Raw genomic sequence first — 144,179 nt, forward strand, 5'->3', positions numbered from 1 at the left:
GTATTGAAAGAAGGAAAATTATATAGAGGATCTCATCAGAAACCTCCTTTTCTTTTATAGTTTCTAGCTTAGAAAATGCAGTATTCAAACGAAAATAAGTTCAGAACAGCTCCTTTGGTCTGCACTCCCACCTCGTAATGCATACCTTCCAGCGAAGCCACCGTCACCACGTTGATAAGCGCTGTGGGTTGCTTAATACCTTTTAATTTCCGTATGAATTACAAAATTGTATGCTTTCAATTTACATTTCACAAAATATCTCTAGACGCCCACGAGCCAGCTTGTGATAAAACTAAAAAAATCGCGAGCCCGCGATTACCCTACTCAGACCGACAATAAGTGTCCGCGAAAAGGATATTCCATAGCAGACCAACACAGTAACATTTACATTCTTACAATAAACTATCAGCCCCAACAACTACACTTTCAGCTAATTGCAATGGCTAGTAGTTACTCATCCGCTTGTGGTTAACAGGCCACAAGCAAAGCCAAAGCGCTATCAAGTCACAACCACCCCCGCCATCAACAAGCCAGATTGTTGGACCATAAAAGACAACTACTACGGACAAGTTAATATTTATCCACCATTGTTATTGTTGTTAACCAGTTCCAGGCTGGACTTGCGCGCATGTCCTGCCGAATGGCGCAGCATACGGGTGGATTACAGACAGGCAGGCGAACAGACAACTATAAAGTAACAACAAAGCAAACATTTGCTGTAATTCATTGTGAAAAGCTGCTGTGTGATGTTGTTGGTTGTTTTGTTTTTTTATTGCGAAACTGTAACCACTTTTTCCTATGGCGGTTTTGACCAACATTCGCTGGCAAATTCGCAGTTTACACTGCTCTACTCTAGCCGTACAGTCCCCACCACCAGTCAGTCACGTCGATTGTCTGCAGAATAACAAATGTTGCTGCTGCTGCTGCTGCTGCGTATTGACTTCTGCTCGGCTGCTGTTATTTCTCAACGCAGTTGCTTGTTCTTCTTTCACTCTTAGTTCGTCCCTCGCTGCTTGTTTTCACATTCGTCGCTTCTTGTGTTGGCATTTTATGGGTCCTGTTGCCTAACTGACTGCCAGCACACATACACACCCATACACGCACATACACACATAGTATTCTTTGGCGAAAGCGAAATCAATTTTGCGAGCGAAAGTGTTGTGTTTTGTTGGTGCTGGCGTTGGCGTTGGCTCGACGCAGCCACACCACATGTCCTTTGCTCTGCCTCGCACTTACCAGCCGACTGTAACCGTCGCCGCCCGGTCGCCCTTTGTTTGCTCCCAGCTCATTATTGTCGTCCCTGTTGGCGCTGTCGTCACTGTCGCCACTTTTGTCGTTGCCATTGTCGTTTTTGTTGCCGTTGTCGTCGCTGTTCATGCACGACTTTCTGACTATAAATACAAATGTTTTGGCCAGGACTTGGCTTAAAGCGCCACAGTTATCCTAGCCGTAGTAGATGCCGCGAGCGAGAGCAGTGAGATCAGTGAAAATAAATTTAAAAAACAAATATAAGAGAGTTTTCATTTTGGAACTGCAGCTAATTTATTTACTTAGTAACTGAAAATTTTGAAGAGAATTTACGATATCGATCGCAAAATATTTAATTGCAAATTATTTGCTAGAAAAGCGAATTCATTTTGAATTTAGTGACTTGACACAGTTTCGTGGAAGTGAAACGGACATTCAAATAACGGGCAGTGTGTCAGTGTACAGTGATTTTGAAATCATTCAAAGGTGAATAACAGTAAAAGGAATTCAAACTGCAAGTAAATGTAATTCAGATTTAAAGTATAGCAAAAATATTATTTAAGAAGTGTAAAAAAGTATTTGGTTTTTGTTGTGGAACAGAAAATTTAGTGAATGCTACATTTTTTTCAGGATTTAAAGACAAATTGTATTATAAACAAGGGTGGCGAAAAATTAATCACCCGATCGGAAGCTTTATAATTTTTGCCAAAGGCGTCGTACAGCTATCTAATTTGACATTTGTGAACTAGACAGCTGCTGCATGCAAACAGACAGCGAAAATAAAGATTTTCATCACTCCAAATATATTTTTTTCATTCAGTAAAGAAGTTATCAAAAAACGGATGATTAATTTTGCGCCAGCTGTAGTTTTTTTGTGTTTTAAAATAATTTATCGCTTTTGGGGTGAGTAATATTCCCTTTTCTTAATTGTCATAACATTCATGACATGCCAAAGAATACAGGAAAAGGAGCTCTCGAAAATTAAGAATTTATTTGCACACTCGTTCTATTTGTTTCGGAATGAAGTGCTTGTTAATTTTTAATTTGATTTCAACTTCAGGCTGTTTATACCGAATTTTCAAAGCCTTTTGATCAAGTCGACCAAAATACTCTTCTATTTAAGCTCAATAAATTTGGTGTGCCCGGCACATTACGGAATTTCTTCAGGGGTTTTCTAATCGTTAGAAAGTTATTAGTGAGAATAGGCTCCGCGAGCTGTGAGATTAAGCTCATTACCGCATCGGGTATTCCTCTAGGAACTCACATAGCCTCTCCATTATTCTTAGTTTTCATAAACGACCTATCATCGCACATCCCATAGTCGAACTGCTTATTGTTTGCAGACGATGTTAAGCAGACATCCTGTACTTCCTACCAAAAACACAAGTTACTCTGATATAATAGGGAACTCAAACGTTTGAAAAATTGTTGCAATAAGTTATACAAAAAATACAGAGTTTCAAAAGGCTCTGATCTTTATGATGTTTGTAGGAGGCTTGAATTTATGAGGCTTGATAAAGTTTTGCATAATAGGTGGATTGAGTTCAATATTAAATAGAACCTCAAAACCTTCTAGGCTTTGATTAAATTGAAAAAATCGTTTCGTTTACCGAGACAAACATATGGGAGCTCCGGAGGAGAAAAGGTAAATCTTTTTAAGGAATTTTTTAGTGCGAATTTCGAAACTGATCTAAACTATACAGGCTTTTCAGATTCTTCTTTGTTCTTTGACTCAACTCCTTGTTCAGAGCAACTCCGAAACCCTCATCCATAACCGATGCTGAAGGCCTTTAAGTTGTTCTCCTCAAAAATTGTTTCTCATTTACACACAAAGCCACTAAGGTTAATTTTTAATAAATCGGTCTCAGCTGGACTATTTCTAAATGATTTGAAAAGAGCTCACACAACTCCAGTCTTTAAAAGCGGGAATAAGAAGTCACAGATGATAAGATGAAGATGTCACAAACTATATACCTATTACGAAATTAACAACAATTTCGAAAACATTTGAAACTGTTGCTAGGACAAAGCTGATATAACGTCTACGTCCTCTCCTTGCCTGCTCGCTGTGCCAGATTTGCTGCATTATTTCGGTAGTCATGTGCTGTATTTGGTTCTGTTTGTTCTGACTCGTCAACATCAGTGGCACTAGATTCTCGGGCGTGACGCTGCAACCGAGATTATTTTTCAGTTTAGCCATTGCACCTCTGAAGCGGATACACACGAAAAACACATGTCCCACATCTTCGTCAACTGTTGGTGTGCACTGCTCGCAGTTGCTTCGTGCCCATAGCGATAAAGGTACGCTTGAAAACCTTCGATTTGGGTGAGCTAATAGTCTACTTCTGCTACAGTAACCGAACCGGCGGGTGCGTGACTACCATTCGGGCGTGCATGAAACAGCAAAATGATAGAACCTGCCTTTCTTTACTCTATCCCATTGTGTCTGCCACTGGTCTACGTAGCACTGATTTATGGCTTTTCTGTGTGCCAACTGATCGCTTTGGGCTTGATTGTGCGCCACTTCATACATCTCCTGCGCAATCAGGTCGAGTGGGCATCGGCCAGCTATGATGAGCGTCACATCTTTTGAGACTGTTCTGAAGGCAGAGCAGAGTCTAAGAGCACATGTTTCGTGCGTAAGTAGCGTACTTGAATGCGTCACGTCAGACTGTCATGTCATATGAGATGATATAAGACCTCTGTTACGACGGAGTAGAAAACGGGTTTGGTTCGCAAAAATGTCGTGTTGGTAAGAGCTGACCGTTTGTTGGTTGGTTGGTTAAAGGGGTGATTCATCCAGAATTCAACTAGCGCTTCCAAACTATTTTGTTGCCACAACCTCGCGCCTCCAACTTGTTCAACGGATATGTATATCATGACTATATTCAGTCTGTGCGGCTTAAGACTTAATTAGGTTGAAGACGTCCAAGCCAGATAGTTGTTCGAGTCTCTCGAAAAGTGCTTTGCCAAGCGGAAAATCGTTTCGTTTTGCTCTGGTTGTTTACAACTGTGACAGTGTGTGTTGTGAGTGGTGCCCATTTTGGGCTGCTTGTTCCCTGATGGATCAGAAGTCAGTTATCACTGCCGTGAGTCTGCAGGCCTCTTCGTTTCATATTTGTCGACGTTGACGTTTGCCGGAGGTTTTAGGTTCTGTTAAATTTGCATACCATCTGATATCTTCATCTGCAATCCGCGTTTCGTAGATATTTTCAGGAGATTGCACCTAGTGGTGTGAATAGGGATTCTGCAAGAATGTTATTCAAGGCAGATCGGGTTAGTTCATTCCTTTTTTCGCTTCCTTCAATGTTCCGATGTCCCGGGACTCAGATGAAGGTAACTTTATAGTTTGCACTCAAGGTTGTAAGGCTATTTCTGCTTTGCTTCCAGCAGTTTAAAGCTTGTTGTAACTCAATCCAGTGCATGGATTGCAGCGATATTGCCCTTAAAAGAGCAATCTGCGATTACTAGCCTACAAGCTTTCCCTATTGCCAGTACTTTCGCCTGGAAAACACTCCAAGTATTGGGAAGACGCACATCATCGTCATCATCATCATTAGGTAGAGAATACATCTCTGGGTGAGTTTTAGCTTCGTCCACAATCCATTTTAAATCTGCACGGTTCTTAGCAATAGACTTGCAGCTCCTAACTTGTGTCTTTTTTAGATCGGCTATGACCTGGTCAAGCCAGGTTAGCCTTGACCGTCCTCGGGCCCAGGTCGTTAGAGAGTTTGTTGTTAAAAAGGAGTTTTGAGGGCGGCTGGGAAGACACACAGATTTCTCAATTCTAAGTCTAGGAGAATATATATCAGCTCCAACAGCATAATACATTTTAGAGCTCTGTATAGTCTGTAGTGTCGAAGTTCTTTAGTGAAAGTCTCTTACTCCATTCCTCCCGAGATGGAAAGAGAGTGGCAAAATTCTTATTGAAAGTCACAGCCGCGATGATCTAATCCATCCTCCCCGAGGTGAACTGAGTTTGTCGCAATAATAGACTAAGTTTTTCCCTCCTCCAGCGATATGCTTCATTTAATCTAAATGCACTCATGGCAGCCATCTTCTTGAGCGAGATCTACCGGAGCGACATGTGTCAGTGCATAAGAGCCTCCCTAGGATATAATCAAGATGCACCGACCGTAATTGCACAGGCTGTTCTTATAATTCTACTGAGTAGTTTGATGAAACTGGTTATATTATATAACCGCCTTATACAGCCATAAGGTATCCTTAGGTTGAAGACCTCATCTACATACTACAAAGCACACGTTTGCAGGCATACATAGCAATTTCCACTTTCCTTACGCGTTCTTCAATGTTTCAAGTTTCCAGCTAAGTTTGGATTCCAACATTACTCCCCATTACTTTGCGCTGAATGATGAAATTGGGAGAGTTTGTCCATTAACGTTGAGACGGTGAGTTCATAACAAAAATTGAAGTTGTAAGCACTTCATTATCCTTGGTATTCACTTGACCTGATTATCGTTACTCGTTTTCCAAGTTTTGATTGACTCTCATTGGCCGGGTTTTTATGCCACCGCTTTGATCAACCTGCTGCTCATAGGATAAAAGTATTTAGGTAATATCGGTGGTGCATAATTTGTGGGAAGAATAATTGCTTTTATGTATTTGTATGTAAGCAATCTAGAAACTTTTTCTTTCTTTTAATAAATTTCATATTTGACGTCGTCAAATCATACAAATAGCCACTTTAGTTTGTCAAGCAGAAATATTCTTTGACCTATCCCGCATAAATGTATACAGTTATCTGCATAAAATATGTATGTAGGCATTAATTATCGCTGCCATAAATAAAAGTATTCGCACTCATTTGTACCCGCAGCAGTTATGATTGCCAAGCTAATTAAAAAGTCTAAGTACATTCGTGGAGGGCGGCATTTGCATAAATACATATGGATGGCATGGATGGGATGGATGGGCATATGCAGGCATAGCAGCTTGCTTTAGAGTCACCTATTTGTTAATACGAGTACACATACATATGCACCTGTATGTGTGTATGCATGCCGTATGTGATGTGTAGACATTTCTTCGACTCGCAGCCAACAAAACCCTCATGCGAATACAAAAATTATGGTTTAATTATGTTGAGTCAAAGAAAAAAAGTACAAAAACAAATGAATGAAAAACTAAAAAATGCTAGTTGGTACCTTCTTTCGTAATGCTTACCGGAGTGCTGTGATTTTAATTGAAAATACACAGCCAACAGCAACAACAACGCAGCCATGCACCATACATTTGTAGAAAGCTATTAATAAGATGAAAAAAAAAACAATTCGAAAAAAGCTACAATTACAAAATAGATAAATATACACTACTTTTAATTTCATCTGTACCGCAACGGTTCGTTAAATTTGCACAAAAAATCAAATGCATGCAAATGAAAGCGAGAAGTGCCACAGATTCAACGAAAGACACACACACACACACACATACAAGGAAATTAGTAAAAAATTGGATATGAAAGAAACTGTTATTTTGGGTTGTCAAAAAGTTAGCGTGCAAATCTACGTAGTGGCTGCGCAGACCCACATACAGTTGCGGTGAAGATAATAGCACCATAGATTGTTGCGAAATTCAAACTTTAAAAAGTTTGAAAAGAACTCAATTTTTTGAACATAAAAAAATGTTACTTAGTTAATTAATCTATCAACATATTTTTAATAAGAAGGGACTTAATTTTTTTTGCATATTTCAAAATATATTCACTTAATAAATTATTTCCGTCAAAATAAGGCGGTTACAAAAATAGTACTAAAGGGTGGTTAAGTTTTAAAGGCCGGTGTTGATTTTGAATAAAATACATTTTTCTTAAGAAATAATTGTCATTTATCTTTATTTAGATAAAACTGGTATGGCTCAATTACGTACAGAACAAAATATCGGCCAAATGGCAGCCGCGGCCTCAGCGGCACACCTCCATCCGATGGTCCAAATTTTCGATGACGCTGAGGCATAATTAAGGTTCTATGTCGTTAATGTGCAAAATTATCTCATCCTTTAGATATTCAATTGTTACTGGCTTATCGACGTACACCTTTTCTTTCAAATAACTCCAAAGAAAGAAGTCACGGTGTCAAATCACATGATCTTGGCGGCCAATTGACATCGCCGCGACGTGAGATTATTCGGCCATCAAATTTTTCGCGCAAAAGAGCTATTCTTTCGTTAGCTGTGTGACAAGTGGCACCGTCCTGTTGAAACCACATAACGTCCACATCCGTATCTTCCAATTCGGGCCATAAAAAGTTCGTTATCGTCTCACGACAGCGAACACTATTCACAGTAACTGCCTGACCGGCCTCATTTTGGAAAAAATACGGCCCAATGATGCCGCTGGCCCATAAACCGCACCAAACAATCACTCTTTGTGGGTGCATTGCTTTTTCGGCAATCACTCTTGGATTATCATTCGCCCAAATGCGGAAATTCTGCTTATTGACGAATCCACTGAGGTGAAAATGTGCCTCATCACTGAATCACAAAGTGCGCGATATGCATTTTGATTTGAACGCCCGTTTTCATAATAAGCCCGAATAACTTTAACACGTTGCTCGATTGTGTATCTTTCCATAGTTCAAATTGAATTAATCTGAAATTGAAAAATGTTAAATGAAATGCAGAAAAAACTTGACGTTTAGGTGTGATTCAAATTCAGTATCGGCTCTTGAAATTTAACCACCCTTTATTTCAATCACAATGTCGAAAACAAAAAAAATTACCTATAAATGTAAAACAAAAGTACTTTTAATCCATAACTGTGCTATTTAACTAGTGCGTTAATACTTTGTTGAGTACCCTTTATTGGCAATTGCGGCGGCACAGCGCCTTGGCATGGAATCCACTAAATACTGGCATCTGGTAATCGGAATTCTCTCCCAACTTTCCTTTAAAACGAACCAAAAGGCCACATTACTAGTTGGATTCACACTTGAAATCCTGCCATTTTAACACCAGTCCACAAATTCTCAATTGGGTTGATATCTGGATACTGTTGTTTCCAAACTATTTTTTAGCCTTTTTGCTCTTGTTGTTGTTCTTGTAGCAGCATAAACATTTCCCATACTTATGTACATGCGGGGAATGCTGCTGGAGTGACAGTCCTTAGTCGGATATAAATCCGGGTCGTTTTGGTAACGTAGAACCGACAGCCGTGGTTTCGCCTTTAGCCTTTTTGCTCAAGTGCTTAGGGTCATTGTCCTGCTGGAAGACCCATTTTAATGGCATTTCATCCTCTGCATGTGGTAGCATAACATTTTGTAGGATATCGACGAAGACGTGCTGATCCATGATCGTTCTAATCCAATGAATCAGACCTACTCGATAATAGGAAAATCACGCCTATATCATAATACTGTTTCATGTTTTTTTTGTGTCCATCGGCCTATATCCTTCATTTGGTAGTCTCCTAATGTAACTACGAGAATGAGTCCCTCCATACAACACGATTTTGCTCTTATCTGTCCACAACATGTTTCTCAATTTTTCCACTGGCCAATTGGAGTGTTGCTTAGCAAATTTCATGCGTTTAGCTGCGTGTTTAATGGTCACAAGCGGAACTTTGCTCGCACTACAAGCGTTAACATTATTTTCTCTCAGTCGAGTGCGAATGGCTTCAACAGATGCAGCAATATTTAGGTCCTTTTTAAGCTCCGTTGCTGGCTTGAATGGCTTCTTCTTGCTCTGTCTAACTAATCGCTTGACGAGTAATGGCGACATAATGGGGTTTCGTCTACTTTTTGGACAAATTTCTTGGCATTACTAATCATTTTGTTTGAGCAGCCCATTAACCGACTTATTTCGGTGAAGGTTTTGCTCTCCTCATGCATTTTTTTAATAGTTGTTTTCCTCCCTGCAGTGCTTCCCGCAGCTCATATTTGAAAAATAGATATTAATTAGATGTCTTATCTGTTTTATCTTATAAAAAATCACCTTTTATAACAAAAACTTGCGCTTCCCAATGATAATTTTCCCGCAAATGCTTTTTTCGACAAAAACGTGTGTTTGGTGCCATTATTTTTACCGCCCTATTTTGCATTTCCTTTTGAATTTTGCTTCTTTTGAGACTGTCAGTAAGACAAGAGAAAAATAACCAAATTCCTTTTAGTTATGTTTTACTGTGAAATAAAGTGAGTTGCTTGTTATGGTATGGTATTATTCTCAACGGCACTGTACATATGCACATATGTGGACATATCTGATATAATTAAAATGTTAGAAAAAATGATTTACATAAAAGAAGCGCTGGTTTCCAACATAACTCTCGGGGGAAAAATTCAGAAGAAAAAAAATAAAAGAAAAATAAAAAATTTAAAATAAATAATTGAAAAAAGAAAAGTTACTGACGTCTTTTGATAGTTTTCTGATTTTATTTTCCCTTTTATCGTGTTTCTTGTGTACCAGATCTTAATCTTCTGACTGTTTGACTTCATCTTCAGTTTTTTGACTGTAGAAATGCGCGCTACCCTTGTTTTACGGCAGCCTAACTAACGTCAATTGGAAGCCCCAAATGGAGTTAAATTTCTTTAGTCGTCTGATCTTTGGAATTAGGTTGGGTTAGGATAAATGGCTGCGACAGTGAGGGCCCCCTTGGACAAATAATCAAATTCGTCCATTGTGATGCCATACAGTGGAAAAATAGAGGGGGAAAAACGAAGAGAGGAGAGGGGAAGAAGAAGGGGCTTTGGACTGGAGATTGACGATCAAACGGTGGCTAATTATATTGCGTTTACCGCTTCAAGCTACTGGTGAAATTCACCAGCTGTGTAATGTTGAAATCTGCTATATCCGCAGGTGTAGTGAAAAAAGGGAGCCCAGATGTCTAAATCTTAACCCGAACAGCTAAGAGAAAGGTGCTGCGATGATTTCAACTCATCTTTCCGACAGCTTCTGCAGAAAGGACTTAAGGCATTCCCAAGTCTAACAGCATGCATACCTTCCGGGCAATGTCCGGTAAGGATACCCACCAAATTCGCGAGCTGCGGTTTTGTTAACCTCAGAAGTTCTTAGTGTTTAGTTCTTTGGAATTAGGATAGGTTAGGTTAGATAGTAATGGCAAATCTGTAGGAAGACCCCTAGGGTCCATTCTATTATCACTGCTATGTATCTGAAGCCGAAGATATCATTTTATATAATATAATTCTTAATGCACGTCTTCCCGAGTCTTAACAAGCTATTCAGCGATTTGCCAGCAGGGCAAGCTGATCCTAGGAACATTTGTCGAGCCTTACAAAGAGCAGGGTAGTGGAAAAGTAGATGTTCCAAAGTAGCCCTGGCATTCACTTTGTTGCATGTGTTACGCACATAATTCTGGACTAATCCCATTTTGGCTGCGTGATGTGCGGCGCCACAGTGTCCCGTCAGTTCTCCAACCAATATTTTACGGTCTTTCCCAGATAGTGATAAAATAAAGTTAAGATTATAAAGTTGTCGTGAAGTAGTTCTTTGGAACTAAGGTGACACTTAAATCTGCACAAGTGGACAAAATAATTTCGGCTCGAAGTACAAACCTTCGTTTCATTTAAATCTGATTCTGGCTCCCGATTCATCAGGCTCTCAATTTTTTTTCTATAACACAAAAAATATCCACTTTTTTCGGTGCTAGAACTGCCAGACAATAAGACCTACATGATAAGGGACTTACAGAGTATCGTTTTTGTATGTCGATAGAGCTTTTTCCTTTGCATTGGCCAGTTAAGTATCCTCTCCCAGTAACTCTCATTGAAAGAAGTATGCTTAAATGACTACAACACTACTGTAAGGGTTTCCAAGCCGACTTCTATTCAATTTATACCATGACAAAGCCTTGTTTTTGTTGCATCTGTTCACTAGGCCTGTCAGTGGGGTGTAATCACTGATTGTCATCGTCTATCATATCTAACGATCGATCTAGCAAATGTGCTGTTTCGACAGGTTGGGTCTAACATTCTATAATGCTGTCATCATGCCCAACCTACGGTGTAGCGCAAAAGTTTGGGCGACGCCAATATCAGATGCGGCGTCCCTTGGAATGCTTGAGAGAAAGATTCTACGCAAGATTTTTGGACCTTTGTGCGTTAGTGGCGGCGACTATCGTAAGTAATGGAAGAAGACCTCCTCTGAGTTAGAAAGATCAGATGGAGAAGGACTTGGCTTCACTTGGTGTACCTAACTAGCACCGGTTAGCACGAGAATGAAATGACTGGCGCGCTTTTTTAAACTTGACCTCGCTATGGTATCATAAGGGTCCAATTTGGGGAATATGTACGCTAAATTTATAGCAGGTACTTCAGCCTGGCGGCCAGCGTAGCCGAATGGGTTGAAGCCATTAGCAACCATTACCATTCGGAATTCACAGAGAGAACGTTGGTTAGAGTTTCGGTGAAACACCAAAATTAAGAAAAACATTTTTCTAATAGCGGTCGCCCCTCGGCAGGCAATGGCAAACCTCCGAGTGTATTTCTGCCATGAAAAAGCTCCTTATAAAAATATCTGCCGTTCGGAGTCGGATTAAAAATGTGCGTCTCTCCATTTGTGGAACAACATCAAGACGCCCACCACAAATAGGAGGAGGAGCTCGGCCAAACACCCAAAGAGGGTGTACGCGCCAATCATATATATATATTAGGGCGGGTCGATTTAAAAATCGCTCATTGCTCTGTGAAATTCGTATTCTAGGGATCAAAATAAGAAACTTTGCCGAAGGAACCATACCTCTAAAACGAATTCTGATGTCCCCCAATTTGGGTCGAACGAAAAATCCCACTTTGACCCATTTAGAGTGCTCCAATCGAGTACAAATGTATGACCGACCCCACTAACTTTGGACGGCCGATCCACCCATGCCAGTGGCACACCCCCTGGAACTCCCCTGGGGGGTTCCCAATACAATCATTTCAAAATATCACTATTTTTGGCCTTTACATGAGAAAAGAAACTAAAAAGTTCGACCCAAATTGGGGGACATCAGAATTCGTTTTAGATTTATGGTTCCTTCGGCAAAGTTTCTTATTTGGATCCCTAGAATATGATTTTCACAGAGCAATGAGCGATTTTTTTGCCTCCCCACAAATCGACCCGGCCTAATATATATATACTTCAGCCTAACCGAACTGAATGCGTTTTTAATAAGATTTGAAGTCTCTACTTTGGACCGCCATGTAGCTTTCTTACGCGTTATTGTTCTCATTGGGTGCCCAGCTATCCAAATAGTCAGAAGACTAAAATCGGGTGAAAGAACTTAATCCAGAAATATCAGCGAGAAGCTCGAAAGTACTTTCGAATCTTACTAGACATGACACAAGACTAGTCAAAGGTTTTTTTATGTAAGTCCACTGATATATTTCACATTGAGTGGTGCAACTTGTGTGGTGGAGAACAAGCAGTACTTAGGAGTATTGTGCGCCATTTTGCCAAAGGTCAATAACCGAACAGCGAGTGAAGGAATCCACTCGGCTATTCCTAATCCCTCCTCCATTAAACTAACTGCATTTAATCTCATGAGCTTAAGTTTTCCCACAGGGTATTTGCTCATAGGAAAACTCATGCATGTATTCGCCAGTGCGTATGGCCCACATCAAAACTAGATAATAATTTCCACTTCGTAAGCACAACTCTTCTGTGGCAGCCCAACCAATCACACGGCTGTTGCTGGTGCTGTTGTTGGCCCACGGGGATCTGCTCCTAATCTCCAATTGCATATTGTTGTAAAAAATGTTGCTCCAAATTGTACGCGCTCTTACTTTCACTCACACTCATACGGTCATACACACACACACATACACACATAATTTTTATATCTAGAGTCATAAGCGCGCATTTGTGCCTTTGGTTGTTACCCTTGTGGGGTCATAAATTACCGAGTTATTGCAGTTCAATTTATTGCAAATTTTCCACTCGTTGCTTATTTGCTTGTGAAATTGATTACCGCACACAGGCAAGCAAGGGCATTGAACGCATTTAGTGGGCACACTATCGCATGCATACGCATATGCTTGTGTCTGTGTAGGTGTGCGCCAAAGCTCCATTACATTTGCTTTGCATTGGCCTCGACCCCATGTTGGTTAGACAATATTACAGATTTTATTAAACACTTTTCCACTCCTTACGATACATTTCCGGGCGCGTGTGCCGCAACTGATAAGCGGGACTAAATTGTGGGATCGCCAAAAATATGTGTAGAAGTCAGTATGCACCTAATTTATGATGTTGTGAAATTAATTGCCTATGAAGCAGCTTTGCAAACAGTAAGAAAGGGTTACTTCCCACGCGGGAACTAAGTGGAGGCGAGTGGAAGTGGACGCATGTCATGTGTCACAACTCTGGATATTTGAAAGTAAATACTTGCGGGCTGAAAGAAATGTTTCCTTTGCCCACGCGCAACGCAATTTTGTGTAAATTTAAGCATCGTTTGCTTTGAATGTCACCCTGTATGCACCTTGTGTCCAGCGTATTGGCTACCAATGAGGTAATCGTGGCAATCTATCTTTTTCACTACAGCAACAACAAATACAATTCCGGTGAAATATTCATCACGATTTAATGTTTTTATGGTTGTATCCATTTTATCCAGTCATAAAGATGATATTTTCATTGCACTTTATTGTGCGCGCGCCAGAGAGTGGACAATGCGTCGCGACATAAATATTATACAAGCGGCCAACAGCAGTGGAAGCAGGGACCTTTGCACGCTGACTGTGCGCTGACCGTACATGAATGTCATTGCATTTAATTTCGCAGCATTTTTAATAATTAAAAGTTAATAAATAAGTAGACACTGTGGTTTAACCAGCGTTTGGAATTTTATTTATTAAAATTCGCCTACTTGCATGAATATTTTTCAATAAATTTTTTCTTTTTTGGAAAGCATACATTTTTCCACCTCATATTCGCAACGAGATTTCATTCATTTGAGTGATTCGGTTGGCTTTAAAGTATCCCATTCTGTAAACCGGATTTTATATCGCTCATTTTCGTGAGTTTGAGTTCTTCAGCTCACAACTTCAATTTTTTGTTTCAATTCTGGTGCCTTCTCTGAATAGTTGGCGTAACATTTACTCTTAATGACGGCCCTAAATGTCTAGTGGAGTTAAATCACAGTTTTTGTAGGGGGACAGCTACATGATTAGACTGTGCAATAGTAAAAGTTGTCCAATAAAAATTGCAAATGCACCGGAAACTACGAGTATACCTTTTACATAGTAATGTTGCCTACTCAGAGTTATACGGACTACTTACCCAATAACCGAATACTTGAACTCAAACATATTACTTAGCCTTATGACCCCACACCTGAACTTGAACATAGTACTCATCCTCATAGCAGAGAATATTGAAATCAGAAAAATACTGGACAGATGAAGACATCGAGGGAGAAGAATAATCAAACTATTCGAATTTTACGTTTTCTTACCAACCTTGTTAATGGCCCATAGGAGAGCAAGCTGCCAAAATGGGTGTCCCTTACAATTCAACCTGTCATAGTTGTAAAATAAACGTCGAAGAGCTGGCTAGTATAGACGTAAGCAACCTTAAAAGGTTTTTCAATCGCACAGGCTGCCTATAGCAGTGAAGGAATACGGGTCAACTTGTTCTTGGAGCATCACCACAAAAATTCGATTCGAACCCACTAAGCGTGGGTTCATCAGAATTCGTTTTAGAGGCATGGTTCCTTTGGCAAAGTTTCTTATTTTGATTCCTAGAATATGATTTTCACAGAGCAATGGGTGATTTTTTTGCCTCCCCACAAATCGCCCCGGCCTAATATGTATGTAACCAAACTGCAAAAAATTTTAATAAACTGAAGGAAGCAACTCAGATAAATAACGAGGCACTCAAATTTTGCCTCTCGGTCCTCCATGCTAGAACTCGTTTCTTCGAGTCCCTATTGCATATCGTAAAAGCTAACATTAAAAAAATGGCAAGCACGATCAAAAGAAGCGAGAAAAATATTGCAGTAGACCAAAGAAAATATTCAAAAACGTTTTAGAGAAGAAATGGGTATACTTGTTGACATTCCGAAAGCCGGTTATGGTGACACCAACAATGGCATTACGTCAAGAAGATTTTTTGAAGACCTAGAAACCTCTGTTCGGATCACTGGAATTAATCAAGAGCTTATAGAGCGATTAAGAGTTATTTTAGAAGTAATTTCAAAAAATTGCAGCAAAACTTTACTCAGAATTGTATGACTGGCACCCAATGTCTCCTACACTCCATAAGGTATTAATACACGGTGCCATGGTGATTACTCATGCCATTTTACCAATTGGACAGCTATCAGAAGAGGCAGCCGAGGCCGGAAATAAACACTTCCGAAAATACCGCCTGGATTTATCCTGAAAATTTTCTAGAGTAGAGTGCAACAGAGATATTCTGAACAGGTTGCTACTAACATCTGACCGACCCATTCTTGAGCTGCACTAGCAAAAAGAAAAATAAGAGAAAAGAAAAGCCGTTTTCTGAAGAGGCAAAGAAACTGCTGATTCCGGGTACACCGACAATGGTCGAAGATTAAGTCACAGCTTATTCAAGTACTAGAAAAAAAATCATAAGCCATTAATTATATGCCGTTTATCACAAAATAAGTGTGAAATAAATAGATATATTGTTTATTTAAATGATCATTTTTATTTAATTTTGTTTTATTATTGTGAAATAGGTACATTGCCTTTATGATTCATAAACGTGTTTTATCAATAAATGTATTTGAAAAAAGCACTTAATAATTTTGACCGATTTTTTGACTGAAATACTCCTATGTGCGCCGTCTTATCCTCCTCTCCACATGCTGGACAGAGTGCATTGTCTGAGATGCACACCCTTTCCATGTGCTTCGCCCACATAAAGTGGCCCGTCATCAGTTCAACCAACTGTCTGCAGTCCCTTCTGCTTAATGGCAGGAGGACTTGTGACAGGACATGGACATGGCAGATAACATAAGTTTAGTTCACCTGCAGCCGCTCTCAGCCTGCCAAGCTCACTTGTGGGTTAGAGTAACCAATTGTTAAATTTTAGTTTTATAAAAAATTAAATAAACTAAATTTTATAATTAATAAAACTAATAATATAAGAAAAGCTCGAATTGTCTTTACAAGACAAAAAATGATTTTTGAATCACCTCCAATTTTCACTTTATTATATCACAACTCAATGGACTATAAAACTGCATACCCAGAGATTTTCTAAAAAATTTTATTAAAAAGTTTGCAAATTTAACGGAAGTTTTTTGATTTTTTTTTAATTTTTTTGAAACTTGGAGTTACATGGTTTTTGTTGTAGTATGAGCCATATTTTTATAAAAAAATAAGAAAACTTAATTGTGAACACACGCATGCGTGCACAAGTATCACGATTCCGTTAGATCACACTTTGTGTAGAAAAAGAAGATTTTTCAAATTAGTACACAAAAATTTTATTTTTATTGTTCGTACGTATGCAGCTTTATTATGGTGTTTAGTGAATTTTAAGCCGTACAATTAAATTTTTTTTCCTTTCCCTTTTCTTCCTCTTCTTCTTTACTTTCATGCTGATCGCACTTGAATTTTACTGCCGATTTCGCAACATTTCCAACATTTCGCATTAATGGGCCGAAGCTTGCATACCAAATACAACAATAACAACAGCAGGGACAAAGAAAATTCCGTCAGCTAAATATAGCAAAAGAGAGGAAAACAGCAACTCAGAAGCCACAGAAATTGGCAATTGTACTGTAGTAAAAATTCGGCGCCATTTGGGGAAGTCAACGACGACATTCCACCAAAACAGTAGCAGCAACAACAAACAAAGAATACAAAAAAAAAGTAGCCGATACGCACCAGCACCAGCAACAACACTAACACGCACACCAACAGAGACCCTAAATAAAAGTGAAATTTTTGCCACACACCGCCCAATAAAACAACCGGAAACACAATGGTAACAGCACAACTGGCAATTCGTCGTAGCAACAACAACTACAACAACAACATTACCAACAATAATAACAGACACAAAATCAACAATAAGAAACAGAGTGGAACTATGCGCAGCAGCAGCACCAGCGCCCAAGTGAAATGTCGCCGCAGTGGCGTTGGCGTCGCCTCAGCGTCCTCACTCAGTCTGGGTCTTTGGCTATTGCCAGTGTTGTTGGTTTTGTTGGCGTGGCAGCAGCAGCCTTGCGAGGGACGCTATCTGCCGACAAGGTCACATGGCGACGAATTGGACAAATTGCGTGAGCTGATGTTGCAGGTGAGTGTAAAAGAAAAAAAAAAAACAAAAAAAAAGGAAAAATTAAAATAAATAAAGACGTAAGTGAAAAAGGAAAATGCAAATGAAAAAATACCGAAAAAATATCGAAAAATACTGTGAGTCAAGATTGGTGAGCTGCATGGGCGGACAGTGCTTGTGTGGGAAAGTCTTAATGCAAAGAGTAGAGAAAAAGCTCAAGAAAAATGCACTTGGCACGGCAACATTTTATATGTACCTACCTCGCTCCCCCTCTAACATTTGTATTTGCATTATATGCACTTTTTCTTGCTGTCAAAATTCCACCTACCTACATATTAACACACACATACACACGCACCTATGTCCGTGTGTGTAGCTTGCTGAGTCTGGGTATGCCACCTGAAGTGGTTGAATTACTCCAACTGCCAAAATTGGTTGATCGCCCAAATGTTTGCCAGCAACAGCAGACACATACACACATACAGCTGCACAAATACGGCAGCTATTTCTTCTCGCCTGTATCGAATTGCACACGGACATGAATGGGGCGTAATTGATGCAATAAAGTAGCAGCAGCAGCTCGCTGCTACCAGCAATAAAAGGAAATATTAAATGCAATAAAATTTTAAAATAAAACTAAATAAAATATTAATCAGTCGCAACGAAATAAATGACAACTCCAATCGAGTGTGACGCGCATGCGCGAGCCACTTAAATTTCAATTATGCGCGTGTACGCAGTCCGGACAGTGACAGTGTGTGTGGTCGGGGCAGAAAAGGAGAGAAATAGACAAAAAAACAACAAGAAAAAAAAAACGCTTGGAATGACTTGGCATATTTGAGATGGGATAATTGTATCATTAGTGGGAATATTTTCAAGAAAGGCCTTGAAACAAATTTATTAAATTAATGGAATTTTGTGCAGCGCACGAGAATGTCCTTTTTAAACCGCGCGGATTAGGTCGTTTTCTCTCTTATCTGTTTGGCATACATTTTTCAATTGCTTTTAAACAAATTCCTCGATGAGTTGGATACTTGAAATTTTAAAATTTTCAGCATGACTCAGATCGCAAAGTTACTTTAATACCAAACAGATGAAACACATGGGCTGAAAAGTCCCGGGCCTAACAAAGAAAACACGTTTTTTTTCAAAATTAGCTTTATTCATCAACGTAACTTCCATCGAGAACAACGCAATCATTCCAGCGCCGCTCTCACATTTGAATACCACTTTTCTAGAACGAATTATCTTTTGCCTCAAAATAGGCCTTAGTTTCAAAGGTAAACTCTCCATTCGAGCGAAAGTTCTTACTGGTGCCCAGTTTTTGTAGGCCTACGAACATCCAGTAGTCGCTGAGAGCCAAATTTGGCGAATACGGTGGATGTGGGAGCAATTCTAAGTTCGATTCATTTAGTTTTGCCATTGTTTTGATTGACTTGTGATTGACTTCGTTTTGGTCATGTGAGCAAACGCGGCACCCACTTTGAATAGAGCTTCCTCATAGTGACGGCGCGTACGCCCTTTTTGAGTGTTTGACAGAGCTCCTCCTCCTATTTGTGGTGTGCGTCTTGATGTTGTTCCACAAATGGAGGGACCTACAGTTTCAAGCCGACTCCGAACCGCATATATTTTTATAAAGAACTTTTTCATGGCAACTAACTAACTAACTAACTAACTGACTGTGACGTGCATCTTGATGTTGTTCCCCTACAGTTTCAAGCCCGCTCCGAACGGCAGATATTTTTTTATGAGGAGCTTTTTCATGACAGAAAGACACTCGAAGGTTTGCCATTGGCTGCCGAGGTGCGACCGCTGTTAGAAAAATGTTTTTCATAATTTTGGCGTGTCACCGAGACTCGAACCAACGTTCGCTTTGTGAATTCCGAATGGTAGTCACGCACCAACCCATTCGGATACGGCGGCCGCTTTAAGTAATATAGAGCCAAGACGTCCTTTTGCTATCTTTACGATGCTAGCTAACTCACGCAACTTCACTTTTCGATCATTCAAAACGATTTTGTGGATTTTTTTGTGTCTTCTGGCGTTACTGCCTCATATGGTTGTCCACTGCGTTGTGCATTGTCGGTGTCTCTACGACCACGTTTGAAGTCAGCAAAGCATCGCTTTATTGGTGTTTCTGATGGAGCGGAGTCTCCATTACACTTTTCAAGCAATTGCTGTACTTGAACGGTATTTTTTCCCATCAAGAAGTAGTGTAAAAGTAAAACACAAAGTTCTTTTTGACCCATTTGTTTTGAAAACAACAAAAGTAGTACCCCTCTTGGCACAATAACTCAGGAACTAATGAATAGAATATCATCAAATTTTAACAGCTGCCTTTTTAAGGTTAGTACAAACTGAAAAAGAGGTGAATGCAATAAAAGTAATGCCATCTATGTGTTAGGCCTGGGACTTTTGAGCCCATGTGTTATGTACCAAAAAATATAGTAGTTAATTTATTCCTTCATTATACCAAAGATTGTGAAGGCGAAGCAAAAAAAAACCATTGCCCATTATTTATTATAATGCACACAAAGGAGGCGTCGATTGTATGGATCAAATGGGCACACACATTTCACATTAAAACGGCCAACAAGTCGATGGACCTTGGCTTTTTTTTGCAACATGTTGGGTGTCATGGCATTGGCAACGTTTTGTATTTGCAAGGAAGTTGATGAGCTCAGAAAAACTGATGCGAGACGAAATTTTTTGTCGACTTTAGCGAACACATTGGTCCTTGCAAACATCGAAAATCGTATGAATATGATTTGTGAAAATTTGTCTCCATATAACCAAGGGAATGTTTTTTGTACGGAGAAAATGCGAAACCTCGCCAGGGCAAAAAATGATCAAAAATCAATGAACATTTTGGGCGACTTCGAACTTGCACTTTGTTGCATTAAAATTTAAGAGGCTGACTATAAAATTACGAACCCGAATTAAAAAAAATTGAAATTTTGAAAAAAATTTGAGATTTTGTTGCAAATTTGTACATACAAAGTGTGAAATTTGGACTATTATGGTGTTTATTATAGAATGAACTACATTTTGATAAAAAAAAATAATTGAAATTAAAAAATAAATAAATAAATACTAAAAACTTGTCTATATGGGGAGCCCTTATAATAAGAGCCCTTTTAAATCGAGCTCCATATGGAGCCCTAATTGTAATAACTTCGGCGTTTACTACTCAAGGATACTACCTTCATGAAATAATAAGGAGAAAACGATTAGAATTGTAGAATGAACAATCATAGATGTGCGACGAATACAAGACGTCTGCTCATTCCGTATTATCTTTCAATAGTTTTCCAGACAATTTCTTTATGCCAATGTTAGACCATCCACCAGAATTTGCGCCATGTGACCTCACTCTGTTTTCTGAGCTGAAGCTTGCCTTAAGAAGAACAACATTTGAGAAGAACAACAAAGGAGCCGAGAGAAGGCGACTTTCAGCAGTGTTTTTTTCATGGAAGATCTGTATGCAGCAGTGTAAGGCAAGAGGCGGGCGAGTTAATATATTTTACAAGTTTTTTTTACTAATTTTTCTCCGATTAGGCGCGATTTGCAAATATATAGCATTTTTGTGCATACTTTGCACACTGTATTGAAAACTACTGCAGAGAAGAAGCTTTGTGAGGTATACCAAGATTTTGATGAAGAGTCACGCAAAAATCGTCAAATCATAAAAATTACACTTACATCATAGTGGTAGGCGCCACCACAAAGAAAGAAAAAAAAAACAAAAAAAAAAAAAATTAAAAATGAGAGAAAAAAACGAGTAAATACAGCCATATAATTGCAACTAAGAAGAGACACACATACATACACATATGCACACACACTTAGTCGTATAACCCAACCTGGCGCTGTTGGCACGAAAATAATCGCAACTGCAGAAAAGATCATAAAAAGCGATGCAAAAACAAAAAAAGCAAAAAACGAATGCACTGCAACATATTGTGGCAGCAACGTGGAGACTGCAAAAAATGTTAAAAAATGCGTGCAAAATTTTGTTAATTGGCTGCAACGCCAAGTGGAGTGGAAGTGGAATGGCCACTGAGGTTGAACCTCAACTCACTCTGCCTTGCGCGCCTATTGTGGCAGCAGCAGCATCAGCAGCAGCAGTATCCTTATTGCCTTGTGCTGATGATGCCGTTGTGTCGAATCGCGAGGATTGTTGATGTTTTTGGTGTTGCTTTCTTGTTGCAGCTTCTTTGGTCGTACCACAGTGCATTTGCCATAATGATGATGCGCTTGAATTGCACTTAATGCATCACAATAACACAACAGCAACAACTACAACCGAGTGGAACAGGTGAGCACTGTGGTGCCTTTTCAAAATGTTTTTTCAGTATTATTATTTCTTGCCGGTTTTTCCTTCTCTTCTTCCGAGTTGCACGAATTTGTAGCTAATTGGTGCCACTTGATTTCTTGTGGCTGGTTGCACGTGTGCGCGCGAATTGGATGCAAAATTTCCTGTTCTTTTTCGTAATCGTATTTTGATGCGGAAAAATGTGGTTTCCATAGTATAAAATGTGAAAAACAGAACAAACAAACTGGAAGTATTAGAAGCTTTGGAAGCGGAGAAGTTGCTTTAAACTGCTATAATTAAGAAGCGCTAGCGTTGAAGTGGTTATTGCGCATGCGTAAATGTGCCAGTGGGCAGCGCAGTTGTTTCGCCTTTTTTGGTGCAGACTGTGCAGGAAATTGTGCGCGCGTGTATGTGTGTGCGTGCATACTTGGTAGACTGCATTCACTGCATGTTGCAACATCAAATTGATTATTGCTACAACATATTTTGTTAGTGGAGTAGAATGGTGAGGCGTTCAGAAGATCCACACATTTTGCAACGGTTTGCATGCGTTAAGTGATGCGCCGGAATTTGAAATTCCAACGATTATGCGTTCACTAATAAAGTTATTGGCAGGCGACTGGTTTATTCTTTCACAAGTGGATTCTCAATCAAATATTTGTCAATGGAGGTTTTTGTGTGTGGTTTTGTGTTTGAGTAGGACGGCTTGTGTCTGAGCTGGCGTAAGTCATGTCTAGTGAGCCAGTTAATTGTGAACAATCATTATTGGGCAATATCTGTGCAAGTCAAATGAGGTGCTTGTATATTTTACACACAAACTGGAAATTATGCTAAATGCATGAAGTGGCATTTGGCGATTTGCGCAAAAAAATTAGTTTTTAAAAAAATATATACTACCCAAAAATTGAGTAGGCAACCCTTTTAAGCCACTTTTTATAATATATTTTCTGTAACTTTAATTTCACTTTCCTGAATTTTTTTGACCTATACTTTACTCTTTAAATTGTAAATATATTTCGCAACCCGATTTGAAACTAAAGTAATAGAATTTTTTTCGTATGCGTACCTTAAATTCTTTAGTTACCTTAAATTATTTAAACGTATTGTAGTGCTTAAAGTTTACATTATTAAAAACTGGTTCAATTCATACTTTTTTATATTAAAAAATTACATGGCAACCCTATACAAAAATATTTTTAGAAATCTCAAATAATATTATTTTTATAAATTGTATATATCGACTTTAAAAATCATAACTAATTTTTTGATATTTTATTTTAACTTATCACCTGCTGTAAATATATGTGGTAACCCTGTTTATATTAGTTTACTTTCTATATTTATAATTATTTCACTTCATATTTTTATAATTGGTTTACTTAAAATTTTTTAATATTAAAAAAATATGTGGCATTACAAATATTATTTTTATAAATTATACATATCTACGTGTAGTACTATTAACTATATTTGTTGACATTTTATTTTTACTTATCACCTGCTGAAAATATATGTGGTAACCCTGTTTATATTAGTTTACTTTATATTTTTATAATTATTTCACTTCATATTTTTATAATTGGTTTACTTTATATTTTTTAACATTAAAAAATATGTGGAACCCCTATGCAAAAATATTTTTATAACTTATCTAAATTAGGTACCAATAACTAACTTGTTTGGCATTTGATTTTTATTGATCCCTTACTGAAAATATATATGATAACTCTGTTATAAAAGGTTTATTTCATATTTTTGTAATTAGTTTAGTCTATATTTCTTAATATTAATAAAATATATAGCAACCCTAAACAAATCTATTTTTATAATTTATTTAGATTATGTACCATTAACTAAACTTTTGGACATTTTTTGTACTTATCACCTACTGAAAATACATGTGGTAACCCTGTTTATTAAATTATCGTTTGTTTAAATTTTTATAATTGTTTTATCTCACACTTTTATAATGAGTTTACTTTATATTTTTTAATATAAAAAATATGTGGCAACCCTATGCAAAAATATTTTTATAATTTATCTAGGGCAGGTATCTTAACTAAATATTTTAGCATTTTTTTACGTATCACCTAGTGAAAATATATGTGGTAATTCTGTTTACACGAAACATATTTTGATTACTCAATAAATATAGAGCAAATATTAAACTTAATTTTTTCGCGCACTTTTTTGATCGTATGTTAGGTTAAATATACATATGTGGCAACCTTGCTGACTTCAACAATATTTGGCTGCTATATTTTTGACTTTCCTTTTTCAAAAAAAAAATTTGTGCGGCAACCCTGCTTAAGCCTACATTAGCTAAACTACTCATGTACCTTAAACATATTTAATTAACTTAAAATTAATAACCTAATTGTGATGTTTATAGTTTACTATACACTTCGATACTAAGATTACCTGATATTTTCTTATACATGTGGCAGCCCAGTAAAAAAATATTTTTGTAATTTTTCTAATTAGTTACCTTTAATTTATTGGTTTCGAGAAGTATTTTTACTTTTCCCCTACTGAAAATATATATGTGGCAACCCTGCTAAAATTATTTGCGTAATTATTTAAAAACTTAATAACCACATATAACAAAAATTAAATGTCTCTTTTCCGAAAATATACTAACTTGATTATTTTTATCGTATTTTAAGTAAAATATATATGTATGGCAATCCTATTCAAAGCTCTTTCCATTCTGGAATTTTTTACTCATGTAATTACCCATAACTCAGTGTTTAAATCAAACTTTTTTAGAAACTTTGGGAATTTAGGAGTTTTTGGGAATTAGATCTAAAGTCAAAATTGAGTGGCAACCGAATTTAAATAAGTTTTGGCACCTTTTTTAGGTTGCCGATAGTGTAAACTTTTTTACTCTTTATTAAATAAACTTTTTCTTTATATTAAAAAGTTAAGTGGCAATCCTGCTCTAGGTGCAGTTGTTTGAAACATCTTTCTTCGAAAACTCGTATTATATCTGCTAATTCCGTTCTTTAAGTAATTAATAATTTAAAAAGTTTGTATTAAACGATATGTGGCAACTCTGCTTTCATTTTTTTCTCCCTTAAGCTCTTCTAATTATGTTGTGTTAGTTTTATCCACTATAATAATTTTTCCATTATCATTATTACCCAGCCGTTTTCTGGATGTTGAACATAGGCCTCCTCCCTCCTGAAACAATACCTACCATTGAAGCCTACTAAGCACGGTATTAAAATGTGGCTCAGGTGTGATGATCTTACTGGCTATACTTACGATTTTAACATCTACTGTGGGAGAGAAGAAGGAACTGTCGAGGGAGCCCTAGGCGAGCGCGTCGTAAATCAATTAGCTGCAACAATTCGAGAAACAGATGTCACTTTGTGCTTCGATCGGTTCTTCACAAGTATCAATCTCTTATGACAAACCGCAAAAAATAAAGGTCAATGCGTTTTCCGAGCAAGCAACACAGGTTTGATGTATACCAAATGGCATGACACTAAGGAAGTAGTCGTTGTTAGTAATTGCCATTCGTCTGAAATATCGCAGACAGAAAAGAAATTGAAAAACGGTCAAAAAATGAATGTGGACTGCGCCGAAATTATTAAGTTTTACAGACAGATAATGGGTGGAGTGGACAGAGCTGATCAAATGACAGGTCAATATGAGCTGGATCGGAAATCTAACAAATGGTGGAAAAAAGTCTTTTACCGATGATTTATTGATGATGTCAGTGGGAAATTGTTGGGTAATCAGTTTCCAACTTGGATGTAGACAAAATCCACTCTTAGATTTGATGATCGTTATAGCGGAAAATATGATAGTCGATCTGGTACATATGGAAGAAAAAGTAAACTATCTGCAGGTCATCTTCCTGTTCCCATTGCTAAGCGAAGGCGTTGCACAGGTTGTGCACAACAAAATAGAGAAAGGCGAACAAAGACACTGTGCGAAGAATGCCAGATTCCTCTATGCAAGGACTGTTTTGCTCCTTACCATAAGTAAAAACCAATTTTTTTATACTGTATTACTTGCTCATTGTTTTCTTCTTTTCACTTTACTGAAACTAAATATATGTTGTCAGCCCTTGTGTGTGCCTAGAACTGGTAGTCTAAGTGAGATGTTTTTATAGATCAGCCAACACTGCCTAACCTAACCTAGGTTCTGTATAGTTAGATAGATAGATTTTATAAGAGGTTTGCACTTCGACCTCATGACCTTTTGTGCTATTTACTCATCACAGTAGCTCACCCAGACCCCTTATTAAACTCAGGATAGAGCTGGGTTTGATTGAGTATATGTGCCCCTCCTCTGGCTGCAATTGGCCAAGATGTCTCAACCTCCTGCATTGGAGTCTCCTGAGATTGGTCGCAGAAATGACAAGAGTCCGTAGACCAAATCCCGATCATGTGCAGATGACTTCGCAGTCTGCAGTGGCCTGTGAGAATGCCCGTTAGTATCCTCAGCTTATTCTTAGCGAGGGTTGTGAGTTTTTTAAGCCTCTTTTGCCAGTAAGAATTTCGCGTAGTCCTATAGTTTGGTGCCAGCAAACCTCCCTTGTCCGTATACACAGCTGCGAACGCGGCCGATCTTTATTACATTGCACCTTATTAGATATTTAGACTAGGTGAGTAGGAATGGATAGGTAAAAGTTGGTTAGCCTTCTACATATCGCCTTCTAGGTATTTTCAATTAAGGGAAGTGCTTTTTAGATAGAGCCCTAAAAAGTAGCAAATTTCGCAATGGGAAATTGGTCTGATGCGAAAATCTGTGAAACCAGAATTTACTTACCAACCATTTTTGCAAGTCAAGTCTATCTTCTTACGATGTACTCGACATTAGATTTACTTATCATCAAATAGTAATCCTCTGCTTTTCTAACTACCTCGACCTCTTGCAAGAAACTCTCAGCTGGCCAAAGTAAATAGTCTGCGTATGCAGTAAAAGTCTCCAAAGGGGCTGCTCATGAGCCAGTAATTTTTCAGTCTTATTTGTACCAAAAGTAATCATAAAAGTACCAAAAGTGAAGCAAATACGAAAACAAATCTTGTTTTCGACAGGTTACAAGAGCTGACCGCATATGTGGTCATCCGCAAGCAGAGCTTTTACAGTAACATGCAGTGTAATCTCCTGTTCCCATAAATATGTAAATATCATTTATGGATTATCTCAACATCTAAGCCGCAGCAGTTTCCTTTAAAAAAGTAAAATTTTTGTACACAAAAGTAATAAAATTGAAAGTTGTAAGCTACCTGTCATTTATTGTAGTTGTTTTTTAGATGTGCCTCCTACTTGTAATTTATGGCTACTAAAATTCGACACACCGACACACTCGCTTACGTAATCGGCAATGCTTTGATCTGGTCCTATTTTATCGTGATACATCTTCTTAGTATTACTTCCAGGCATATTTCTTTATGTTGATTTTTTTCTTTTCATACGGATCACAGCTTCTATTGGTTACATTTCTCATTGTTTTACTGTCTTAATGTGCTGCAATGGATCTCCATTTTTTTAATTGACTCGTAAAAATTGCATAGACTCTGTGTAAATCTCTTTGAAGAAGAAAGCCATTACATGCGATTTGTAGTCGTTTATGCAATTTGCAGCGTAGTTATTTCGCAACAGGGCACCAATAACGCACAGTGTGCCGGTGTATTGCTATCGTTCTCAAATATTGCTTTATCCTACTTGGTTATGGAAGGGGCGTTAAAAAGGATAAAGGATTTAAAAAGGAAAAATTAATATTATATTTATAATTTCAGAATGAGAGAAGCTTCAGTCGCTTGCGGTAAGGATTCAAAGATAATTTTACAAACAAAAGTCAGGTTAATGCCTACGAAGTGCCTACAATATTTTGATACAACGCTTAGGTGAGCTTCAAAATAAGGGCGATATTAATCTTCGCTTTAAAGTTTGTGAAACTTTTATCGAGATCCTCCTCTTATTTGTGATATGTGTCTTGCCAACTGGTTCATGTCACCTCCGAACGGCAGACGATGTTTTATGAAGAGATTTTTCATGGCAGAACTATACTTGGAGGCTTACCATTGCCGCTATTAGAAAAAACCTTTTCAATTATTTTGCTGTTTCATGCACGGAGACTCGAACCTGGATACTTCCAAATGGTAATCACGCATCAAGATAAAAGTTATGAGCAACTGCCTCCTCGAAATCTGCGATTCCATCAATCCCATATCATCATTGAAGTGGCTCTCGAATCAGTTAGTTAGAAGGAAGTTTCCGTTTCTTGCACGAGAATAATACGCCATCTCTTTTTTTTACTAAATTTTACGCAACTCCCCTATTCATTAGATTTGGGTAGTAAATAAATATGGAAAGCCTTTTGTGTTTGTACAAGTCATGCAAAAGGCTTTTATCAATGTCGTCGTCTTTCCAAAAGAATTGAGTGATCAATAAATAACTGAAAGCGAACGAACTGATCTTCTTATTTCGAAAGATAGCTCCAAGTTGGACGGAAGAGTTGGTGGGGGTATCCTCTGCGAGGAGCTCCCTATCAAGCTCAAATTTAGGCTTCCGGACTTCGCTAGTGTTTTTCAAGCGGAGGTAGCCGCAATTATGGAAGCAGTAGATTGGTTGATTACTTTTATAATTACTGTAAAGGACGTAAATATATGGATTCGTTAGATGTGCATTCCAAATTAGTGGGGAAATGCCTGGCTTCTCTCTCAATCGCTTCCAAATACTTCGCTATTAGCTCATTTGGGTTTCCGGTCACAGCAGCATAGAAGGAAAATGCTGGGCGGATAAGTTGGCTAGAAAGTGGACTCTAGAGACAGTTTCATTGCAAAACGAGAGGATTGGGGTTCCCTTGAGTTCCCTGTCGTCTACTCTTGGAAAGATGGGACTCGCGTCAACTCGGCGAGCGCTGAGCTAGTGCGTAAACGTGCAAAGTCGCGATATTCTTCTGGCCACGAGTAGATCGGGGGCGCTCGACAGAACTTCTACGGCTAACAAAACCGCAGCTCTCTAATTTGGTAGGTATTCTTAACGGACAATGTCTCTTAAGTGTATATGCGGTGAGACTTGGAATCGCTTCAAGTACTTTCTGCAGAAACTGTCTGAAGGATGACGTAGAAACATCTCAGCACCTTCCTCTCAGCTGCCCTGCTTTCGTCGGGCAAGGATTTAGGCATTTGGGCTCTCACTTTTTTGCTACACCTGAGAATATTGTGGGTTTAAATATGACACACCTGATGTATTCATCAGTAGCTGGAAGCGGTTAATACGAACGTAATTAGCAAACTTGTTGGTTGTCATCCTCTAATTCAAAGCCCTTCTTCCTGTTTCCACCTGTTTGGTTCTTTTCCTTCTGTTTCTCCCAAAACTTAGTATAGTATGTATGTTAAATATTTCAAATTCATTGCCGATTACAGTGTCCTAAATTTTAGGGCATATTTCAGGGTATAATGCCAGTTCCTGTTATGATCTGGTTTTTAACAGCAAAGCTATGAGTTTGCGAGCGCGTAATTGACCTTTATTCTGATTACTTGGAATAAGGACGGAGCTGAGAATCTATTAGAGTCGCACTCAAGAGATACATTACTCTATTTTAGTTACCATATATTCGAAATAATCTCGGGAGAAGGGCCTCGGCATCCAGAAGCATTGGGAGTTCTTTATATTTTAGTACTACAATAAGATATCATCTTCTGGAAAGATATTGGAAGATAATCTTACGCTTCTCTGTTATGATTCGATTTGTATTTGAAATGACAGTAAAATTGGTCCCTTAAAAGCTCGCCGTTCGTTATGGCTATAGTATTCGTTCGGGACATTGAGATCGTCTGCATTCAACTCTAAAGTTAGAAGGCAGCTCCATGATTTCTAAACGTCTTTAAGTATCGTCTTGTATCCTTCTGGTTCTTGGTACAAACTTGTGTTCTAAGAATCCTACAACTTTTAATCCTAATTCCTAAGGAAGGAGTTTTACAGAGCCATTGATGGATTTAAGTTTCGAGATGGGGTTCACATTCATAATTCGAGACAAGGTAGGCAGAAAACGCCAGAAAAGCTATTTACATCAAATGAGTTAAGCTACAGATTAAATCGCTTACTTTGGTAGTATTGAGAAAATATTTCGAAAAATTTTAAATTTAGACCTGACATTCACTCACTCAGTCAGCTCACTGTGCCAATGGTATTTTTTTCCTCAAACAATCATTTGAAATGCTCTCAACAACGTAGACAAACGACTTTCGATTTAGTAGCTTAGTGGCAACTTAATGGTCATAACCAAATACTTGCCGCTAAGTGCCTCTTCAGTATATCACTCTGTGCGCAAATAAGTAATACGTAATGAGAAAAAAAACCTAGGGAAATTAAATTCCACAATGATTATGATTTTGGAAGGTTCGTTACAGTAATCGGCTGAACGAATTGATCACACTAATCTTCACTCAAATCTTCTGTGAATGTGTTTGATTTGGTATTCATGCGTTAAATGTTTTGCTCGTTTGCTTAATCGTTTAATAAGCGAATCCCGCTCTGGCTCTTCGCCTTATGTTATTCAGTGAAGGTATTTAAAAGCGTAATGTCTACCGGCAAGCAAATTATTGCTTTCGGTATCAAATTTTATACGCCAGCATAAGGATAAGAAATAACTCTTGGACGTTGTGTTATATAAAAAGTGCTATGGAATGCTAAGACTGGGTACTGAAAGTTCAATTGCTTACACATTACAGGAATTCTCTGTTTATATTCTATTGGGCCAAGTAAATTACAAGTCAAGGAGCATTCTTATCTCTGCTCTGCTATTATAAAAATAGTAATAAAAAAATAATAATTTTTAAAATAATAAACATTTGGTTTACAAAAAAAAGAAAATATAAAAATAATAAGAAAAAAATTTGTTTTACAAATTTTTATTTTTTTTTGTTTGTAAAAAAAATCTCTTTCTTTTTCGTTTTTTGTAAAAGACAGTAAAATAATTTTTTTTTACAAAAAAAAAGCAAAATGTTTTTTTGTAAAATCTCGAAGAAAATATTTTCTCAAATAATTTTATAAAAACATATATTTTTTCTGAAAAATTTAAGTAAAATAGTTAAGTTAAGTTAAGTTAAGTTAAGTTAACTTAAGTTAAGTTAAGTTAAGTTAAGTTTAGTTAAGTTTATTAAGTTAAGTTAAGTTATTAATTCAAAAAAAATTTGTTTTTTTATTATTCTATTACTTTATTTTTCTCGGTAGATAGCTGTAGTGATCGATATCTCGTAAAGTATCGATCAAACAATTTAAAGTTGATGGTCGTTGTCAAGTTGACATTTCAGTCAGCAAAGAGAAAATACGGTACATTTTACAGTTTTTCTTTGATAAAGGGGAAAATGCAAGCCAGGCCACTGAAATTGTGAATGGTGTTTGTGGTGCCGATAGTGTAACAGCTAATTACGTGCAATTCCGATTCCGACATTCGAAAATGTCCATAAAATCATAGAAATATTCGAAGTTGACCGACATGTTCCAGTCGTAGCATCGCCCAGGAGTTAAAGATCGACCATGAAACAGTTTTGAGCCATTTTTTCAAAACTGGATTCGAAGCTCGATGTTTGGGTGCCACACCAAGTAACTCCAAAAAATATGATGGCTCGAATTTCTATCTGCGAAGCTTTGGCGGAACGGAATGAAATCGGCTCACTTCTTAAACGGATAGTGACTGGGAATGAGAAATGGGTCAATACGACAATATTGTGCGAAAACGATCCGTGTCAACGCGTGAGGAAACAGCTTAAACGGTAGCCAAAACAGGACTAACGGCCAGGAAGGCTCCACTGTGTCTTTGGTGGGATTTGAAAGGAATCATTTATTATGATTTGCTTCCGTATGGCCAAACATTGAATTCAGAAATCTACTGTCAACAAATGGACCGTTTGAAGCTAGCCTTTGACTAGAAATGGCCAGAATTGGCCAACAGAAAAGAAGTTATGTTCCACACACGTCTCTACTGATCCGCCAAAAACTCCTGGAGCTTGGTTGAGAAGATTTAATGCATCCACCATATAGTCCGTAGGCGATTACCAACTATTCATTGCAAAACTTCCTGAGTGATAAAAAATTGGTAACAAGAGAATATTGTGAAAATCGATTCAATGAGAGAGGCATTATGAAGTTACCTTTAAAATGGCAACAAATTATACAACAATATGGTGCATATTTGATCCGAATCGGACAACCCGAATTTTGAAGTTTACGCAAAAACAATGGATTTCTTTTTCAGCCATTGGCATTCTTCACAAGTTTTCGAAGTACAGAAAAGAGCCAGAATATATTCCTCTTGCGAATACAGTTTCGCATTTTCAGAAAGACTTCCTTAGTCCTGTATTGTTTTTTTTTATATTTTGTCGTCTTTTTTCGCCATCTTCGTCGATTCGACGGTGCCTATTTTAAGCTTATGTGAAGTGATTCCGATGTAAAATAAATTCTGATGTTTTTATAAATTTAATTTAAGGTTTTATTTTTTGTATATATTAGTTAATTTTTTCCATTTTTTGTATATATTTTTTTACTTATATATTAAATATACTCATATAACCTTTTTCGGTCAACTTGTGTAAATTTAAAAATTCGACGAAGAATTGCCACCTAGGGTTAAAGAGGTTCTGGAGGACTGAAAGAAAGGGCTAGGATGAAGCCATCTCTATCTATACTAAGACGAACTGACTGTGTCACTCTCGAACTAAAGGCCCAATTTGGCTGGTCGCTTCCATCCTTAAATTCTATGAATTTCAGAAGCTCTGAGCAGTAATAAAAATCAACTCTGACGACCAACAAACCAATTTTATTGAAAGCTCTGAGCAACGCATTATTTATTTCTTCTAAACCAACAACAAACCAATGCTGAGTACTTACACAAAAATAACTTCAGATTTTTAGCAAAAATGAATTGAAGGTTTTTCAGGCATATCCATCCCTTCAAAGTTGCATAATCTGCTACGATGGTATAAAAAGTATTAGTACTCTACTCTAATGATGGACCTTTTCTTCTCTTCTTGATTGCGTTGTGTTGAGGATATCCGTGTTCATAAAACTTGAGCCCCGTTCCATGCGTCCTATGCGTCCTCGACAAACCCTTAATAGAATCTTACTGCGGCATTAAGAAAGTTAACAGTGCAATAAATACGCCGAAAATCTATTCGTAAATTTTTCTAGGTTTACTAATTTTTACCTCTGTATTTTTTCTTTATGTTTTCTTTTTAATTCATATTATTTTTGGTCTTCCTCTTGCGCATGTTTTTTGTAATTTTTTATAAGAGTTTGTACCATTTTGTTTTAAAATCATCTTCATCATTGCCGTTGCAGAAGCGTTAAGATAAGGCGGGTGTAAAAATCATCACTACAATTAACAGCATTATTTGCAGATTTTTGTTTTATAGACGAGCTGTCCAAGTGAATAGGTATGTATGTATGTGTGTACGAGTCTATAGGCATTTCTATGAGCTGTGTGATTACAAGTCACGTTATGGAGTGGTAAAAGTTGGTTGTATGAATTTATCAACGTACAAATTTCGCCACTTCATCAGCTCGGATGCTGTCTTGAAAAGGGGTAGCTGGTCAGTGAAGCAAAGAAATAAAGAAGAGGCTCAATTGACACAAATGCGATTAAACTTATACAAAATACTTAAAATTTGCTTATGGCAATGCCTTTAGGCATACGCGACGACGAAGATGATGGCAACGGCATTGATAAAATGAAGTGCCATAGCGCCGATGGCTCGAAGCATTGATATGCAAATTAAATTTTTATTCGAACAACGGGCTCAGATCCGATTTGTTGGAGTGGATGTTTTTATTTTATTTTAAATAGCGATTTATTTATGTCTTTTTAATTTTTAGCACTTTTTTAGCTCAACTATAGTTTTTGCTCGCTTCGGCAGCATGGAACAGATTTATTTTGTTTTTATGTTTTTTTATTATTTTCATGCTTGAGGTATTTTTTTTTATTTTATTTTTAAATTTTTTTGCTTTTATTTTTATTTTCTCAATTCTCATTTCTTTATTTCTATTTTTTTGTTGACTATATGATGTTGATGATGTTGTTCACGTATTTTTGCTTGATGACAAGCAAAATATTTTCCAATCCATTAATCATTTGGCGAAACCTTTTCAGGCAATTTTCGTTAATATCAGTTTTGTAACTGTTGCTTTTATAATGTTTTGCTATTTCGAGAAAATACATTTTTTCACCTGAAAGCAAATATTACTTGCCACCTGTAAAATTTTGTTTGAGCGGAAATTAAAAATTGGTATGCAGTGACTAACAATGCAAAAAAAAAAAAAAACAAAACAAAAATTACATAAAATTAGGAAAAACTTATCTAATCAAAAATTAATCATTTTATGCATGCCTCCCACTAGCCTTACTATCTTCAGACATACAGGGTGGTCTAAATGCGGGAAAACCAAATAATATTTATTACCTGTGAAACTGTCTTGAACGGAAATTAAAAATTGGTATGCAGTGACTAACAAAAAAAAACTAAAAGCAACAAAAAAAGTAAAAAACAAAATTCATATGTCTTGATTAACCAAAAAAAAAAAAACAACAACAAACCCCAAAACCACAATAAGGAAACAATAGAAGAAAAAATAAAAATTGGTAAAACAAAATTAATAAAAAATACAAATTAAGATATTTCGAAAATCTTTTCCAATCAAAAACTTGAGATTTTATTTATACGAGTATCTCCCGCTAAACTACCTATTTTTAGTTGTGCAGGGGGGTCTATATACGGGAAAGTCCATTTTTTTTATCTAAAACCCAATGATATTTGTTACTTGAAAACTTTGTTTGAACGGAAATTAAAAATTGGTATGCAGCGAAGAACAAAGAAAAGAAAAATAAAACAACAAAAACAAAAAGGCATATGCCATGATTCGCTGAAAAACAACAAAAAATTTAAAGACAAAAAAAAAAAAAATAATTGGTATGCCGTGACTAACCATAAAAAAAAAACAAATAAACCGAAAGAAAAAAGGAATTGGTATGAAAAACAACCAAAAAACAACAAGCACACAAAAAAAAAACATAAATAAAAAAATATTAATTAAAATATTTCGAAAACCTTTTTCAACCAAAAGCTTAAGATTTTATTTATATCCTCGTATAGTTAGCCCATTTTTAGTTATACAGGGTGGCCTAAATAGGGGAAAACCCATTGCTTTACCTAAAATCCAATAAATTATGTCAGCTGGAAACTTTGTTTGAACTGAAATGCAGTGACTAACAAAGAAAAAAACTTAAACTACAAAAAAAAAAATCATATGCCGTGACGAGCAGAAAAAAAATAATATAAAATCGTAAGCCGTGACTTAACAACAATAAAAAAAATTTTCTTCTTCTTAATACTTATACGTATTTTCAATTGTCTTCAGAGCAGTGCTTTGTGTAAACCCAATATTACTCTTTTCGAAAAGAACCTACTACTAATACTCCCTGCACTGAATTGACTGTTCGACACAAACGTGCGGGTTCTCTGATTCTCGGAGTGATATGGATATTGATTTAAGTTTCTACTCAATTTAAGTACCTATTCATCCACCGCTTCATATATAGGTACATATCTCCTTAAAATTGCCAAATACGCCTAGTGCTTTTCATGCAGAAGTCTTTGCGATCCTGCAGGCATGAAAAATGCTTAGGGAACGTGGGAGCAAGGAGGATATTAATATTTTTTCCGATAGTCAAGCCGCGATCAAGGCTCTAACAACGCCATGGTGCAGATCCAAACTAGTCAATTTCTGTGAGAAGGAAATCAAATATCTTGGGAGTGCACGTAACATTTCTCTGATCTGGGTTCTAGGACATAGGAAAATAGAGGGAAAAGAAAAATTGCTGATGAGCTTGCTTGGTCTCACAGACGGCCTATCTGGCCAATGGCATCCCTCTAACTGTTGTTAGAGGGAAATTGTACAACTTATTTCTCAAGAAAGCGCAGAAAAGATGGAGCTCCATTTCTTCATGTGCTATTTCGAAAACCCTTTGACGCCAGCATAATAGAAGGAGGTTTGAGAAAGTTCTGAGAACTCAACGCCATTCAATCTCCAAACTCGTAGTTGTGGTCACCGGCCATGCGTAAAAGCTGGGTTTACCATTTAACCCCTAATACAGAAGTTGTGAAAACCTTTCAGAGAAGGAGACTGTTGAGCACTTTCTCTGTAAATGCCCGTGTTTGGCAGCTGGATCATTAGGGTCACTGGATGCTTCTTTCTTCGACGTTGCCTGTGGCAGTGCGCCAACCTAAATCCCATCAATCTTATCCATTATATCAATAGCTCTGGCTGACTGTAGATATCTGCCTGTTGGAGGTCTCATAATGGTATCAAAACGGTGCTTTACTGCTACTCGAGGAGTGTCAGTGTGGTACTTCAACCATTTCATCTTTCTACCTACATACCTAAGTACATATTCACTATTCATAACCTCTCAGGCTGTGTTCTGTTGAAGAACTGTACAGTTAGAAAAGATGTGCTTTGGCTAAGTAAATCTATTGAAATCTTTTCGGAGCCAGTCTGCTATTGAAAATGTCGAGTCGAGTTTGGGTAATGGAATTAAATTGGCTTACCGGGATAACCGGGAGAATAATCGAACCGGAATCGAACAAGGGAAAAGTGAAAGATGGTTCCATGAAGAAATAAAAGTTGAAATAAGGGGGAAGAACAGTAGCTGGAAGGACCTACAAATGAAATAGTCATGATTTCTAACAAAGAGAAGTGTATTTCTATAATTTTTTTTTAGTTTTTTGAAGACAAGAAGTTGGATAAAGGAATTGGGGCCATCCATTTAAACGGAGTGCGATCAGATTATACGGATTGGAGAAGACATTTGCTTTAGAGCAAGCGGGTTATGATTTACATGGCAGTAATGCCACCATACGCGTTGACAGTCAGGCGGCACTGAAGGCAATAGGATCCATAAGTAATGAAATCCATCACACGTTGCTAATGTCATTTCTATGCTACAAATGGAGTGCTATTTCTCTTCTGAGCTTCCAGGTATTTGTAGGGAAATTGAAGTGTTCCAAAGCTGTTCCACTGTGAATCGCCAGTGGCCAGTCAAACACTTATTGATTCAGCAAACACAAAAAAAAAAAACACAAAAATTAAAAAAATATTTGCATCACTCTGTATATACATACATACATACATACACACACATACATTCATACATGTGTCATATCATATCGCCGCTTATCGTCTATTTTCTACGATAATTTTCATTTGGCCTGCTGCTGAAAACGTTTAATTTTCATTGTGTTGAAAACTCATCTTTACAACCTGTCAGGCACTTATAACATAACTGTAGCTGGCTGCTTAAAACCACAAACAGTTTATCAGCCAGTGGCGGATTTGGTTGAAATCGTTTGTGGTTGAGGTCAATCGATAGTCAGCGTTCGATAATCACCGGCTGACCATATAACGTTAACTGGAGCTATTTTGTTGTTATTGACAATTAAATGGCATTACTATTTCAACATTGAACTTTATTGCTTTCTTTCATTTAATAGTTTTTTTCTTTCTCTCGTCGGCAATTTCAAATTTTTTTTGCATTGTAATATTTTTCAATTATTGTTTTTTCGCCACAAACACAAATTGCATTACGGTTTTAATGATAGTTTTGCGGATGTTAGATGAAAGTCAGCTACGATTTGAAGCGTTTTCGCGCTTCGAAATCCACTGCGATAGGCAATATTTTCATGCCAAACTCTTTCTGCTTTCCTTATTCTACATGAAACGTATGAAGACCTTGCGGTCATGTTAATAATAAGGAGGCGCATTTAATCTTGGCGGCTTAAAGGCTTTGCTTTTTCTACAATTAACACTAACTTTTCAAAATCAGAGTTTTCAAGCAGTCAAACTTCGGCTGGGCAGCAAAATTTACGATACATCGAAATTCCGATGACTGTCAATAACTCAAAGCTTGTGGATGCTCGCCCGACTGGTTGTTCGGCTTTCTTTTTCGGCCACAAATGGAGTCACTTATATGTAAATTTAGAGATACAACGATGGTTTTACGGATCTCTTACTAGTAACACTTGGCGCAAAAACAAACGGAAAAACGTTGTTGGAGACAGAAAAGACGATCGACCAACCGGTATTTAACTAAACCCGAGCCAAAATACTGGAGATTTGTTGAATGCAGTGGATGAATAACTAACTTGCTGGATTGCAGAATTTATGCTTTCTCATACCCACTGAAAGCCACTTGCACATAGGAATAGATAAACAACCCCCTGTTGCAGATGAGGAGCTAGGGACACGCGTGACCGTAGCATTACTTATATTTATAAGTTCTGTTACAAGTTAAGTCCGTTAAAGATATATTATGAAACTATAAAACTTTTTTTAATGAAGTTATTGTAGTTTTATTTAATCAGTAAATATTAAAAAAGAAAAATATTTAAATTTTCATTCGAAATGGTCACCAGTTTCCTTTTACACAAGCCTTCAAACGATTAGGCCATTCAGCTATTGCAGCATTGAACTCGCTGCTCGAATCAAATTTTTTGAGACTCTTCAAATTTCTATGAGGGCTTCGACAGGTCGTGTTCTGCAGTTCTGACCACAAATTGTATTCCAATGGATTTAGATCAGGACTTCCAGACGACCAATATTCTGCGGTTATAAACCCAGGAATACTGTTTTTTAGCCACTGCTGGGATGTTTTTGCTAAGGGGTCCCGTGGGTCTAGAGCTCGAAAACTGAGGGTATTTTCAGGAATTTTTTTAAAATAAAAGAATTAAAAACGATATTTAAATTATTCACGCTTTTATTTAACTTCTTTTACATACAAAAATAAAAAAAAATTGTAATTTTAATAATTTAAAAAATGGCGCTGAAGTTGACCCTCCCAAAAAATTGCACCTGGACGGTGTTGTCCATTTTGGCTGTTCTATGAATCTGAAACACAAAAACCAAAAAAATAAATAATCAGCATGACTGTAACTATGTTCCGTACTAGAATAAAAATTAAAAAAAATTGACCAAATTTTTTAATCAAAAAAGTTTGAAAAACTTGAAATAATAATTGATTTTAGTACGGGCGATATCCATTGAAATTTCAGACCCTTCGGTTGAAAAGTGTTTTTTTTTGACAACACCAGGCCGAAAAAAGTAGTTGTGCCATAATTGAGTTTAAAGTTTTGAGTAAGGATATTTTCCTTTACGCCACCGCGTGAAGAATCTGACTCTATCTGCTAACACGGCTATAGAATCAGAAATGCTTGGAATATCCTTCCAAAAATTGGACAGGTTATTCTTAAAAGCCTATACTTTCGAAGTATCAAACAAAAAAATCGATTTTATGAAAATTCTAGACCGGACCGCGGCCCCATAATGGCATGGAGCGTAATCTTGCTGGACGATCCAACGCTCTTCATTGACATTTCATTTCTAAGACATTATTTTGGTACATTTTTGCCCCGGTCTTAGCCCCTTTTTCGCATAAATAAAGAGATAAACACGCCTTCACAAGACACTGTGACAGTGAACATTTTCTCATCAGTGGAAAGAATATTTTCATGGCGTAGAAGCTGCTTGCATTTGTCGAGTCTAATTTTCTTCAAGCGCGTTGTCAAAAGATGACCAGTTGAGCGTCGGAGGCTTTTACGTGGAGATCATCTCTAACTTGTCTTGACATACATATATCTGGTTGATACATTCATTTCCCTCGATATGATATTCTGCTTTCTAAGGGGATTTCTGCGAATTATTTCTCGAACGTCTTTTATGGCTGCACTGGTTCGAACCACACGAGGACGACCACTTTTTTTTTGCCTGTCACTTCAGACGTTTGGGAAAAGCGATTGCTCGTGCGGTGAACAAACATTCGCGAAACATTAAGTTTTTTCACCAGTTCATAAATCTTACTTGCACTTTTATCAGACTTTTGAAATGAATTCACTGTAACTCATTCGGCTACGCCGCCTACTATTTTAGCAAATTCACTTTCCATCCATCCACCCAACATACGTCTTGCGAGTGAAGGAGACTTCCACTGCTGCTTATGTCCTGTAAACCCATTCATTTAATATCTTATGTCACCCCATCTGGTCGGGGTGTTTACGATTCCTGAACTTCGATAACAGATGTTTGGTTAGATTAGACGGCGGCCACTAAGACTAATTGAGTTGTCCGGAAAAGATGCCTCATACCCAAGCTAAAGTACCGGAGAATTATAGAAAGCAGGGAATGAAGCTTCTGACTTTCTGGAATGCAACATTTATTAATTTTCGTATCCCTGAATACCAATTAAATAGTTATAGTTAAATCACTACCTGTTGGAGATGACGAGCTCGGCAGCATAATTATTTTCTAGGTATTGTAGGAAGTTATTTGCTATCTATTTAATCCACAAAGTCCTTGCCTGTTAAGGAAGAGTTCATGCTCTCTAAACCCATTCATTCAACACTCTTTGACCTCAGGTTTATTGTGATAAAACCCCTTTGACAGAGATATGATTAGATTGGAGGGCGGTTACAGATACCCATTAAGTTGTCCACGAAAGATATCCTCTAGTGCCATTTTTCATTTTTTTTATAGCCACTAGTTACAAAATATTTAAAACTAACGTACAATTATATTATATATTATATATATGTGACCTGGTCTATGAAAAGGTACCTTACGTGCCAAAAAATCATTCTTCACTTTTTTGTTGATTCGAATAGTGTGTGAAAGGCTCTTTAAAATGGTGAAAACCAGAAAGTCATAATTTGTTTAAAAGTTTGTTAAAAGTAAAAAAAAGAAAAGTACAAATACGACAAAGACTGATTTTTTTGTCATGATACAAATTAGAATAACGAAGACAAAAAATGTGTTACAAAAAATGTATTAATAACTTTATAAATGGTGGTTTTTAAGGATTTGTCAAAATTTTTGTCACGAATTGTGGCTTTGTTTCAACATCAAAAGTTAATTAAAATATTTAAAAACTGTTATTCGGGGGTTTTTTTTATTTAAAAAAATTTTCTTTTTCACTGCTTCTGTGATTTTATTGATACTGTGTTCTATGCTGAAGAAAATAAGCCAAACCGGATTGAAAAATATTAATATTTAAAAAAGTTACAAGGGTTTTTAGAAGTTTAAACTTTAACTGCTGTTTTCTCGAAAACTTGTTTTCGCACGTAAGGTACCTTTTCGTAGACCAGGTCACATATATATAATTGGCGCGTACACCCTTTTTGGGTGTATGTCCGAGCTGCTCCTCCTATTTGTGGTGTGCATCTTGATGTTGTTCCACAAATGGAGGGACCTACAGTTTCAAGCCTACTCCGAACGGCAGATATTTTTATGAGGAGCTTCTTCATGACAGAAATACCCTCAGAGGTTTGCCATTGCCTGCCGAGGGACGACCGCTATTAGAAAAATGTTTTTCTTAATTTTTTTCAATTGATCATATTTTACCAGGTCTTATGGCTTTTTGCGTTTAAGCCTTCTTCTCCATTTATTTGCGTCAACAAGGATGGGCTTCTCTGTGCTTCTATGTTTATTTATCACTCCTCATCCGAATTCATCTTTATTTTGTCTGAAACTGAATCAAGAGCGTGGCTACGTTCGAGATCAGAGCTACGGATATGAATACCAAGGAGCACCACCGGCACATTTTATCACTTTATTCTGAAACCTTCGCCTGTCTCATCAGCGAATGTTGCTGTCACGCAGTTTTGATTGCTTGGCAGGTCGTCAGATATAAACAGTACATGCAGGAGAAAGCCAAGCACACTTATAAGGAACTCCAGCTTTTTTTTTCTTTGAGGCCTCTTCTTATTTGACTCTGAAGTAACGATCGGATAAATAAGAACATAAATGGAGGTAGTGCTGATTCGGTAATAGTAGCCCAGCATGACATACTTTATCAAAAGCCTTTGATACGTCAAGGCATGCAGCAGAGCATATTTTTTCTCTTCAAATGCATTCTCGATTATTCAAACAATCCAACGGACTTGATCAATAGTCGAATGTTTAGTGCGGGATCCAAATTGGTGCCCAGGAATTATTAATTTCTTTTTCAATTATTATATTAATTCGCTTGAATAATAATTTTTCCAAAATTTTTGATGGAGTGGGCAGTAGTGAGATAGGTCGGTAGGACGTTACTTCGTACGCTGATTTGCCTGGCTTGCTGAGCATTATGATTTCTGCCATTTTCCAATTAATTGAAAAGTAATTTAGCTTAAATTTGGCGTTGATTATACACGTTAAGTGCTCAATCGTTTTCTTCGGCAGTTAAAATTTCCGGTTTCGGTTATTAGGTCATATACCTAGATAATTTTGACTATTAGTTGCTGCCCACTTATTGGTGTCCACCGGTGTCTTGATTGGTACACTCGGCACTGATGGGTGTTTTAATTTTTTTGGTGCATTTCCATAAGAAGTAATTTGTCTGATGCCATCGTCGACACAGTTTTCGCTTTTTTAATATCATATCCTTTATTTCTTTAGTGTACTTCGTGCCATTCACATGCCTACTTAACCCTAAACTATCCCGCACTTTTGACGAATACAATCAGCTCAATAGAGCCATCATTTCGGGCTAGCTCAACGTTGTGACACTACCAAGAATGTCACATTGTCGCCACATCTAAAGGCCAGGTATCCTTTTGCCGACGAGCCAACTCCGTGACGTACATCCTGCACTGACTTAAAAGTTTCAAAATTACTATTAAAGGACTAAGAACGCTTAAAGCTGCTTGGCTGTCCAGAAATATGGCTTCACTAGCTGCAGGTCGTACCGATTCTCTAGCTGTTCAAGCTTTTGTTGCGTTGGCAGCTAAATAGAGTTTCCGTGTACGAACAAGTCGAATACTTTGCTGCTCTTGAGCGCGAACTTGCAGGAGTAAAAGTGACATATTTTTTGACTTGCCCAGTCACAAATCGCTTAGACTGATTAAAATTGTAATTTAAATTACATTTCTTCTGCTGCGTCGTCTTAGTTGTATTTAATAAAGTAGGTATTATCTTCTGATATAAGTTTCTTAATTAAAGCTGAGTGCTTCAATACATTTATGTATTTTTTGCTTCTCTTTTAGTTAATATATTTTATTTTACTTTAATATACTTTTCTTTTTTTTTATGGCAAAATTATATTTGGCGCCTTAAAATTTCAAGTACGTCTGCCAATATTTTCTTCCTTTCACTGCCAATATTTCCTTCCGCTCATTTATCATTCCGCACAACTTACATTTTTAGCAGCGGCAATAATATTTTCTGCTGACGTCATAATCTGCATCCTCTGCACTGCTAAAGGTAATGCATGAATTCCTTGCAAAATTTTTTATCTGCCATTTTTGTTGATTGCCTTTGTTGTTAGTTTAGGAACGTGCACACTTTTTTGGCGCTAATCCAGGTCATGCACTTGAACTGGAAATGTTTGTTTGCGTTATCACAAAAGAGTTTTTGACTGGTTACAAACAAAACAAAAAAAAAATAAAAATAAATATCACAAAAAAAAAACACAACAACAAAAAAGACGAGGAGCAACTACATATTTCACAGTTTGTTATTAAAAAACAAAAAAAAAATTCGTATTCATTTTCCTTCTCACTGCACCGCAGGTGCCTTTTATTATTTTGCTTGAGTTTGTGGGCGGCAAAATGTTTATATTATATGCATACTCGTATATGTTTATGTAATATATATATATGTATGCATGTATTGTGTTATATAAACGCTTTAGTGAGGCTTACTTGCACTTTGCTGGGCTCATCATTAGCTTTGGTGATAAATGTTTTTCTTCACCTTTTATTATATGCAACAGAGCCCAGCTGATGGTCGGTAATGCTTTTAATGCTTAAAAGTTGGGGTGAAAGTTTCGCGCAGACTAACTGCTGATATTTTAGTGCCAGTTGGGTAATGCAAGGTGAGTGGAATTTAGGTGAATATGCGTTAGTGAAATATTTGTGCTATTGACCTCATTTACAAATAAATACAAAAGGAAAAATGCAAAATTGCAAAAAAAACGTTATAAAGGGTGGTTAAATTTCAAGGGCCGATGGTGAATGTGAACCACACCTAAACGTCAAGTTTTTTTCTGCATTTCATTTCACATTTTTTAATTTCAGACTAAATCAATTTGAACCATGGGAAGATACACAATCGAACAACGCGTTAAAGTTATTCAGGCTTATTATGAAAACGTGCGTTCAAATCAAAATGCATATCGCCCACTTCGTGATGAAAATCATCTTCAGTGATGAGGTCCATTTTCACCTCCGTGGATTCGTCAATAAGCAGAATTGCCGCATTTGGGCGAATGATACTCCAAAAGTGATTGCCGAAAAAGCAATGCACCCACAAAGAGTGACTGTTTGGTGCGGTTTATGGGCCGGCGGCATCATTGGGACGTATTTTTTCCAAAATGAGGCCGGTCAGCCAGTTACTGTGAATAGTATTCGCTATCGTGAGATGATAACGAACTTTTTATGGCCCGAATTGGAAGATATGCATGTGGACCATATGTGGTTTCAACAGGACGGTGCGCGGCGATGTCAATTGGCCACCAAGATCATGTGATTTGACACCGTTGGACTTCTTTCTTAGGGGTTATTTGAAAGAAAAAGTGTACGTCGATAAGTCAGTAACAATTGAATAGCTAAAGGATGAAATAACTCGGCACATTAACGGCATAGAACCTCAATTATGCCTCAGCGTCATCGAAAATTTGGACCATCGGATGGAGGTGTGCCGCTGAAGTCGCGGCAGGCATTTGGCCAATATTTTGTTCCATGCGTAATTCAGCCATACCAATATTATCATAATAAAGAAAAATGACAATAATTTCCTATAAAAATTGTATTTCATTCAAAATCAACACCGGCCTTTGAAACTTAACCACCCTTTACTTTAATTAAAATTTTCATGGAAATTTCTTACTGCGCATTGACAATTTTTATGTAGTGGAGGGTCTACAATTTATTAATAGTAAATGCTCTTGTTTTTCTAATTCAGTATCAGTTTCGTTATTCAATAGCCACATCTTGCATATCTTTTTTCTCGCAATTAATAATGTTAGAAATTCGCTTGCCTTTCCACGGTTATTAAGGCTATTAGTGCTGATATCTGTGACTGCGGCTGAATAAACTTTAAACAATTGGTTAAATTTTTTCATAAGCAATAAAAAATAAATCTCAACTCATTAAATAAAATGCTGTTGACATTTATGAAACACTTGGGAAAATTTTATGCAAAATAATAAAAAGGCATTAAAACAATTAATTTTGCCTTAGGTCAGAAATAAGTCGCTTAACTCGGCCACTAGTCGTTGTGCGGAAAAGCAATTTATAACCAACTATTCGCCCTAAATTTTTGTAAATATAATAAAATTATTTTGCATTTTATTACACACACACACACACGTAGTGCAGGTCAGTTTAGCCTACATTTCAGCATCACAATAACGGCTTCAACACGAATGCAAGGCAGCGTGGAGACCTTAATGCTGTATGAAGGTACTGCGCTGCGCCCTTGCCTTGATGTGGAAGTGCTAAGGTGAGAATGCTCACACGAAGGTGAGCGCTTTAATGCCTATTTATTTGTATTTTAATTGTTCACGTGGTGTGCAATTAAAATCCAAAACAAAAAAACGAAAAAAATATGGCATTATTTACACCTGGCCACTTGACGTTTTGACCACAACGAATGCGTAGCGCTTGGAGATGAACTTTTGGCCCCGCGCTTAACTTGTTTTTAGCACCGATTTAGCTTGTATGGCATGGCTGGTTAAATCATTTGGTGGCTTTGCTGGTACGTGAATGTAATATATTTCACATCAGCGCCGTGTAAGAAACTCGTAATTGTTTGCTGGTATGTACGAAAAATTAAAAACTATTTGGTTTTTTCTTCTTGCTGATTGTAGCTCATAGCGCCGGCATTAAATGGAAATCCAGAACCGAGCATGGCTCTGGCTCTGGGGTCTACGTAGAATCCAGCGGGACAAAACTGCACTTTGCTCTTGGAATGCATGCACCTGTGTTTCAAGCGGAGGTGTATGCAGTTCAAGAAGCAATGAACTTTGTTGCGGAAAACCGATGGAGAGGCAGATCTACATACATACATGTGTCTGCAGCGACAGCCAAGCCGCGCTTATGGCCTTAGGCAGCCCCCCAACCACATCAGGGGTAGTCAAGTCCTGAACTATGTCGGAAGACATAATAGCCTGATGCTAACATGGGTCCCGGGACACGTGGGTATCGCAGGTAACGAGACCTCTTACTCCTTAGCTAAGTCCGTTTTATCACTCCCTTTTGCGGTCATCACAGCTACGGTTAGCAAATGGGTAACTACCACCCACAAGCGAGTTTGACAGGCTGAGAGAGGCTGCCGATGGACTAAACTGATGTTACCTGTCATGTCCGATCGACTGTCGGAAGCCCTTCTGTCATTAAGCAGAGGGAAGTGCAGACGGCTGTTTGGACTGATGACGTGCCACTTCCTGTGGGCGAAGCACATGGAAAGGTTGGGCATCTCAGACAGTGTACTTTGCCCAGCTTGTGAAAAGGAGGATGAGACGGCGGACCACTTCCTGTGCGTCTGCCCCGCCTTCGCTCGAAGGCCTTTGGTCTTTGGCGCTGATGTGTTAAGAAGCGACCAACTTGGCGCTTTGGCACCACAAGATCTATTCAGATTTCGTCGGAGATCGGGTAAATTTAAAGAAAATTAAAAGGGAAACCAAGTGTAGTATAATGGACTTAATTCATGTCTGAGTGCTGCACTTGCTAGTTGTCCCCACAAAAAAAATCTAGACGAATCCTCAGTGAGGAGATTCTCGTTAAGAGGCAGAGCTCAAGGAGGAGTTGTAGGGACTCTACTGTGGACTTTGTTCATGAAATTAAATGCAATGAAAAGGGTAATGCCGTATGTTGACGATATTGTTGTAATGGTATTGAGACGCTGACCAATTTCTTAAAGGTAGTACTCCACAAGTTCAAACGCAGTAGCGAGAGTCCTGCAGGAATTTGAATAGAAACAGGTAGAATTTGCAAAACACCAGATCCGGTGAATAAACCAGTTTGTCTAACACTGAAAGGCTGTATCTTAATCGACTAGAAACCTGGCGACAGAATGAGAATAATGAAAAACAGCCGGTGTTCTATTTTTATACTTAACATTTTTTTCCTACGAAATAAAAAAAAAACATCTCTAATGCGAACTATAACTAGAGAATTGCTGAATTGCTTACAGAAGCGAGAGGTGCTGCATTGGAAAGTACGCCGGTTTTTCAAGATGCTCGTGAAAGTGCCAGGATACACCCCGCTTACCCGTGAGCGCTGTGTTCAGCACATCGTCCAGAACTATGTATGAGAAACAGCAACGGACACATGAGACAGCTTTGTTTTACACCGACTTTTTAGGCATATCGGCTATGAGTGTTGGTAGTTTTGCAAAACTTTGTATTAAAAGTATTTCTAGTGTGCCTTGATGGTGCATAGATGTGCGTAGCTGGCTCTGCGTGGCACCAGCTTGCCTGATACATATTTACACATATTATTGATAGACCAGGATCCTACTAGAACTTGATAACAAACTGTTGATTAACTACTTTTTTATTTTCTTATTGGGAAGCAAATGATTTGTAAATGAACTGGTGTAAAATTTAGACTAAGAAACTTGTATGTTAAAAACATTCCAGTTTTTTATAATGTTGTTGAAGTACTATTAAAAGACCTTAGTCTTACTATGTACTATTTATATAAATAAATAAATAAATAAATAAAAAAACAAAAAAATGGCGGGCGGAATCTGTCTATCTAATTGCCGACCATAAGCGCTCAACTTAGGAACTCTCTGCTCGTTCTCAGTTGACAAAGCGCGGTACTTACGAGGCATTGCAATGACTGGCTTTGATTCATATAGACGGGGTATTCTTTGGAACGATTTATGCTGAAGTTTTTGCGATGTAGAGCAGAAGGAGTCTATCCTCTGCCCTTGACTAGTATTATCTAAAGGCTCAAGTGTCCGGTAGACACTTCTCTAAGCAACTTGAGGAACTTAGCTCCATGACTATTAGGAACCTGGATAAACTCATTTCGTGTACAAATTGGTTTAGAGGTTAATGACATCATAAAGCACCAGGAGTCGAAATGTATTACACGAAATATGAAAGTTGAACTTTAACTTATATAGGGTGGGCCATATAGAATTTGCATTTTGAACCGGCTATAACAAAAAAAATAAATCAATATTTTTTCAAACTTTTATTTTTATTTTCAAGATTGAACATTGTCATTTATGAATGAAAAATAATAAGCTACGACTGGCTTCACAGTAGGCCATTCGATCAACCCAATTTTTAAGCACATTTTCGTTTGTTTGGGCTCCTATTTCATGAATCGCAACTTCGATTTCGTGTTTTAAAGCATCAATAGTCTCTGGATGATTCGCATAGCATTTGTCCTTAATGGCTCCCCACAAAAAATCGCCCAACGGGCTTAAATTACAGCTCCGAGGCGGCCAATTGATATCGGAATTTCGGCTGAATATTCGGTTTTCGAAAACGGTAGCCAAAAGTTCGAGTGTAACTTGGGCAGTGTGACAAGTTGCACCGTTCTGTTGAAACCAAATGTCGTCCAGTTTTGGAAACAACTCGTTGAGCATGTCACGGTAACGCTCGCTTCCGGTAACCGCGGAAGAAGAAGAATACTCACCACTTTGGAAATAGGTTTTCAATATTTTCAAATTTTGTTCAAGCATATAGCGTCCCATTTCGTAAATGTCAAACCTTTAAGTAAATTATGAACACATTTGACATGTCATTTGTGTTACCATTCTGAAAAAAATAAGTGGTTCAAAAAGCAAACGCTATATGGCCCACCCTGTATATGTAAAGGGTGTTTTTTTTAGAGGTTAGGTTTTCAAGATGAAATAAAACGTATATAATTTAATGTTATGGCCAAGAATTTAGCTTTATTATAAAGATAAGGGTTTGCCATTATGTTTTAAAAATGATTTCGGGGAAGTGGCCGCCGCGGCTGGCTCGAATAAATTCCAGCCGAGAGGCCCAATTTTCAACCACTTTTTGCAGCAATTGGGGCCGTATGTCAGCAATAACGCGCCGAATATTCTCTTCCAAGACGTCAATCGTCTCGGGCTTATCTGCGTAGACAAGCGACTTCACATAGCCCCACAAGAAATGGTCCAGCGGTGTTATATCGCACGATCTTGGAGGCCACGCCACAGGTCCACGGCGCGAGATAATGCGCTCACCAAAAGTTTCCTTCAATAAATCGATTGTTGCGATGGCTGTATGGCATGTAGCGCCGTCTTGTTGGAACCAAAGGTCGTCCACATCAACATCGTCCAATTCAGGCACGAAAAAGTCATTAATCATGGCTCTATAGCGCTCTCCATTGACTCTAACATTATGGCCGGCTTCATTTTTAAAGAAATATGGACCAATGATTCCCTCTGCCCATAGAGCACACCAAACAGTGACTTTTTGAGGATGTAACGGCGTCTCAGCAATGGCTTGTGGATTATGTTCACTCCAAATGCGACAATTTTGCTTATTGACATACCCATTCAACCAAAAGTGAGCTTCATCGCTGAACAAAATTTTCTTGTGAAGCGTCGCGCGAACCGAACCATTATTTTCGTAATAAATTTGCACGATTTGCAAACGTTGTTCAGGTGTAAGTCAATTCATTATGAAATGGCAAACCAAACTGAGCATAAATCAGGTGACAGCTGTCAAAAAGACCATCTACGAAAAAAGTAGTGCCAACTTGAAAACCTAACCTATAAAAAAAACACCCTTTATATACATATTATATATAATTGGCGCGTACACCTTTTTTGGGTGCTTGGCCGAGCTCCTCCTCCTATTTGTGGTGTGCATCTTGATGTTGTTCCACAAATGGAGGGACCTACAGTTTCAAGCCGACTCCGAACGGCAGATATTTTTATGAGGAGCTTTTTCATGGCAGAAATACACTCGGACGATTGACATTGCCTGCCGAGGGGCGACCGCTGTTAGAAAAATGTTGTTTTTTAATTTTGGTGTTTCACCAAGATTCGAACCTCAACTTTAACATACCTAACAATAATTAATTTGTTTTTTTTTTGTTTTTTCATTGAAAGTGAACATATGGATATTTCTTTTTTATTAGTTTTTTATTTTTATTTATATTATTTTTTAAATATTTTGTACGCTTTGTGTTTGTTTTTTTCCTTTTGCTAGAAGTTAATTCTTTTGTGGACTTTTTCATTTACAATTTGCCCTTTATTTGAATGCTTGCTTGCTCTAAAAGCCTTGAAGTGACATCTAACCGTGAAATCTAAACTTCCGCTCAGAGTAAGGCGAATATCACAGCGTTGAAAGAAGCTTCCTGATTTCATCAGTGGCTGTAAAATAGCGAAGATCTGTTAATCAGATGAGTGAGAATTTCTGATTTGTACGGTGCTTACCTAAACTGCCGGCGGTTGGTTGGCTGATAGAACAGTAGGGCATGAATTGTAGCCACACATTAAACATTAGTACAGAAGGGCAGCTTAAATACCAGTCACGGGTACATGAGTTTTACGTGCACTATTTTTATGTGGTTGAGTTAAACATCGGCTTCGGATTTTTACATTTCAGATAACACTAATGAGCCGAAAATAGGAATTTAAATTATAAAAATGTAAAAATACGTACAGGCAACGTCAAAAGAAAGTGCACACCAAACATTGGCAAGTTTTGACTATTTATTTATTTATTTTTTTTTAATTTCAATTAACTTTGTACAAAAATATAGTTAAGGTTACTGCAAAAACCATCTAATGCAAAGTTTCAAAATTTGTACAAAAGTTATACAAATTTTGCTAATTTTTATCAATATTTCAAATTTATTAATCAGAATTTTTAGCAAAATTGCAGGTATGCAGGTATGCAATTTTATAGCTCACAAATTTATAGCTTCTTAAACTTCTCACTCAGAATTTGTAGACAATTTTCGGGAATGCAGTTTTATAGCTCACTCAATTTTGGTATTGTAAAGTGCAAGTTTCAAGTAGGACAAACATTTCGTTGACTGAGAATTTTTTTCGGTCACGGTCTTGTGCTTTTTCTCTTTTTAACGCTTAACTCCACATTTTTTATATGGAAGGAAACACTTAACACCGTCAGCAAAAATTGTTAAAAATCAGCACCTGAAACTTTCACTTTTTTATTATATATCAAAATCAATAATGTATAAAACTGCGTACCCGAAAATTTTCTAAAAATTCTGAGTAAAAATTTTGAAGCCGAAATTTTACAAATTTTATACAAAGTTTGAAACTTTGCTTTCTGTTATAGTATGAACTATATTTTTATAAAAAAAATTATTGGAATTACAAAATAAGCAAATAAATAGTCAAAACGTATCAAATGTAATGTTCACTTTTTTTGACGCTGACAGTATATACAGACATCATTAGACTAACTCTTAATTGAGTAACATATGTATGTAGGTAGGTAGCGTGATAAGTTTGCGTAGTACCACCAAACGCCCTTTCCATTGTTGTAACTTTTCAAGCACTTACCAACCTACTTATCTACGTATTTACATATGTACATATGTATGTTCCAATATAGCTTTGTATGTATGTATATGTGCAGGCAAATACCAAAAGTGACCCGCTAAAATGAGGAAATTAAATTAAACGGGCCAAGATGGCCCCAGTGCGATAATAAATATTTAAGTGAAGTGAGAGGTAAAATCCTAACTAAAATTAAATAAGTGCCGGAGCAGAGCTGAAGTAGGACAAAATGAAAGGTGCACACGTGGACATACAAATACGCATAGTTGGTCTAATGCATAACCGAGCACGTGTTGCTTAGGCAAAAAATATCACACAACTATAGTACAAAAATTAATTTTAAGGTAGTCAAATTAAAGTGTCAAAATGACGACTTATTGCACAGTGCAACAAAATGAAAATGAAAGAAAAGAATGTATAATACCTGGGCTCTCAAAATACTTTTCTGGCAGTGTATGGAGCAGAAGAAATCACGTATTTTATATATATCAGTAATTTTTTTTTTTTCATTTTATATACCTCGAAATTTACAGTTCTCATTTTATATAAAATTCTAAGGTATTATGGTTAAGTCCACAATCCGGGAACTATACAGACTGCAAAGATGTGTATGTTTATGCATCACGGGTGCCATTAGTACAACCTCTGGGGATGCTCTAAATGCTATGCTTGATTTGCTCCCCATGGATCTTAAGATACAACAGGAAGCAATAAAAGCAATGTGCAGACTCCATAAATATGGTTTCTGGAACTTCGGGGCACAGAGAAATCTTTAAGTTGCTATCTGAGTAGTATCCACTGTTTTTTGCACCTAAAGACGACCTGATACCCACAGTTTCATTTCGAAGGAAACTTGATGTCAGGGAGATTTGACGGATATTTTCTTTACCGATGGGTCCAAGAATGAAATAGGGAGGGATCAGGAGCCGGATGGTACTTAAACGATGGTAATAAGTATCACTATGCTATGGGGGAAATGGCAACTGTGTTCCAAACGGAAGTTTTGCCATCCTGAAAGTAGCCGAATGGATAATCGAGAGGAGATGGAGCGGGAAACAGATTGGAGTTTCCAGTGACAGTCAGGCTGCACTGAAAGCCCTGGAGAAAGGGAAGCAAACCACAAAGATTGTTAAAGAATGTAAGAAGAAGCTAAATTCTATCGCAAGACGCAACAGGCTTCTACTTTTATGGGTTCCCGGACACTCCGGTGTTCAAGGAAACGAAGTTGCCGATGAATTGGCCAATCTTGGATCAGCGGTTCCCCCACAAGGGCCAGACCAAATAATCAGAATCAGTTTCGCAGGAATCATGAAGTGCATCAGCGATTATGTAGGTAATCTATTTACATAAAGAACGATGGCCCGGTCTAGAACGCCGCAGAACTGCAAAGTGTTTTGTGACAAGTCCGAACAGAAAACTGTAAAACTTTCTACTAAAAATTAGAAGGAAAGACGTTCGGTTGATGTTCGGTATCAGTACAGGACACAAACCATGGGGTCAGCATATGACCACCATTGGAGTTATTAAGGACCCAATGTGCCTGTCGTGTTTGGAGGAGGCGGAAAGCACTAGGCACTTTTTCTGTGAGTGTCCTGCTTTTGCTAGAGCACGGCTGCGAGTTTTGGGATCCGATGTCATGAGAATGAGTAATATTCGTTCTCTAAAACTGGAGGATATTTACAGATTTGTCAAAGAATCTGGAAAATTCTCTCAGGACTAACCATCTCTATCTCTGTCTATATTCTTTCCTATCCCTTTCTCTGATACTTATCTCCTACTCTCCTTGACTATCTACCTTCTTTCCAGGGTTTTAAATACAATGGGCTTTTTAGCCTGAGTATTTTAGGAGCCACCAAATCTCCTGGTGCTCCTTGGCTAGACCTTTTTCAAATTTCAAGGTACTTGATATTTTGCTTATGATTTTACCTTTATTTTGAACAATTTTTTTTTCCTTATTCACTCCTCTCGGGAGCATAGGGCCCCGACAAGACTAAATCTTGCTTTGGTTTCGTTAATCTATTTTGATTTCTGACAGGGTAGGTGATTCAAGGTTACTTTCCGTCACACCTGCTCTTCACCATTGTCATAGACGACGACATGAGCCAATCGCCCCTCCACAAAAGAGGCATCATTTGGAGTTTGATCAGACATCTTGAGAATCTGGACTTCGCAGATGACATCCGCCTCCTCTCTCACAAACTCTCTGACATGAAAACGAAGATGGACAGACTAGTCACGCTGGCACGCGCTGTCGGACTGGAGGTTAACATCGCCAAGACCAAAACTATGAGAGTCTGCTTTATTATGAGCAAGACATATACTAGTTGTCAGGTACCCGGTGGAATTTGTCGAAAGCTTCTACTACCTTGGTGTCAACTGCAGGCTAAATAAATCAAGAGCGGCATTCGAGCGAATGCATACAGTATGGACGAGCTCGCAAATCTCCAGGCACTCTAAACTGCGAATTTTCAGCTCATGTGTGAAGACAGCATTGTTGTACAAAAATGATACATAGCTGGTCTCTTACACTATCACACAGAGGTTTCAATCTTCCGTCTACCAATGTCTCCGCATCATCTGTTTAATATTCTGGCCGAACACCAATAGCCAAGACGCGCTGTGGAGATCAACGAATGCGGAACCCATCCTATGGCAAATCAAACGCAGAAAGTGGCGATGGATAGGTCACATGCTTAGAAAACCACCAGAGATAGTATCACGAGAATGGCCCTGGACTAGAACCCACAAGAGAGCAGAGGTTGAGGTCGGTCACTTGGCGAAGGTCGATGTTGCGCGAACTACCAGATGCCGATATTATATGGGACGGTGTATAAGCAACAGCTTAGAACCGAGTACGATGGAAGAGTTTTGTTGAGGCCCTATGCTCCAGAAAGGAGTGAACTAGGAAAAAAATAATAATACTGATAAAATGGTACCATAGTACTAAACTAAAAAGGCACTTGAGAGCATTCTTTTCTAGGTCAGATACTGATTAATAAACACTTCGACGCGATTTAATGGTTCACAGGCGGTTCGGGAACAAATACTGGATGCGGTGCGAGGATCTATGCACCAAACTCTAAAATCTCCGAACCAATGGGATTTCAATTTGTGCAAGAATATAACGGGCGAAAAGAGTGTACCCGTAGCTGTATACTCGGACAGTCAAGGGGCATTAAATGCACCAGTTTCACATTCTGTGCAATCGAAACTAGTGTAAAGATGCCTCAGTGATCTTAATTAACTTAGTGCAGCATATAAAATTGTACTTTGCTGGATTCCGGGTCACTCTGGAATAAACGGTAATGAAATTGCTAATGAACTTGCATGGTCCAGAACCGTACTGTGATCATCTGGGCAAAAGTTAAATGTTGAAAAAATAAATAGCGACTCAAAGAATTACCCATTGGGTAGTCGCAGAAGAGCTTCGTCGAGCCTAAAGGCTTATATGACTTTTTACCTACAATAGGGAATTGCGTATGCGTAGAGTAGATGTCAGGAAAATAACAAGTATTCTAACAACTCACTATTGCATTTCTCGAAAATTCACACTGAACGAAATTTGATGCCCAAGTGGGCCTGTCGCGTGGCCAGCCATTTATCCTAACCTATCCTAAAACATTGGGAATGAGACAGAGCATATCTTGTGGATCTGTATTGTCTTGCTAAAGACAAAAGATCAAATGGATGAAATCAAGAAGGTTCCTGTTGCTGATATTTTACAATTTTTCCGCAAGGAAAATTTACTGAGTGAATTTGGCTTTCAATCAATTCCCTGCCTGAGGCAAAGAACATCTACAATAGGTTAAATAGAAGCTGATGTAATAGATTTAATGGAAGTACAGGGTGAACGATATAAAGTGTTACCTATTCAAAACACCATAACTTTTTGTGTGACATTAGTTTTTATTGATTTCAAAGACAAAATTGTTCAAAAATGATTACAATTTTAACTCGATATGACAACCTTTTGCCTTGACTATAGCCTCCAAACGGTCACAAAATGAGTTTCATGCTGCACGAATGTGATCTTGAGGTATTTTGGCCCATTCTCATATAATCGCTTTTTTCATCGCATCCATACTGGCATATTTTTTAGTCCTCCCCTTGCTCTCCAAAATGGACCAGATGGAATAGTCCATCGGATTTGCGTCTGGCGAATTCGAAAGCCATTGTGTGGACGAAATGAAGTGTGGAACATGATTTTTAACCACTCTTGGTTCACACGAGCTTTATGAGACGGTGCCGAGTCCTGTTGGAATGTCCATGGTCTACGATCGAAATGTTTACGAGTCCTCGGCTCTAAAGCAGCCTCTAAAACATTTTCCCTATAATAAGTCGCATCGCTTTAACACCAGGCTCGATAAAAACGATTGGAGAGCGTCCATCAGCGGTCACTGCGGCCCAAACCATTACTTGCGATGGGAAATTGCTTCGAATGGCCATACGTAGGCTCAAATTCTCGTATGAGCACTCGGTCAAGTAAACACGATCGTTTTGAGTGTTTATGAACTGCTCAATTGGGAAATTTTTTTCATCAGATAACACAATGCCAGGAAATTCCCCACGTTCATACAAGCGCAACAACTCCTTTGTTCTTTCGCACCGAACTTTTTTTTGCTGGAGTGAAAGATCGGTTTTTGGATCTTGTAAGCCTTGACCTTGAGCTCATTTTTCAATATGCGTCGAATGCTGTCTTGCGATATTTTCAGTTCTTCGACGTAGATTTCGTTCAAGTCGAGCCATTCCGAACCATTTCTGGCGTTGTTGCGGTTATTTTTGGTCCACTTCCATAGCGCTTTGCAATGCTACCAGCATCGTTTTAACGTTTTATAGTGCGATACACAAACATTTTAGTCACTTTGAGGTGACTATTGCGTTTGAATTCAATCACAGAAAAAACAAATTCAACAAAACTGAGACGCAAATGCTTTTGATGGCTTATAAACAATATATTGAACTGCCATTAGAACAATTTTGACGTTCATGTCATGAGCTGTTTTACAGATAAAAGCAGTGTGAAGTTGGTAACTCTTCATATCGTTTACCCTGTAGTGCCAGCCAATAGGACTTGTATAAACTAATTCTAAAACAAATAGCAGGACATAAAAGATCGTTTTGGTCAAAGTAGCGGTCCTGGGGCACACTACTGATACAAAATTTAAATATAAAACAAATAAAAATAAAATACTTTTTATTCTCCATCGTCTATGAAAAAATTACTATGCGACCCCAGGTACTATACTAAACAATTTTTTCAATTTGTTTCACTGTGTAATAAGCCACAACTAATATTCAAGCGAAAGCAAGAGCAACAAATTTCCAAGGAATAATACGAATGTATGTAGCTGCGTAGGTGTGGAGCATTCCTGGAGTAGCATTGTATAACCCACAACAGCAGGTGTTTTGCAGCTGTTATTTTAGACGATGTGAAGGCGTCAACAATTGGCGTCAAGGCGTCTGTTTGCCAAAATTATCCGAAAAAAATGACAGCAAAATGATGGCAAGGCAGACGAATTCAGCCAAGTTAATAAGTAGGTTGTGGGTAAGCCAGTAAGAAAAGCAGAGCAAAAGCACGAAAAAAAACAACAACAACAAAGTAGTGAAAAACGGCAGGCATGAGAAGAGGAGTGAAATATGCAGGAAAATAGTCAAGTGGCACCCTGCTGCGCTCTGTTGCTTTCCACACGCAAAACCTGGTACATTGCAGTAGCAACAGCCGCAGTTTCACCCCAATATAATGGTTGCCACATTTTAATTAACAACAATTCATTTGTTAAAGTTAATTTGTTATTATCGCGTCAGCGTAACTTTGCAGTGCCTGCAAAAGCGACACAAACAACAACAAGCGCGTTTGCACAGCAGCAAATATGAGATGAAAGCAAATGTGGATAAAACGCGTAGTAACCGTGGAAGCAACGACAACTACAGATTAGACGGCGAGATGATATCGCATTTTTGGCACTTAACTACGAGCAGCACCAGCAGCCAGCAGCCAACAACTGCAACAACACTTGCAGGGCGCTCACTGATATTATGCTGCGCCATAACTGCGAAAATGCTAGTTTTATTGTTGTTGCTACATCCCTGTTGTTTGCTTGCAACATCTATCGCAAGCCTCTGAGCCACATGACTACAGCTCCAATTGGCGCTTACCCAAATACACACCAAACTCTATTAACAATGCTGCCATTATCACATTAACACATTCAGTGCTGCAGATGCAATAGTAGGCACACACACACACACACACACACAGAGTACAAAAGCATTTACAAATAAATATTCATGCAAACATACACAATCTTGGATGCTGGAAAATCAGCAAACTTCCCACACAATCCGCGCTCAGACGAGATGCTTTCTTCCACTCCGCCTTCATCTCTTTCTACTTCTCTTTCTTGATACTTACGAATAATTTGTGTGGTTTAAATGAATTGTTGTTGTTGTGGCTGCTGAAATCTGTTTTGCATGGCCACATTGTATTTGAAGTATTTACAGAGTTTTTGTTGCTATCGCAGCCACTGACTAATGGTTGCAAATATTTCATACTAAATATTAAATCTTTTCCCGCCTTGCATGTGGGGAGCACTGCCTTCATTTGAAATACGTTTCTTCTTATTGATGGGCGCAATAGCCGCTTAAGCAGTTTTGGTTCAGTTCAATGAAGCCCGTGAGTTGTTTTTTCTGCTAACCGTCGTAATTTCCGCCTGAAATTTCTAACGCAGCAGCTGCCTTTCGCTTCCTCGTAGCTAGCCGAGCAGTAGGATATTTATTCACTGAACACTCCAAGAATGCAATCATCGGGCATTTTTCTGCACTAAGGAGGAGTGGGGAATTGAACATTAAAGTCCTTTCAGGATGCATTTCTCGGGTCTTCATAACAATGCTAATGTACAAGTATTGCGGAAAAGCTTCGATTTCGCAGCATCCGATTAGATGGATCTTGGATCGTTCCAGAGATAGTAGGTTCAACGTTGTTTTAGAAAGGATTTTGCAGAAGATTTAAGCCAGTTTACGTCTTGACAATGCAAAATTTATCTCTTTGATATCGGAACATAGAAGTAGTTGGCAAGAGTATCTAGAGTATCCGAAGTTGTATCAGAGAAGGGAGATATTTTTGCAATTCCAGCTGGCTGTTAACACTTTTTTCTAATTCTCATTTATTTACTTCACTTATCCGTCCATTGAGTGAGTCCATGTGAGTCCATTTCTGCTGCTGCATGGATTATGATGAGGGAAGTCACCTCAGCGTATATTCCTCGGTTACTTTACTTTTGGGAGCATCTCATTTTGTGGCAGCAGCGTAAAATTTGTTGTCAGCACGCGACGATTTGACATTCATAACTTTTAACTAGTCACTGGTTGCACGCAACTGGTGTCCTTATATTCTTGCTCTCATTCTTTTTACTTCGCCTATTTTTTTGTTCTAACATCTCTACAATGGAGGTACTAATATACTTCATACAAAATATGGTTAAGTTTCAAGGGCCGGTGTTGATTTTGAATAAAATAAAATTGTTTTAGGAAATTATTGTAATTTCTCTTTATTATGATAATACTGGTATGGTTAAATTACGTATGGAACAAAATATCGGCCTCAGTGGTACACCTCCATCCGATGGTCCAAATTTTCGATGACGCTGCGGCATAATTGAGGTTCTATGCCGTTAATGTGTCGAATTATCTCATCCTTTAGCTCTTGTTGCTGGCTAATCGACGTACACCTTTTCTTTCAAATAACCTCAAAGAAAGAAGTCCAACGGTGTCAAATCACATGATCTTGGCGGCCAATTGACATCGCCGCGAAGTGAGGTTATTCGGCCATCAAATTTTTCGCGCAAAAGAGCCATTGTTTCGTTAGCTGTGTGACAAGTGGCACCGTCCTGTTGAAACCACATCTCACGATAGCGAACACTATTCACAGTACTGCTGCATTTTGGAAAAAAATACGTCCCAATGATGCCGCCGGCCCATAAACCGCACCAAACAGTTACTCTTTGTGGGTGCATTGGTTTTTCGTCAATTCTGCTTATTGACGTATCCACTGAGGTGAAAATGTGCCTCATCAGTGAAGATAATTTTCTTCGAAAATTGGTTATTCACTGTTGCCCGTTTTCATAATAAGCCTGAATAACTTTAACGCGTTGCTCGATTGTGTATCTTTCTATATATTCCGAATTAAATTAGTCTGAAACTGAAAAAATGTCAAATGAAATACAGAAAAAAACTTGACGTTTAGGTGTGGTTTACATTCAATATCGACCCTTGAAATTTGACCACCCTTTATGTATTTGATCATTTTATTCCTGCTTTGAATATAGAATCTCCACAAATTCGTTCTACTGGTCCTGATTTTCTGCTAGTATCTTAACTTCCCTCCATGTTTTGTTCGTCTTTTCCATCTTCGTCTGAAGAGTCTGAAGAATGCTTTTCCAAGGGTCAGACGGTCATCCTCTATGGTGGCTGCCCAGCGGGTTCCATTCAACTACAGTTCTGGGTACGTCGTGTTTAGCTCGGCGTAGTGTGTGGCCAAGCCAGTCCCATTTCCGTTTGGTAATTTCTTACGGTACTGCAGTAGGTCAGAACTAAATCTTGACCTACATGTGTATGCATATTGGTAATCAAAAACTTCTTTGTTAGATTCATCTTGCGCATACTTTATTGCTTCTTGGTGTGATAAGAAGCTGCGCTGATTAATGTCTGTGGAAGTTTTTTGAATGCCGTGTATTCCGCCCACTTGTAATTGGTCAACATTCTTAAGTAACACTTTTGAGGTATTGAAGTACTGTCATATAGGAAATTAAAGATATGTGAATTTTTTAAACCAACCTATTAATTACCGTCGCAAAGCATATCGTCGCGCTTTATCCTGCTTTCTGGTTTCTTACACCATTAAGGATCCTAATAAACAGCACACGATTAAAATGCATGGAAACAGTTGAAGAGCTTTCGAAGCCTATGAAGATTCATCAACTTTTTTTAGCATAGCGCTGGGCAAAACAAAATTTAAAATTTCGTGAGAGTGATGATGATAAAGCAATAGTCTAGTCCTGCTTGAATATTAAGTTCTCTATAACGGTTAGAAAGTAATCTTCATCTTTATTTTTATTGAATTCTAAAATTCTTATTGTAGGGAGTTCTACGTTGGTGTTATTCTGCTTGTGAATTTGCTCAACCTACAGAAATTCAAAGTAACTCAAGTAAATTCTCAGAGATGTGAAATCACGGATTTAGCTCTTCGTTGGTAGTTCTTCGTAGCTCTTCTTAGGTTGTTAAGGTTTTTAAATTCTGCGGGCCGACTGCAATGGATATGAGAAGTTATTAACACTTCGGCTTCGCCATATCCTTTGTTATTGATTTCCTCATTAGGTAATATTGCGAATTGTTGCTCATATCTACAAACACAGCACTAACCTTTTCACTTACGTTTTAGTGATTTATAGCACATTTTCAAACTCCCCGAAAAAAAGGCTTTCACTTATACACATAAATATATTTTTTCTCTTTTCACACAGATCTTGGAGTCCAGCAATGAGGAGCAACGTCCACCAAACGAGGCCAATGGCAACACACTGGCACAACGCGCTTCCTGGTTGAATAAATTGAATGGCATGGACGGACTGGAGACGTCGCGAAAATATGGCTCACGTGGCACCTATGATAATGGACGATATTATTAGATTAAAAAATAAACTATAAAAACCATAAAAAGTCGAGTGAAGAGAAGCCGTTGAGGGTAAAGAAATAAAAAAAGTGGTTTTGATAAATACAGAAGGCCCCAGGTAGGAGTGGAGAGGAAGTGGCATGAAAAACTAAACACAATTTAAAGTAAATGAAGCGTTGCTAAAATGCAACAAAAATATAAAGTAAACTGAAGTTAGTAGAGGAGTTTGAATAAATGAATAAAATTTAATGAGGACACTTGAACAAAATTTTTGTGCAGAGAGTGAGAGAGCGGAAACATATGAATTGGGATTTCCATTGAAGTGTTAAAAAAGTATGAAAAAATGTTTATCAGAAGAACTCATTAGTAGTTGTTGACTTTAAAATTATCCATATACAGATTATAATTTAATAGAGAGAAGCTTTAATTTTTTTTAAATTATATTTTTGCAATCAAAATAGAAAATGTAGTAAATTTATATACCTAATAAGTTTAAGAATTACTTCCTAGGCAAAACATTTCACATTTCGAATGCTTTGCGTGGCGTCCAAAAGCTTTATTTTTACTATTAACAGTTTTGTGCTACAAAGCACGTAAGTTGAGTGAAAGCTTTGTGAAAGTCTCGGTAAACATTCACAGTCTGAAAGCGCACCAATGAGCGCCTAATTGGAATAGAGTAGTTTAGTACTACAAGAACTGCGATTTAGTCAAAGTTTTATTATAACAAACATAGTTTTAATAAAAGTTGCGCTAGAGGCTCACAAATATTCGCAGAAACTTGGCGTATATTCGCGCATTCTTAAATAAAATTCTTAAAATAAAATAACGAAGAGCTTTCGAATTTATGTTTATTCTAAAAAGTCGGAGATTGCAGGAAGAGTAATATTTTAGGTTAGGTTTAGCTTTCACTTTTTAAACTTTACTTAAATTTGTTCAGGGAATTTCAACTTATTTCTTACATTTTCAAGCAATTTAGTTAACTTTTGAAATTTGCAGCGGAATTGAATTTGTAAGCTCTGTGAGTGTATTAAATGTGCATTTTTAGATACATTGTAAGCTTTAATATGAAAGCTTGAGTGCATATTTATTTATTTTTTCCACTTAATAAATTTCGTACTTTTATTTTGTAGTGAAATACTCGCAAAATGCATTCTCTAAGCCTTACTGAAACGTTTTCGAGAAAGAGTGAGGCGCAGCTTCCAATTTTTATATGTAAAAAATCTAAATGTTTTTTTCTTTCTTTAACAACAACCTACATAATTAGGCGAGCTGTAATCATTCTGCCAGATGTTGTATAGAAATTTCGCCATTTTCAGATGCAATTACTCAATTTTTTTAGTCCCTATACAAACTTTCATGGGAAATGTAAGATTATATGGATTCTTATATGGCTTTCTCTGAACGTGTCTTGCTTGAAGCATCTCTTCTGAATGAAAAGCTTTGTAGAAATAATTCACGCTTTCATGTCTTCAAATTATGTTGAGCTCTTTTGAGGTTATATGAGGTATTCCTCAAAGACATGGCATTAGATATATGAGACCTTCTTTAAAGCTCTCGTTCAAGGAATTATGAACGTATTAAATTCCATGAAAAATTTAAATTTCGAACTATTCAGATGTAATATTTAAGCTTTTGTAAACACTTTAAAGCTTTTATTTAAAATTTGCGAGCTTTTAATATAATTGGTTTTTCAAATTTCCCACTATAATAGCCGGAGTTTCGAGCTTGTTAATTTTACATATACTTCCGCAAGTAGTATAAAAGCTGTTCAAAGTTTTTCTATAGCAACGAAACTTGAGCTTGAGCTCAACTAGTTTTTTAAACTTATTACGAAATTATAACTGTAACCTCTGTGAGAGCCTGAGGATAGCTTTCATAAATATTCTTTACACTTTTACGTGGAATTTGGCGGCTAGTGGCGTAATAGTAAAAATACTTTGACACAACTTTCATTTTCCCAGTTGTACTGAACCTTCGGTAGCGAGTGTAAAAGCTTTTTCAATAGTATCAAATATAGAATAGATTGATTTCAAACGCGATACCGATACTGTCACGATAACGAAGCTCCAAGCTTTTTAAATGTGTTAAGTTACTGTTCAAGCTTTTATGTCAAATTTGAGGGCTTTTGCTATAAAGTGCTATCTTTAAAAATTTCATTGAATTTTTTTCTCATTGAAAGTCCAAGCTTACTAAATGTGCTAAGCTACTCTTCAGGCTTTAATTTAAAATTTAGGAGCTTTTCCTATAAAGCTTGAACTTTATTAATTCGATTGAAATTTTTCATTATTGAAAGGTCAAGCCTTCAGTGTGTTAAGTTAGCTTTTATAAATACTGTTTACGCATTCATTTAAAATCTGGGAGCTTTTACTCCTCAATTGTTTTGTTAGTAAATTCTATTGATTTTTTTATCTAAAATGTGAAAGCTTTTACTCTAAAGTCTTATTATTATAAACTCTAGTAAATTTACTTATTTGTTGAAACTCCAAGCTTTTTCAATGTGTTAGGTTACTGTTCAAGCTTTCATCTAAAATTTGGGAGCCTTTACTCTTAAACTTTGTATCAATAAATTCTAATGATTTTTTTCTTGAACTAAGATTTCTTGTAAATGTTTAATATATCTAAACATAAAAAAAGCTTTCGTCCACTAAAATATTACTCCAGAAAATCAGTTCCTATCGGATGTATGCTCAGAAAATTGTATTTATCGTTCATTCTTAGTAGTAAATGTTTAATTTAAGTCATTCACCCAATAAATAATATAATTTGTCTATATACTCGTATGTATGTGCTACATATATTTTAGACAAAAACTTAAATGTTCCTTAATATTTAACAACAACAACAATAATAATTACCCTCATGTATTTACTCTGTATTGTATTTAGCTTTTAATGGAAAATTTTTGCCAAAAAAGAAAAAGGAAAAATGTTTTTAACTATTTACTCATCCGTATGTATTGTGTAAGTGTATTTAAATGAGCGGCGGACAACAAAAACAACAACTATGTATTGCATATGTATTCATAGGTAAATAATTTACTCGTATTAAATATGTAATTGTAAATGTTGACAGGAAAACAATAATTTTTCGTAGTTTTTAGTCAAATCCATGTGCAGAGAAAAACTACAGAAAACAAAAAAAAAAAAAATTAAAAAAAAATTAAGTAAAAATTATAATTACCAAAACAGATATTTTAAATAGAAAAATATGTATTATATGGACAACTACCATTATATTCCAAATGGAAGCATTTTAAGTGAAGTTTTAAATAAATACATATATACTCATGCATATGTATGTCGTATCAATCAGATCGGGGCAGCTTTATGTTTAAAAATAAATACAAATTGACTATGTTTGTTATTGTTTTAATTGTAGTGTTTGGTTTTAATGATTTTAAGCGAATATTTGCAATAAATATTCAATGCCACCAGCTGAGTGTACATTCGTTCAGACCAACAGTCACTCACAGCTTATTTGATGCAGATACGATTTTTGTAAACTGTTTCATAATATAATATTTTGTGAAAATGGAGAAACAGGGTATGCAGTATTTTACTTTTTTTTTGAATTTCATTTATCAACATAAAAAAGATAAAAATGCTCACACATTTCATTGTAAACAGAAAAACATATAAAGAATTCCCGCCGAAGATTAAATTTTTATGAAAAATAAAACACATTGCAAAAAAATCGCCTTTGTATAAAAGAAACTGTAAGTGACTGTATATATCTTCTTCTTGATTGGCACGATAATCGCATAGGTGATTCCGGTCGAACCTGTTAAACAGTGACAGCAGCGCATGTCACAGAGAATGTGAAGATCTCGATACCCCAATCGTTGACGACGGGATTGTCGGGATAAGGTTCCAGCGAGCGTATTGTGTGAAAGGCTAAAGCCCACCATCAACCAACTGATTGGACCTTATCAGTGTGGCTTCAGACCTGGAAAGTCTACCATCGACATATTCGCAATATGCCAAATCTTGGAAAATACCCATGAAAGGAGAATCGACACACACCTTCTTTTCGTCGATTTCAAAGCTGCATTCGACAGTACGAAGAGAAGTTATCTGTATGTCGCGATGTTTGAATTTGGTATCCCCGCAAAACTAATACGGCTATCAAAGATGACGTTGCTCAACACCAGCAGCGCCGTCAGAATTGGGAAGGACCTCTCCGAGCAGTTTGATACCAAACGAGGTTTCACAGGGTGACTCGCGTCGTGTGACTTCTTTAACCTGATGTTGGAGAGGATCGTACGATCCGCAGAAGTTAATCGCTCAGGCACAATTTTTTATAAGAGTCTACAATTGTTGGCGTGTGCCGATGATATTGACATCATCGGCCTTAACAACCGCGCTGTTAGTTCTGCCTTCTCCAAACTGGATAAAGATTCAAAGCGAATGGGTTTGGTGGTGAACGAGGACAAAACGAAATACCTCCTGTCTTCAAACCAAAAGTCGGCGCATTCGTGTATCGGCACCCACGTCACTGTTGACAGTTATAATTTCGAGGTTGTAAAAGACTTCGTGTATTTAGGAAACAGCATTAACACCGATAACAATGTCAGCCTTGAAATCAAACATAGAATCTCTATTGCCAATAAGTGCTACTTTGGACTACGTAGGCAACTGAGCAGTAAAGTCCTCCCTCGACGAACAACACTAACACTCTACAAGGGTTTCACCATGCCCGTCTTAACGTATGGCGCAGAAGCGTGGACGATGGCAACATTCGATGAAGCGACGCTTGGAGTGTTTGAGAGAAAGATTCTGCGGAAGATTTCTGGACCTTTGCACTTTGGCAACGGCGAATATCGCAGGCGATGGAATGAGGAGCTGTAAGAGCTTTACGACGACATAGATATAGTGCAGCGAATAAAGATCCAGCTGCTACGTTGGCTGGGTCATGTCGTCTGGATGGATACAAACGCTCCAGCTCTGAAAGTATTCGATGCGGTACCAGCTGGTGGTAGTAGAGCAAGAGAGCGGCCTCTTCTGCGTTGGAAACATCAGGTGGAGAAGGGCTTGGCTTCACTTGGTGTGTCCAATTGGTGCCGGTTAGCACGAGAAAGAAACGACTGCCTCGCTTTGTTAAACTCGGCCAAAATCGCGTAAGCGGTTATAGCGCCAATTAAGAAGAAGAAGATTCTGGTCGAGCTTAACAAAGCGCGCTAGTCGTTTCTTGCTCATGCTAGCAGCGCCAGTTAAACTCAACAGGTTCAGCCAATTCCTTCTCTAACTGATCCTTCCAACACAAAGAAGGCCTTCCTTTTCCTCTGCTACCACCAGCTGGGACCACTGTCGCCTACGATACTCGCCGTCACCAACATTCAAAAGTCCAAAAATCTTCATCAGAATCTTGCACTGAAAGCACTTCAAGGGACCTATACCAAGGTCCAAACCTATAAATACACTCCCTTATATAATTATGTATAACATTTATTGTTGAGTATAGTTTAGGTTAGGGTATGTTGAACTGGTGGACGTGTTCGGTGTTCAGATGGAGTTCATTATTTACCGCGCTCGCATGATATTTTGGAAGCTGCTATGACGGCTGAAGAACCGTTATATGGCCCAGGAATACTGTATCATATAATAAAGAAATTAAATAATTGGTATAACTTTACATAAATCTGTAGGAAAACTTTAAATGCGTTTTTCTCAAAACTATGTTTTTTGAACTGGTGATCACTGTAACTCAAAAGCCGCATGGTAGATTTCAATACAATTTATGCTGCTTTTGAAGCACATAAAAATCTCGAGCTTAGGTAGTTAGGTAGGTAAAATGGCAAGAGTGCCACAGAAAAGATTAAGGAAAAAAACCTTCTACAGCCATCCAGTGCTGTTGATGTAGTGGAGGAGAGAAAAGGGATCTAGGCTGGAGAATTTCTTCAAGTCATCCCCAAAGGCCACGCTAAGGAATCTCAAACGCCAGAGCCGGACATTTGCAGAAAAAATGTCGTAAGTAAGTATCCAGTTCTGTCGATCCTTTCCTGGCAAGCTCGTCGGCAATTTCGTTTCCCTCTATATTCCTGTGCCCAGGAACCCAGATAAGGGAGATGTTTCCTGTTCGATCGAGAAGTTTGAGTTCCTCCTTACAGGAGTTCACCAGAAGAGAACTGCAATACGGCGACGATAGTGCCTTGATCGCAGCTTGGCTATCGGAAAATATATTCATGTTTCCTTTCCAACAGCGATTTTGAGCATTTTACATGCCTGCAGGATCGGGAAGACCTGTGCTTGAAAAACGCTGTTCGTTTCCGGTAGTTTAAAGGAGACCGAAATGCTGGCTAATTTAGAGAAAACCCCCGCTCCAGATGCCATTTTGGATCCGTCAGTGAAAACAGAGGTACCTGTATCCGAGCCTGATCGAAGGATATTTTTTTTAATTTAAATTTTTTTAAACAATTAATTGTGAGTTTCTTTTTCGAAAATCTGAAAAATATTTCTTGAGGCCGTCATATTGTTAATTTTGAAAAGAAAGCTCCAATCAGGCGCAAGATTATCTATTAATAAAACTAATTTCTCTAATCCTATTGATTTTAGATGAATCTCCAAGGACTTGTGATGATCACCGCAAGGGACTTCTGGAGAAACGGGCTCCGCACAAACAGCGATAACTTTTACAATTATTAATTTTTTTGTTTGAAATTTTCCTAAAGTCAAGTCGAACGTAATGTATTAATACTATGTTTTTATTTTTCTAAAATAAAGCAAGTGACTAGTGAAAAAAATTATTGAAACTCATCATTTTTTCGGACCTCTGACTACCCCTAACCCCTTAAGAGATTGAAGAGGAAATCAACAAGAGATGTCATATGCTAAAGGGCAGGAATTGAGGAATGTTTGTACCACTGGATGCTTTCCATACATGTCTCGTAGATTTTCTTAGTTTTTAGTATAAATATTGTGAAATGTTATTAAACAGATCGCAATAAATATATTAAATGGATAGCTGAAGGCCACAATAGCCATAAGCTTGTTGTATTTTATAGTTAAAAATAAATACAATTGTCAATAAAAAAAAAAATGAATGCATAATATAAAAAATATTACGAATTTTGTTTACACCATTTACCAGGCCATGTCCGAACGGCAAGGAAAGAATAGACCTTCTGCGTTTGAGGGACTGAACGATAACCAAAAGGATGCGGTAATTGTACGGATGGGAGTGGATAAATTTAGGGAATAAAAGGCATATTTAAGGAAAACCTTTTGAATACGCTCAAGTCTATCAATATGAAATTTGTGACAGCAAAGTCTCAGCTATTAGTGAAACAAATACGAAAATAAATCATGGGATGGGTGTTTTCCACAAGTGACAGAGAAATTGTTCTTTTAAATATATTTTATGTTGAAAATTATAAAAACAAAATTTATATATGTATATATATGTATATAATTAGCGCGCACACCCCTCCTCCTAATTTGTGGTGAGCGTCTTGATGTTTTTCTACAAATGGAGGGACCTACAGTTTCAAGCCGACTCCGAACGGCAGATCTTTTTTATAAGGAGCTTTTCCATGGCAGAAATACACTCGGAGGTTTGCCATTGCCTGCCGAGGGGCGACCGCTATTAGAAAAAAACTTTTTCTTCATTTTGATCTTTAACCAAATTTATACAATTCTTAAAAAGAACTAAAGATATTTGACTTTTAAAAACTTTATACCAAAATTTTTTTGCATTAAAAATTTAATTTTTGTTTTTAATATTTTTTTTTTGGTAATTTTTTAAAAGTATATTTTATGCTGAAAAAAAATGTTTTTTAGGAAATTATTAAGCAGAATTCAAGATATTTGATCTGTAAAAACTCTATACCAAAAGTTTGCATATCTCAAAATTAGTATTTTTTTTTTTATTTTTTCATTTTACTTTTTATTAAATGCAAGCCTCCAAATAAATCAATTGCCAGAAAAATTTACAACCAAGTTAAAAATACTTCGACCATTTGCCATGGAATCGCTCACTTTTTCTATCAATTCATGTCCGACTGACAGAGATGGCCAAATCTACACTTCTTTTGCACGGGTAAAGTTATTTTACCCTGGTGAGTAGTGCAAACGAAAACGAAAAAAACATGAAAACGAAATGTAGGTATTTGTGCGAACGCTTTTTTTAATTTTATTTTTCTTGTGTTTTTTTCGAGAAGTTCAGGCGCCCCTATTAACTCGAACCAGTATTCACTCGACCAAATACACTGTCAACAAAGCGAAAAAGAACCACAATGATGACATAAAGAAGTCTTGCGGCAACAACAAAAAACAAAAACCCAAGATAACCCAAAAATAATGTGGTTTTTGTTAAAATGTTAAGATGTCATAATTAGGTTTTCGTTGTCAGTTAAAAGCATATTGCAAAAACAAAAAACAAAAACATACAAGTAAACACAAAAACAATGTCTTTTTCTGTTAGCGCTACGGTTGTCGCTTTTGTTTTGCGGTCAAGTTGGCGCTATTTGCTGTTGATGACGTGCGAAAAATTATGTTGCGTCAAACGGAATACACAAAAAAAGTGATAATAATCAAAAGAAGACAGAAATAGAATTAAAAACGAAAATGACAACAAAGAATACCAGAAAAAAAGAAGAAAAGACAAGTGACCAAAATAAATTTTTTCCCGAAATTGTTTGTTTTTGTATGCGAAATTTTTGTTTGCTGCTAATAGCTTTTCTTTTACTGCACCACTTTTTCTGGATATAATTGGATGTGCTGTTATCTACAAGCACATACAGTGAGTCAAATAAGTTTTGGCAAAGCGATTTTTTTTACAATACTCGCAAAGTTTTTCATATTAAATTTTTTGTTTAAAAATTTAGCGCGTACTACAATAAGAGCTTTATATTTTAAAGTTTCAAGCCTTCTGAACAATAAAATTTCCATTTTTTTAATTTTTTTATTCAATAAAATTTCCATTTTTTTAATTTTTTTATTCAATAATAAAATTTCCAATTTTTTTTAACATTTTTATTCAATAAAATTTCCATTTTTTCTAATGCTTTTATTCAATAACGTTTCCAATTTTTTTTAATGTTTATTCAATAATAAAATATCCATTTTTTTTTAATTTTTTATTCAATAAAATTTCCAATTTTTTATAATTTTTTATTCAATAATAAAATTTCCGATTTTTTCAAATGTTTTTATTCAATAAAATTTCAATTTTTTTCAATGTTTTTATTCAATAAAAGTTCCAATTTTTTTATAACTTTTTATTCAATAATAAAATTTCAAATTTTTTTAATGCTTTTGTTCAATAAAATTTCCAACTTTTTATAATTTTTCATTGAATTATAAAATTTTCATTTTTTTTTTAATTTTTTATTCAATCAAATTTCCAATTTTTTATAATTTTTTATTCAATAATAAAATTTCCAATTTTTTTAAATGTTTTTATTCAATAAAATTTCAATTCCTTTCAATGTTTTTATTCAATAAAATTTCCAATTTTTTATATTATAATTTTTTTATTCAATAATAGAATTTCCAATTTTTTTTAGTGTTTTTATTCAATAATAAAATTTCAATTTTTTTTAATGTTTTTACTCAATAAAATTTCCAATTTTTTTTTATGTTTATTCAATAAAATTTCCAATTTTTTTTAATTTTTTTATTCAATAAAATTTCCATTTTTTTATGTTTTTATTCAACAAAATTTCCAATTCTTTTTAATGTTTATTCAATAAAATTTCCAATTTTTTTAAATTTTTTTATTCAATAAAATTTCAATTTTTTTATTCAATAATAAAATTTCCATTTTTTTGAATGTTTTTATTCAATAAAATTTCCATTTTTTTTAATGTTTTTATTCAATAAAATTTTGAATTTTTTATAATTGTTTTATTAAATAAAAAAATTTCCAACTTTTTTTAATGTTTTTATTCAATAAAATTTCCAAATTTTTTAAATTTTTTTTTTATTTATTATATTTACTCTTTCATGTAATACAAAGTAAGACTATAGCCTTTTAGAAGTACAATTTCAACTTTTACTTAGAATTATTAATTTTTTTTTCTGCGATTCAGTTACACAACTCATTTAATTCTTGTGTATTTTGCATATTTCCGTTGCTGAAAATTTCATTGATTTTAAATATTTTTTTTTTCATACAACGCTTGAACGTTTGCGTAATTATCATATCATTATTATCATAATCATTCACTTATTGTAAAAAAATCTATGTACTCAAACTTTTTTGGATGACTGTTCATCTGTAAATGTGCCATTTTTCAACAAAATAAAATCACTTTTTCTTTCGTAAGTTGAGCAGCCAATTTGTTTTAGCTGTTGTTTGACCTTCGCTTTAGTTGAAATGCTTTCATTTAGTTTAATAATTTTGAAGTAGTTGTTATTTTGAAATCTGTACTCTGGAAATCTTGGTTGCATGTGGCAAGCATAAAATACGAAGTTATTTCGACTGCTCTCGCAATTGGCTGATTCATATTTTCATATCAACCGGCGTGGTGTGGGACGGAGTTCTCGATTACATTTCACATGAAGGCGCTTAGGCAAATGCAACAGACAATTACTTTGATAGAACAAAATACTTAAATGATTTTAGCTGATTTTACATTTAAAAAAATCGGCATGGATAGATGGGCTTGAGTAAGCTTGATACCCAAGCACTCAAGTTTAGATGCCTATTAAGACTTAAGACAGGAAGTGTGGATAGGGAAAGCGGAAAGAGAGTGTGGGATATTACACACTTCTTCTCCAAACTCTTCTAGGGATTCAGATGACATGCATCTGCGCAATCTATTTAGGGATAAGGAAAATAGTTGATCCTTTTGTGAAACTCATCTCATCCAACAATTTGCTTCTTTAGTCTAGCGAATGTTGGGCGTAATAAATTGAGATTTAAAGTGCTTTGCATTTTCATGCTGCTCCCGGTAGGTGGGAAATACTGGATTGTCTGTGATAGCTTTGGGTACCATAGTTTGTCTCCATATATCGTGCTCCATGAACAACCACACAAGCGGATTTAGCTGTTTCCTTTTGCCGCTTGAAATTGAACTAATTGAACTAACAACTGCATTGTTTCGCTTTTTCTAGAACAGCACCTAACTGCTGCGGAAGCATCTTTTATGCATGACGTCCTGAAACTGCTATACTATGCAGCCTGTACCGACAGCGTTTTGCCTTAAATAGTCACATAAATACAAGTCTGTTCCTCTTAGCGGCGGAGTTTAGGCTCGACTTACATTACTGAATAATATTTAAGCAGTTGTGGGTGCCTCCTTCTCTCACTTATCTATTAGGCTTAACTCCGAATCGTAAAATACTTAGTGCGTAAAATACTTTGAAGTTTTCCTCCAAATGTTATACAACACCAATTTCTTTTTGGGCTTGTAGCCGTCCGTGAAGAAATTTTCGTTCAAGCCCATGAAAATAAATATTGAATTTCTTCAATGTTCTCTGAAAGACTGAAGCAGTATCTTTTCCCAAAAATCTTGGCACAAGTACACAATTTGGGACCGTAGTTGTTGTTGTTGGAGGATGGTTCCGTGTGTAGAAGTTCACGCAAGTGAGGAAAATCGCTGATTGCCATTCACTTGAGAAGGACCAGGCCGATTCTTCTGCATACGGTCCAAGCAGCTCACAACTTCCGGGCTTCGCCCAAGTATGCTTTGGGTAGCTCTGGAACATTCGTTTGAGAGTGAGCTAGTTGAGGAGTCGAAGATTCTCTAGATATCTGGTTGTGCGCTGGATTTGGGACCCGTCGCTTAAAAATCCGTCCCCAATGAAAACGACAATAAAACCTCAGATGAGAACTGCTTATTCTGGAATGATGAGCTGTATGAGTTTTACGACGACATAGAGATAGTGCAGCGAATAAAAATCTAGCGGCTACGTTGGCTGGGTCATGTCGTCTGAATGGATACAAACGCTCCAGCTCTGAAACTATTCGTTGCGGTAGCAGTTGGTGGAAGCAGAGGAAGAGGAATGCCTCCTCTGCGTTGGAAAGATCAGGTGGAGAAGGAGTTAGCTTCACTTGGTGGTTGCAACTGACGCCCGTTAGCACGAGAAAGAAACGACTGGCGCGCTTTTTTAAACTGAGCCAAAATCGCGTAAGCGGTTATCGCGCCAATTAAGAAGAAGAATAATTTTGTATCGTTCCATTACAAACTCCACAGCAGAGATCTATAAGACCCTTATAAGACCAGTAGCGATGTATGAATGTGAAACATGGCTTCCTCCGTGAAGGCGCAACGTCTTATACGGCTAGGACAAGCAATTCGAATGGATGGCAACAAAATTGCAAAGAAGACTTTTAACTCTCACATTTTAGGCAGCAGAAAATACCCAAGAATGTTGGCAGAAGATGTGGAAGACGAGCTACTTAGCAGGAATGCATGAAGAAGTCATGCAAAGAACCGAGACGTATGAAGCGCAAAAGTAAAAGAAGGATTGGCTCATCTCAAGCTGTAAATGCTATGATGATAATAAGTAGTTATTGTTGTACCAATTTTATTAAGTTTCAATCAAGCAAGGAAACAGTAGTAATGGATATTGCTCTGTTATCTGTCCAAATAAACATCGAATCCGATCATCCGTTCACAGTTCACTTGAATGGGGCTGACTGAAAGACTGAATATTTAGACCTCTAGAGAAGGTAAGTTCAACAAAGACTTAAAAGCGGCTCCAAAAGTATGGGTGCGTTATCTTTACGTTACGTCGATATGTTAAGTCACTAATTGGTGTACTAGAAATTCATCATTCATTTCTTTCTATTCTACAATCTGCCCAACATTGAGTAAGCCTTAGAGTCTCATAGTTAGTTTCAAACTTGAGATTTTGCTAAATGTTCTCCGAAATTACCAAAAACTTGGAGTGCTCGGTTTACCTTTAGCTGAGCATAAGTCTTCCATGCCACTCCGCTGTCCAGAATAATTACTCGATATTTTGATTTCTGATTTCCTCTTCCGCCGAAATGGTACTCAAAATATCTTTCCTTAATTGGCAGCAAGTTCCCGTGAGGTGTATCATTTATCAATTAGGATAATTCAGGAACAAGTAGTTAGGATCATTTGTGACAGTCCTAGGATCACAGACAGCATTAAGATATTTTTCTGGCGTTGCCGCACAAACACTGACATCATAAGCTTGGAAGTGATGAAGTTTAGTATCTCCGTTAAAAACAAGTCAACTACCAGACAACTTAGGAGTAGCGAGAGACTGGCACCATGAAGGCGATATCTCTTGGTAAAGACGTATTCCTTTTCTCCTTCTATATAACATTGAAGGAAACCACCGTATGATAATTTCAACCGATTGAGCCGGGCACACATCATCAAAGAAAGCATCTCCAATACCCCCATTACATCTTCCACTGCTTCCATATGCACTCCAATCATCAATTCATTCTCTATTTAATGGGCTTCACTAAAGCGTATTCTCTTTACAATTGTAAAGTTAACTCTTTTATTTCTTTTTCATTTTTCAAATTACCCTTTTTTTTTTAATATCATTACCGCATTTTTGGCAATATTTCCACGAATTATGCACAAAACGTGAGCGGCGATTTGTGGTGACCATGAAACCAAGATCATTTACAGCGATTATTTATATGTACCGAAAATATTGCAAGCCTTTTACTACGCCGAAATATGTTATGAAGAAATATTTATAATCAAAATGCACGAAAATATCTTTTGTAGACATCAAAAAATGGTTGGTTTTTCTTAATGCGAGCAAATCAATACGCAAAAGCATGCCGCGAACGATTGCAATAAGTGAGCGAATACTATTGATTTTTTTTATGATTTTTTAAATGATTTTTTTTTGTGATTTCTTTTGATATTTGTAATGATGCAAAAGTGAACTCAAAACAATGTAGCAGAACAGAAATATAAATGCGGAAACTTGTTCGTAAAAAGCATATCTGTCTTCATAAAATTGTCGCATATTTCACGCATTGAAAAGTTAAAGTAATTGCACTCAATTAAAAAAAATGTCAACACTTATTTGAAAAAAAAAACTGAGAATCTTACCTTGTATGCATTTCATTAATTAATGGAAGAACAAGTTACAACTTTTACTATAAAACAGTGCCATATTTGTATGCAAAGTATTTCTCGTAAAAATAAGAAGATTTTGTTTCCAGTAGTTTTACTTATAAATGCATTTTATCATAAAACAAGAAGATTATCTTTAATTACTAAATTTTTTTTAATAAATTGATTGAGAAAGAATTGCTAACAAAGTAAAGAAAAAACTGGCAAAGATGTTTTATATTGAACAGTAAACCCTCCCGGTAAGTGAGCTGAGTGAGGTGGTTTGCGAGTATTTTCCATGAGTGTGCAACATTCGGCTTGAAAATTTAACTGTGCCTTATTTTATATAACGAAATCTATATTACTTAAGTATGAAGAACTCTAAAGAGTATCGTCTGCAATCAGCTTTTAGTAGACTTAGGGAGAGAAAACATTAGTTCGGTGACGAAAATTCATATGTTCAAGAAATTTTTTTGGCGATCAGATAGTATGCGTTTATTTAGTGAAATATTGGAACAATATTTTCGTTAAGAAATATTGAAAATTCAGTGTCAAAAAACGCATTAAAACTGAGCGGGTAAAAAACCCCGCCTGAAGCAATGATTCGCCCAAATACTCATAACTTTGTCCATTTTGTTGCGATCATCTTTAAGGTTTGACACAATGTTCTTGAAATTTTATGTATTCACTAAAAGAATAAAAAAAGGCAAACAAAAGTTTAAATATCTCATATATTCAATACATCCGTCATTGACTGTTTGACCGAGTCACTTCTCAAGTTCGTGTTGTTCCACAAATGGAGAGGCCTGCAATTTTATGACGCCTCCGAACACCAGATGATTTTTTAGAAGAAGTTTTTTGATGACAGAAATATACTTTGAATTTTGCCATTATCTACCTCGAGGAGACGCTTTTAGAAAAAACTTGTCTATTATTTTGTGGTTCTACAGTGGATATCGAACTCGTGCTCTACCGAAAGATTGTCACACATAATCGCGTTCGGCTACAATGCCTTGCCACTTCAATCTGCTTCCTAAGGCGAAATGCCATATGCATTAAAAATAATAATGTTTGAGTCTATTAAAGCTGCGAGAGAAAAAGTGGCGCGCATTCTAAAGGAGCTGAGAGAAGAATACTTCTTGTGCCGTTGGAAGATTTGTAAGTTTTATTGCATTGATTAAATCAAATATGCAGAGAAATCAATTATACTTTTTTTTAAAACATCAATTTTGATATTTAACATATTGACTGCCATGCGGATTTGACGAAAATTCTCAACGGAAGAAAATCAAAAAATTTTGTTGAAAACCGGTAAGAGAGTAGTGTATCTGCTCTGTGATCTGCTCTGTTGTTTACTTGCGATTTTATAACGTGTGAAGTGGCACTCTAGGAAGTGTTAGGTGTCGAACAAAAACGTGTGAGGTGGCAGCCAATGAGTTAATAACCACAGTTCTTACATATGACGCGTAAGCACTGTCGGTCATGGTACCACAGCTCTTCGAAAAAATAAAGCATTTCTTACATTTTATATTTGGTGCGTCTGGGAACATAGGTACATATGTACATATGTCATTTATTTATTAGTGTATACCGATTTTGACTAATAATCGTTGGTGGTGTTGTTATTCGCAGCGTGAATATCGACCTCGATTTCCTTATCATATTTTGATACTCAATCTCAACAACGAAGCGTACTATTTTATGCCAAAAATCATGATGAACGGCGAGGCGCATTTCCACCTGAGTGGCACCTGGTCGGTTTGGCAAGGCCATTAAGATCGCAAGATTTAACCATCCCAGACTTATTTCTTTGCAAAAATCACATAGAGCGGAATGGGACCCTAAAATATGTACTTGTAAAGTCAAAGTGCCTTCGTTGGCAGAAGAATCAAGCTGTTGCGACAAGTGCGGACGTGTTTGGGGAATGTCGAACAGGATAGCTGATCGGCATGCCATAGTTCATCAGTTGACTTTGTGATATTCCTTTTTGGCCCGCGCGCATTCTAGATTGGGATACCATGACCGATACGCTTGGGTTTGTTTCGAAAATTGTCGCCATTTGGCAATAACTTCTTCCTTTACAATTATTTGGCTGCCTGAGCTATTTTTGGTAGAGCTTCTGGAAATCAACTATGGGGGTTTTAAATATGCAGTTGGAGCCGATCAACTGGCTGAGTTTAAAATCGGTTCTATATCGGTTATGTGATCAATAAAAACTGAAGGAAATTTGTATTCAGCGCAAACTGGTTTTTTATTATTCGTGATTGAAAATGTTTTGCTACTTTTAAATATTTTTTTTAGTTACGGTAGTGGGATGTGTTACTCTAATTTCCCGCTTAATGGTATTAGGCACGTTGTGTGGCGGCAGAATCTGTTAAGGTCAACATTTTTATAATCATAAGAAGTTATTATTGTTTTCATTGGAAGACTTGTAATGGCAGTTTACTCGTACGCAAGACTTTATTGCCCATTTAATTACGTCTCCCCCAATAAAATACATACATACGTGCATACTCATGTATCTATTTTCATACAAGTTTTTATGTACAGATGTGATTCGCACATAAGTGGGCAGTCATGCACACGCACATACCAATTTTTTTTCTATTAATAGGAAAAACAAATACAACCAGAGGATAAACCGTGGAAATATGCCTATGTACGCAGGCCTGTGGGTATTAACATTAAAATTGTCAGCAAACAAATTCCATGCGGTTGGTAAGTTTTCTATCTACATATTTGGTTGCTAACAAGTCGCAGGCAGGCTAAAAATATGCCACACGCCAGTTGCGATGCGCATGCGCGAATGTTTGAATGCAAATAACAAATCGTAAAATGCCTCATTGCGCATCGCGAATCGCACAGTTGATGACTGACATCGACAATTCAATGACAAATTTATGAAATTTATTGGTCGCACGTTTCAGTGAGGCAGTTACACAGAAAGGAGGCAACACACAACAATAACAACAGAAAAAACCGCAAATGGGTGTTACCTGACAATACAAATATTTATAAATGGCTTACATACACACATACACCTACAAATATACATATATGTGTATGCAAGTATACCTAGCCAGAGCCTTTGCGATTTTTTTGCGCTAAATTTCAAGGAAGACACTTTGAGCGATGGCGCCAGCCAGCAGTGATGACACCAGCTGCACCGATTTAAGCTCATTGAAATCACCTGCCATTGGGGGGAGCAGCAATGGATGTGCGTGTGCACCAATTGGTCCAGTGTTGACAGTTGCAAATACGCCACAAACAGGCGCCTCCAGCAATTTTCATTCACTACTTTTCGCTTTTTTTTGGCAAGTTATCGAAATGAGGAAGCGGCAGCGCATACGCAACTAACCAATCGATGGCAGTTTGCTTGTGCCGTCAGATGGTCAACGAAATTTGTGCATCGCAAAAGTCGAACAAGTAGAGGGTGTTGCTGGTGTTTGTGGGAAAGTTGTTACATATTTCTTTTTGGTTTTTGGTTTGCATTTTAAGCTTATCGTAGGCTGATCTAAATTGGATTAGAGTTGTATGGGAAGAGGTACGACTTTTCAAGGAAGTTTAAGTTTTCACTGCGCTGCACTCAAGGAAACCAATCACTTTCTTTAAAACGAAAATCGTTAGCCTGTTAGTGGTTTGAGTACTCGTAGTAGCTAATCCGATTGCACGGAATTTTTGCAAGAAGTGCAGTCGATTTGTGCCAAACTGTGTAACTGTAATTGAATATCGCATTAACAGCATTGCTTCCATAGTTCCTTTTTTGTAGGTGCGGTAGAGTGTTTTAAACACTTATCGAAAGTACTGTTCTACAATATACCGATCTATTTGACTCTGCAATCAGTACAGAACATATATGGCCTACCTCCTAAAATACAGGTACTAATTTCTAGCGCGCGCACATAACTCAAAGCAAGCTTACAAGCTTAACCTAACTCTTAACGATGTTGCAGGAAACGTAATGGGCAGGGTACAAAAGAAGCCCTATGCTACTTACTGTCCGGCTCTCTCGAAAACTAGACTTTGCTACCTGGGTGCTCTCAGTTTTGAAAGACTAGAATGTATTTCTGAACCGTAGCTGGAGCGACTCCTAAAATTCGCGAACAGTACGCGCATCGAGACTCGTTCACAGGGGGACGCGGCAGGGAGGTGTCCTTTCGCCCCTACTTTGGCTAGTTGTAATTGACGAAGTTCTGATGATGCTAAATAAGGGTGGGGTTAAGGTAGTAGCATACGCCGATGACTTGGTCCTGATGGTATCGGGACCGTTTCTCTCAGTCACGGCTGAGATTTTGGAAAGGTTACTGGCTGTACTCAGTCAATGGGCTGCCACTTGTGGCCTCCGAGTCAACTCTGACAAAACGGAGCTGGTGCTAATTACCAGAAAATATAAACCTCCACCCTTTCGACGTCCCACGTTCTCCCGCTCTTATTGGAAGCTAGGTATCTTGGAGTGATACTTGACTCCAAACTCCATTGGAAGCTACACATTGAAAATCGGGTAAGGAAGGCCAGTATAGCCTTTTACTCCGGCAAATCTATGTTCAGTAAAAATGGGGACTTAGGCCACAGATCGTGCTGTGGATGTACAACGCAGTGGTTTTGCCAATTTTAACGTATGTATGCCTGGTGTGGTGGGAAGCTCTTCGGAACGGCTACAATATCACTAAACTGGGAAGGGTGCAAAGGACTGCATGCATTGGCATCACCGGTGCATGTAAAACTTGCTGAATGTCCTTTTGCACTTACTTCCTATCGACTTTTCCGTGCAATCAGGTTAAAGGAGATTTACCTCTGGAGACAATCTTTCAAGGGACATGGTAGCATTTTCGGGCAGTTAATACCGTATTTCTCCGAACATCGAACATATCTCTCTATCCGCAAACTAGAGTTTGAGGGTCGTGCTAAAGCAATCTTTCCAAATAGGCAGGAAGCTTGCACCTCTATCTTCACTGACGGTTCCAAGATGGAATCGGGAGTTGGAGCAAGGGTTTTCTCTAAATCGGCCAATTTATCTATCTCCTGTAAACTACCGCACACTGCTAGTGTTTTTCAAGCAGAAGTCTTTGCGATCCTGCAGGCATGCAAAATGCTTAGAGAACGCGGGAGCGAGGGAGATATTAACATTTTCTCCGATAGTTAAGCCGCGATTAAGGCTCTGGCGACACCATGGTACAGAACGAAATTAGTAAACTCATGTAAAGAAGAGATCAAATCTCTTGGGTTTGTAGGTAACAGTTCTCTGATCTGGGTTCCAGAACATAGGAACATAGAGGGAAATAAGATTGCTGATAAGCTTGCCAGGAAGGATACTGAATTGGCCTCAGAGACCTCCCACCCGGTCATCGGCATACCCTTGACAGTTGCTAAAAGGGAACTGCGCAAATTATTTCTCAGGAAAGCGCAGAAAGGATGGAGCTCCATTTCTTCATGTGCTATTTCGAAAACCCTTTGGCCCCAATACGATACACGAAGGACTCAGAAAGTTCTTTGGACTCCTCTCCATTCAATTTCCAAGCTCTTAGCTTAGTTTACCGGTCACTGGACGATCGGCACACACGCGGAAAAGCTAGCGTTACCATTTAACCCCTATGGCAAAAGCTGTGAAAACCTTTCGGAGAAGGAGACTGTTGAGCACTTTCTCTGTGAATGCCCGTGTTTGGCAGCTGGACGATTAAGGTCACTGGATGCTTCTTTCTTCGATATTGCCTGTGGCAGTGCGCCAACCTAAATCCAATCAAACTTCTCCATCATATCAACAGATCTGGCTGGCTGCAGATATCTACCTGTTGGAGGTCTCATAATGGTATCAAAACGGTGCTTTACTGCTACTTGAGGAGTGTCAGGGTGGTACTTCAACCATTTCATCTACATACGCGCATTTTACGTGAAGCATATTTTTGCTAAAAAAGGACTCTGATCTATTAATTCCATGGACCAAAATGGCATTTGCGTGGCGTCGGTCAGCTAGGATAACCTAACCCAACCTAGCGTGCGTGCGTTAACTGTGATGTTATAACTTCAAATTCGTGGCGCCGCTAAGTGAGTGTTAGAGATACGATCTCTTAATTGCATTTTTCATCAGATTGCTCTCAACACAAAAAAGCATTCTATTTTGCAGGTGCATTCTAGGTAGGTGAAATGGTTGAAGTGCCAGTCTGGCACAAGTAGCATTGAAGTGCCGTTTTGATGCCATTATGAGACCTCCCATAGGCAGATATCTACAGGCAGCCATAGCTGTTGATATAATGAAGAATATTGATGGGACTTAGGTTGACGCACTGCCCCAAGCTGTCAAAGAAAGGAGCACCCAGTAACCTTAATCGTCTAGCTGCCAAACTCGTTTTCCACAAATGGAGAGATGTAGGCCGCCTCCGAAAGGCATATGGTTTTTATGAGGAGCTTTTTCAAGGTCGAAATACACTCGGAGGTTTATCTGCCGTGGGACAACCGGCTTTAGCAAAAAAGTGTTCTAGCAATTCAACTCATTAGGTTACGGCGGTGGCAGGTAGTAATCATACATTTTATTCAGTTTGTTTCTTTCTCTAAAATTTTTTAACAAAATTGGTCGAAAAATCATCATAAAAGTTTTGTTTGCACGATTGCTTCATTCTTTTTTTTTGCTTTTCAAAATAAATGCTGAGCATCGGAAAAGTATTAGCTTAGCATTTGCAACAGGGTGGCAAAGAAACGTGGATAAGAGCTGAGGCTTTCATTGGATGCATTAGAAATGCAAAAAAAAAATAAATAAAATATTTATGTAAAAAATAATATTTATGTAAAATAAATTCGTATTTTGTATGCCATTTTTAAGACTTGTTATGATTTGCGTAAATATTTTATAAATTTCGTTTTTTCTACGTCGAATGAAAACATCCATTTGCAAGGATTTCCATGCCCTTTACATGTAATATAAAGGGTGGTTAAGTTTCAAAGGCCGGTGTTGATTTTGAATAAAATACATTTTTTTAGGAAATTATTATCATTTCTCTTTATTCTGATAATAATGGTATAGCTCAATTACGTATGGAACAAAACATTGGCCAAATAGCCGCCGCGGCCTCGGCGGCACACCTCCATCCAATGGTCCAAATTTTCGATGACGCTGAGGCATAATTAAGGTTCTATGCCGTTAATGTGCCGAATTATCTCATCCTTTAGCTCTTGAATTGTTGCTAGCTTATCGACGTACACCTTTTCTTTCAAATAACCTCAAAGAAAGAAGTCCAGCGGTGTCGTTGACGTTCAGGTGTGGTTCACATTCAACATCAGCCCTTGAATGCTGGCATGCATTACAGTGAGGGTGCGCAAACAATCGCTCTTCAAATTCACGCTCAAGTCAAATGTCATAAATGCATTATTTAAACAAATTTAATTGCTTATTTTTGTAACGATTTTTTGCACAGATTTTGTAGCTTTTTTATGTTGAAAGCATATTTATTTAAATCTACTCAGACTTTGCCGAGAGTGTTATTATGACAAGTTCAACATTTTCGCATAATCCATTCTTTTACGTCCAATCCATTGCTAAAGTAATGGGATTTTAATAACTGCAAAATTGTTTAGCAACTAAGATTCAATCAATCAAAGAATTGACTGACGTGCAAAAATGCTGCACTCGCCATAGCCAAAGTACCTTCGAAACCGTTAATCATTCAAGAAACAATTGATTTTTAACGCTTCTTTCGATACAAACGATTAAAATTATGCTTTGTTAGCCAAATGCAGAGGAGTAGATGAATTTTGTAACGAAAAGATTGATAGCGGACAAATTTAAATGGAAAGATATAAAAAAAATAAGGCAATTTAGATGTAGAAAGCTTTCCATTACATAATTTAATTTTATTGGCTTTATCTTTTATTGTACTCATTGCATTAACTATTTACAAGTATTGTTTTCCATCAGTGTATGCGCGCGTACGGCGTATCATGACACAAAATATATAAAGTAAGAGGCCTTGTAATGTTTCTATGCTGTTAAAAAAGATAAGGAAACTATAAAGTAAATTATAAAATCTTAAACTTTTTGCAATGCAAGGCTTTGTGTGTGCAGATCTCGTTGGAGATACGGTTGGTATGTAAAGTATAGATAAAAAAAATAGAATAAAAGAAAATACTTTTTATAAGGGCTTGAGGAATTATTAACCCTCTAACAGGCAAAATTGAGAACATAGAGGAAAAAGTCTGGTAATTTTTTTTAGCGCAAGAAGACCGAAAAAGGTCAAAAAAGTAAGTTTTTGTATGCCAGCACAGATTTGGCTTGCATTTGGGTCAAAAGAATTGCGTCTTTTAAGTCTTTTTTACCGACACTTTTAGAAAGTTATACCGAAAACTGATCGTGAATCGAAGCGTAGATCTGCAACTGTGTGCTCAACTCCTTTTTCCACACTTAAGTTCTTTTTCATTTTTGTGCTGTGCTTGGACGACCAGCAAAACAATTGTTAGCAAAAACCACAAAACCAGCAGCAATATTTTCCCGGAACTCAATTAACTTCGATAGCATCCCTTTTCCGCCAATTTATTTGAGGTTTCGAGTTTAAGCATCAAAATAGCAAAGCTCCATAAGACCATACATTCAGTCCACAGCTTGATATTACTGTTGTATTTCCGTACAATTCATTTGACGTCTATGTGTTGAATTGGCGTAATTCAAGGTGGTCCAGTCTTTGAGAGCAAACATTTCTGATATGCCCATTCTTTTTAATGTTTTTCGGACTATAGACACTACAAGCTTTGGCTAGCTCGAACATGAAGCGATACTCAGTTGAACAACGCGTAAAAGTGATCCAAGAGTTTTATGAAAATGCACGTTCTGGACGATGAGCGACATTTTCATCCAAATGGATAAGTTAACGGTCGAAAATGTCGCATTTGGCGTACTGAAAATCCACATGTTATTCCAGAAAATCTATGCACCCCCAACGAGCTACTGTTTGGTGTGGTTTTTGAGCTGCCGAAGCTGGGTATTTCTTCAAAAATGATGTCGGCAACACTGTTATGATAAGCTTTGGACGTTATTTATAATATCTGGATTTAACAGTACGCTGTCACTTGTCACACAGCGCATGAAGCACTAGCCCTTTTGTGAATGAAGTTTCTAAGACGCATTATCTCATGAAACAACGAGCACGAATTGCAGCCGAGGCATTTCGATTTAATAGCATTGGGCTTCCATCTATGGGGCTACGTAAAAAGTAACTAATAACGAGATCCTAAAATAAAAACTAAATAAATAAAGTCAATTCGGCAATTTTTTTTGTGTTTTATTTATAAAAGAAAATCTGCGAATTTATTGAATCGCCCTATATATGTTCCTATTTTATCTTCTTGACACCATTCAACTCTCCAATTTTTATCGTCTACGCGATTTCAACCTATTGTAGATTTGATTACATTAGATTTGTGGGGGGGTGACTTTTGTCAGGAAGACCCTTGTACTACCCTCGGATGGATTACAGTAGAAAGAATAAGAAACAGGATCGATACCATATGGATGCTGAGATAAAAAAATTGGTTTGAGGTCACTCTTCAGCACATCTTTTGTATTCATTGATGAATCTTAAGAGATTCAGAAGAGGAAGAGTATGAACTCTATCCATACTCAGTACGTCGCAATCCTACAGCCTAAGTCTGATTCTAGAAAATGCCGGATAACTTCAACCTGTTGTACTTAGACATTCAATATTAAGAACTCTTTCAATCGTCTTAGTTCTTTCACCAATCTGATTCCTTACCAGATTGCATTTTTTATTAAATCCTTTAAGAATCTGAATGCGGAAACTACTTGAGCTTCGTGTTGGACTTTGCTTTCCATCCCAATTCATATGGATTACATAGGGAAGGGCATTAGTTTCATAATGTGAATTCAACACAATTTTGCAATGTCCCGTTTTGTTACTTTCACTTTCATGATGCAGCCATAGAGATTATTAACCTTAATACCATGTCGAAGGGTTGTTCGTGTGCGGCCGAATCGCTGAGAAATAATGAGTTTTTTATGAAACTACTGCACGGTGCGTGTTTCATACCATTTGCTTATGATAAAATATTATTAAAATAAAAAGTTTTTGAAATCTCTTCGGATATGATTAGTTAAAGTTTAGAAGATACCTTATGCATTTTTTTCTAATTTTCCTGTTAGGGTTTATATAGTAGAAATAAGCGCCGGACGCGGGACGACATGGGTGCCAAATGGAACAACATGGAATTAGGGTTGGTTTGACAAATCTCAGGTCAATTGCTTTAACACAGTGTGAGTTTCGCCAATGTTTTCTATGTCGAACAGTCAAAAGTATGGCTTGGTGGCTGGTGCAAAATGAGTTGCAAAAAGTGACCGGATCCTTATTCATCGTTCGGTTTGTATAGTTTGGGATCAGCAGAAGTTCGTTTCGCTGCATGAGCTTTACGACGACAAAGACATAGCGCAGCGAATAAAGATCCAGTGGCTACGTTGGCTGGGTCATGTCGTCCGAATGGATACAAACGCTCCGGCTCTGAAAGTATTCGTTGCGGTACCAGCTGGTGGTAGCAAAGGAAGAGGAAGGCCTCCTCTGCGTTGGAAAGATCAGGTGGAGCAGGACTTGGCTTCACTTGGTGTGTCCAATTGGCGCCGGTTAGCACGAGAAAGAAACGACTGGCGCGCTTTGTTAAACTCGGCCAAAATCGCGTTAACAGTTATCGCGCCAATTAAGAAGAAGAAGAAGCTAACGCTGAAAACACTTAAATATTCGATTGCGAGGTTCACTGATGGATGAACAATTCGTTTGAGAAAAGAAAAAAACAGCAGGCTATATTTTTTCAAGGCAGCGAAAATTTAGTTGGATTTAAGATAATCAAGGAGTGGAAATTTTCCTCTTAGGAAAAGAAAACGATTCAATTTTTGGCTTTAGCTGTTATTGATAAAATCTCTAGAAAGTATGTACTGTGTACGCTCTCTTAAGCGGACACCTAAGAGACCAAAAAACTTGTCCGCTTATAACAAAAGTGTAAAAAAGTTATTAATATGCCATGGAAGGGTTGCCTGCTCGAGAGAAAAAATGCTTTAAAAATTCTTAGTTTTTTTTGGTATGTTCTGAAAAAAGTACCCGCTTATGGAAGGTGTCCGTTTAAGAGAGTATTTGTAGCACGAATTATAGGCAGTCCGTTGCATGGCAATTTTAAAAATGTTAGTGGTTATCGAAATCGAAATATACAAAGTGATTAAAAAAAAACAGATGCAATCAATTTAAAAATATTCATGAAAGCAAAAATGTACATGTATGTGATTAAGAAAAAGGTACGAAAAGACACCAAAAATTAGATGGAAGAATAGTCAAACACTCCCTGAGAAACCCACACAGATGAAAGCGCGCTAAATAAACAAATTTGCAACTTGAAATTTATAACTAAAATTACTTAATTATGACAACAACACCAACGGCATTAGCAACGAAAAAGCAACACGCGAACACTCCGCACAATTGCACACAATCTCGACCGCCCAACGCCACTTGAACTTTTCTGACGACGCGTTGAGATAACGAATGAACCAGCGGTTAGTCGAACGCCCGCTGCAATTGCCACTACAAGTGGCAAATAGTTAAGAAAGCGTAGAGAGAAAATTCGTATACGTAAGTGGCTTTTCTGACGGCAAAGTGCATATTAGAGTTGCTAATCCCGAAGTTTCAGTATCTAGTACCAGAAATGTTTAATGGAAGCCTTAGGGTTACTTCCATTTTTTTAGCGAAACATAAAATTTTTCTAATTTATTTAATTTTTATATAAATTTTATAAATTTGTCTTCTTTATATGTATTGTATGATAAATGATAATTCTGAAAAGTTTCTGTTTTTCTGTTCTGTTTTCTTTTTCTTAAGGACTTTCATATCTATAAAGTGGTTTCCCTCACCAGTTGGACTTACCGAGTTCATCGCTGGCAAAACCGACTGTAGCGACGTAAATGAGATGCCTAAGAATAGACCGAGGTGCCAAGGGTGCACAAAAATGAAGAGCAAGGAACGACAGCTTCCTAAGCTCTCTGATTTGAGTCTGCTCCATATTGGGGGCAGAAAAAATTGGCTTGGTGTAAAATAGATACTATAGTAAAAACACATGAAGTGGTAAAAACGACATATTCAAATTTCCATCACTTACTGATACAAATCTCAAGTTGACGAAAGAGATGTAATTCAAAAGAAAAACGCTGGATGTATTTAACTTCTGCAAGAGTTTTATTTGTAAAGAGTAGAGAATACGTGATGGAGCACGAGAGCTATGACTATCACAACGATAGACTGTAGCCACATATTTCACATTCACATTCACTTCCTGTCAGATGCGACTGGAAATCTGATATCGCGTGGAGCTACAGATTTTAAGATTCTCTTATTCACGAATGGTTCGAAAAAGAGGCTACAATATAGCTTTCGCTATACACAGTCAAGCTGCAATGAAGGCTCTTAGAATGGTAGCGACTTACCCAAATTGTCTTGAAAAAGACCGAGGATATCTACATTATCTTTGTCGGAACATCTGCAATCTGTACTGTGTTCCGGGGATATGGTGGTTTTTCGTGGAATGAGAAAGTAATGAGTGCGTTCGAGAAGGGTGGTCTGAGACGGGACTTAGGGGCTCGAGCCCATTCATACAAGACTCTCTCCGTGGTTTTTGTTTTACAGAGAGTGGCAGAGAAGGCTAGGCTAGCTAACTAATTCATAACATGTTTTTAATTCTTGTTATATAATTTTTTATTTGTCAAACTTTAAGATACAAAATGGATTACATTTGTTCAAAATATAGGAAATTTGGAGCCAGAAGTAAGTCCCAAAATTTCGAGATTATATTTGTAACACAAAATTGTTGAACTATTTATTAAATTTGTTTCTACATTTTTAGGATTGGACTTCGTGGCCAGTCCCGAAATATCGAGATTATAATAGTAACCCCAAAGTTATTGAACTTTTTTCATACAGTTTTTTAGTTTAGAATTTTTTAGAAAATTGAATTTCGGGATCAGTGCCGAAATATCGGTGTTCATTAGTGACCAAAATTTCGGGAATTCGTTATACATTTTTAGAAAATACAATTTCGGGTTCAGTTCCGAAATATCGCGACTATGTTAGTGGCCCAAGTTTTGTGAATTTTTTGTAAGTTTTTAGAAAATTTGAAATTCGCGGCCAGTCCCAACATATGGGTATCACATTAGTAACCCACATTTTGTGAATTTTTCCTACATTAAAAAAATTAAATATCGGCATCAGTCCCGAAACAGCGGGATTATTTTAAAAATTCAAATCAACATACGCCCAAAATATATACGCCTAGCTTACACGCAAGATTGGTTTAAAATATATATTTACTTGGAAATTAAATGAAACGAGGAAAAGGCGTAAAATGTGTAATGAAAACTTTTGCCTAAGACGCGATGCACCAAACTCATCATAAACAATTACGTGATGTATCGCAGAGATAAGACAAGAAGACAAGTAGCCTCAGAAGGCGTAAGCTCTGCGTGGTAAACGCTCGTCAAATCCTCACCACCGCCACCGCCACTGCCATCTGCGGCCGCAATTGACGCGGGAAGCGTGCTGCTGCAGCTGCCTGGAGTTGCAAAAGCAGTGTAAAAAAGAAAACAGTGAGGGCAACGCGATGCCAGCTATAAGACAGTACGTACGTACATATGTCACTCAGACGGCAGTCAGTAAGTCGGACGGACTTAATTTTTGATGCAATCTTGTAGCTGCTGCTAGGAGTTGGAATTGGGAATTTGGAATTTGCTGCACGAAGCCGCTAAGTGGCGAGTAGATTTTGCTTTCGATTTGTTTTGCTTACATTTTTATTATTTTTTTATATTTTTTTTATTGTTTACTTGTATTTTATGAAAATCACAAGCGTTAATCAAAGCGAAAATGTGTCGAAGTCTAACATGAAAACAATCGACTACCACCAAGCCAGCTGCTGCGCCTCTTCCTTTCACCTACGCTTTGCCGCAATATGCCTCATTACATAAATCTCTACGCCACTTAAAATCGTCGAAATGCAATTGAATGGAAAAATGATAAAATTAGGTTAGAGCACCACAAAAACAACACTTTTCATTTCAAAATGGTTTTTTCTTCTTGTAATTGTGAGTGATTGCGTTTGTGTGCATCTATTAATGGCTGTTAATATTTCATAAAAACGGTACTTGAAAGAATACACTTACCGGCATGGAATTGAAATGCGTGGAAAATGCGGAGTTGTGGCGCTCAAACCAATTAACACTGATAATGGTGCATTGGTAACAAAATAAAAAATAAAAAAATAGAAATAAATAAAAAAGGTTAAAAGTTTATTTAAAAAAAAAAATCAAAAAATTTTGAAATAGAAAAATATTGGAAAAATAACAAAATATCAACTATCAGCGCATTCACTTATCGCTTCCCCTTCAACTCAATCGATAAAAGTAATTTCAAAGCCATTTCATTTTTATCACCTCATCAGCTGAACTGCGGCCATCTGGCGCAAATGCAGTTGCAGGATTTGATTTGGTAATCAGCTCCATTTCTGTTTTCTTTTCGGATTTGGATTTTTGATTTCAAATAATTTATTTTATCAATAACTCCGCGTTATTGGTTCGTACAACATTCTTTGCTTTGTCAGCGGTCATTACGTGTTGCTCAACTCCTGCCATTTAGGGCCTAAGCTTTACTTTGTTCAAAACGAAGTGTTTGGCCGCGCATCATCCAAAGCTGAGTTTATTACTTATATAACCACGCACACCTTACAAACCGAATTGCTGCGAGTACAGTATCTGTGCCGCGTATTAGGAAAGGTAAGGGCAGCTTTCGCATCCAATTTAATCTAACCAATAAAGTGAACTTTACTAATCGTGTTGATAAACTATTGCCCTGTCTAACTATTGCCCTCTCCCAATTGGCTAGTTATAAAAGTTATAGGATAAATTTTCTACTTCAGAATACTATTTTGTTCAACTTCTTTCAAGACTGGTAACGGCAGCCGCCGTGGCCGAATGGGTTGGTGCGTGACTACCATCGGTGAAAGATCAAAAATTAAGAACAATTTTTTCTAATAGCGGTCGCCCCTCGGCAGGCAATGGCAAACCTCCGAGTGTATTTCTGCCAAGGAAAAGCTCCTCATAAAAAAATATCTGCCGTTCGAAGTCGGCTTGAAACTATAGGTCCTTCCATTTGTGGAACAACACAAGACGCACACCACAAATAGGAGGAGGAGCTCTGCCAAACACACAAAACAAGGGTGTACGCGCCAATAAAAAAAAGGGTGTACGCGCCAATAAAAAAAAAAAAAACTGTTGGTAATTTCACTTCACTTTAATGTAAAGCCTAACTTCACGACAGTGAAATTTCGCCAGCCACATTGATTGTGAAATGGGAAGAAGGGTAAAATTTTTGTGCTTCGCCCCAGTTGCCAAATTTTGGTAACAAAAGTGTTTTTAAATAAATTAATACAACAAAAATAGAGACTTAAAAAATATAAAGAAGATTTACTTACATTTTTTCCTAAGACGTTTCGCTTAAAAATGCCACATCTTTATACTATTCGAACTCAGCCATTTCTCTCGCAAACGGAGTGCCAGTTTTCGCTCAATTTTAAAGGACCTGTGCATTTTATTGTAAATAGGTGTGGAAAAATGTTGCTGGCGTCATATTGTTGGGAGGTTGCGCGATGTTTTTACGGCGTGCACTGCGTACTACTTTGCCATGAAATACATACGAAATTTCGTTCATATTTCACGGCACCGCAATTTGCACAGATTTTGGCAGTCATTTCACATGAAACGCAAGCTTAGTACTATGCTTAAAGATAAATTTTAAAAGACACACTGCGTTTTGAAAAATCCATTGTATCCCCTTCGTGAGTTTAGAGCTTTTCTCTGAGCCCTACTTCTTCAATAAGTTTTAGTATTTGTCCTATTTTAATGAGTTTTATTTCCTCCTCTGGTAAAATATGTATACCCAGATATATTTCCCGCTTATACGTCAATATTGGCCACGATGCCACCACATGTTTTGCGCGTTCATCTTCTTCCTTACAGCAACTGCTAGTTCCTTTGGAGTATATTCGCAGGTTAGTAAGAGTATGATTCAATCTGCAAAACCCTTCTTGTGATTCTTGTGAATGATGAGTGATACTCTGATGATTCTAAAATTAAAATAAAATTAAAATAAGTAATTGGCGTTTACACAGGCTTGGCCAAGCTCCTTCCCCTGTTTATGAAGTGTGCCTTTATCTCGTTCCACAAATTATTCTAAAATTATTCTCATTTAATTCCATACAATTTTTAAATCGGTTTAGGCTTAAGCTACCCATCAGTGACTTGGATTGCGATAAGTTCGGTAGATTGTCGCAGTATAATCTTCTTTGTCTTTCCTCTATTTTCTGAACACGAGAGAAGAAGTTGTCTTTTCCTAGACCGTACAATGGACAAAGATCCTTTGTCCTCATCAACTAACCTTTAAATATATCAGCTTTAGAGTTTCACAAGCTTTTGAGGGAAGCAAATACATATATTTATCGGCATGATCGACGAGCAGTTAGTTGCCCTATAAGCTTCCACTGAAATTTTCCATTATGTGTATTATGCCTTTTAAGGCCAGCTCTAAACCTGAATCTAACACACTTGATAGGACGGAAATGCTTGCTAAGGGCTCAGTTGCTTGAGCTTGTGCCTTAAACTCAGCCTATTGGTGCAAGTAGGTTGAACTGGCTTGCAGAAAGTCATCACATAAACCTATTGGTCCTTAGTGTTACCAGATAGGGTCCTTAGTGTTACCAGATAGGGCTAGACATTTGCGTTTCTTTGCAGAAGACATCTTGTAATGCGTGTGCGTGTTTTGCGAATCTTAGTTAATTCTGAAGCTCGAGAGGCATTCTAACTTCTCATATTCTGGAGCTTCTAAACATTGGATCAAGTAAGATGGTCGAAAACTTTATCTTATGAAAGATAATAAAGTCCTCTTTACTTTTTAAAAATTATCTTCACTAACGATTGCGTCCTTGAAGCCGTGATGGAGGTCGTCAGTTACAGGTGCAAGTGAGAGAGGGAATGCTTTGCTACTTATATTCTTATGTTCTTACATGGCTGGAGCATTCGTTTTCAGTCGCGATTTGGAGCTGTATTTCAAAACAAGGAGCTGGGCCAGTACATTTCGTTGAATAATGAACAGATATCACTTTTGAACCAAACCACAGATGATTAAATTTTAATGCAAGATGCAAAGAAGGTGCACCTGATTATTAGCAAAAAAACAAGCTTAATCGCCCTATTGAGCTGTATTTGGAAGACTGCCCCAAAACTTGCAAAACTTAAAAGAAAGGTGTCCAAAAAACAATAGCAATTTTACAAGAGAATATAAAGGAAGTGTGTGAAAATTTCTCAAAATATAAAAAAATTGCTTCCGTAACAAGCGCGCATTAAAGAATAAGGACTTTGTTAAAGAGTAAAGAGAGGTAGAAAGAAATTTGTGCATAGTTAAAAATTTTTTTTGAAGAAACAAAAAAAAGATCATATAATTTTAACATACATTTAAAGTTTTCGTTTAGATTAAACAAGTAATGAAAATTAAATTACGAGGGAAGTTAAGGCACCAGCAATCAAAGCATCTTGCGTATCCGGATATCTGCATGACATTGTGTGGAAAAATAAAAACTTAACCACGAAAAGCAAAGTCAGAATTTACAAAACGTGCGTCCTCCGACAAATTATGATGTACGGAGCAGAAACTTGAGCAGACATTTTCGCAATGCAGCGCATTATGAGCACTACATACAGAGATGCAAATTCTACGTGCCATTTCAGGGTACACCAGACTCGATCAGCAGCGAAACAAAGAGATAAGGCGTACATGCGAAATTGAAGATGGAGCCGACAACGTCGAAAATAGTGGAGTCGATATGTCAAAAGAATGGCTGACGGGCGACCTGCGAATGCAGCAATGCTAGAGAGGCCGAATATGCAGAGGCCGCTAATAGACAGCCATTAAGGAGGCCTGAGTGCAGGACCTCCGGTGCACGATACGAATAGAAAATATTTGCAAATGTAAGTAATGTGCAATATAATTTTTATTGTTAATCCAATGTTGTTATAAAACTGAATCCAGCCCTAAATAAGGTTGAAGAAGAAGACAAATTTATTGCTAATCCAAATTGGAGTTTGTACTATTTACTTAACGTTCGCAATTCGTTGGACAGATACTGTATGCTGTGTATCTATGTGTGTCGAGAGTTGGAATTGCTATCCATCCCCAGTGCACCTACTTCTTCATAGCTGCCTTACTTAGCTATAAATATATATCGCTGCAGCTGTTGCATGTCAAATTGGAAACAAAAAAGAAACATAACAAAAATGGATTCAAGTAAGCTGAGAAAAATTTTCAATTTTAATTATTAATGTTTTTTGTTTAGTTACATGGTATTTATAGGGCTATAAAAACAACTAATCAATATTTTTTTAAACTTTTTTTTTTATTTTGAAGATTGAAAATTTTCATTTATGAATGAAATATAATATCGTTGAAATGATTGTCACGACTTGCTTTACAGTATGCCATTCGATCAACCCAATTTTTAAGCACATTTTCGATTGTTTGAGCTCCAATTTCATGAATGGCAACTTCGATTTCGTGTTTTAAAGCATCAATAGTCTCTGGATGGTTCGCATAGCATTTGTCTTTAACGGCTCCCTACAAAAAATAGTCCAACGAGCTTAAATCACAGGTCTGAGTCGGCCAATTGATATCGGAATTTCGGCTGATTATTCGGTTTTCAAAAACGGTAGCCAAAAGTTCGAGTGTAACTTTGGCAGTGTGACAAGTTGCGCCGTCCTGTTGAAACCAAATGTTGTCCATGTCATCCTCTTCAATTTTTGGAAACAAAAACTCGTTGAACATGTCACGGTAACGCTCGCCATTTACTGTAACCGCGGCTCCTCGCTCATTTTCGAAAAAAAAATGGCCCGATGATGCCGCCAGACCAAAAACCGCACCAAACAGTGACTCGTTGTGGATGCATTTGCTTCTCTACAGTAACGTGTGCATTTTCTGAGCCCCAAATCCGACAATTTTGGTTATTGACGTAGCCGCCGATGTGAAAATCTGAAAAGAAGAAGAAGACTCACCACTTTGGAAATAGGTTTTCAATATTTCCCAATTTTGTTCAAGCGTATAGCGTCCCATTTCGTAAATGTCAAACCTTAAAGTAAATTATGAACACATTTGACATGTCATTTGTGTTACCATTCTCAAAAAAATAGGTGGTTCAAAAAGCAAACGCTATATGGCACACCCTGTATATATGGAATCACTTAAAATTAAAGCCTGACAATGAGTTTTCAATCAATGGCCTCTTCTTAGTAGGCTTGTTTGGGGAATTGTATATCATACATAAGGCAAGTGGATGAGGAGGTACTGCAGGTTTTTGAGAAATTTTTCTCAGCACTGCGAATGCCCAGCCCTATAGAAGGATACAATATCAACCCTTCGCCAACCACTGTTAGAGAGTCTCAAATAACTGTCTGGCTTGGACGGCAACAACGTAATTAAGTCTTAAACCGCACAGTTGGATATAGTCATTCTCTAAATAACCGTTAAACAAGTGGGAAGCGAGAATGTGGTGCGGAAGCGCTAGTTGGATTATGAATGAATCACCACTTTAATCAAACAACCAACGAAGGATAGGCCAATAATGAAAAGGGCTTTATTGTTTTTTATATTCTCCTCGGCAGTCAACACATTTCAGCATTCCCTTAAACCAATTTTCAAAACACTTTTGCCACTCAGAAGTGGACAACTCCAAAACTACCTCTTTCAAAGCTGCAACAACTTTTTCAGGCGCTGAAAAACGTAGACCTCGAATTTTATTTTTGATGTTCGTTAACAAAAAGAAATCAGTAGATGCCCATTAAGAGCTGTAGGTCGATGACACATTAATTCGAACTTTTGTGTGCTCAAAACTTTCATGTGTGAGCCGATACGTGACAGCTCGTACTGACTTGGTGAATGATGATTCGTTTCCAGCGAATGGGTTTCCTTAATTGTCCGAAAATTTGTGGGAAAAAAATGGTTGTGTACCACTCAGAAGTTTAAGTTTCTCTACTGTCACATTTGCGACATGACCAGATTTTTCTGAAAAAACATGCGACCATTTGCTTTGAGTTGCTTCTTCCACAAACAACTTTTGTTGCATTCAACTCGTCACGGAGCACCCCTACTGTCGATTGCTGTTTTCTTTCCGTCTCGCATGCATAGATTCAACTTTCATCGACTGTTACGATACCACAGACCTGCTTTGAACCACCGAAAGTGAAATTGAGAAATAAATAAGTGAATTGCTAAAACCTTTTAATATGAGACGCTGTTGTAATAATTTCGGGGGGTATATAACCTAAAAGAAAATATGCGAAAAGTATTTGGTAAGTGAGATATTGGGTATTGACACTCCATCAAATAAAATCCGTCCTGTTTAAGACTAGTCCACAAAACTTATTCTAGTATTGCCATATTCTGTGTAGCTGCAGGGGACATACAACGCATTTTGATCCACCTCTGCTTGTACTTCAGTCCAGCGACTTTTCAGAGAAGTAAAAGCCTGAGTTCTTTTGCGTCAACGTAATTAATTCGGTGTTTTCTTTAATACCATTCACAAGCTTCCCTTCAATCATGCCATCGCTTGTTAAATTAATTATTTTTTCTAGTGTATGCGTTACCTGATGTGGCACGCATGAAGATGCATGTGCCAGCCAATGAATATGTATGGTATGTAAAAGTCTACGTAGAAGAGCAACTAATTCATTTGAGGACGGGCAGGCGACTATGAGGCAATAGATTGGCGACGACGACCAGGCCGGTCGCAGAATCTGTTCAAGTACATACAGACATTTGCACGAAGATGGGAGTTTAGTTGCTTGTTTGGAGCGCCACATGTGGTGCACCGAAATAACTATGCTGATGTATGTGTGCACTGCCAGATGGGTAACTAGTCTGCTATTTTTTAACAATCAAAATAACTTATAACACACCAAAATATTTGCCTTATTACAAAATGCCTACGTCTGTATGTGTGACATTACGTATGAAAATTTAATTAATTAAAATGTGATAAAGTAAAATAAGATAAAATAAAATAAAGTAAGTTAAAATATAAAAGTAAATAAATAATTGGCGCGTACACTTCTGTTAGGTGTTTGGTCGAGCTCCTCCTCTTATTTGTAGTGTGCGTCTCCACAAATGGAGTTAAAATATAATAAAATAAAAAATAATAAAAAATAGACTAACAAAAAATAGAATAATAAATTCAAATATACTACATAACATAACACAGCATAATATAATGCGTCAAAATATAGCAGCAAATAGCATGACATAACACAGCTTAGCCTAGCATAACATAACAGACAGCATTCAATAACTTGGCTACTACAATTTTGTTCTTGATTAACTTTTTCACAAAAAAAAAAATTTGAGAGATGGAAATTTAAATTAACTGCGCATAACGAAGCATATCATAGTAAAGTTTAGCATAACATAACATAAAAAAAACATAACATAACACAGCATAGCATACAATAACATGGTTACTACAATTTATTTTTGAATAACTTTTTTACAAATGGTTTTGAGCAATGGAAATTTTTATTTTGAAATATAATAACATACAATAAATAAAAAAAAGAAGTTTAACCAAAATTAAAGTAATGAACTAAAATATACTTTAATAAATAACACAACATAAAATAACATAAAGTATAAGAGCACATAACGTAGCTTAATAAAACATAACAAACATAGCATAACACAACATACAGCATACAACAACATGATAGGCTAACACAATTTATGTAGGCTACATTACATAGCACAGCATAAGATAAGACAACAAAATAATAGCATAACATAACATAGCATAAAATAGTACAGCATACAATAACATGGCTACTACAATTTTGTTTTATGAAATTTGTTTGCTATTGTAAATAGAAAAAATTATTTTGAGGGATGGGCATATTTATTCTGAAATATACTCGTAATATATTAAAAAGAAATCTATACTATAACGGTGAATGTCTGTACGTTGTCCGCGCATCACTACGAAGCGACAACACCAAATGGCGTAAAAATTTTTATACATTCATATTTTCCCCCAGTGAAGGTTATAGGCATGTTTTTATGATGGAACTCCCTTCCCACAGCCCCCAGGCCGCGCCACCACTCTCATTCGTCACTAATAATCGAATATTTGCTTAAATTTAATCTAAAAAATCTTAGTTTTTCCTATTTCTCACTATTTATATATAGCACACTCTAGACTTCATAATCCGCATAAGCTGTTCAACTATGACCCAAATGCAAAGTTCAAAAACGGTTTGAGATAGAAAATTAATAAAAATAATTTTGCTTGATATTTTTCTGATTGGTTGTTTTGATTTTATTCAACAAGGCATTAGCAACGGATGCCGGGTATTGTAATATTATGGTTATTAATAAAAAATTATTTTCTATAAAATTGGTGTTTGTAATTCTTTTATATACATATCCTAAATCCCTCAAAACTACTGCTACGCGAGCGGGGCCGCGGGTTAAAGGTTTTATTAAATAAAAACAAATAGATTGACAAATTGATATAATGAACTATGATATACCATATTAGATAACACAGCATAAGAAAACGCAGCAGAATGTAACAGTACATAATATAGCATAGCACAACATAGCCTAACATAAGATAGCATAAGATACATGGCTTCAGATATCATAGTATATCATAACATACCTTAACACGTAAAACAACATGAAATAACATAAGATAACGCAACAAAACATAACAGCACATAGCATAGCATAAGATAAAATAGAATAAAAACATGCAACATTAAATAAAATAGTATAACAAATAAAACAAAGAATTAAAAAAAATAACAGATAACATAATAGAATATAACAGAGGGAAACATTAAAAAGCAGAGCATAATTCCGAAAAAATTATCGGTGGGATAAATAAATAAAAATTAAAACATATTTTAAATAAAGTAAGTAAAAACAAAATTCAATAATAAAAAAATGGTAAATAATAATAAAGGGTGGTTAATTTTCAAGGGCCGATGTTGAATGTGAACCACACCTAAAAATCAAGCTTTTTTCTGCATTTCATTTGACATTTTTCAATTTCAGACTAACTCAATCTGAACTATGGAAAGACACACAATCGAGCAACGCGTTAAAGCTATTCAGACTTATTATGAAAACGGGCGTTCAAATCAAAATGCATATCGCGCACTTCGTGCAGAAAATCATCTTCAGTGATGAGGCACATTTTCACCTCAGTGGATTCGTCAATAAGCAGAATTGCCGCATTTGGGCGAATGATAATCCAAGAGTGATTGCCGAAAAACCAATGTGCCGGTGGCATCATTGGGCCGTATTTTTTCCAAAATGAGGCCGGTCAGGCAGTTACTGTGAATAGTGTTCGCTATCGTGAGATGATAACGAACTTTTTATGGCCCGAATCGGAAGATATATGGATGTGGACGATATGTGGTTTGAACAGGCCGGTGCCACTTGTCACACAGCTAACGAAACAATGGCTCTTTTGTGCGAAAAATTTGATGGCCGAATAATCTCACGTCGCGGCTATGTCAATTGGCCGCCAAGATCATGTGATTTGACACCGTTGGACTTCTTTCTTTATCATAATAAAGAGAAATTACAATAATTTCCTAAAAAAATTGTATTTTATACAAAATCAATACCGGCCCTTGAAATTTAACCACCCTTTACAAATTAATAAAAATAAAAGCAAAAAGGTTCACCAGAAATGTTTAGCAAAATAGCATAAATGCATAACACAAATGAAGTTATGAAAAATATAATTAAATTCGTTTTTTACAATAACACAACATAAATAAAATTCGTAACATAGCATAACATAACATTAAATAAATACGTGCAAAATTAAATAAAATGGATTAACGAATAAAACAGAAATTTAAAAAGTGGCAGAACATAACATTGCATGAGGAAACATAAAATTAAAATAAAACAGAAATTAAAAAAATAACAAAACATAAAATGGCATAACATAACATAACATGAAGCATAACATGACATATCCGAACATAACGGCGCAAAAATTATCGATAAGAAATATGAATATAAATAGAAAATTTAAATAAAAAAAAACTAAATAAATTTAAACAAACAAAATATTACAAGTAAATACTATAAACCTTGCGTCATCCCACTGGTTGGTCAGCTTCAGCGCGTGATAAATTACTAAGCGTACAAGTAATAGTGTACATATGTATGTACATATGTACTTATTTGTATACCTACCATGCACAAGTACTTATGTAGTACGTGCGTATGACTACTCGCACTAAGCTTTGCCGTGATAGCTTCTCTTGCTTGGAGGAAGTAACAACACTGGGTTAGCTCTTACATAGTACACATGGATGTATGCGTGTATGTATGTGTGTGCGCTTACATCTGTCCAAACATACCATACCATGCAGGCATAAATACCATATTTACATATGTACCTTTGCATTGCCATACGTAATTAATGCTTGTTTATATAGTTGCAACAAAATAACATAACGTGCAACATTTTACATTACAACGATTTGCTCACTTGACTTGCTGTGACCACTGCGATGACGACCTCCGAGAAATCAAAGGCCTCCACACTCGAAGTTGAACTGTGCGCCACTCAACCCAATTTAAAATTAACCCGACTTGGGCTATTAACAGTGGGATTTACAGTGGCAAGCGGGTGACGGTGACGGTGGCGGTGACTGTTGGAAAAACAGCAGCCACAGCAGCTTTATGTGGTCAACATTGTAGGCATTAATGAGTGAGTGTTACGACTTGCACGTATCGGAGAAGACAAAAAAAATTATGTATGCGAGTATGTATGTATGTGTATGTGTATATATGTGTATATGTAGTTAAGTACTCATGCAATAATTTTACAAATGCTTACCGCACCACCATTCCATCATGGGCCATAATAATTACTTGAAGGGAGGCAGGCCTCTCCGCAACTCGCATGGCCATTGCAGTAAATTTTCTTACATTTGAATTCAACATCCATTACATTACAGCCTAAGTGAATATCTGTGCTTATTACTTAAATAAAAATATGCTAAGAAATTATTTTGCTTCATTTCTAATGGCTTGCTAAGTTAATTTTAACAATAATTTTAATGAAGCGCATCGAAAGTTGTCTGCTCATCCATTTTGCTATGCCAGCCCCTGCAACTTTGGCAAATTGAAGGTCACCTAAATTAAAATTTATAAATTTACGAGCTCATTATGGTCTTAAACATATTCAGTCAAATTTAGTCACAAGTAAATAATAAATTTTTTATAAAATATAAAGATTTTAACTGAAATGTAATTTACTTTGAAAAAATGCTTTACTTTTAATGAGCAAAACCCTTCTCTCCACTTTATCGCATTGTTTAAATCAGTTTCAGTCGTATTAAGGTTAAAGTTCGTCATTAATTTCATTAGGTTTTTTTCTTTTTTTTTTGTTGTAAATTTAACGCTTATTATTTGAATAAACAACACGTTGCTAATAGTGTAACGAAATGTTTGAAATTAATTAAAGTCGTTGAGTTTATTACTTGGATTACATTGAAACTCCGCTGCAAGTGGCTATCAATTCCTCTCGGTTATTCAGATTTTTATGTTTTTTATTTGTGTTTGACCTAAGTCTTTCCACTTATAATCGTGAATAATCGTAATCTATTACAGATGTGGTGTGGATATTGAATAACGATACTGACGCTGCTGTGAAGGAAGCTCCCATGCGCCAAAGGTAGGCGACTGCTACTGTTTAGAAATCGTTTTTAGAAATACTTTTTTTTCAGTTATCGCTTAGCTTAGCTACATATCATCGATTAAATACCAATTACAGTTGTATTTTCTCCAATTAGGGAATTGTGGGCAAACTTTTTCAGCTAACAGGTGTCGAGCCTTCTCTTTCGAATGCAGTATTTGTTGTAACCAGTAGTCCGTTTCTGTAAGCATTTAACAACAAAATTGTCGATTCTATTGACGTCACATCGATGCGAGATTAGTCGAGAAAAAGTAATTCTGCAAGCATTAATCGACAAAATTTGGAGCAATGAGAGAAATGATATGCCAATTGTTAAAGAATTTGCGAATTTGAATGAAAATTGTTTGTGGCAACATTGAGAAAAGTAAGCTTGAAAAGCAAAGTGTAAATACAGAAATTTTAATATTAATAAATGATCATTTATACCTCTATAAAAATGTGTCCCATATGCCGTAAAGCCCCATATGAGGCCGCCGTAGCCGATTGGGTAGATGCGGACTACCATTCGGAACTCACAGAGAGAAGAGTAGAGTAGAGTAGGTTCGAGTAGGTTTAAGAATAGAGAGAGAGCAGGTTCGAATCTTCGTGCATGAAACACCCAAATTATAGTCCCTCTTCAGGCAAAGACAAACCTACGAGTGTATTTCTGCCATGAAAAGGTTCTCATAAAAACCATTTTCCTTTCTGAGTCGGCTTAAAATTGTAGGTCCCTCCATTTATGTAACAACATCAAGACGCACGTGACAGATAGGAGGAGGAGGAGCTTGGCCAAACACCTAACAGAAGTGTACGCGCCAATTACCTATTTATTTATTGATGCCAAATGAATACACTGCCAATGTGTCTATAGGATGGTTGCTTGGGTAGCTGTTGTAGCTGTTGTTGTTATAGCAGTTCATTAGCTCCTGTCAGTGCAGTGTGATCACCGATCGCCATCTAACGGCAGGCTCAGGAAACGTGCTGCTTCGACAGGTTGGAGGGAGAGGGGTGCTAAGTGAGTGGGTTTAACAGGACATACCTATGAATAGGTAGTTAGTATCGTACGCAGCAACTTCACATGCCGGACATATTTTGAGTATGTCGGGGTCGATTCTGCATAGGCAGGAGGTTAACCTGCTAAAATATCCAGACCGTAATTGAGTCAAAGTTACGCGGATCTCACGAGGCAGCTGAAGCGCTTCTTCTGCAATGGGTGGGGGTTTGACTCCGATAACGGCATTCTCGGGTCAGGAGTATAGGCAGGTGGTGGGAGTCTCCCGATGAATACCGTCTAATGCCTGTCTATATAGTGTCTGATTCAGTAGTGGCAGTCGTGGATCCCGTCAGTGTAATCGAAGAGATGCTTCGTCTAGAAGGTGGATCAGGTGCCTGCAGTGATAATTCTTATAGTAACAATCCAACTGGAATAATTTGTTGACCATTTTACTTGACCTAGAGCATGGAAGTCTCGCTGTGAAGGTGTTGCAATGCAGATATTAGGCGAAATCCTATGGCTGTTCTGATAGCAGTATTTCGACAGGTCAGGAGCTTTGTCCACTGCGAATCACAAGTACTACGCGATGATAGCGAAGTTTAGTACCGACCGGCCAATTGCTTTAAATGTCATCAGCAACATTTTTTTCTTTTTCTTTGCCTCAAGTGCTGCCAGCTAACTATTTGAGGACCCTGTTACGGTTTTGGACCTTAATGGCAATTGTGGTTTATATGCGCTGAGAAGGAGATACACAAAATTTAACCGTTGACGTGTCGTGTACTTTCAACTTTGCCTGCAGTTTGATCTTCTTTGTCCAGGTAGTAAAAAGGGTCGCTGTGGATCCAGTGGGAGAAAGTTGCAGATTCTTGCCAGAGAAAAGTGAGAAAGTTTGGCATAAACGTTCACTTTGGAACACAAATCATCGATGTCATTGCCGGATGCCATTAACGAACAATCGTCAGCATAGGAGTCTAGTGAAACTCCTTCTGGTGGTTGGGGGAGCTTCTACACATAGAAACTGAAAAGCAAAGGTGAAAGAACACTATCCAACGGTAGCCCTCTCGCAGGTGCGGATTTTGTTGAAGTCCGCGGTTACCTCAGTGTGAATGCTGTGGTGGAACTGTGCATTATACGGGAGACTTGTTGACGTGTAGCTGGAATCAGGTGTTTTGTGAAGAGCGGGAGTAGGACGGCCTCAAGCGTCTTCACTATTGTAGAAAGGAGAGTTGTCGGACGATATGGCTCTCCTTGGTCTCCCAGGCTTCAGACTACTTCCCGTCCTAGAATCGTCGAGTTCGAAGGGTTAGAAGAGACACTTGGACCTACCCCACATGCTGGGTTTTTTTTAGACATCAGCACGCAGTCTAGATAGGTGAAAAACTACTGAAACGGTTGCGTTATTCCATGAATAATTAAGGTAGTATACTTCTAGTTTGCCTAGGTACTACATACTATCTTCTCCGTATACATTTTAGAAGGGCGACGAATACGATCATATTAGACAGTATGCGGAGGCATTTTCAGACTCCATCCTCGTGTAGTTCATTGAATGCTTTGTTCTAATGGACTCTGTTTATAGGAGCTCTGTTCGAGGTCCTTCTTACAGTTATGCAGATGTCTTCTTAGATGTGAGAGTGGCAGTTCGTTTTAAGGCATAACGTTTTAGGGATGATTACGAACGGTTCATCCAAAGGGGATGTGCTTTGGTAGCACAATGTTATGCTTTCTCTCCATTATCCTTTGACAACTGGACCGATCGTTTGTTTCGTTTCCGTTTTGACACCGCATGATATTATACGTGAGAAAGTTAGATAAACATTATTGATTGGCGCGATAATCGCTTGCGCGATTTTGGCCGAATTTAAAAAAGCGCTCCAGTCGTTTCTTTCTCGTGTTAACCGACGCCAGTTGGATGTACCAAGTGAAGCCAAATCCTTCTTCATCTGATCTTTTCAACGTAGAAGACGCCTCCCTCTACTACTACTGGCGGGTACCGCATCGAATACTTTCAGAACCGGGTCCTTTGTATACATTTGGGCAACATGACCCAGCCAACATAGCCGCTGGATCTTTAATCATTCCAGTATGTCAATATCGCCGTAAAGCTTATATAGCTCATTGTTCCTTCGCCTGCGATACTTGCCACCACCAACGTGAAAAGGTTCAAAAATCTTCCGCAAAATCTTTGTACATACAATCAAGAAAATGATCATAGTTTTCTAGCTCCTTCCACTTTCTCAATCTTTAGTAAAGTGACACAACTTAAGTAACGTTGCCCGAAGGAGATACAGATACTAGTTTTATAGTTCGTCCACACTCCTCACCTTTTGGTTCTTGAGAGCGAGCGAGAATGGTTTCACTAATCATATTTCGTTTACTTTAATCTGCATAAGACTTAGCGTTGAAGAGCATTAATGGCCCTTAGGTACATACTCATACATACATATATACATGAATATAAATCCACATGCTACATTTTGTAGCACACACAGTTCATTTCCCTCCAACTGCAAGTTGGAAACATAAATCCGCAATCAGTCCGCTTACTGCCTTCCCTTAGGAGAGCCTCCAGCCAATTCAGCCACGTTATTACGCAAATGTCCGCCACTTTGTCCGTTGCTGCTGCTGCCGCTATCGCTTTTGCCGCAAGCATAGCTGTTGACACTTTTTTGCCACTAATTTTTTATGTTTAATGTTGCCAACATTACGACGTTGGCACGATATTGTTGCAATTTTATTGCCCCTGCAGTTGCAATTGTCGCTCCAGTGGCTACTCGCGCTTGGTAGCAGCCAATACTTTTGTTGCATTGTGATTGTTGCAACATCACGCACTTGAATTTGGTTGCACTCGATGTGAACTCGGTTGCCGTAGTAGTGGCAGAGGCTGAGTTAGCGGCAGCGACAGTTGCAAATGTTAGCCTCAAGTGCAATCATCGACTACATCAGCAGCCGCCGCTGTTGATGCACGTAACATTAATAATGGTAGCAGCAACAATAACAAAAACATGCACTTAACGCTGAATGTGAAGCGTTTTTATTCCTCAACATTTTGTTGCTTTTTTATGTAGTCACATCATTGACTGTAGCAGCGTACGGCGTGTGATGATTGTAATTTTTTTCTGCTGTGTTGCCGCGCTGCTAATGTATTTGTAGATAACGGCATATGCGGCTACTTCGCGACAATGTGTCTGTGCTGGCTCATGCTTCCTAAATGTATTGAGTGCAGCTGCAAGTTTGTTGCTGTAATTGGAATGCGACCGACAACTTGACCAAAATGTGGATGCTCAAAATCAGTGCACTTGTAGCAGCTAACAATTGCAGCTTACTGTTGCAACTCAATTTGTTTATTTCTCTTTCTGCTCTGTTTAACCCTTGTGTGCATTGTAATGGTATTTGACATCAATTCAAGTTTATCAAAACCATCAAATAGCCTTAGCTAGCTGGATATAAGAACCATACGAAAGCTTTTGAACCAGTCGAGCTTCACTTCGTATGGCTTAAAAGAAAATATCTTAAAGTAAAGGCTGATTTAGAGGTATCGGATTTTAAATTGAAATACAACAACGAAAGTTCAGATTGACTTATTATTTTTGTTTAGAACCATTCATGACATTTATTTTTTAAAAATCCCTTTCAAATGTGGCCGTAACTGCATCATTATTCGGTAATCCGTAAACACCAATTTTGAATGGCTCGTTGAAGGGCTTCGGTCGGCATCTCGTGAATAACTTTGGTAATGTTGGCTTCCAAAGCCTCAATCGTAACTGGTTTATCCACAAAGCATTTAGACTTTACATACCCTCCACAAATAAAAATCCAAAGATGTGGTATCACACGATCCTGGTGGCCGGTCCGAGACAAGAGATAAAACGCTCACCGAAATGACGACGCAGTAAATCCATCGTTGCACGAGCTGTATAGCAAGTAGCGCCATCCGCCGTCTTGCTGGTGGCGACCGAATGTTGTGGTGTAAACGGACTTCAATTTCTGGCAACAAAAAATCGTGTATCATGTCGCGATAGCATTCGCAATTCACTGTTACATTGGTGATAGCCTCGCTTTTGAAGAAATATGGGCTGATGATTCCTCCAGCCCATAGCCGCACCAAATTGTTGTTTTCAACGGATATAATGGCTGTCCTTGGGCTCTTCCGCCCAAAATACGGCAACTTTGCTTCTTGATGTAGCCATTAAGCCAAAAATGGTCCTCATCGCTGTACGCCATAAGTTGACCTCAGCGCGCGATGAACACTTTTCACAGAGCGTCGATTTTTGTAATATAATTGTACGATTTGTAAACGTTTCATCTTTCCATGATGAAATTTCAATGAATACTAAAAAAAAGTATGTATTTAGTTTGACAGTAGTCACGCGTGATCTGTCTATTGGAAAAAGCACCTCGAATCTGATCACCCATTTCTTCGTGAATATTATCATATCGGTTTCGAAAAAGAGAACACTCACTCAGTGGCTGTGCACTAGCTCTAAAGTATTGCATGTCTGCCCATGGACTTATCCTTTCTAGAAAACAGGTTTCCCTTTGAAGTAGAAGTCTAACAGGGCAAAATGAAACTTGTAAAACGTATAGCAAAGGTAGAACAAAGAGAATTCTGCAGGACTTTCTATTTCACCACCCCACGGATTGCAGATTGCCCCTTAGTTGCCCTGTGTTTTCGTTTCTTCGTTGAGTGGTTTGACAGAAAAGAGGCTTGGCAATTTTTTAAGACTCGCTAAACGTATCTGCGAGGACAAAACGAAGTACCTCCTGTCTTCAAACAAACAGTCGGCGCACTCGCGTATCGGCACCAACGTCACTGTTGACAGTTATAATTTCGAGGTTGTAAAAGACTTCGTGTATTTAGAAACCAGCATCCTACACTTCTAAGCCCTCTATTCTTCTGGATGCGTCTGAAAACCTCGTAGCTGGTGTCGCTTATATTAGATATAATTTGTGGGGGTTGGACAAGTCTAAGCATTAAGTCAGGAGACCATTGTACTACGTCCTTTATAAAGTTTATACTGTAATTTGTTATTGTATAAATTTGTGTCAATAAATAAATATTCTTCTTGCAACATGGGAACTAGTTTTATGGTCTACTTGTATATGACATTGCTGTCACTTAGTCAAGCTAATCTAACCTAAGCTGTAGAAAAGGGTATATTCCCTCCTCTTTTACAAATGCTCCGGCATTACGTATGAATAAAAAATTAACCATTCCCATGGCAGCCGGTTCTACGTTACCGGAATGACTCGGGTTTTTCCCGACCAAGGGTTGCCGCCCTAGTAAACTAGCCTTGTCTAGTAAATAGTATATCACCCCAGCCCTTATGTCACAGGAGCAACTCCTCGCAGCAACTTTGCTCTAAATACTTCTCCTCAGGGCTGGTATTGCATCCAACTCTGGGCCAGAGGTATTCTATTGCTGTGTATGCCATAAAAGGCTCCACCCGAACTCCACCTCGGTTAGATGCAATAAGTGCAACGGGTGGAGCCACTTTAAGACCTGTTCAGGCCTTAAGACTCATAAGGAATGGTCCACACGGTATACTACTCTACTACTACTTTTCCCCCCTGATAGGCCGGTACCACCAACCGCCGCCACAACCCATACCTCCACGGTAAGGAGCCTATCCACGACTCCCCCGACTTAGTCCATCTCCTTCCCTCCTGCTCCAACCCCAGCGCGGGGACAAACCAGCAGCTCTTGGTACCCCGCACAGTCTGTTCAGTGTGTCAGAGCGGAGTGCCTCGGAACCTGACATCAGTCAAATGTAATTCTTTTCGGAGATGTTCCGGTCTGCGCACCACCCGTGAGTGGTCAACTGACGACGTTGGCGCGGCAGCCCACCACCATCAGGCCGCAATAACTACAGCGGAATGCACAGCAGGCCCAACGTCCCTCACCCCCCGAGTTACTACTACCTTATCAAGAAGCTTTAAGCTTCATCAATATAACTGCAACGGACTCACGAGTAAGGTCGACGAGATAGTTGAATTTATGAGCCGACACAGTATCCCAATAGCTGCGATCCAGGAAACCAAGCTGCACGCTAGGTCCTCTCTGATCACCAGGAATGGCTATAACGTGCACAGACACGATCCCGAGAGAGACAATGGTGGTGACCTAGCGTTTATAGTCCACCACACAGTACAGTATCGTTTTATTGGCATCGACTGCATGGACAGCACATTAGAATGGCAAGGTATAGCTGTCCGGACAGGCGATGCCGAGCTGGAAAATTTATAAATAAAAACTTAAATTTCGTTTGAAATTCGACACTGTTATTGATCTGTTGGTTTTTTTTCATTTCTTGCCACGCACACAAGGGTTTATTATTATTTTCATTTCGTATTTTTTCTGCAGTCTCTTCCGTGGCAGCCAGTTTAAAGTAAAGTAGTTGGCTTAAAGTGATTGTAAAAAAGCATCGCTGGTTTGTAGTTGCTGGAACATCGCTGGATCATGCGTAGTGCTGTGTTGCTGTTGTTTTCATAGTTGTTGTTGTTGCACTTGTGGCAGCATTCAACAAGTAACAAGCTTCCTAACCTATTGCTACTGCTTCTTCTTTGACGTTACCGATTGTCATTTTCCCATCAGCTGCGCACACGACTACTGACCACTTTGGCAGTAGCAACAAGCACGATGTAGCAACAACAACACGAACAACGGCAACAAATGCAAACACGATCGGCTGACTATGATTCGACTGCCGCCACTTCATTTTGCTCGCATTTAGGCTTTTTTCACCTCCTTTTAGTGCTTCGCTTTGCCTTTCTGCGTTCGAAACGAGCGACTTTTTTGCTTCGCTTTCTGGTTGTTTTTGCCCATTTGCTTGCAGTTGGTCAGCGATTTTTTAATGTCAATAACAACTGTCGTATTGTGACTGTTTGGAGGAAGAAGGCAAAATATATGGTTGTATGTATGTGTATGTATGTATGTAAATGCGTAACGGCAAAGAAAAAAATAAATTTGTTGCTGTTGCTCGCGCGCATTGATCGCTATCGGCTGGGAATCACGCCGCATGGGGTGCCAGTCGTGGCGCATTGGCGCGCTTGCGTAATGCGTAAATTGGCACCTCCACTGCACTCCATGCCGGCGATTCACTCCACTTTCGAATGAGGCTGTAAACACTCACTTCTTCATGGGTATAAAAGAAATAATTAAAAAACACAAAAAACCAGATGAAAATAATTTGACGCAATTCCCGACACAAAACACTTCTTTCATATTGGAAAATTGTATTGTCATAGGTAATTGTAGCTCATAAAATGCATGCGCAGCACCAAAAAGGGGGAAAAAATTTAAGGAAAATAACTCAAAAATTGTGAGCTTTTCATCTGCATTTGCATAGAATGGTCAAATAAGCAGCAAAAATGATTTGATTTCGGTTTTGAGATATTCGAATTCAAGTGGCATGACATTGTTTGTATTTCTTGTTGTTCTTTTTCGTTTTTGTTTTTTTGTTTTTTCTTCGCTGGTTTGTTACAAATAATTGTAAACCCTGTTGTAGCAATATTGCATCATCACACACATCCGCGTTGTCAATATTGCCACTTAACTGCCGTTCCATTTGACATTCCGATTCACAAAATGCTTTGATTGAAGATTTCTTGTTACAGATTTTGTGTTCAAAAAACAGAAACAAAAAATCATTATTGGTGAAAGTACTTTAATTTTTGTGTTGCGTAATGATGAGCTGATTTACAAGTGTCTTTCGATTTGTTACACATTTTCAATTACATGGAATTGCATGAGCGCAAGGAAGTAGTTATGAATTGATGGATCTCACGATCCTAAAATATGATATGGTAACACGGATGCCACTAATTGACATTTGGCGAAATTGACAGAAATAATAATAATCAATGGGATAATGTCACAATGGATTCGAATGGCATGGCAAGGCATGCAATATTGATATGAAGTTATCGATAAATTGGCAACTGTATTCTCCATTTTGTTCTAAATTGCCTCGAGATTAAATGAAAATTCTAAAACCATTGATAACTTACGATTGGTTAGATTTATACTAATTTTTTCTGGTGCATTTTCTGCATATAACGAATGCATGAAACACCATCCACAAAAATTATTGTTGAAAATCAGAGCGATTTTTTACCTACTTGAAACTTGCACTATATTACAAAAGGCCTTTCAAGGGTGTCATCTAAATGACGTTAGTGAATAATTACTAGACGGCATCTTTTTGTATGCCATCTTTGACATCTATCAAGTAGACAGATGTACAACTGTAACCATAGATGCTTATACGATAGAACAACGCGTTAAAATGTTTGAAATTTATAATTTAAATGGTTATCTTTAGGAAAGGAAAACATATCGCAAATTTCGTGATTTTTTCGTAGAAATAATCATCCGAGTGAGTCGACGATAATTCAAAGGTTGGTGAGAAAATTTCAGCAAACTGGCTCTGTCGATTATAAAAAAAGAGCTGGCAGACCAAAAGCTAGACGTTCTGTTGAGAATTTGCTGCTGGAGCTCAAAGTGTTGCTGAACAACCTTCGACAACGATAACTCGACGTTCTCAACAATTGGGCATTTATGAGTTGACTGTTTGGTGGATTTTATCTGTAGAAGTGCTCATGGTGGATATTTAAATGACGTAATTTTTTACATACCTGAGCTATAATAGAAACAACAGGAACTTTGTTCTGTTAACTTAGAGCTTATTTATTCAAAATAGCCCCCTCTGGTTTCGATACACTGTTTTGCGCGATCTAAAAACTTTTTGGAAGAGTGTTTCAGGTCATTGACCGGAATGTCCTTCAGTATGTCGGTACAAACATTTTGTATGGCCTCTACAGACGCAAAACGTTTTCCTTTCATGGCAAAACGCAATTTACCGAATAGGTAGAAGTCAAAGGGAGCCATATCCGGCGAATATGGTGAGTGATTGATGGTTAAAATGCGATTTCTAGTCAAAGTCACAAGAGTGGATCGATGAGATGGTGCATTATCATGGAATAAGCGTCAGCTTCCTCCTGCGCGGTTTTCAGGACGAATTCGACGAATGTGAAGCAACAAATGCTTCAAAACGCCAAAATAGAAAATGGCATTGACGGACATTGGCCCGTTGGCACGAACTCCTTGTGGACAATTCCCTTAGAATCGAAAAAACAAATGAGCATCGACTTGATTTTTAACTTCTCCAAACGCGATTTTTTAGGTGTTGGCTCGTCTGGGGCCTTCCATTCTGCACTTTGACGCTTAGTTTCAGGTTCATGTTGGAAACACCCCGTTTTATCACCCGTTACAATGTTGTAAAGGAAGTTCTCGTGTTTGCTCGCCTCTTTAATGAGGTCTGTCAAATGTTGAATTCTGAGCAATTTTTGGTCCTCAGTTAACTTGTGCGGAATGAAACGTGCACAGACCTTTCGTAAGCCCAAAGGATCAGTTAAAATGCGATAAATCGATGTTTTCGAGATATTTAACTCCGATTCCACGAATTTCAACTATGATTGCGGTTCATTTTTGATAAATTTACGAACAATTCCGATGGAGTTTTTGGTGATTACTGATTTTGGGCGCCCGTATGTTCATTGTCATTTATGTCCTCAGTGTAAACCACTCATGAACTCTGGCATGAGATAGCCATCATCGCCATCAACTTTTTCATGAATTCAAATGTTTCGGTAAACGCTTTACCGATTTTAAAACAAAATTTGATATTAGCTCTTTGGTCAAGACTCAAACATACTGACACTTTAGACGCAATAACTTCGCTTTTACTGAACCGAATGCCACAAAGCTTTCACTGGAAGTCAGCTAGGGATGTAACTTTCAACGCACTAACTCATTAAAAAGATGAAATAAAAATATTAAAATAAATATAAAAACAAATGAATTGTGAAAACTTGTCGATGAGTCCCTATGCTACATTTATTCAAGGCAGTATTAATTATTAGTTGTAGAAGAATCAGCTCATGGGCTGACGTTACATGGAACGTGTTTAAAAAAACAAAAATTGAGATTTAGTTGGGGATATTCGAAAGAAATCAACCAATAACACTTCATTGCCGTCTGAACAACGACTGATTGGACGACTGTGTGACTATGTGTGAAATGATCGTGCAGAATTCGGCTGCCGAATTCCCAAGTGACGTGGCAGCTGAAGTTCCCCTCACAATTCCCGTTTTCACCATAGTTAAAGAGTAAACCTTGTAAATTTAGCATCCTTGTTTCATACATAAGCCCCAAAGACTATGAAACATGATGAAATAAAAATGAAGTATTTCGACTAAATTTGTGGTATTTTATTCATAAAATATGGCTTATTAAATTTCCTTCTTATTCTAAGTCTTTTATTATAGGTTTGCTTCTGTTTTTCACACAATTTACAGATAACAATGAGCAATTTAAACACATGAGTTAACAATTTACCTGCATACGTACATATTATATAACATTATGAACAGTGGCGGATTTACACTAAGTGCCAACGGTGCCTGCGCACAGGGCGGCAGATTCTACAAGGGCGGCAAAATTTGGAGAAGAAAAAAAAAAACAAAAAAAAAAAAATATACTCGAGGAGCGGCGGGTATTAGGGGCCACCTCAGGGAAAACGTTTATGGAGAAAATAAGAAGCTGATCTCGGATTAGTTTCTAACTGTTCATGTCACAACATATGATAAAATTATCTCCTCTGAACGAGATGTTGTAAAATGTGAACGAGGGTTAATATTGAATCGCAGCTAACTTATGTTAGCTAAAATAAACTGATTCATTTTTAAACATAGTTACGCTCAGTTTTAAATTAGGTCCGGCGCTAAAGTTTCAATTCCATTAAAACGCAGTTTGCAACGCCCTCTCATTCTATAGCAAGCTACTGTCAGCTGTGATCAGCTGTTCGGTTTATTCGCTACTAAGTCAACATACTATCTTGATATATTTAACGTTTTTCCAATTAATCTGGATTGTTTTTGATTCTTCCGGAGATAATAATTCACATATATATTATATGTACGGAAAATATGAGTGACGGGCGCCAAAGGCTAAGTGGGCACGCATATAAAAAGCGTGCTCTCGAGAAAAATAATAAGGAGAAGGAAGTTTTGAACAAGACTCCAAAATTACATAATTGTTTCACGAAAAAACATGGTACAGAAGAGAAAGCTGGTCCGGAAAAAGATTGTTTAGTCTTAGAGAACAAAGGTACGTCTCATAAGGATTAATATTAATTGCATGTCCAGAGGAAAATATGTATTTTCACAACTCGCGTACAGTGAGTACAGCTGTTGAATGATTGCTTTAATTCTTCGTTTGCAGATGACAACGATGTGACTGTTAAATTTTTAAGTAACATATCACTATTTCAACCTGATGGTATGGGCTCACTTCCGACAACGAATAATGATGTCGATATTCTCAGTACGACTTCTTGTTTTCTAGCTTCTACAAAAGAGAAAAAAGAAATTAAAAATCTAGCTACGAGCGACGAAACAACAGATATCAAGTCGAACGAGAAAATGATGAATGATGATCCAGGAACCTGGATAATTAGTGACTTTATCAGAGATTACGTAGCGGAAAATGGATGCAGTCAGAACAAAAAGCTCGATTTTTCTATCACAGAAAGAGTTTATAGCGATGGAAAGGCTCGCAAGTTGACGGAAACATTATTCGAGAGAAAACTGCTCAATGGTGAAAAAGTCCAACGCCTTGGCTTAGTTATTCAGCAAGTAAGAAGTCTGTTTATTGCGTTACCTGTCTTCTGTTTGATGCAGATTAGAGATATGGAGGAGCTCGTTTAGCAGAGCATGGGAATTCGAAAAATCACATAAAAAATATGACGATCCTCAAGTACGAAAAGTCAGACGTGATCGCATTTAAGGTGATGTGTAAAAACTTCATCTCATAAAAGCAATCATTCCTTTTTTTGCTCATCTAATAAAGATTGATAATATGTTTAAGTAAGAATGCTGCTCTGTGGGTTCAATTGGATTCTATTTTTCAAGATGTGCTACTATATTTTATGCTATTTATTACATTTTCTTAGCACTTAATTTATAATTAAACAATAAAAATTTTGCTCAACAATAAATTTGTTTGTTACACCTGTTTATTGTGTAGTCGACGATTTTCTGTACTACAATACAAACGCGCACACACAAATTTAAAAAATTTGGGCGGCATTCTTCATGGTGCACAGGGCGGCATTTTGTGTAAATCCGGCACTGATTATGAAGATTACAAAACATTTTATTATTGCACTTTCGTTGATGTGGACACCGAGCTTTCTCGGTTCGGATTATAGTACATCATTTCTAATGCAATCATGTTTTTCCAACGAATGATAGGAGTACTTGCGTTTCAGATGTACGCATCAGTTGTTTTGTTTTTGATTGAATTTCTCTGTGATTAAAATCATCCTTAAGCTCAATTTTTGAGCAATGGAATAAGTGCGCACATTGCGTTCCGACTTAACGATGTCCATGAATTGATCAACATTTTCGAACAATCATCTTTGACGTCCATATGATGAGGATAGAATCGTTCGAATCTCCACTTTACTGTTTTGTTCGATTCTACATTACCGATGAATTGGCCAACTGCGGATCAGCGGTTATCCCACAGGGAGCAGAGCCAATAATCGGAATCAGTTCTACAGGAAACATGAATTGAATTAGCGATTATGTATCCAATTTACATCAAGAACGATCGTCCAATGTAGAACTCTGCAGCTTGAGATAAACCCGAACAGAAAACTATCGAACTTTCTTCTAAAACTTGGTAGAAAAGTAGTTCGGTATATGGTCGGCATTAGTAAAGGCACAACCCCTATGACGTTGGAATCGTTGAGAACCCGAATTGCCTGTCTTACTTAGAGGTGCGGGATAGCACTGAGCATTTTCTCTGTGAGTGTCCTGCCTTTGCTACGGTAAGGTTACGAATTTCGGGTTCCGAACTGAAGGATATTTTCAGATTTGCCAAAGAACCTGGAGAATTCTCACAGGACTAGCTTTCTCTATCTATATTTCTATTTGATCTCATCTTTTCTGTCACTTCTCTCCTTTCCTCCTTGACTGACCACCCTTTTACTTTCGAGAGCTTTGAATACGATGGGTTTTTTTGGATGGGTGTTTTAGGAGTTACCATTCTCTTTGTGCTTCTTGGCGTGCCTTCTCAAATTTTAATTTAACATTGCATCATCGCAGGATGCATCGTTTTTTTGTTTTTACCCTTCTTTGGCTATGCAATTTTTCCACCTATTTACCACCTTCGTTTGCTGTGTTTTTTGTTCCATTCAGGATGTTAACAATGAAAGTCAACAAAGAGAATATTCGGTACTTTTTATAGTTTTTCTTTGATAAAAGCGTAAAGCGAAAATGAAAGCCAGACCGCTGAAATTGTAAATGCTGTTTGTGGTTCCGATACTAATTCTGTGCAATTTTGGATTCGTCGAATCCGTTCAGGCATTTTTGATGTTAAAGATGCACCACGCACAGGCAGGACCGCCGTCCAAAATGTAGATAAAATCACAGAAATAGTCGAAGTTGATCGCATTTTAGTAGTTGTAGCAGCGCTCAGCAGCCAAAGATTGACCATAAAATAATTTTAAACTACTTGCGCAAAAATTGTATGCAAAAATAATGAATTTCTTTTTCCCCAAATTAATATAGTAAAAATGTTGTAAATTAAAGTGTCAAACTTTGTACGAAATTCCCTAAAATTTTACTAATTTCCATGAATTATCATCAAAACTTTCCAGTTTTTAAACCGAACCTCTGGAAAGTTACTGGGTACGTAAATGCATAGTCCATTCAATTTAAAAGTAGCAAAGTATAAATTAAAAGTCACTTACAAATTGCTTTGGTTTTGGCAAGTTTTTTTTGTTTGGATAAACTGTTGTCTTCTCCGAACATGAGATTTGTATTGAGGAAAATGTTTAATATCGTTTGCGAAAAAAAAAATTGTTGAAAAACAATGCGATTTTGAGCGGCTCGAAACTTTAAGTTTCTTATATCAAATTTTAATGGGCTATAAAATTGTATACCGACAAGTTTTCTCAGACTTTCGCTTAAAAAGGTTAAAATGCTGATGATAATTTTTTTAAAATTTGTTAAATTTTTGAGAATTTCGTACAAAGTCTAAAACTTTAATTTAGCTATTTTTGTTAAACAATTAACTAAATTTTTTGTATAAGATTTACTAAAAAATTTCCGTGGAAAATGAATATTGTAGAAAGATGAGATACGCCAAAGTGTATAAAAAAAGTGTACGTATGTACGACTCACTCCTTTTCAATATTAGTTCGGCAACATAAGTTCAGATTTCCGGCTATCCGATGAACTACGTATAAAAACTGTCATTAGCGGGTTTAAATTTTCTATTCTTCCAGTGGCAAAAAGAGAAACACATTCTTTAATGATCTACTTTTAATTGTTACCGTTATGCACCTTTTACAAACCATTATTTTCAACACAGGAAATAAACTGAAAAACATGCGCTTTTGTTTTACTTTCAAATCGACGCAGTTTTAAGCAGTTTTGCGGCACGACAATGCGTTCTTTCCCAGTGGGATCTGCTTTGCCGTACCTTACCTGCTATAATAATCAAACCAGCTCTTTGTATATACCCGCGACTAGTTTTCATGTATTTATTTGAACCGAATGCCGCTTTAATTGCAAATTATTTGGCTTAGATGTGATTTAAAAAATTTTAATTACTATTTTTGCAATTTCATCTGAGAACTATAAAAGAAGATCTCCGCCAAATTTGGACAAAAAAATTTAGATTGCGGCCGAGCAAAATACCTTAAAACTGCGATCATCATGGCTGAATGATTAAAGCAACCATCAATCGCTATTTACGAGCACAACTGTTGGCGGCTGCTTAACTGCAATGGCTGTTGGTGATCAGCACCAACTGATCTTCAAATCAGCGAAAGTGCGATCGTGCTGGCAATGAACGTTGTTGCCAAAATGCTAGCATCTGTTTGACTGAATGAATGTTGTGTTTGCTAGCCATTTGACCGCGCGTTTCTGCCACTTTGAGGCTTTTAGCCCAAGACAAGCGATCGCAAGACCAGCAGACAGCTAATAGCCTGAGCTACCAGCCAGTCAGCCAGCCAGCCAGCCAGCCAGCCAGCCAGCCATCTGTGTGAGTTTGCAACATTTGGCATGAGATTGCGGGGCATGACGAAGATGTTGCAGATGCAGATGAAATTAAGTTAAAGTGAATGAAGTGCACAAACAAAAGCAGAAAAAGAAAAAAAAGAAAGAAAAACGAAACAAAATTATAGCAATTGAGAGACGAATTTAAAGGAAAAACGAAAATGAAATTAAAAGCATGTGAATCGGAGAGCGCTGATATGTGGCTTATGAAGTTCGCCATAACGATCATTAAGCAGCGTGGCAGAAGATCACAAGTCCGGTGTCTCAAAACAATAACAGTAATATTAGTCACAATAAAATGGAAATAAAAACAAAAACATTACCAACAAAGTCAAACAGTCGACAGCAGTGGAGAGCAGCCGACCGACTATGAGCGATCGACGAACCAAAACGATGATCGCCGGAAAACTGCTGAGAGTTTGTGTTATTTCTGCTATTTTTCTTTGAGTGTGTTTTGGTTTTTGGTGTTTGGTCTTTGGTGGTGAGGCAATGAAACCGAAAGTGATCGCACACGATCCACAAAAATAGCAACAACATCAACAAGTGCGACAATATAGCATTTGCCGCAATGAACGCAAAAGCAAAAATAAAATCCAAAACGCTGAAGCCTTCTTCAGTTGCACCAGAAGAAGTTGCCGTACCACTCGTCGCCGCCGCCACCACCCACCGCACTGACGACGCTACGCTTGCGCAGATAGTTTGCTCTGCGCTTGCGCTACGTCTTCGCTGGCGCATGCTCGCCGAAACGGTTTTTGCGAAGCGTACCTATATAAGCGACGAACTCCGCAGCAGAGTCATGCAGAAAGACGCGCCGCGCCGTACAGTGTATTTGGTATCTTGTTTACTAGTGTATTTTTAATTGGGTTTCATTGGTAAACCTCTTCAGTAGCAAGCGCCGAGCATCCTTAAATACTACTCCTCCGAAGAAACTATAATTAGTTTTCAAAAATTTCAAACAAAATGAAGCGTTTTTGTGCGGTACGTGGAATGACGAGTTGATGCTTTGCTTCTTTTTTTCTATATGAAAAGTGATTTTTTTAAAACTTAAGCTGTAAAAAAATATTGAAAATCGGAAAAATTCTATAGGACTAAAAATATACAGAAAAATATAAAGAAATATGAAGAAATAACAGAAAAAGAGGCTAATAAAAATATGTATTGGAAAAGAAAGTAAAAAAAAAAATGTTTTCTAAAAACTTAATAATTAAAAACAAACAAATAAGTGCATAGCAAAATAATTCAAGCGATACAAATAATACTTCCCTAAATAAACAATATTTGAAAAATATTTACTTAATAAGTATAACATATAACAAAAAATGAAAAAAAAAAATGGAATAACATATTTTTAAAAAATATAAAATTTAACAGAAAACTAAAATAATTTGAAAAATATTTATTTAAAAAGTATAAAATTTAACAGAAAACTAAAATAATTTGAAAAATATTTATTTAAAAAGTTTAAAATTTAATAAAAATTAAACTAATTTGAAAAATATTTATTTAAAATTATAAAATTGAAAAATATATTTTTAAAACTATAAAATTTCAATTTTATTTAAAAAGTATAAAATTTAATAAAAATTAAAATAATATAAAAAATATTTATTTAAAAAGTATAAAATTTAATAAAAATTAAAATAATTTAAAAAATATTTGTTTAAAAAGTTTAAAAGTTAATAAAAATTAAAATAATTTGAAAAATATTTATTTGAAATTATAAAATTAAAAAATATATTTTTAAAACTATAAAATTTCAAGAAAAATCAAATAATTGTAAAAATATTTATTTAAAGAGTATAAAATGGAACAAAACTTACAAAAATACAATTTTACAAAATTTAAAGAAAACAAAATTGAAACATTGTTTCAAAAAAAAGAAAAAATCTGAAAAACTAAACTTAAAGTCATTTAAAAAAGAAAAAAATAATAATACAAAATATGAAATCCTTTTGATTGTACAATTTTTAAAATCAATTAATCAATTTAATTAAAACAATTTCAATTTAATTAAAACAATTTTTGCCTAGTTAAAAACAATTTTTTTTTAAATTGTTGAACTTTTCGTTTTACTTTTTTTAACCTTAAAAATTTATTATAAATATGTGGCACATAAAGAACTCGAAATGAAATTCTGAAATGAAATTCGATTTGAAGAGCTTGCGTTAAAGCGAAACTCTTATAAACAACTCTTACATAACCTAAATAAGCAAAATATAGGGTTATCTAATAAGGGGTGTTATTTTGATATTCAAAGAAAAATGCTATTTTTTAATATAAATGAACGGATGTTTATTTCATTATAAAGAGAAAGGTATGCCGTTAATAGTGGAAAAAACATCAGGCAAATGACCACCACGGGCACGCTTACAGAACAATATCCTTTTCATGGAATTTTCCATAACCGAATTGCAAAGTGGCTGTCCTATGTCCTCGACAGCCTCACGAATTCCATCTTTTGGCGTAGACCTTCTCTTTCACGTGGCTCCAAAAAAAAAGTGACAAGGCGTTAAATCACAAGATCTTGGTGGCCAATTGTGATCACCTCTTCAAGAGATAACACGGTCCGGATACTTCTCCCGTAAAATATCAATGGTTTCGTTGCTTGTGTGGCACGTAGCGCCATCTTGTTGAAAATAAACGTTGTCCAGATCAACACCCTCCATTTCCGGCCATAAAAAATTGTTAGATAATCGATAGATAACACCTGTTATTGGAAGACCCTTTAGTTATTGTGCACAAATCGCATAATTCAATTTAACTTTGTGCTTTTCATACTAATAATTTTGTTTCATAAAAAGTATAACAGTATAAAAATTAACGTACTTATACCAGAACAAGCATAAAGTAGTTCGTATTCATTTATTTTCAAGTAAATTTTTTTCGAGAAAAATTTAATTTCGGTTGAATTTAAATTTACGAAAAACAAAAAAAACCAGCAAATTATTTACAGTTTATTTCTAACAAGACAATTTCTTTTAAAGTATGTATTTTTTAATTTTTTGAAATAATGCATTTGAAAACTTTAACTTAAATGGCTCATAAACACTTTATTATTGCAAAAATGATGCTGAAAAGAAATCAACTGAAAAATGTTTAATAACTTTTTTGTGAAAAATTTTATTTGCGCTAAGTGTATACACTAAAAAAGAGCGTGCACAATTAACACTGTCATAAAAAATTAAAAACAAATTTTCTTTTAAATTAAAAATTTTTTCTTTTAAATTAAATTTTTTTTTTTAATTTTTTTTGTTAATTAGATTTTTTTTTAATATTTGAACCTACCCAAATAATAAAAGTTTTCTTATTAAAAATGTTTTTTTTTTTATTTTCTTTTTTCAATAAAATGTTTTTTAATATTTGAACCTACCCAAATAATAAAATTTTTTTCATTTAAAATTTTTTTTTTTGTTAGTTTTTTTTTTAATTTTTGAATCTACCCAAATAACTCATTTTAAAGAATTAATTTGCTCGGCTCATAAGTTCTTTGAAATTCCAATATATATATGTATATATTACATCCAAATGGCGCTTACACCCTTTTCTAGCTCTTTGGCCTAGCTTCTCCTCCTATATGTGGCGTGCATCTTAATGTCTTTCCACAAATTGAGGGACCTAAAGCTGTAAGGCGACTCAGGGACTTCCAAAAGGAAACTTAAAAAATTGCAATTCAAATTTATTTGTCATTTCAAAAATATCTATTAAAAATAATTTATTTTAAAGATTGATTTGGCTTGGCTCATGAAAGTTTCTTTATTGTTCAGTTAACGGTAAAAAATACTCGACAATCGCAGTACAAATTTATTTGAAGAAATACTAATACTTTGAAGAAATACTTAACTGTACAGTGAGAAAAAAACTAGGATATTTAATTTTTTATAAAAAAAAAATTCATTAAAAATTATTTAAATTTATTAAAACTAAAAATCTTTGAATTATTAAATTTATAAAAAAAATAATGTATTAATTGTATTTAATGTATTTCTTTCTTTCTTTTTTGTATTTATTAATCTGTTATTTTTATTAAATTTATTTAACTTTTTTTTTAGTTTTATTAATATACAATTTTTTAATTAATCAACGCAAATATAAACAAAATATTTGATATTTTTGAGTATAACACCAAGGTTTTGCCTACAAAAACTGAAATGCATTTCTTGGGAAATATGCTCATAGTCCAATAACTTAAGTTTCAGTCAAAAAATAAATTAATTCCAACAAAAGTTTGCCATAAAATAAAAAAATTTAAATTGTGTCTGAATAAAATCATAAACAAACTCAACTAAAATTTTTCAATAAAATAAAAATGTAAAATGATGTCAGAAATAAAATAATATAATTGGCTCTTATACATTTTATTGGGTGTTTGGCCAAACTCCTCTTCCTATTTGCGGTGTGCACCTACAGTTTTATGCCGCCTCCGAACGGCAGATGGTTTTTTATGAGCAACTTTTTCATGGCCGAAAAACATTCGGAAGTGGGCCATTGCCTGCCGAGGGGTGACCACTTCTAGAAACATTTTTTTTTAACATTTGATTTTTCAAGTTGCACCCATTCGGCTAACCAAAAGTATATTTTTCACATCGCATGCATTTTTTTTTGAATACCTGACTTCAATTTCAATGATAATTTAAAGCTTTTATGATAATTTATAAAAATACTAGCATTTCCCAATGGGCTTCGCACCACCATACATAAAATTTTTTTTTTATATCGCAAGAAATTTTTCATACTAAGTTTTCTTTATAGAACTCGTAAAATGTTTAAACAGTTTAATTAGTTGATTTTTTTCATTCAACATACTTTCTAAAGATGTCACAATAGCCTTTTCTGTACTTTTTTAAAATTTGATTGTGGTGGTCACCTATATACAGGTAAGGTGAAAGAGCCGATAAAAACTTGTAATTAAACTTTGATTCTTTAATTTCCATTTCAATTTTTTACGCTAAATAAATTATGCTAAAATAAATAAAGTTAAAAATGTTTTTGCAGTTCCTTGAATGCTCCAGTTTTTTTTTATATTTTCGTTCAAAATTAATATTAACATAATACACTTACAACCACAACAGTACAACAGAAACGCTCATAAGCGGCTGTGTATTTGTTGTTGTTTTTCCCATACAGGCATTTCGTATGAGAGGAAGCCATTACTCACATAAAATGTCATAACTCAGAAACGGCTGCACCAATTTCAATCAAACTTCACACAAACTACCTCCTCAAAGATAGAAAAGAACTCTATAATTTTTGTGTCAATCGGTTCGGCGGTTCTTGAGTTATAAGATTACCAAGGAAATGTAACTTCTTTTTATATATATAGATATGTAATTAATTAGATTAGGTTAGGTTAGCAAGGTTAGCAGGCCTTCAAAGATATAATCGCCAAGATATTTGGCATGGCTTCTTTGAAGTACACCGAAGTGCACCGAGGAGGTGTTGTACCGACTCAATTTCTTCTTCATTTTCACAACTCCTGCAGAAGTCATTTTAAGGTACAACCATTCTACTGGCTAGGGTGCCAATAGCGCAATGACCCGTTATAACACTTGTGAGAAGGCTGGTAGTTGATCTGTTGAATCAATTGACATTTTGTCCTTTTAAGATTTACTTTCGGCCAGAGCGCTTTGGAGGCCCTGGAGTTAATGATTTAATTAGTAGTCAGTTAGTTGAATTAAGTGAGTTCGAACTATGTTTTGAAAATGAAATGAGACTGTACAAGATTTAGCAACTCAATAAAAATTTAGAAAATTCGTAAGAAACAAAATTCTAAAAAATTAAAAAAAAAAATGCGTAAAATTAGTCAGCGTCACATAGCGCAATGGTAAACTGCAGGCATAAACAATTAAAGTATAAGAAACTTAGTGAATTGTAAACTTAGGTGAATTAGACACAAAAATCGCAAAAACTTAATGAAAAGTTTAAATTTCATGCAGCTATTAAATAAACATAATTCGCGTTGTAGACCTCGGCCACCGGTGTTCATTCTCTGATTAGTTTTAGTATTTTATATTATATTAATTCCAATAAATAAATAAATGAATAAATCTAACATTATTTCTTTAAAACTATAAACTAATTTATAAAAAAATTGTTAATAGTTCATAAAAAACAAAATTTATACATTTTTGAAATATAATAATAACAATTTAATATAAATATACACTTAACGAAATAACGATAGAACCAAATGAAGTAAAAAAAATATATAAAAAAAATATTTTTTAAACTTTGTACAATTATAAATTATTTAACAAATAACTGCTTAGCCGTGCCAGCAACAAAGACCTTCGGCTAAAAAAAATATATAAAAAAATTAAAAATGCTTTTTATTTGGTTTATTTTATATTTTGATTAATTTAATTTAATTTTTTTTTTTATATTTTTCATATTAATTTAATTATGAAATAAAATAAATAAAAAGCCTTAAATAAAAATATTTCCATGAAGCAAGCCCATAATAATTAAATATCACAAAATTAAAACCTCTCGCTTGCACATTTTTACGCTTATTTAAGCGAATCGTCAATTGTCATAGTCGCTCTTCTAATGAATCTTCTCCAATTGTTCTTTCTCTCTCCCTCTCTCTCGCGCTCCACTCCATAGGTTTTACTTGTTTTGGTAGCAGCTGGTTTGGCAGCAGCACGCCCAGAACCACCTCGCGACAGCTACAGCGCCCCACCACCCAGCAGCTATCAACCATCGGCGCCCAGCGGCGGCTATGGACCACCACCGGTGTATGGACCACCGCAACAGCCGCCTGTGGTGCATAAGCACGTCTATGTGCATGTGCCACCACCAGAGCCAGAGTACCAGCCACCAAGGTGAGTTAGTGCAGAAGAGCGTGGAAGTAGAAAATAAAGAAGGGGTTTACAAAAAGTAGAGAAAAAAATTAGAACAGTCAAAAGAAAAAATATAAGAATAGTCAAATAAAAAGTATTGAAATGGGGATTAGTGAGACTTTTGTAAGCAGGCGTAGTTTAGTCTTAAGCTTAAAATTGAATAGTCGTGTAAAGATTTTTTAAGTCTTATAGTTTGATATAGGGTGTTCGAATGGAGATACTTGGATATGTAAAAACACCTTTCAAGATTCACATTTTCTTTATGGTAAAGTTCATCAGTGAGTCTGTTTCGAAAAATTATTACTGAAACCCTGAGTTTATGTAGCGGACTCTAAATCGTTTGAATTGGGTGCAGAAATTGCTCCACAGGATAAGCTGCGCGTGCTATAGTGGATAACTTTGAGTCAACACATTCACTATGGAATATGTTTGTGTCTGTGAAACAATGCAGCTAACCAAGTATCGCAAACATCGCAGTTATAAGTGATTCAGCTCAAAATGAGAAAATCAGACGCTGACACGCCATTCATAAGATTTGGGCTTATCTCAGCACACTTGTAATGAATTTAAAGTACAAATCTTGACCTAATTCCTTATATACCTGTGTATACTTTCCCATGGTTCACAAAAGGAACATAGGTCAATTCCTTGTAGCATCAAATAAACTCACGAAGTGAAGCCTTTAGATCGCTTGAAGTGCGAAAAAAACTTTTTCGTTTATTATCTTCCTATTCAAAAACCCTAAATGAAAACCTCATTAAGTTGCCTGAAAAAGCCATAGGAATTGCCATTGTTAGCGCTCCCTTATTCGCTATTTAGCTCGTAGTAGTTTGAAATATCGAGAGTTGGCTGCAGCCAAGTGCCAAATTGTCTAACAGGTGAACTTATCTTTGTGTCAAATTTAAAGGTATTTGCGCTTATTAAATAATTGCAAACATATATTCACATATATAGTACATATTTGTGCGTATGCTTATAAGTATGTGCCTCATTGTGTGCCGACGAAATTATTGCTCTCTTTCAGTTGAAAAATGATATTGACAATTTCCTTTGAAGCCATAATAAACCAAGTCAATTGAGTCAAACAAGCGAATACAAATCATAAAAATGCCGGACAAAGCAATAGTAAACCACGTTGACACAGTAGACAGTCGTGTTTTTATTTCATATAAATTTTCATTGGAAAAAATTCAATATTATTTATATCTCAAGCATCGGTAGAGGGTAGCACAGATTAATAGATATTGCATTGGTGTTGTTGCGCTGCGCAATTGAGCCATTCAAATGGCGTTTATTGGGTAAAGTAAGAAGCTGAACGAAAGAAACTAGTGACACATATTTCTCAAGGCAACAACAAATTGTGAATGATAAATGATTTCACAAAAATCAAAAAAAAAACAAATTTAAATTAAAAAAGAATAACTAACAACAAAATAGCGATAATTTGTGAATTGTAAATTGTTGAAAATATTAAGAAAATAAAACAAATTTTATTGAAGTGAAGCAGTGACATTAAAACTAAAAACAAAAAAAGTAATTAGGTGTTTGGCCAAGCTCCTCATCCTACGTGCGGTATGCGTTTTGATGTTGTTCCACAAATGGAAGGACCTACAGTTTTAATCCAACTTCGAATGGCAGACCTTTTTTATGAGGGACAGAAATATACTCGGAGGTTTGCCATTCATTGCCTGCTGAGGAGCGACCGCTGTTAAAAAAAAAAACTATTGCATTACCGTAAATAAATGCAGTAGCTTTTCTAACACTCCTTTTTTTGCTTTACACTGAACTCACCACACCTCGGTGGCAAATGCTGCTACTACAACTGATCAGATAATTCACCCAAATACTGTCCTTCATCATGACTGACATATACATCTTTAGCTTCCTTGACTAAATGAACGCTTTACCTATCTTCATAGTGCATAATCGAAATAATGAGGTGTATGTCTATTAAACGTTTACATGTTGCCAAGGGCATGGGTGTGTCGGCATTGTGCTGACTAATTCGGAGCGAGGAGCCAAATCTAGCTAACTCAACTCATACGCATGATCGAGGGGATCCAATTGAGTTATCAAAGGGACCGCGCTTTGTTGCAAGTTATCTCAATTCAACTAAATATTTGTAGAAACGTTGATGGAGTAGCAAATAATTACTACGTCAACGGGTAGTCTGTTGTCGAATTCTGCTCACTCATTTGACAAGCATTCACACAGTCGACCAATCAGTCGATGTTCATATGGCAACGAAGTAATGGCTCTGCTGACTTTATTCGCAGCGCAATCTTAGTTTATTTTATAAGCAAACAGCTGTCTTGACCCCAGTGACGTCAGCCAATCAGCTGATTTTTTTTAAATTCGCTGAGAGCTGGTCACACCTTCAAAAAAATGTAATATTTGGATCGCGAAGGAGGTTGACAAGGAGGTTCTGTCACATAATTATAAAAACAGGTGCTAACAGGAGGTTCACATTGACCAGCTACTTTCAGCGAAAATTTTCTTGTTATCGCTAATAACTCTCAGCAAATATCGACTGCATGTGGCAGCATGCGTGTCGTGTGTGCAATCGGAGGGCACAGCTCGCTTACTTACAACTCAATATTCGTCCGCTTCGCATGTCGCTAAATGTAACGGAAAATGCTGACAAGCTCCATGTTGCATGCAGCATCGGCGGCACTTTGTTAGTAGCAAATCAAATACATATTTATGAGTTGCAATTTGTGTTGCTACCGCCGCGATTTGTAGCATGCGTGCTGGCATATAAATTGTAAATTTTTACAACTGCAATTTGTTATTGTGTTTGCTTCTTGTTTTTTTTCTTTTGTTTTTTTTTTTTTGTTTTTTTTCTTGTTGTTTAAGTGGGAATTTCAAAATGCATGTAAGTGTTTGCAAAGTAAAATTTTTGCGATTCACGCCTTGGTGAGAGCGGCGCACGCTCATACATAAGCATTAGGGGGGGTCAGCTTGCATGGAACAAATTGACAATTTGTCTCGACATCGTGGGCATCAGATTCGGTTTTTACATAAATGTTTAAGAAAAAAGTCCAGTCAGTTGCCAACCTCAAATTTTAGAAGAAAATTTCTCTAACTAATATGAAAGTAGGGAAGGAGTTACAGATATGAAGGTAGAAAGCAGAAAAAATGCAGCTTCTGTTGGAAGTGAAGAGTCTAAAGCCAAAATAATTGCAAATTACTTCTTCATTGCAGACAAAAATAATAATTAGAGGAAAAAACTAAAAAAAATATATACTTTTAAAAGTTTAAAATAAATTTTTTAAATATTGGAAAATTTTATTTGTTCTTGATTTTTTGCACATTTCAATTTGATTTACATATAATAAATTACATACAGTCCATTTTTTTATTGCAATATTAAAATCTTACATTAAACTTATTATATCTTAAGGTCAAAAAATAGATATGAAAAAAAAAATTCTTCGCACCAAAAAAATCCTAAGCACAAATTTGTACTAAATATTAATAAGAGAAATTAATATTCATAATACTTTGTTCAGTATTAATCTTCATATTAGCTACGTATTAATTAAAAATAGTTTTTTTTCAAATTTTGTTGGCTCGAAATTGGCTTTAGTGGACTTTTTTTCTTAGAATTTCATGTCAACGACCCGCTCTAATACATGTGCAAATATGTCCGTGCATAATTACAATATTAAAATGCTTATATATGTGTATGTATAAGTGTAGATATTCAGCGTTTGTTCACTTTTTAGTTGCACAAATGCCACGCAAGAAATAAATAATTATTCAAAAACTCGCGCAGTCATATTGTTTTTAATTATTCGCATTTTGTTGGCACTCTGCCTCATACAAATTTCAATTTCAACACTCTCTGCCACATTTCAAAAGTGTTGCATATATTTGGCACCATTTCTTCTGTTATACCTTGGGAAACACTATTTGTCGCATGACATCTTTTTACAAGAAAAAAAAATAAAAAAATAATATAATAAGAAAATAATAATAAAATAAAAAAAATAATAAAATTTACTTGCACTTGAATTTACGAGTGATTTGTTATTCTTATGATTAACTCAAATGCGTGCAAGAGCTGTGTGATTTACAAAAAATTGGAAGCCGATTTGCTCTAAGTAGCTTTGTGTGACTCATCCAGAAATCTTGCTGATTGTGACAATACAAATTTTAAGCCCTAGAATTCGTTAGAATCAAAGAGGCAATGTTTCAACAAAAATATTTTTGAAAAAAATAGTCTAATCGGAGAATTTGTAAAACTATTAACTCGCCCCTCCCGTTGCCTTACGTTGCTCCATGCAGAACATCTTTGGCATCGGGTGTTTTTTAGCTGCATGCGAACTATCCATATCGATAAATGTGGTTTGACAGCTGAGAATAGCAAACTGTGTTGACCTTTTCGTTCAGTAAGATATGAACCATTTAAATACCCATTTAGCCTGAGTGTCTTAGGAGCCACCAAATCTCCTGGTGCTCCTTGGCTCGACCTTTTCAAATTTCAATTTTTCAAGCTATGAATCCTTTAACGCCAGAAAACCGCTTCCAAATTGTGAAAATTTACCGAAGTGTTGAAGAAAATGCCGTTCGATTCGTCTTCATTGTCAACTTGTTGGACTTTTTCCTTACGGATCTTCGCTTCCATTTCTATAAAATATAACTCGTGCAAGAATTGCAGCCCAATGACCATCATTTGCGTTGTATTTTTGCTGGTTGGGCTCATTTAAATTTCTACTTCAGATTTATTGGATAAAGTAGTCAGGAATTGGACTGATCGAATGGGCCATGTAACTCGTTACTGCGATGGGCCTATGCTGGATTCCATGTGCAAAAAATAAATGTCATGAAATTATCTATCAGATTATAATAAAAAAATCATTCCAGCACCATTTTTGTTTTGTATTACCAGTTTAAATTCTGAAGCTCTTAAAACCCACTCGATTACTTAAATGTGTTTTTAGAGTTGTCATGCGTTTTTTGAATAAACTCTAAAATTTTTATTTAGGATTGCCAAGCGATTTTTTTTTTAAGATTTTCGAAGGACAAATTATTGTTGTTTCAAAAGTACTTGCATTTGATGTCAGTTGTTATTAAAAAAATAAATGTTTTTTGTTATTAAAAAATATATTTTTTTGTATTAAAAAATGTCTTTTTTATACAATGTTTTAAATTAAAAAAAAAATTATATAAAATATGTCAGGTTTTTGGGCTATTGAGGATCGAAACATTATAAATACCTAATAAACATGCTTTCAGGGTTGCCTGTGGGAGCATTTGAGTAAAGTTCTAAATTATTTTTTTAGGGCTGCCACGAGTGTTTGGGAAAAGTTCTAAAATATGTTTTTAAGGCTGCCATGCCTTTTTTTAACAAGGTCTTAGCGACCAATTCTCCTACATCATCATAATTTCCTTTATCTCTCATTCAAGCATAGGACCTCAATAAATCATTTTCACCTGATCCTATTTTTTTCTTACAATTTTAGTGCGTTTCACAATTTTGCGCATTCATCGACTTCTTTTTTGTAGCGATCTTCTCCTTGTAGTTTAAGGTCGGACCGTCTTGTGGCTTCCTTGGTGCTTTCAATCAAGAGCGTGTCGACAGATTTCCGTTGCATCTTTTCGCAGTGTGTGACCTACTCTTTCGTAATTGTATATGGTTGGCCATTGACTGCAAGTAGCAATTTTTATATAACTCATCGCTGCTGAAGACGTTTGGCCACCCCTCAGGGTGTGGAGAATACGCCATAGTCGTCAGTTTATAAAAATTTGAATTTTTCCAATTAGATGATCGGCTACAAGCCAGGTCTCGTGTGAGCGGTAGTTGCTTAGTTTTTTTTTTTTTTGTTCTGGCCGGGATATCCTTTCCCGCACTATTCTCGGCAGGTAAAGTCTTTGATTTGCCTAGGCAGGTAAAATCTTCGATTGGTTTAACTTCTTTGCCATGAATCAGAAAATTGTTGTCAATTTTGGTCTTCGATTTCGTTTTGTCTATGTGGATTTTAAGGCCAATTCTGATTGCACATATTTGTAGATGTCTTGTAAAATAAAAATATGTTTTCGATGGAAAGGAAGTTTTGATTTTTACTAGCAAATTCAATTGCATTTTAAACCGAAAAAAGTTGAACAAAACCACTCATTCCAGTGTCCGTCCCACTCACGCAACGAGGAACTCTAATTAGTCTGTCGTCAGCAAGAGTAGATTTCCTACTACATTTATATATAAATATGAACAAATATCTATCATTTAAATTACTCCTTCTCTATGACCTAAAAACTAAGTAAAACGAAAAACGAAATTGGCGGCTCCAAAATAATTAAAACCAACTGCAACTTAAGTTTACACATTCCTAGCGTAGTTTAAAAGTTGTCTCACTAATGCGGAAACTGCGTGGTGCACATTGAACTTAGCACCATTTTAAGTAGCGGCATGGACCTAAAAGTCGTACAAAAATTTCCAAAAAAACCAAACCAGTGCTGTCAACTTAAGCAGAAATTGTCACAATGTCAACCATAGCGGCGATGGAGATGACAGCAAAAAGCAGCAAACGAAGTTGATCGCATTCAAGTGACAGGCGGCGACGGCGACGATATTTGCGAGAGTGACAATTGACGATCAATGCGGCAAACTTTTTATGGATATTGGAAAATGCGAAAAAATGTGAAAAAAGTAGAATAAAAGTCAAAAAGCAATCAGAGAAAAAGCAACTATTTGTGGCAACTTGTGTGGCGGGCACATGACCAAATCGCATTCACACACATCCAAACATACATGCCTACGTAAATTGGCATTAAAACAAAATAAATGAAATTTTTATTCAATACTCGTTCCACTGACTGACTGACAATTGAGACAATAATTGGAGATTTTATTGGAGCTGTTAATATTATATTTTTTTCGGTATTTCGATCAGGCATTTCAAAACTTTGTGCTGTAATTCATTTCAATAATTTTTTTCCTTTTTTGCAAATGCTTATCGGAAGACAATAATCTGTCGTAATCAACTTCCTTATTTTATTGCAACGTCATGTGTTTGTGTGTGTGTGTGTGTGGGCAATGAGTATCAACTTGAGGATCACTCCGCAGTGAAAGGCAGAGTTTGATGATTCATGCCTGTAATGCCTATCGTTTATTGTTATTTTATTGAAGAAATAAGTGTTAAATGTCTGTACGTTTAGATGCGACTAACTATGCAAATTAAATACCAGCAATAGTCTAATGGCCAACGCTACTTAACATACGAGCACAAATGTGTTTGGAAAAAGACAAAAAAAAACACAAAAAAAAAAAAGATTGATGTCTCTGCATGATTAATGTAAAATGATGAATGAAAACTCAGAGAAAGGCGGAAGTGTTGAAATGCTAATTACTTCGAAAGAGCTGTGAAGCTTCGCAGTTCATTAAAAGTAAGAAATGTTAAACACTTCTGCTGCTTCTTCTTTTTCGCCTTCTTCTCAATTGGCGTCGTAAACACTAAGGCTATGCTCGCGGCGCTCAGCAAAGTGCGCCACTCGTTTTTCTTTCTTGCACTAAATAGCGCGAATTGTAGAGTACGTTCTTTTTCACTAGATTTTCTTACACTCCTGAGGCTTTTCTTTTCCTCTGTTAACACCAGCACGTACGACATTACACTAGTTAGTGAGAGCGCTAAATTTCCATACTACGTGGTTGCGAAAAATTAATCACTCTAGCGAAAGATTTATAATTGTTGCGAATGGAGTTGGGAACTATTTATACAGCCACAGTACTCAAACAGGCAAGCAATGGAGTGCGTGCCAAAATAAAGATTTCTATTACCTAATTTTTTTTTAAGTTAGTAAAAAAGTTATTCAAAAACAAAATCGGATGATTATTTTTGCGCCACCTTATATATATTCATTGCTATAAAACTTGTACAGCTAATCGTCTCCCCAAAAGAGAAGCAGTGATTATTTTAGTGGCCACATTACTCAACGCAGTAGACGACGGCCGCTGTAAGTGCGAAGGCGAAAACTAAAAAAACAAACAGCTCGTCCTTCTATTCTTTGCGCGCTTTTATCAGCCACTTTTAGCTTATACATCAGGTCAGTCTTTTCAACTTCATTTTTGAATAAATATTACTTCGGGGAAAAAGAGATCCAACATTTTTGCGTAAAATTTATAATTTTAATTAATTTTATTTTTTAGAATTAAAAAAAAAAATTTAATGTCCATTTTCGATTTTCATTTGACATTTTGTGATTACAATAAAACGCATTTTTTAGTGAAGTCTTTTCATTTGCTTTGTTTGTGAAGCCACTCGTTAAAGCTTATTGTTACAAAAAAAAAACGACTTCTTTCTAATTTATTGATAATTTGCACGAATTCTTGTGCAAATCGAATTTTATTTGCTTGTTATTTGCCTGTTTTTGCTTGTGAACAAATAAATTGTCATCAAGTACTCAAAAAAGCCACCCTGAGCCTTCAACCCATAGGAGAAAATAGAAATGAATTTAATTATTTTGCCACCGTAAAAATAACCGATGGGAAGAAATCTGTTCACACCGCAATTCTGTGCAATTTCATGCTATTAAATGTATCCTAATTTTGGCAGCTGGTACCCATCAACCCGTTATGCGCTATCCGCTGGAATTCCATTTAAAGGGTTAAGAAGAGTATAATCCGTATACAACTTAATGATTTGAGGTGGATAAGAAACCCCCCATCCCCCTCATATCATATTATTAACTTTGTTTACTCTTCTCTCTTAAGCGATCATCTCCCATAAGTGGACACATTTTCAGTCCCTTAGATATCCGCTTAAGAAAGAGTACACTGTACTCTCTGTTTTATGTCGCTAAGCAGCTAGAAATAAAAGTGCCCTCCAATTAAGTGATCAAATGCGTAAAATAAATACCTACATCTTTTTTTCTTTTTTTTTCAAAGTATTCAACTGTAAATTTTTCTTGCAAAATTTTCCGGCTTTCCGTTCACAGCGTCAGCTAAAAATTAATTCCAGCTAATTACTAAGCCCAAAACGCCACTTTTAAGTAGACGAAATAAATACACTTACATTGCAAACTTACATACATACAAATATATGTAGCCATATAAAATGTTTGTGTGTGTGTATTGGTGGATTAAGACCAATTAGTTCAGCCAAAATAATATTTTGCATTATATGATTTTACTTTCATTTTGACGTTCGAAATATGTGTAACACCATACATAAGTGCCTAAGCGGCAATGGGTGACTAGTACAGGAGGCATCAACAACAACACCCGGCGATAACATCACAAAACCCAAATCCGTATTATACAAAATTGTAATGAGAAGTAAAATAGCTGAGGCAGCAATCAGGAAGTACAAAAATTTCAAGTATTTTTTGTTTTGGTTTTTCGCTTTTTCAGTGTGCCACATAAGGTTGCTACTACATTGTCGCCATGGGCGTGAAGCATGCCGGTATTCGCCTTAACAGTAAAAGTAGCTTACATCGTTTATGGTTTTCTAGGTTTTCTACAATTTCTGTATGTTTCTTTTTCGTCTTTTTTCTCCTTTTCTTGTTTGCAAATTACGGGGCTATAAATTTATTTTCACGTTACGATTTTAATGTTTTATTTTAATCAGTTTTTCCTACCATGCAATTTTTTTAATTAACTGTGTAGCGGCACATTAATACACGCACACTTATATATATGTGTGTGTGTGTGTCACAGTTTGAAATCACTATAAACTTTAGAGGAGTATAATAAATATAATATAAAACGTTACTAAAGTTCCTAAAAATAAAATTTATGCATTTAAAACTACGCTTCTAGATCTAGATTTATTTTAAAGAGCATAAATATTTTAGATTATTTTAAATAGTTTTGAATACTTTTAAAATTGTTGAATATTTTTTTTATTTTGGAATAGTTAATTTATTTTTATTTTCAAATATATATAGACGGTAGTAGATATATCCAATATTTTTATAGAGCCCTTTCTCCTTTCCATTATTATTTGGTCACATTTATCTGGGGCTCCTAGATCCCTTAACTCGAAACATAACTTAACTCGAAAATTATAGAAATTCGCTGAGAAACAGTCTGAACGCGAGTCTACATTAGTCGCACCTTAGTTTTCAAGGTCAGCTGAGAACCCAACGCACTGAATCGCAAGAGATTCGAGTCATTCATCTGTATCCCACTACTGCAGATATCGGATATCGTCAATAGTCTGGTTTAGAATTGAATTTGAATGAGCCTAGATGAAAGCCGGAGATATCCCTTCATAGACCCTCAGTTCTTAAGACTTGGGTGCTATTTAAAGTGGAGTCTCTATATTAAGGTACCGCGGTTAATTGGTTGGTTATGCGTGTAAAGCCAACTTTTTTTCTTGGTGGGTGTTGTCTACTGCTTTGATGGGAGTGACCACTAAAACAATCCCTCATTTTGTTTATTGTATTGGTCACCGCCATGTCGCTTCCAATCTTCTGCCTCAGAGCATCTCTTTCCACGAGCCATCTATCGCAACTAAAGAACGTGTGTTCGGCATCATCGCTCGGTCATTCGCAATATATGTACCTGGTAGTATCCGTGGCCCAAGAGGAACTGAGCCATGAAATAGTTCACTTTCCCGAAGCTCTTTTGAGCCCATGTGCCTATTGTGGGAATGAGTGCGTGGTTTGACATCTCCGCTCCGCGGTGATAGACTGAATTCTCGACTTAATTTTAATGGCAATACCAGGCTCATTCAGATTTGAATATTTTTTGGCGACTTGAAGAACAGTTTTGAATCTGTATTCCACTTCACTTTCACTTCAATGTAATAAACATTCTCTGATATACAAATCTCATAAATTAGTTTACGGGAATACGTAATAAGTAACTAAGCCAAAGATGGAACTATCTTTCGTTCCTAGGTAGAACAAAGGGTCTCAATAAACAATTTAAAACTAGCTTTATTTAAAGCTAGGAATTTCACTTGTCGCCAAAAGCGGCATGCTTGTAGCATTTCTGCATCTACTAGTCACCTGCATGTGCGCGATGATCTCCCACATCTGCGATTTCCTTGCTGGTTCCAGTCTAAAGCTGCTTTGGTAATGTCTTCATTAGGTTTCCATAGAGTGTGGCCACAGGCGTTTCTTTTAGCATATCCCAGAGATTAATAAATACTCGTATAATCCATTATATAAGCCGCTTTTAAGGCCGTGTACGATGGAGAGGCCACAATTTAAAAGCTCTAGCCAGCTTTATATTTTCTTCGAAGCTGATGTGGCAATGCAATAACACGACAAAAAATGGTAGAGTGGACACTTTTCTACCTCTGCTATAATACCTAATTCTGGTTAAGATGCCTCATCTGGATATAAGGTATTTGACTATTTGTGCAAAGTGAACTCTAACTAGATTTTGTTTTATCGGCAACCAGCTGGCGATTGTGCCATCCTTCGACATTTCAAGTAGCCATCAGAGAATGAATAAATCTCAGAAAAATCCAACCTTCACTGAACATATTGAGCAGTTATATATGATATGAAATTCAACGTCATTCACAGTTTCTACATAACGATTAACAAGATGGCGCAAATTTAATCATCCAATTGAGTTTTTGAATTTCTTTTTTACTAAATAAAAATAAATATTTTGAGTAAAAATATGACTGGCGTAAGACGCCATTTGCAAAAATTAGAAATCTTTCGGAGGGTGATTAATTTTGCGCCACCCTTACTAGTAAGTTCAACTTTATTTGACTGTAATATTTATTATTATACTATTAATGAAGTTCAGTAGGTGTTTAATATTAAGACCTGCTATATCAGCGTAGGAAAGATGCCTAAATTTTAGCCTCGTCAGAGCAGGGTAGCTAAGATGAAGGTGCTGAGATGATTCCACCTCATGGTGAAAAGAATTCTGAAAGTGTGGCCAAGATCAGACCGTTAACCGGCTCTCAGCGGATGTGAAAGGTTCAGCTGATTGGCTGACGCCACTATGGCAATCATCACAATAGTTTGTTTACGAAAAAATTGAGATTGTCTTGGCCATGTATTAAAAAAAGCAACACATTCCCCACTCATATTGCTTCGTTGCCGTCTGAGTAACGACTGATTGGACGAGTGTGTGAACATGTATAAAATGAGCGGGTAGAAATAGGCTGCCAAGTACCCGGTGACGTGGCGGCTGAAGTTTCTCGCACAATTTTCTTTTTCGCCATAGCAGATTGGACAAACCTGGTAATCTATCATCTTTGATTCCACCTCATCACCACCATACAGTTGATGCAACACTCAAATGCAATGACTCAAAGCAATGCCGAGTCTCACCGAGGATGATATGATGAACATCTTTTCACCATGGAATCTTACAGCACGAATACTTCGCAGGCAATGCCCTCTAATGGAGAAAGAGATGAGTTTAGAAAATTAGAAAGCTGAGATTTTATTAATCTTAGAATAACCATCGAACGCCTCAGCTCCACACATTGTGAGAATGATTTCGCGATATACAAGTTTGTATACTTGCCTAGCGCTCGCTGAGTTGACTCAAAGCCCACCCATCCAGAAGCAAACTGCAGGTAGTCAACAAGACAGACAAAAAGGCAGATAGTATTGATATTTAAAGGCGAGCTGGACAAGATTTCAGAAGTAAAGTTTGTGGTTATGAACAGATTTTAAGCAGAACTCAAAACCATTTTTCATCCCCCTTGGATGGAATAACGCAGCTTAATTATTCTGCATATTTTCAATATTGTTTCATGAGAAATTTGATTTTTGAAAATAGTAAAATTCATTAAACTCAAAGCGTGCTCAAAGACAATTATTTAAGTCAAATCTGCACTTTTTCTAAAATTAATTAATTGGACTTTTTCAATAATTCTATTGTATATGCAAATACATATCGCTTCCATGCAACGTCATATTCATGATAATTTTTCCGTCTACTACCGAAAATATTAGAGCCATGCCGGGATTTTGCAATTTTCCGGTAAAAATAAAAACAAAATTGAAATTAATAAAAAAATTGGTATATTTTTTCATTCCATTCACACAAAAGTGAGAAGTGAATGTAAAGTGCTTAGCTACACCTACCACAAGAGGCGGAAAATGCACAACAAAAACAAACACTTTGCACTAAGTAGTCGCTCATGGCGCACTTTTGCTTGCCACACATAAACACACCCATACACACATACATATACTTTTCGTATAGCATTTATTTTCTTGTAATCAACTATGTGTGCCTTCGCGGAAAATTTGTATCGGAAAGTGGGTGTGTTGTTGTGGAGGCATCAGCGCTCGACGAGATGTCATGCTTTCTTGAGTAATAATAAAGCATGAAAAAATTCAACGACAATTAGATAATACATACGAAAAACATAACAAAAAACAAATTGAATAAAGATATCAAGGAAATATATACTAATATGCGCTAATGTGCTGTCATCCATCTCGAGTGTTGCTGGCGGCTTTAAAATAAATATAAAAAAACTTGCATCGCGTGTGGCATTTAATAACAATGGCAGGGCTGGCAAACGAATTTCCTTCAATTATTCAATATACTTTCACGCTCTTAAATTGCTTGAGGTTTATATTTTCGGCTTAGGTTAAGTTGGGCTTATCTGAGACAAGACACTCGGTCGCCCTAAGGCCCATTGAGATATCTGCACTTGTTTTCCATCCACTAAGGCCCCCAGGCCTCCAAAGAAATAATCACCGAGATATTTGACACGGCTTCTTTGAAGTGTAGGACAGTCACAGAAGGAGGCGTTTCACCGACTCAATTTTTTCTTCATCTCCACAACTCCAGAAGTCATTGTGAGGAACACCCATTCTATTGGCTTTAGGCTTAAATGCAAGGCCAATTGGAAAGGTTCCAAGGCAGAGCAGCTGATTTCAGTTTTCTTTTTATTTGGGCTCTAATTTTAAAAAATTGCTTAAATTACTCTGAACAGCCCAATCTTTGTTTATAGGATTTGGAGTGTTTGGACCTGAAAGGAAAAAAAGAAAAATACATTGTTTTTCATTGTTGTTACCCTACTGCTGCTACCTTTTCAAAGTGCCTTGCTTAAATATGTTTTCCCCGTCGGCAGGCACTTTACAAAAAATTAAATTTCTTTTGTCAACAAAATTTGAGGCGAACAATGATTTTTTAAAGAAGTTCTTTCAGAGTTAATTGTTAGAATTTAATTGATAATTAATTAATAAAAATAATCCAAACTAATTCGAACTTAAAATTTTAAGGCAAACCCTTTTTTGCTATTTGAAAGTAATAACATAAAAATTATAGCCACCACTTTGGCTTTCGGGCCTACAACTTAAAAGAATGATTGGATTTTCTGCATTTCAATAATTTTATTCAGCTTGGCGAGAATTCCGATGGGTGCCATTATTCGCCTTTTAGATTAGTTTCAACTTATTTGTAAAGTGGTAAAGAAAAATATTTGGCACAATTCTTTAGTTAGGCTGGCTCGAAATGAAATAAATAATTGGCGCAAACACTTTTGTTAAGTTCCGAGTGTCGAGTTCCTCCCCCTATTAATGGCGGGCGTCTTGGTGTTCTTCCACAAATGTAGGCGCGAAATGCTGACCTTAAATAAAAATGGCGCATCGCGCTAATTGGGTCCCAGGGCACAGAGGTATAAATTTGAATGAAGTAGCAGACGCATTGAAAAGAGCGGCTGCGGTCTTGTTACTAATAGGAACTGAGCGCTCATTGGCTATGGAACAACACACCTTCAAAGAGAAGTTAGGAGTGAAGAGCTAAGACTCAGGTAGGGTAGCTGGCATCAAAATATGAGGCTACGCAAAGCGAAACTTTTACTTTACTGGCAGTATACAATCAAAAGAGGTTTCAAAACTCATAGCCTTCCCTAAAGATAAACTGAGAATGGTCAAAATTATCAAACCATTCTCACAAACCATTCCATATTGCACAGTCATTTGCACAGGATGTTCCACTGACTCTTACCGTTTCTGCGACTAATCGCTGGAGACTCCAATACTCCTTCTCCTTGAGTTATCTCGGCCAACTGCTGCCAGATGAAAGGCTCATACGCTCAGTACAACCCACCTCTATCTTAAGTTTAATAAGGGACCTGGGTTTGGATAAGCTAATGTGATGAGTAGAAGGCACAAAAGGCCATGAAGTCGAAGTGAAAACTTCAAATCAAATATATCTATCTATCTGAAAGTCATTAAGACCCAAAGCGGAGACAATAAATATGCAATGGCTGCATGTTTTTAAACATTTTCTTGAAAATTTGGTTTTAAAGCTTAAAGGAAAGCAAGCTATACATCTCTCTATTTAGATAAATTTGTGGTCAAATGTTAGCCGCTCAGAAAAATATATTACATTTAAATCCATATCTACATATATAAGTACATACAGAGCTCCTTAGAGGAAATAATTTTGAGATCAGCGAGCACTTGAAAGCTCACCAAAATTATTTAGATAGAAAGCCAAAAATAAAGAATTACTTACCTTCCTGCAAAGCCGCTATTGTAGATAGAAAAACCTCACTAAATTTCCATACAAAAAGAGATATGCTGAGATGATAAAAGAGTTGATATTAATTTTGCAGAGCCTAACTATTAGATTCCTATAGCTTTTAGAAGAAACCAAAACTATGAAATACAATTTGACTATACCCGCGAGGAAAATATAGCATATCAACACTTCGACCAGCTTAAGAAGTTTTTCTTTTTTCTTTGTTTTCATTATTTAAAAAAAAAGCATAGCTCATTGCCTTGCGAAAACCATATAAATGCTAATTCCAAATTTTGTGCAAAAATTTTAAAAATTCCACAAACTCTCCATCACAATCCCGTGGTTTTAAATAAGTAAAATAGTGAAGAATAATACATAATTAATTTTGAAATATTTGGTATGCAGTTCTATGGCTCATTCAATTTTAGTATATATAATAAAGTGCAAGTCTGAAGTTGCTAAAAAATGCCGTTGATTTTTTATAATTTTTTTCCCTGAGGGTTTTGCGCATATTCTGCGTATAACAAATGCACAACATTTTTTATGTAACTTTTTTTTTAATTTTTTTTGTTTTAGTTCCGTTTGAGTGGAATAATCAGTAGCTCATTTGCAAGATCAACTATAGCTTTCTATAAATTTTTTACGGAAATTTTAAACAATTTAAATAACACCATTTACCTTATTAGTAGTCTCTACTTTAAATCGGACATTTTTTCTTCACCTTTTTGTGAATTTTTTTCATGTTTCGGCGTATCAACAAGAAAACGCTTCTTGATGTGCTCCCACAACTATTAATTTTATAAAAAATAATGACTTCAAAAACTAGGCGCTGCAAAATATCTGATGAAAAAGACAAGACAAAATTTGATTAACTTGCATTAGAGCACAATTTTGAAATTTGGCAATCTTTTACTTAAATTTGGAAATAAATCTGGAAACTTATAGATATAAAAAAAAAGTTAGTGCATCCTGTGGCGAGCAATGTTTTCATATGTTTTTGCTATTTTTCTTTTCATTTCCTAACTTTTCACTTAAATATATATTTTTTTTATTTGCACACTTTTTTCTCTTTCATTTTTTCATTGTAATTTGATGCCATCACTCGGAAAGTAAAAGTCACTATTATCTCCACAAATTTGATTTTTTTTGCAATTTGCGTTTACTTTTGCATCTTCACTTTTTTCATGAGAGTTTTTGTTTGTTTGCTTTTTGGTTGCAATAATGAAAGCCAGCACTCAAAGCCTGTACTTAAATTGCAGCAATAACGAAGTAATGACAGTAGCAACACCAAAAAAATATGGTAGCAAAATAATTCGCTTATTTTGTAAAAAAGTCACGTTGATGAATTTCGCTGCGTTGAAAGATGCTTCATTATGGAAACTGTATATTTTTCTCTGAATTTTTTTATACTTTCAAAATAATTTTTTGCACTAAAACGCGTGAGGGATAGTTAGGCAGTGAAAGGTTTTGAAGGTGCTGGAGCAGAAAAATTGTGGAAGAAAATGCAATCAACTAAAGAAAAGTGCAAACAATTAGAGAAATGAGCAGCCATGTCGAATTACGTTTAGTATTTTGCTATCTTTATTACAAATCGTTTATTGTAATACTATAACGAAGTTGTACGCACAACGCTGGTGATGTTTTTGGCAGTGCTTTTTTGATATAAATGAATAGAACAAGTGCTGAAATTCAGAAACGTGCAGGTGCCAGTTAAATTAGAGTCCAATCATCGAAAGTTGGTAGAAATGGTTCAAAAAAAATTAGTGGAGTGGAAAATTCTTGCAGAGAGCCTTAGGAAAGGCACGTAGATGTCATTAAGTAGAAATTATATGAGAAAAAATAAATGGGGGGATGCCATATTAGTAGTAAAATAGTAGCAGAAATAGTAATGACAAGATGTAGTTCTTCCTTAGTAGAAAGTATCACCGTTTAGGAAAAGATTTTAGGTAGGCAACTAGAAGTTATAAGAAAGTTGATAAAAAAGTAATAGGAAAAGCATGACAATGAAGAGACAGTAGTACTTCAAATAGCAACTGAAATGTTAGACAGAAAGCATTTCCAAATAAAAACTGTAAAAATATTACCAAAACAGTAGTACAATATTAGTGATCCAGTAGTAAAAATTACCACTTTAGGAAAAGGAAAATAAGCGGTAATAAAAATTAAATAGAAAAGGAACGGAAATATGGTGCTGTAGAAATAGGGAAAAGTACATCAGAAGTAGTAGTGCAAGGAAGTGGATCATGAAAGGAAACGACTTCAAATAGTACTTAACTTCAATAAGTACTTAATACAGACGCATAGATTCGATGAAAATATTTTTTTTTTGGCGGTGAGTTTTGCTTAAAAATGTGACGTTACTTCCCAATAAAATCAAATCCCCCCTTTCTCTTAGATTCGCGGAAAATATAGACACTAATATAATTGCGTACATGTATCTTCTCCAAAAAGCCCAAAAGTATCTTAAATGTAGCAATACAAAGATTTTTAGGAAAAAGTGTCAAAATAGTAGTAGGAATGAGTACCATTGAAACTGTCTCTAAAAATCACAAAACAGTGTGTATGACTCCAAAATGTAACGCATTTTAAAGTAGTAATATTTTTAGTACTGTTCTCTTGCTATTTTCTGCTACTATTTTCTGATATTATTTTCGACAACTATTTTGTAGTACTATTTTATTACTATTTTTACTACTAGTTTTTACTACTGTTTTTACTTGTTTTTCAATACTATTCAAAAATGGTGCATAGCTTTGAAACAGTTTTAAAATTAAATGACGCGCTCTCTAATTAGCAAAAAGTACCATAAAGTTGAGCAATAAAAGAAATCGTAAAAAAAGGTGTAGCAAGAATAGGAGTAAAAATGAACACATTTCCACTTTACAAAAATGAGCAAATTTGCAAAAATTATACACAAACGTTAGGTGAAGCGTACTAAGAGCAAAAGCATTTCTACTACTATTTTCTACTGCTATTTTCTACTACTATTTTCTAGCACTATCTTCTACTACTACTTTCTACTACTATTTCCTACTACTGTTTTCTACTACTATTCCATAATTGTGCATTTATGCATACCTTCGAAGAAAATTTATATTTAAATGACGCCCTCTCTAATTAGAAAAAAGTACCACATAAAAAGTAGCTATAAAAGGAATCATAAAAAAATTGCACCCAAAATAGCAGTCCAAATAAGTGCGAAAAATCTCCAATTTTGAAAAATTGTGTAACAACATTGGATGAAGCGTAATAAAAACAAAAACAAAAACAAACATTTTCTACTACCATTTCGTGAGGGTACTAATGCCAAACATAAAAATTGTTCTTAAACTTTGTTGCTTATCGATAGCAAATGATAGTAAATAGCGCTACACGCAATTGAAAAACTTTCGGCAAAACGTTTCAAATATAGTGTAACAAAATGTAGATACCCGGGTATCATACATTCCGGGTGTTTAATATAGAATGGCAGTATTGCATTTTATACATAACCATTGGCATTAGATATTCAAAACGCTCTCAATTACTTAGAAGCAAACATTTCTAAAAATTCAGCGCAAAATGTGCTACATAAATTAGTTATAAAAATAGTAGTAGAAAATAATACTAATGTGGAAAATTGAACAAAAATTAAAAAAAAAATAACTGCGATATTTCAGCAAATTATGGGATATCTGCATATAATTAATGTAGTCAATTTGTTTAAAAGTATTAGTCATTGTTTTGTATTAGTAATCAAAATGATAGCAAAAGTGTTTTCTAATAGCAGTCGCCCCGCGGCAGGCAAAGACGAACCTCCGAGTGTATTTCTAACATGAAAAAGCTTCTCATAAAAAATATCTGCCGTTCGGAGTCGGTATAAAACTTTAGGTTCATTTGTGGAACAACACCAAGACGCACATCAGAAATAGTAGGAGCTATTTCGTAGTAAAAATAGTACGCTTTCAAAAAAAGTAAGTCATATTTGACTCTTGCGAATTAGAGAGCTGCAGTATATAAAGAGGCAAAAAAAAACAAAAATATTTCTTACATCTTTCAAATTCATATATTTATTTTATTTTCATTTAGTAAAAAAGTTATTGAAAAACATTGGATTGATTAATTTTGCACCAGCTTGTAATTCATATTGAAATATTCCCAAGAAAATGGTATAAAAAAATAGCATACAACCTTACAATAGTTATATAAAATAGGTCGTTTTAAAAGGTGTCAGAATGAGCGATCAAATAGTGATTCAGCGAGTCCCTATGAGCATTCGCGTTATATGACTATTTTGTGATTTTTTTTTTTGGTTTTGTGGAACGGACAATTTTTGTAACTAAATTTTTATGAGGCCGCAAACCTAAGTAAGTGCACAGTAAAGCAAAGTAATTAAAGCGTGTTCAAATGTGCTTGCACAAACGCTTAGTTGCAAATATAGCTGATGTGCCTTTGAAACAAGCCCAGCAAATAAAAGCAGAAAGAGTGAAAATACTGCTGCTACTTATTCCGAGGTAATTAGATGTCTTATAGCTGGTTTAGATTACCGGCGGGCAGAGATAGTAATCGCGCAGTCAACCAAACAAGCGAGCAAGCAAGCAGTGAAGGTGGGCTGGTCTTCCAGGCAGGCAGTGAGTCGCTGATGTATCAGGCCAAGCGTAGCCTGGCGTATGCTTCTTCAAAGCCATTCACTCAGCCCTACACCCAACCAGCCAGCCAAGCAATTATCTTCTCATGCCAACACTTTAGCAGCCATGCGCTAAAGCCTCCCCACTCAGTTAAGCTTCACATTAAACCGGCAAGCCGCATGTAGCGCTGGGAAATTCAAATTGATTCGCTTGCGAAAGTCGCAACCAGCCAACCTGGTAGCCAAACAAAAGTGTGTCAATTTCACAACTAAGTACCACATGCACGCACAGTCTAGCATAACATAGCATCACATATCAAATGTGTAGCATTCAAATGAATTTTGACGGTGGCTGCGTTTGCGCACAAAATCTCCTACTCACATTGACTCGAACGTAGCTCAGCAAATGAAACCAATTCAAGCTATGCAAGTGTGCGTTTTATGTGGCGCTCCCAGACG

The 144,179-nt window shown here is 36.6% G+C and overlaps 2 protein-coding genes and 1 long non-coding RNA gene across 4 annotated transcripts in view; all 3 read left to right on the forward strand.

Moving 5' to 3' along the window:
* The first annotated feature begins 1,443 nt into the window (after positions 1 to 1,443).
* LOC129247523 (uncharacterized) lies at positions 1,444 to 64,223 on the forward strand. Of its 2 annotated transcripts, none has more exons than XM_054886675.1 (3): positions 1,444 to 1,734; positions 16,839 to 17,472; positions 60,784 to 64,223. In XM_054886675.1, exons 2-3 carry the CDS (start codon positions 17,158 to 17,160, stop codon positions 60,946 to 60,948), a joined length of 480 nt encoding a protein of 159 aa, XP_054742650.1. In that variant the 5' UTR covers positions 1,444 to 1,734; positions 16,839 to 17,157; the 3' UTR covers positions 60,949 to 64,223. The 2 variants fall into 2 exon arrangements, with proteins under 2 accessions (XP_054742650.1, XP_054742651.1); XM_054886676.1 differs by having other exon boundaries at positions 1,714 to 1,772.
* Positions 64,224 to 112,773: 48,550 nt separating this feature from the next.
* On the forward strand, positions 112,774 to 113,228 carry LOC129247004 (uncharacterized). The gene is made up of 3 exons (XR_008582531.1): positions 112,774 to 112,904; positions 113,019 to 113,075; positions 113,142 to 113,228. It is a non-coding gene; the product is annotated as an uncharacterized LOC129247004 (long non-coding RNA).
* Positions 113,229 to 117,679: 4,451 nt separating this feature from the next.
* Positions 117,680 to 144,179, forward strand: part of LOC129248625 (uncharacterized) — a 31,968-nt gene continuing 5,468 nt past the window's right edge. Inside the window, exons 1-2 of the mRNA XM_054888248.1 lie at positions 117,680 to 117,844; positions 123,470 to 123,687. Coding sequence (XP_054744223.1) covers positions 117,827 to 117,844; positions 123,470 to 123,687 — 236 coding nt within the window. The 5' untranslated portion in view covers positions 117,680 to 117,826. The remainder of the gene's footprint in view (positions 117,845 to 123,469; positions 123,688 to 144,179) is intronic.

This window comes from Anastrepha obliqua, chromosome 5 (genome assembly GCF_027943255.1).
Source record: "Anastrepha obliqua isolate idAnaObli1 chromosome 5, idAnaObli1_1.0, whole genome shotgun sequence".
Lineage (NCBI taxonomy): Eukaryota > Metazoa > Arthropoda > Insecta > Diptera > Tephritidae > Anastrepha > Anastrepha obliqua.

What these genes read in the sequence shown, in the direction of transcription:
- LOC129247523 (XM_054886675.1), top strand. Translation starts at nt 17,158, where the DNA reads ATGGTAACAGCACAACTGGCAATTCGTCGTAGCAACAACAACTACAAC. An exon ending in TGCGTGAGCTGATGTTGCAG is followed by an intron (nt 17,473 to 60,783) that starts GTGAGTGTAAAA and finishes CTTTTCACACAG; the next exon opens with ATCTTGGAGTCCAGCAATGA.